The sequence below is a fragment of the Lampetra planeri genome, chromosome 23 (genome assembly GCF_965212315.1).
Source record: "Lampetra planeri chromosome 23, kcLamPlan1.2.h2, whole genome shotgun sequence".
Taxonomy (NCBI): domain Eukaryota; kingdom Metazoa; phylum Chordata; class Hyperoartia; order Petromyzontiformes; family Petromyzontidae; genus Lampetra; species Lampetra planeri.
In genome coordinates, this window is record NC_136129.1 from 11,178,770 (window position 1) to 11,296,994 (window position 118,225).

Genomic DNA, 118,225 nt, shown 5'->3' on the forward strand with positions numbered 1-118,225 from the left:
TATTGCCTTTCATAGTTCATGAAGTGATATTGCCTGAAACGTCGCCTATTATATCGTTTTCCTTTTAAGGCCACAGTGTTATCGACGAATGTTGTGTTGAGTTTGTTTCATCACGATGCTTGTGCACCACAGCCAAGGCAGCAGCACCATATGACACGAGCACTGCCCGCGCATTTGCGTGAAGCATAACCTCAATGAGAAGCAAGTGATGTGGATTCCGCGACTGTTGCAATCGGCCTGAGGTTCTTAGCGTGACGATTCTGCGAGAAATCTGTCCGTGGACGCGTCGACAGGAAGAATTCGCCCTCGTTGTGTTCACAGCGCTGAGCTGCAGTTGGCTGTGAACAAGCGGTGTACTGAGCTACGTGTGGGGAGCGGTGGCGCAGCGGTTAGCGCGCTGTGCTACGAACCCGGCGACCAGTGCCATTCCCGCTCACGATCAATAACAGTGGCGAATATCTGAACCGGTCCTAGGCCTCCCCTAAGTCGACTCAGCCTCAAATGAGTGCCTGATGCGATGTGTACAAATTGCCACTGGGGAGGCAAAGGCGGCCGTGCGTGGTCAGGGCCACCGACCTCCTCGTGTCCCATACCGGCCTTCATTGGTGCTCGATAACAGCATGTGCCACAACAGTCTGCTAAAGGTCTTTGTCTTTGTACTTAGCTACGCGAGCCTTGAACCAGTCGTGATGGGCTGATTATTTTGTATTGTCCATTAACAGGAGTTTGGTTTTGCGTGGGATTTTCCTTCTTCTGGCTACCTAGCAGCCCAAACTCTACACCCGGCATTGGCAAGGAGTCCCCGTACAAGCAAACACGCATCAAGCAGACTCAATTCTGGCTATCACCTGAAGAAGCTGGCTGTAATCAGCAGCGAAACGTCGTACTCGAATTGTAAATGTTGTGAGTTTCCTCTCCAATGCACCGCTGTGCTGAAGTAGTAACGAATTGGCACTTTTTGTTTACATGACAAACCTTACTAATTGGCTATGTCCGGTGGTGGCGAGTTTAACGGCACATTTATATTTACGCGATCTAACCCAAAAACACGTGATCAACCTGCTTAATTTCCGACGTGTGGTGAGATTGGGCGCGCTCGGGGTGCCTCGTGAAAGAGGCGATTTCAAAGCACCACGAGACGCAGTCGTTCCGACAAATATTTTCAACGGTGGCATTTCAAGATGTGTTGTCAGCAAGTATGGCATTCACAGCGGGGCACGCATGGGGCGGGGGCCGGGGTGGATGGGTGGGGGCGCAGTGCTGGAGGGCCTCGCCTTTGGGGAGCGGTGGCGCAATAGTTAGAGCAATGCGCTACGAACTCGGAGACCTGAATTCGAAACGCGCTCACCACCAACATCGGTGACGAAGATTTGAACAGGTGTGGTGGGTAAACATCAGCTTTTAGAAGGCAAAGGCGTCCGTCCGTGTATGGTAAAGGCCATCCCACCCCCTCGTGTGCCGTTCCTGCCTTAATAGGTGCTTGCTTACAGCACTTGCACCAAGAGTATGTTAAAGACTATAAGGGGAGCTTTGTCCTGCCTGCGCTAGATGCTAGGGTGGCCGTCTTTTCCACGCAGAGCGAGCCCGGGCACGGGTCTAGACAGTCCGCCTCGAATTCTCGCCACCACTGTCTAGTCTCCTGCGATCTCGGTACAAATCAATCCCTGCCGCCCGAACACAGCAGACGCCGATTCCTGGACCATCCGGATCAAACCCGGACAAATGGCGACCCCAGGTGACAGTGAGTGACAATTCCCCTCGATTCGTTTCGCATTGCATGAAGGCGGTGGCAGTTTGGGGGGGGAGCAATCGATGGAGCTCGTCTGGGTAGCGGCCTCTGCGCGGCCCCGCGGCCCAGCCACGGAGTTTTCTGCAGGAAACTCGCGGATCTGGCAGCTCTTGGGAACGACCCCCTGGGGGAGGCAGGGGAAGGGAGAGAAGGGCGGGGCAGGGGGCAGTTGGAGGGAGGGGGCTGCAGCTGGAGGTTGGGGGGGGCAGCTGGGGAGGGGGGGTCTTGGATATTTGAACAGTCACGTGACGCCGGGAGGTTGGGGGAGAAGTTTAGAATCATAACAAGAGCAGTGATTGGCTGGGGGCCTGCGAAGTGAGCGCGGGGACCGAAATAACGAGGCGGAGCATTCGCCTCCTCCACCTCCATCCGTCCCCCCACAAAATACAATTCAAGTATTTATTTGCACATTCCATCAGCGACACGACCTGCGAGCGCATAGTTTCAGCACCATTGGCTCGGCACAATAAAATTCTGGGCCGATTTCGACATTTAGTGTTTGATCAGCAGTCGGGCTCGCTTGAGTTCATGCTACAACACGAGCACGCGTCTCCCGGCACCCGCCGATCGCCGTGAAACGGATCACGGGGCCCATCGCCCGTGCCGCCCTCCTCGCCGTCTCCCTTCCCCGTGCGCTGCCGCGCCGCTCTGTCTTTGTGAGCCGAGCGCTGTGCTCTGCTGGCTGCTGCTGCCTGGAGGCGACGCTTGGACGGACATAGCCCCACCCGTGCCACGGGCAGACAATGATCCCCGGTGTCGTTGTTTACAGACTTTTCGGGCTAGTGCTGTGAGCAAGCACCTTTGAAGACCGGCACTGCATTCAAGAAGGTGGATGGCCAACATCACGCCGGGTCGTCTTTGTCTCCCCAGTACTGATGTTTACACACCGCACCATATTCTCATTTGAGTCCACATACACACATAGACAAATATCCCCCCTATAGCCTTGAACAGAATGTTAGGGCACAGACGTATAGACACAGACACACACGGACGTGGAAACTCGAACTCACATCCACACGCGAGCCACTCCTATTGCCCTCGCCCCGCCCTTATTCTCCCTCGGGGAAGACCCCCCCCCTCAGACCGCGTCCCACAATCCAAGCCGAGCTCCACCTGGCGCGACTCCACCGACCCCCCTACTCCCCCCGCTCCCTCCTCCACCAACCGCCCCCCCGCCAACACTGCCCCCCAACTCACTCGTCTCGCCACGCCCGGGTCGCTGCTACTGCTGCAGGTTTACCGGCGCGGGAATAATGTGTGATGAACCGCACCACCATCATCCCATCAATACCTCCCACCACAATCCTCCCATCATCCTCCTACCACGATTCTCCCATCACCATACTCCCGTCATCACCTCCTACCACAAGTTTGCTGAGGAAAATAAACGATGGGAGAGTGAATTCCAAAGTGGAGCAGTGCGAGGGAAGAAGGAGGAAGAAAAGTGAGGTGACCTGCGGTGTGGTGGTGGTTACGTGAGTGGGTGGGTTAGTGGATGGATTAGTGGGTGGGTTAGTGGGTGGGTTAGTGGGTGGGTTAGTGGGTTAGTGGGTTGGTTAGTGGGTTAGTGGGTGGGTTAGTGCGTGGATTAGTGGGTGGGTTAGTGGGTGGGTTAGTGGGTGGGTTAGTGGGTTAGTGGGTTGGTTAGTGGGTTAGTGGGTGGGTTAGTGGGTGGGTTAGTGGGTGAGTTAATGGGTGAGTTAGTGGGTGAGTTAGTGGGTGGGTTAGTGGGTGGGTTAGTGGGTGGGTTAGTGGGTTGGTTAGTGGGTTAGTGGGTGGGTTAGTGGGTGGGTTAGTGGGTGGGTTAGTGGGTGGATTAGTGGGTGGGTTAGTGGGTGGGTTAGTGGGTTAGTGGGTTGGTTAGTGGGTTAGTGGGTGGGTTAGTGGGTGGGCTAGTGGGTGGGTTAGTGGGTGGGTTAGTGGGTGGGTTAGTGGGTGGGTTAGTGGGTGAGTTAGTGGGTGAGTTAGTGGGTGGGTTAGTAGGTGGGTTAGTGGGTGGGTTAGTGGGTGAGTTAGTGGGTGGGTTAGTGGGTGGGTTAGTGGGTGGGTTAGTGGGTGGGTTAGTGGGTGGGTTAGTGGGTGAGTTAGTGGGTGAGTTAGTGGGTGAGTTAGTGGGTGGGTTAGTGGGTTAGTGAGTTGGTTAGTGGGTTAGTGGGTGGGTTAGTGGGTGGGTTAGTGGGTGGGTTAGTGGGTGGGTTAGTGGGTTGGTTAGTGGGTTAGTGGGTGGGTTAGTGGGTGGGTTCGTGGGTGAGTTAGTGTGTGAGTTAGTGGGTGGGTTAGTGGGTGGGTTAGTGGGTGGGTTAGTGGGTTGGTTAGTGGGTTAGTGGGTGGGTTAGTGGGTGGGTTAGTGGGTGGGTTAGTGGGTGGGTTAGTGGGTTAGTGGGTTGGTTAGTGGGTTAGTGGGTGGGTTAGTGGGTGGGTTAGTGGGTGGGCTAGTGGGTGGGTTAGTGGGTGGGTTAGTGGGTGGGTTAGTGGGTGGGTTAGTGGGTGGGTTAGTGGGTGGGTTAGTGGGTGGGTTAGTGGGTGGGTTAGTGGGTGGGTTAGTAGGTGGGTTAGTGGGTGAGTTAGTGGGTGAGTTAGTGGGTGGGTTAGTGGGTGAGTTAGTGGGTGGGTTAGTGGGTGGGTTAGTGGGTGAGTTAGTGGGTGGGTTAGTGGGTGGGTTAGTGGGTTAGTGGGTGGGTTAGTGGGTGGGTTAGTGGGTGGGTTAGTGGGTGAGTTAATGGGTGGGTTAGTGGGTGGGTTAGTGGGTGGGTTAGTGGGTGGGTTAGTGGGTGGGTTAGTGGGTTAGTGGGTGGGTTAGTGGGTGGGTTAGTGGGTGGGTTAGTGGGTGGGTTAGTGGGTGGGCTAGTGGGTGGGTTAGTGGGTGGGTTAGTGGGTGGGTTAGTGGGTTAGTGGGTTGGTTAGTGGGTTAGTGGGTGGGTTAGTGGGTGGGTTAGTGGGTGGGCTAGTGGGTGGGTTAGTGGGTGGGTTAGTGGGTGGGTTAGTGGGTGGGTTAGTGGGTGAGTTAGTGGGTGGGTTAGTGGGTGGGTTAGTGGGTGGGTTAGTGGGTGAGTTAGTGGGTGGGTTAGTGGGTGGGTTAGTGGGTGGGTTAGTGGGTGGGTTAGTGGGTGGGTTAGTGGGTGAGTTAGTGGGTGGGTTAGTGGGTGAGTTAGTGGGTGGGTTAGTGGGTGGGTTAGTGGGTGGGTTAGTGGGTGGGTTAGTGGGTGGGTTAGTGGGTGGGTTAGTGGGTGGGTTAGTGGGTGAGTTAATGGGTGGGTTAGTGGGTGGGTTAGTGGGTGGGTTAGTGGGTGGGTTAGTGGGTGGGTTAGTGGGTGGATTAGTGGGTTAGTGGGTGGGTTAGTGGGTGGGTTAGTGGGTGGGTTAGTGGGTGAGTTAGTGGGTGGGTTAGTGGGTTAGTGGGTGGGTTAGTGGGTGGGTTAGTGGGTGGATTAGTGGGTGGGTTAGTGGGTGGGAGTGATTGAGGGCGCCCGAAGGCGAGATGTTAACTCGCCTGTTATGGAGGAGGTCGTGGGTTCGAACCCGACCCTGACACATATATTTAGAATTTGCATGTTCTCCACGTGGTCGTGTGGATTTTTCTCCATCCTTTCGGTTTTCCTCCACATTTAGAAAAACTCGTTTAGAGCATTTGGCTTTTTTACATTTCTACATGATGATAAGCCACTTCGTTGAACTATCATTTGTGGCCAGGTCGCTTCTGAAAAAGAGCTTTATAGTTCAGTGGGTCTTATTCTACTCCGAATCAGTCGAGTGGTATTATCTTTTCATCAGCTGCGTAAGGTTGTGTGGATACTACCTGGCATGTCGCTCCATACGAAGCTCCGGGTCATGTCGGTCGCAGTTATGCCCTCTCTTCTCTAGGCTTGTGGAACGTGGAGCCGTTTAAAATAACATCTGCGCCGGTTTGAAACATTCAGTCTAACCTGTCTACGATCCATCCTGGGTTTAACCACATTGGATTGTATGAACAGCTTACGGATCCTTGAAAGATCTGGACACCGTTCCATCATCGGTGAGCTCCTCCAGCAAGAGAGACTGCGTTGGCTGGGTCATGTAGTCCTCATGACCAGCTAACGCATGCGCAAATCATTTATTTTTGATCGGATAGAGGGGGATTAACGGGCGCGGCACGGGCTGGAGAATATGTGGAGGAGGTTCGTGAAAAAAGCTCCTGGGCAGTTGGAGGTAGTCGCCCTGCAGCAACAACGGAGTGCGGAGGAGTGACGCTCACAACAACGAGCGGATCGCGCCGGGAAAATAAAATGCAACAAGTTGGCACAGAGAGGATCATAGTTTATGCATCTGCACCTTCGCTTAGCACGATTGGTTACGTGTGGCGCGAAATAAATTAAGCATCCAAACATCTGCCAGTCAGTCAACGCACGGCACCTGTATGGGTCTGTTCGTGACCTCCTTCCGACGAGCCTTCGACAGCTCAAGTAGCCTCAAAGTGGACCGAGCGTGGCACACGCATCGTGTGAAGTCATCGCCACTTAATAGCTTACGGCGGTTGTACGTATATACGTTGAACTTCGTTTGCACCGTACGTAGCCAACCGTGCTAATCGGAGGTGCGGGGGAAGGACAACAAACTAAACACAAAAGGCTGTTTTAAAGAAATGAGCTGTGACCTGCAATGTTGTGGTGGTTGAACACAGTTTGGATGAGACGAACCAGCCATTGTCTGGTAAAACCGAGTTTTTAACTTGGTGGAGGAATCATATAACCATTGAATGTAGTTCACAAGAAGCAGTAGTAGACAGGAGAGTGATAGGGAGGCGACTGACCAGTAGTGACTTCTGGGTCACCAATCAACCCGACTGCTTCAGGAATTCACGAGCAAAGCCACAGGGCGGCAGTGGATGTGTGCATGTGGGGAGCGGTCGTCTCGCGGTTAGCGCGCTGCGCTACGAACCCTGCGAGCCGAGCTTGATACCCGAACAGTGATGATTACCAGAACAGGTTCTGGGACTCCCCTTGGTCGACTCAGCCTCAAATTAGTACCTGGTGCGGTGTGTAAACATCGCCACTAGGGGGACAAAAGCGGCCGGGCGTGGTGCTGGCCACCAACTCCCTCGCGTGCCGTGCCGGCCTTCATAGGTGCTCGCTAACAGCACTTGCCCCTACAGTTTGTTAAGGCTACACGGGGGATATTTGTCTTTGTGTGCACGCTGCACTTGAGAGGACGCCTAACGCGCCGACCACAATGCCCCTTTGTCGGGCCCGCAACCCGCAGAGCGAGGGGAACACTGCCCCTCTTTGATGCCTGTAGTCCGCCCGCCGGAGCGAGGCTCCAGTCTTCTTCTGCTCTCGTGTGGCCTGTGAAGACCACAGCTACTACATTATACTGCCATACTGTAACTGGCTCCGCAGTTCCTTGCTTTGTTTGCGAGTGGGTGAAAAGCAACTGCAGCCACTCACACACCACCACCGCCGTGTGGTTGGGGCAGTGGCGAGTTGCAGTGTGCGAGGTTTGGTGTATTCATGGCCGCGTCGCACACGGTGGAGGGAGTTTCCGAGACAGCCGCGGGCCCCTCTCGCAGGAGGAGGAGGTCTGTGTCGGCAATAGCCCCCGGCGGCACTGCCTCGCGTATTGGAGTAGAAGCTGGCCCCGTCCCTTGTGTGGTCCTTCAACCCCGGTGCAGTCGGGGTGTAGACAGCTGAACGCAGGGCTGACGGAGCGGGGAGGCAATGCGCTCTGTGTGTGAGCGGCGCTTAAGGGGACGGATCCTCAGCCATGAGGAGGCGCTCTCTAGACCACAGAGCGGGGCTCCATTGCTGGGATGGGGGGACATCCCCACCCCTCCCTTCCCACCAACCCCCACCCCTCCCCTCCCACCAACCCCCACCCCTCCCCTCCCACCAACCCCCACCCCTCCCCTCACACCAAACCCCACCCCTCCCCTCCCACCAACCCCCACCCTCCCCTCCCACCAACCCCCACTCCTCACACCAGCCCCCACCCCTCCTCCCCCCGGGCGTTCTCTTACAGGACAGAGGACGCGGGGGCCACGTGCCCCAGCGAGCGCGGGCGAGTGCGCACTCGTCAGTGTCGAGTTCATTAGCCACACCCTGCCCCCCCCTACCCCCCACTCTCCGCGGCACCTCACCTCCCTCACTCACACACACTCACACACATACACTCACCCACACACACATACTCACACACTCACTCACACACACTCACTCACACACTCACACACATACACTCACCCACACACTCACTCACACACACACACTCACCCACACACACATACTCACACACTCACACTCACCCACACACTCACACACACACTCACACACCCACACACTCACCCACACACTCACACACACTCACCCACACACTCACACACATACACTCACCCACACACTCACACACACACACTCACCCACACACTCACACACACACACTCACCCACACACTCACTCACACACTCACACACTCACCCACACACTCACTCACACACACACTCACTCACACACTCACACACACTCACTCACACACACTCACCCACACACTCACTCACACACACTCACCCACACACTCACTCACACACACTCACTCACACTCACACACTCACTCACCCACACACTCACACACACACTCACTCACACACACTCACCCACACACTCACACACACACTCACACACTCACCCACACACACTCACACTCACTCACACACACTCACCCACACACTCACACACTCACCCACACTCATACACACTCACACACACACTCACTCACACACTCGCACACACACTCACACACTCACCCACTCACACACTCACTCACCCACAACACTCCCCTCAGTCACAGGGCTCCCTTAAGCATCGCTGACTGTACGCTCACCGCCAACACCCTCTTTTCACTGCCACACCCTTCAAGCCACCCCTCAATCACACCCTCCCCACACCAGGTCACGACACTCACCCACTCACTCACCGCCTCTGCTCACCCCTGCCGTTCTGCTCACCCACCCCCACCCGAATCCTCAGCCGCCCATCCACCCCTCACCCTCCTCCCGCACCTCAGCCACACCGCCTCCTACACTGCCTCTGCACACCCGTGGACTCACCCGTGGACTCGCCCGCGCAGTGATTCACGGTCGTGCGAGGTGCTTCCTCGGCCATCACTGGAGTCGGCGTGCGACACGCGGCCGGGGTCTTCTTCGCCTCGTAGAGCAACTCGCGTGGAAGGAGGACGCAGGCCACGAGTTTGGACTCGGTCTTAGCCGCTCTCGATCCCGTCCGATGACTGCGGCTCGGATGTTCGAGATGACCGTCGCTCCCTACTGGCAGGCCGGGTCCCGAATAACCTTGTGCCGCACAGGGACAGCTGCCACTGGGGAGCCCTTCCAATGTTTGAGATGCGATGCAAGGCGCCGATAATTGCTGAGGCGTATACGCGAGTTCCATATGAATGCATACTCTGATAAAGAATGCGATAATAATGACGGAGTGGTGGAGATGTGCCGGTGCACTGCATTCTGGCACTCGTCACTGCACCACGCGCGCGAACAGGCACTCCCCGCCACACACGCAGGAATCGCCACGTTCACGTCTCCAATCTCTGAAGTGCGGGGCCTCCGCAGTGAGAGTGCGTTTGTCTTTGTGAGAGAGTAGCCAGTGGGTGTGATGAGTGTGCGTGAGCTTGGGCTGCACGGGAGGCAGGCCTCAAATCGGCGCCCTCACGCCACGACTACAGCATTGGGCGCCACGAGGAAGCGAATCCCAGCGGGAATGTACTCAGCAAACCAATCCACGAACCGACACCGAGTACCACACACGCCGTCTCCTTCCCACACGAAGGATAAAATATGTTTACACAACCCATCAGCCACACTGTCTTCTAGGAGTGTGATCACAATTACAACTCTGCACCGGTTTCAACATTCGGTATCTCATCAGCAGGGTCAGACTTGCTTGCAGTAATGCTGATGAACTGACAAATGTTTGTTGGCAAGGACCCTGTCTCTGTTAGAAACGGGACGTAGTTCTACGCCAAACTCTGCAATACACTGCACAGAATATTCACCGGCGTCATTGTGGAAAGTTCACCAATGCTGCCGAAAATATGCATTCCCAGAAGGTCGTATGGCTGATGGGATGTAGAAATAAATGTATTTTATGTGCAGAGACAGATAAGGAAAGGGGGTAGATTGTCTGTTTCTCTCGTTTTACAGGGAACACGTTTACATTGGAACGAGCCGAGTGAGTGCGCTCTGCTGCTTCTTGCAGGTGGAATCCAGAGGCAGAGAGCACCTCCACTCCACTGGGCGCAGGCGAGGAACTCACAAACTGGAGAATCATCAGAGACCGCATCAGAATACAAGTTTTGCTGGCTGGCTGGCTGGCGGCGCGGGCGGGCGGGTGCGTGGTGGTGGTGACGCCACCGCGCACATCGGCGCAATAATGTCACCCGAATCTCACACCGTCGACCCGACTGTGTGTGTCGTGACGTCATACTCCACAACCTCCTCCCACGCATTATGCGCAGGCTATGCGAGTATTGTAATAATGATTGAAAACATTCGGTTAGGCATCGTATTGATCTGGCTATATTTTGTCTTTAAGGCCCTCGCCCACCCGATACAGCCAAATAAATTAAATTATTACGTGGCGTAGAACCGTCTACGCTCCAGTTATGATTGTTTCAGCATCCTCATTGGTAAGTTATAGAACACTTCTCACTTTTCACTCACACACCCACCCACCCACTACATGACGCTCGCTTAAACAGCCAAAACATTATGAGCGCCGGACATCGCATCTCAAACATCCGAAGGGCACCCCCAGTGCGCGGGACCATGTGGCTCAGGAGTGGGCATTCGTCTGCCATTCAGGGCGATGATTGCTGCTATGTGTCATCTCAATTGAGTAATTTGCGGTGAAGTTAAAAAAAATGTGAATCGTAACGCCGGCACACAATGGCCGACTGTTTTGCGAATGACGCTGGGGGATCTTCAAGTTCCACTGTGAGTGAACAAATGGCGAGCATTGCTCTGATTAACTTGGGCGTCCTACCGAATTCGAACCTCTGCAACAAGCGGCAAACGCCTTCCATTGTGCGTCGGCAGGGGGGACCCCAGCACCGGCATTCCAGAGCCCTCGTCATCACAAACCCACACGGCGCGGCGGGTGCTCCACCAGACACGCTCTCCCCTCTCATCCTCCCTCGACCCGAACCTCCTCTCCCATCACCTTCTCCCGTGAGCGTATCTCTCCTCGCTCGATCTCCCCCCTCACCCCTTTCTCCCCTCACCCTGTCTCCCATCACCGTCTCCCGTTATCCCCTCTCTCTCCCCCTTCGTCCACCCTCCCCTCACCCTCTACCCCTTTCCTCCCTCCGTAATCCCATCGCAGCCTTCCACCCCCCTCTTGGCTCCGTGGCACGGGGTGGGTGGGAGGCGGAGGGTGGCGCTGGTTTCCGCTCGGCACGGGAGTGGGGGTAGGGGGCGGGGTGGGGGAGGGGCGCATATGGGAAGCACATGTTGGTGGGGGAGGGGGGAGAGGGCCCCCCGGGGTTCAGCCAGCACGTACACAGTGTATGTGTGTGCGCATATCACGAGGCTTTAGAGTGCACCTAGTCTGGCACCAGCGCCGAGGTGACATCACCGCCACTTCTGTTGCGTCGGTAGCGCTTGTTGTGCGCGTGTGTCTTTGTGCACGGGGAGCGGGGCGCAGTGGTTGTAGCGCACTGTGCTACGAGCCCGGCTGTCTGCGTTCGATTTATTAACCGGCCCTGTGCCTTCCCTAAGTCAACTCAGCCTTAAATGAGTACCTGGCGCGGTGTGTAATCAGCAGTGGAGAGACAGAGGCGGCCAGACTGGTTTTAGTCACACCACCTCCGTGCGCCGCGTCGGCTTTCTGAGGTGCTCGCGAACAACTCTCTATGTGCAGACTGTATGGTGGACTTCTTTCGCACCGTACACAGCCAACCGTGCAAATCGGAGGTGCGGAGGCAGGACAAACTAATCACAAAAAGCAGTTCTTAAGATATTGGTATTAAATATAGACTTAGAGAAAGGCAGCGCGTATTACGACATGGGTATTCCGCGGCCCCACGTTAGCCAATGCCCTATGGGCATTCCGATATCTGTATGACCCCGTGCCTCTGCTCGTACGCTGCGTAGTCCGCTAACCGATTCAACTGCTCATCCCAAACCCCGCGGCCGCATTCCCTTCCAATCGCCTTCACTGCTCAGCATCACCTCCGACGGGAATCGACGGGGACGGATGCGCGTAGTAGATGGGGGGGGGGAGCCGCTCTGGTGGAGAGTTCACATCGGTAACCGTTTTCAAAATCGATGACCGGTTCCTAAAGTCAATTCCTAAAGTCAGGAACAAAAAACCAACCCGATCTTAGCAGCCATAGTCTGGTGCTATGAAATGGCGTGGACTGGCTGGGTGGATGAGCGTTTGGCGTTTACTCGTAGGCCTGGATGGGGGCAAGGTCGAAGGCAGAATCGGGTGTTGTGGGGGGTCGTCGTCACGGACGCGGCGAGGTGTTTATGTCGAGGCCGTGGTTGGTGTCTGCTCGAGACTCTGTTTCGCCAGGAGCTCCCGGCGGCAGCAGACGCTACCAGAGCGGGGAATGAGGCAGAGGAGGCGTCACCGCGCGCATAGACGCCAGGGAGAGAGAGGGAGAGCACACGGGACCTGAGAAGAGGCGGCACGGAGACACGGGGAAATGTATGGACGTATGTTGAACTTCTTTGGCACCGTACGTATCCAACCGTACTAATGTGACGCGCAGGGGAATGACAAGTAAACACAAAAAGCAGTTCTAAAGATATGGGATAGTCCGAGGGCGACACTGGGACATCGGTGCTGTGGAAACACTTCCCCCTGACTTCTCTGAACCCTTTCCCGATCCTCACCCTGACCCTGCCCGCACCTCGACGCTAACTCTGCCCCTGCGCACGCCCTCTGCCTCCCTCTGCCTCGCGTCTCTCCCCGTCACAAACCCTGGCTCGTGTCGGACGTGACACCTTCCCCGTACACGCGCAGGCGCGTTCTCATTTGAACTCAAGATATTAAATAACAAAATAAACAGGCCACATCCCTCCTTCCCAAATGTCCATATCATATATTTACACATTCCATCAATCACACGCCCTTTTGGGAGTGAATAATTTCAGCGTAATTGACTCGACTCAAGTAAAACTGGACCGGTTTCGACCTTCAATGGCTCATCAGCAAGGTCAGGCTTGCCTGAATGAATGTTACTTGACTGTCCGATGTTTACAAAGCGAGGGAGTCACACGGCTTCTGCTGCTGCATCGCTGTGTCACTGGCCTCGCCAAAGCCAGTCACGATCAGTGAGGCAATCCGCGTGACCTCACCCCACGCTAAACAACTCCGCCCTGAGGATTGTCTCATTGGTCTCTCCAACCCAGCGACGATGTCAATGATTTTGCAATTGACACTCAAGGCTTGAGACGAGGGATTCCTGGGCGGTCACACGCCGCGCCCAGCTGCGCCATTACCCCGTCAATCACACTCTCTGCCGACATCGCCCGCGGCAATCATAACCACCCCGCGTCCTGGGGGGCGCCCCCCCCCTCACATTGTATTGGTCGCTAATGTCGAAGAGCCACTGCCTCGGTGTGGCTGCTCTACGAGAACCGCTCCTGAATCCCCAGCTCGGTCGTGAGCCCCGGTCCCGGACACAGGAGCCGTGACTCGAGATACAGGAGCCGCGCTCGGCTCCATAAAGGATGGTCGCGACCTTCATATCTCTCAGCCCCTTATCAGTGCCTACCTCTTTACAAACCTTATCAGTGCCTACCTCTTTACAAACCTTATCAGTGCCTACCTCTTTACACACCAATTCAGACCTTATTGGTCACCCCGTGCCCTAAGGAACCGTCCACAAATGGCGTCACGCGATTTTTGACGATTTTATACCCCCCCCCCCACTCGTCACACGATTTTTGACGATTTTATACCCCCCCCCCACTCGTCACACACGATTTTTGACGATTTTATACCCCCCCCCCCACTCGTCACGCGATTTTTGACGATTTTATACCCCCCTCCCCACTCGTCACACGATTTTTGACGATTTTATACCCCCCCCACTCGTCACACGATTTTTGACGATGTTATACCCCCCCCCACTCGTCACACGATTTTTGACGATTTTATACCCCCCCCCCCACTCGTCACACGGCGTCACAAAGAGTCAAACCCCCCCTCAAATATGACGTCACAAAGCTCTGCCCCCCCCCCAAACCATATTTCCATTTTGAAAAGGAAACATGTTTCAAATCGCTTTAAACTATTGTCATTGTAGTGCGTATTTAATGTGGCGCTGCACTCTGATGTTGTAGGAGTGTTGTTATAACAATTCGTGTTGTTATAACAATTCTGTATTTATTTAAAGTTGCGCATTTGGATGTGACGTCACATTTATCACCCCCCCCCCCTCGTCACACATCGTCACAAATGTCTGACCCGCCCCCCCCTAGGTGCATGACGTCATTTATGGACGGCCCCCAATCTCAACGTTCATCCTAGAAAGTCCCATCACAAGGGAGAAACACAGACAAATGGACAAAGCGTGTTTTTTGCGCGTATTGAAACGGCTGTACGTCGTATGGACCTGAAAACGCAATTTCCCTGTACAAGAATACGGGCAACCCGTATAGGTTGACAGGTATGGGCCGTACGTCGCTTTCACGCGCGTATACCCGCCCCGTCACGTGGTTACACGCGCGGACTCATCCCGCGAGCCTCGCGCCGCGCGCCCCACTTCAGGGCAGCGCGTGGCGGAACATTCCACAACAACGACAGCATTCCTCCTCCACAGACCCGCCCCCAGTATCGAATTCACTCAGACTGTTTAATATGCATACAAACACCGCGGCGCGTGAACATAACGGAGAGGCTATTTACCCGGGCACGCCTACAAATAAACCCTAGAGAAAATGCAATGACGTGGGCCACAAAAAAGTTGTGTTCCACATCGAAAATATCATGGGGCGGTAAGTCACGACCACGACCGTTTACGGACGAGCGCAACGAGTCCAAAGTTGACTCCCTCGGTCCCTCAGCCCCGCCCGACCGGACACGCGGCCGCGGTGACTGAGCCAACCCGGCCGCCTGCCTCACCCCATCCTCAGTAGCAGAGCCCCCCATCCCCCACAACAGAATGACATCCCTTAGTGACGGCTCTGCCAACACGGCAATGTGATGATGTGATGGTGCTGTATCATAGTTGTACTTGACACGTGTCCCTGTCTGTTCACACACGCGTCCATTTCTCACCCTCAAGCTATTTCTCATATTGCCCCACGTGTCACCTCCTGTGCCCCACGTGCCACCTCCTGTGTCCACCTCCTGTGCCCCACGTGTCCACCTCCTGTGCCCCAAGTGTCCACCTCCTGTGCCCACGTGTCCACCTCCTGTGCCCACGTGTCACCTCCTGTGTCCCAAGTGTCGCCTCCTGTGCCCCACGTGTCTACCTCCTGTGCCCACGTGTCACCTCCTGTGTCCCAAGTGTCGCCTCCTGTGCCCCACGTGTCCACCTCCTGTGCCCCACGTGTCCACCTCCTGTGCCCCAAGTGTCACCTCCTGTGCCCCACGTGTCCACCTCCTGTGCCCACGTGTCACCTCATGTGTCCCAAGTGTCGCCTCCTGTGCCCCACGTGTCCACCTCCTGTGCCCCACGTGTCCACCTCCTGTGCCCCAAGTGTCCACCTCCTGTGCCCCACGTGTCCACCTCCTGTGCCCTACGTGTCCACCTCCTGTGCCCCAAGTGTCCACCTCCTGTGCCCCAAGTGTCCACCTCCTGTGCCCCACGTGTCCACCTCCTGTGCCCCACGTGTCCACCTCCTGTGCCCCAAGTGTCCACCTCCTGTGCCCCAAGTGTCCACCTCCTGTGCCCCAAGTGTCCACCTCCTGTGCCCCACGTGTCCACCTCCTGTGCCCACCGGGCGAGCGAGGCCGAGTGGGTGCGGTGATCTGTGGGAGTGGCGCCCAGAAACGCACCCATCAGCGACTCCTCGACGTGACTGCTGTCGATGTGATGACGATGATGTGAGGGTGACGTGATCGTGCGGGGGATGACGTGATGATTATGTTATGATGGTGTGAGGGTGATGTGATTTTAGATATGAAACATTTAGTGTCCGAAGGTGTCTATGTGATGTGAGGGTAATATGCTGATGGTGATTATGGTGATACGATGGTGATGATGGTCATGTGAAGGTAATTCCGTGGAATGACTTCACGCAGCTTTGAGTCGTGGTGCGTAGGAGAGCGGGGGGGGGGATTTCCTCTCGTCTCTCCGCGCTCTCGTTTGGAACAACAGCCCCGCCATCGCTAGGCGTGGTGCCGGCCCCGTGACGGCGCCGTGAGTCACGGCCGCGCGGAGGCTTCGCGCCCAACGCCATCACGAGCACCACGCCCTGTAACTGGAGCCCTGCACCACGCTCTCCCCTCGCTCTCGACTCAGTCTCTTCCCTCAAACGCCTCACGTGCACCCTCACACTCCACTCACTCCGTGAACGATAACCACGCTGCCCTCACACTCCCCACACCAGGGCTCAGGGCAAGGCGGCAGCCTCCCTCACGCCCCTCGAGCCACCAACAGTAGCAGCCACTACGCGTTTCGTTTGTACCAATTCGACTTTAAGTTTGGCCAAATTTGATAATTCCCCGCAAATCACTCAATCGGGATGGATCACAGCAGCAGTAGCAGCAGCATTCATCGGCCCCCTAATGGCAGACTCGGCTTGCAGACCAGGTAGCGAAGTCATCTGGCGGCACACATGGGCAGCTGCTGCCCTTTGAAATGTTCTGAGCTGAGATGCGATGTCGGGCGCTCTATCGACAACAAATCATGGTCGTTGTGATTACACAGCGGGCATCACTACGAGCGCGCGTTCTCACGACAGCCCCCCCCCCCGCTGTGAAGAGAGGGCCCTGGGCGGACCCCCTGCCAGAGCGCTGAGGGGGGTGGTGTGTCGCCTCAGCTGTCATCGATAGGGAGGGAGGGAGGGGGCACAGCCTCGGGTGGGGGTATCCCCCCCCCACGCGAAGATGTTTGAGGGCCATAGAAGCGTCGGCCCCCCAGCCTGGCGCGTAGCGAGCCCCCCCCCTACACTCGTGGCCAGAAGCCAAATAAACACGGACAGTTCGCTTCCTTCTTCACGTATTCGTGTGGCCACATGGAACATGCAAGAATGTCTCTACACGTCCCATCAGCCACACGGCCTTCTGACAGTGATCTTTTTTTAAAAAGCAGAATTGGTTCAATCCGAGCAATCTGTGTCTCATCAGCAGTCATTGCTTCAAGTATATCCTGACTGCTGATGAGATATTGACGATAAAAACCGGTTTCCAAAGTTTTGTTGTATTAGCCCAATGCTGCTTAAATTGTGCACTCCTCTAAGGCCGCGTGACTGATGAGATGTGTACGACATTGGTGTATTCTCTATGTGCAAGGAGAGATGTGGCAAGGATGGCGCACTGACATTGTATACTCGCTTTGTGATGCTGCGGTAAAATAAATCCAGCCTCGCTTCCTCCACCTTCATCCCTCACTCTCCCCACACACTCTCTCCTCACTCTCCTCACCCTCCCACACTCTCCCCACACTCTCCCCACACTCTCCCCACACACACTCTCACCACACACTCTCTCCTCACTCTCCCCACACAAACTCCCCTCACTCTCCTCATCCTCCCACACTCTCCTCACCCTCCCCACACTATCCCCACACACACACTCCCCTCACTCTCCCCTCAATCCCCACACACTCTCTCCTCACTCTCCCCACACAAACTCCCCTCACTCTCTCCTCACTCTCCCCTCACTCTCCTCATCCTCCCGCACTCTCCTCACCCTCCCCACACCCTCCCCACACACACACTCCCCTCACTTTCCCCACACTCCCCTCACTCTCCCCACACACTCTCTCCTCACTCTCCCCACACTCCCTTCACACTCCCCTCACTCTCCCCACACACTTTCTCCTCACTCTCCCCACACTCCCCTCACCCTCCCCTCACTCTCCCCACACACACTCTCCCCTCACTATCCCACACTCCCCTCACACTCCCCTCACTCTCCCCACACACTCTCTCCTCACCCTCCCACACTCTCCCCACACTCTCCCCACACACACTCTCCCCACACACACTCTCCCACACTCCCCTCACACTCCCCTCACTCTCCCCTCACACTCCCCTCACCATCCCCACACACTCTCTCCTCACCCTCCCCACACACACCCATTATTCCCTCACTCACTCCCCTCACTCTCCCCTCACTTTCCCCACACTCCCCTCACCCTCCCCACACACACTCCCCTCACTCTCCCACCCTCACTCTCCTCACCCTGCCCACACACACCCATTATTCCCTCACTCACTCCCCTCACTCTCCCCACACTCTCTCCTCACTATCTCCACACACACTATCCCCTCACTCTCACCCTCCCCACACACACACTCCCCTCACTCTCCCCACTCTCTGCTCACCCTTCCCACACACACCCATTATTCCCCCACTCTCCCCACACACACACATTATTCCCTCACTCTCCCCTCACTCTCCCCACATACACTCCCCTCACTCTCCCCCCCTCACTCTCCTCACCCTCCCCACACACACCCATGATTCCCTCACTCACTCCCCTCACTCTCCCCACTCTCTCCTCACCCCCCCCCCCACACACACCCATGATTCCCTCACTCACTCCGCTCACTCTCTGTGAGCTAGCGGAGCTGTGGCTGCCCGAAGAGAGGGGCCTCTCAGTGGGGGAGAGTCCTCGTCGGCTGTGTGAGGAGGGGCCAGTGGGGCGATGGGAGGGAGGGGGTGGGGTGGGCGCATATAACCCGACTCCGCACGCGGAGCTCAGCTCCTCCTGCCACCGCTGCCCCCATTGCGAAGTGAAGCGAAGAGGCGAAGCTAAGAGGTGAAGTGAAGAGTTGAAGAGGTAAGGCTGCAACGGCCGCGTCTCTGCTTCGGGGTGGGGAGGGGGGTCGCGCTCTCGGCTGCTGCTCTCATCGCTGCCTCTGCCGCCGTCTCCCCGTCTCCTCCCGTGGCTCCTGCTGCCTCCCCGTGCGTCTCGCCGTCTCCCCGTGTCCCCTGCTGTCTCCCCGTATCTCCCCCGTGTCTCCTCGCTGTATGTATGTTGAACTTCTTTCGCACCGTACGTAGCCAACTGTGCTAATAGGAGGTGCGGACATCTGGGTGCCGCGGTTGAGGAGTAGTTTGCTTGGGGAATCACGGGGTCCTCTCTCAGTATCCCTCACCACGGCCCCACGAGTCACTCTCCGAGTCGTTCCCTCCGAGTCGTTCCCTCTCGAAGTGTCGGTTTCTGTGCGTGGCTTGGCTCTGGACTCTATCGTCGCGAAGCCCCGGGGCTCATAAACATTCTCGAGACGGGGTCCCGCCCTTTGCGTGAATCCAGTGCTACCCATAAACTACCCCTATACTACTGCCCCACCCCTCAACTAACATTACCCCTAAAACCACACCCGACCCCTAAAACCACACCCTACCCTTAAACTTAACTCTAAAACCATCGCCTACCCCTAAAACCACACCCTATTCTTAAACTTAACTCTAAAACCATCGCCTACCCCTAAAACCACAACCTACCCTTAAACTTAACTTTAAAACCATAGCCTACCCCTAAAACCACATCCTATCTTTAAACTTAATTCTAAAACCATAGCCTACCCCTAAAACCACAACCTACCCTTAAACTTAACTCTAAAACTATAGCCTACCCCTAAAACCACATCCTATCCTTAAACTTAACCCTAAAACCACACCCGACCCCAAAAACCACACCCTACCCTTAAACTTAACTCTAAAACCATAGCCTACCTCTAAAACCACACCTTATCCTTAAACTTAACCCTAAAACAACACCCGACCCCTAAAATCACTCCTTACCCCTAAACCAACCCTTAAAACCACGCCTTACCCCTAAACCAACCCATTACACCTACCCCTAAAACCAATCCTTACCCCTAAACCAACCCCTAAAACCACTCCCTACCCCTAAACCTACACCTAAAACCACGCCCTACTAAACCTACCCCTAAAGCCACGCCCTACTAAACCTACCCCTAAAACCACGCCCTACTAAACCTACTCCTAAAACCACTCCCTACCCCTAAATATACCCCTAAAACCACGCCCTACTAAACCTACCCCTAAAACCACGCCCTACTAAACCTACCCCTAAACCAACCCCTACAGCCCGCCCGCCTTACCCCTCAACCTACCGCTAAAGCCGCCACCCTTCCCCGAACCCGACCGCGGGAGGGATTTGCCGATCCCAGCCACGAACTCCGAAGCGCGGATCGGGCGTCGCTCAGAGCGCGGTGCCCGCGGAGCCGCGACGCTCCACCGCCCCCACCGCTCAGTTTCACGGCGCATCACAAACCACTCCGTCACCCCCCCCCCTGCCCACTCGCTGCTGTCACCAAAATAACACCGCGTCCCAAGCCCCGGCAACCCGCACCGCGCCCGCCAGAGCGAGATCACGCGTGGGCGACTGATGACGGCTAAGAGGGGAGATCGGCCCATGTCTGTACATCCCTGTGTCTCTGTCTTTCTGTTTGCCTGTGTGTCGGAATCCCTCTGTCTGTGTATCCCTGCGTCTCTGTGCTCCTGTGTCTTTGTACCACCGTGTCTCTGTTTGTGTCCCTGAGTCCCTGTGTCTCTGTACCACCGTGTCTCTGTCTGTGTCCTTGAGTCCATGTGTCTCTGTACCACTGTGTCTCTGTTTGTGTCCCTGAGTCCCTGTGTCTCTGTACCACCGTGTCTCTGTCTGTGTCCTTGAGTCCATGTGTCTCTGTACCACCGTGTCTCTGTCTGTGTCCCTGAGTCCCTGTGTCTCTTGGGTCCCTGTGTTTATATCTGGTAGAGTTTAGCGGTCTTGGGCTGGGCCTAACTCCAGTGTGAGTTACAAAGGACTGCATTTATTTGGGACACAGCGCATGATACCCAGTCTTCCCGCCCTGGTAGTAATAATGGTTGTGATGTTGGTTATGATGATTGTTGTGATGATGATGATTGTGATGATGGTTATGATGATTGTTGTGATGATGATGATGGTTGTGATGATGGTTATGATTATTGTTGTGATGATGGTTGTGATGATGGTTGTGATGATGATGATGGTTGTGATGATGGTTATGATTATTGTTGTGATGATGGTTGTGATGATGGTTATGATGATTGTTGTGATGATGATGGTTGTGATGATGGTTGGAATGATGGTTGTGATGATAATGGTTGTGATGATGGTTATGATGATGGTTGTGATGATGGTTGGGTTGATGATAATTGTGATGATGGTTATGATGATTGTTGTGATGATGGTTGTGATGATGGTTATGATGATCGTTGTGATGATGATGGTTGTGATGATGGTTATGATGATCGTTGTGATGATGATGGTTGCGATGGTGGTTATGATGATGGTTGTGATGATGGTTGGGATGATGATAATTGTGATGATGGTTTTGATGATTGTTGTGATGATGGTTGTGATGATGGTTATGATGATTTTTGTGATGATGATGGTTGTGATGATGGTTGTGATGATGGTTATGATGATTGTTGTGATGATGATTGTTGTGATGATGATGGTTGTGATGGTTGGGATGATCGTTGTGATGATGATGGTTGTGATGATGGTTGTGATGATGGTTATGATGATTGTTGTGATGATGGTTGTGATGATGGTTATGATGATCGTTGTGATGATGATGGTTGTGATGATGGTTATGATGATGGTTATGATGATGGTTGTAATGATGGTTATGATGATGGTTGTGATGATGGTTGGGATGATGATAATTGTGATGATGGTTATGATGATTGTTGTGATGATGGTTGTGATGATGGTTATGATGATTGTTGTGATGATGATGGTTGTGATGATGGTTATGATGATTGTTGTGATGATGATGGTTGTGATGATTGTTGTGATGATGATGATGGTTGCACGTGCGCAGCGTATCATCCAGGGAGTGTTACCTCTACGCCATGAAGCTCCTCCTGCTCGCCATCGCCATCATCCATGTGGCGGCGCTGGTCCTGCTCTTCATCGCCACCATAGACAACGTGAGTGCCTCCGCGGTCCGGCGTTTCACCCTTCGCATAACGAGGCGAGAACTCAAGTGGCCAGTGAGGCTCCATCGCAAGCGTAGTCAACCTGGGTCACCAACATAACAGCAAAAACATACAAACATAATACAGCAGTGACGCGAATAGCACTCGGAGCATAAACATAACAAATAGCAACGGCAGCAGAGACAACTACGTTACAAAATAAATATAAAAGTGCACAAACAGAACGAAGATGACATGCATGTTCCAGTAGAGAGAGTCGGCTCGGACAAATGACTTGAAACCCATGCGCAGTGAAATGAGGCGACAGGAACATCAACTCGGAGTCAGGGTGATCACTGCACTATCAGGGGTCCACGGGAGCTGAGTAACACAGCGGGAGCTGAGTAACACAGCGGGAGCTGAGTAACACAGTGGGGGCTGAGTAACACAGTGAGAGTCCATGGGAGCTGAGTAACACAGTGAGGGCTGAGTAACACAGTGGGGGCTGAGTAACACAGTGGGGACTGAGTAACACAGTGGGGGTCCATGGGAGCTGAGTAACACAGTGAGGGTGCACGGGAGCTGAGTAACACAGTGAGGGTGCATGGGAGCTGAGTAACACAGTGGGGGTCCATGGGAGCTGAATAACACAGTGGGGGTCCACAGGAGCTGAGTAACACAGTGAGGGTGCACGGGAGCTGAGTAACACAGTGAGGGTGCATGGGAGCTGAGTAACACAGTGGGGGTCCATGGGAGCTGAGTAACACAGCAGGGGTCCACAGGAGCTGAGTAACACAGTGAGGGTGCACGGGAGCTGAGTAACACAGTGAGGGTGCATGGGAGCTGAGTAACACAGTGAGGGTGCACGGGAGCTGAGTAACACAGTGAGGGTGCATGGGAGCTGAGTAACACAGTGGGGGTCCATGGGAGCTGAGTAACACAGTGGGGGTCCACAGGAGCTGAGTAATACAGTGAGGGTGCACGGGAGCTGAGTAACACAGTGAGGGTGCATGGGAGCTGAGTAACACAGCGAGGGTGCACGGGAGCTGAGTAACACAGTGGGGGTGTACGGGAGCTGAGTAACACAGTGGGGGTGCACGGGAGCTGAGTAACACAGTGGGGGTCCACAGGAGCTGAGTAATACAGTGAGGGTGCACGGGAGCTGAGTAACACAGTGAGGGTGCATGGGAGCTGAGTAACACAGCGAGGGTGCACGGGAGCTGAGTAACACAGTGGGGGTGCACGGGAGCTGAGTAACACAGTGGGGGTGCACGGGAGCTGAGTAACACAGTGGGGGTGCACGGGAGCTGAGTAACACAGTGAGGGTGCACGGGAGCTGAGTAACACAGTGGGGGTGCATGGGAGCTGAGTAACACAGTGAGGGTGCACGGAAGCTGAGTAACACAGTGGGGGTGCATGGGAGCTGAGTAACACATTGAGGGTGCACGGGAGCTGAGTAACACAGTGGGGGTGCACAGGAGCTGAGTAACACAGTGGGGGTGCATGGGAGCTGAGTAACACAGTGAGGGTGCACGGGAGCTGAGTAACACAGCGGGAGCTGAGTAACACAGTGGGGGTCCACGGGAGCTGAGTAACACAGTGGGGGTCCACGGGGGCTGAGTAACACAGTGAGGGCTGAGTAACACAGTGAGAGCTGAGTAACACAGCGGGAGCTGAGAAACACAGCGGGAGCTGAGAAACACAGTGGGGGTCCATGGGAGGTGGGTAACACAGTTAGAACTGAGTAACACAGTGGGAGCTGAGTAACACAGTGGGGGTGCATGGGAGCTGAGTAACACAGTGAGGGTGCACGGGAGCTGAGTAACACAGTGGGGGTGCATGGGAGCTGAGTAACACATTGAGGGTGCACGGGAGCTGAGTAACACAGTGGGGGTGCACAGGAGCTGAGTAACACAGTGGGGGTGCATGGGAGCTGAGTAACACAGTGGGGGTCCACGGGAGCTGAGTAACACAGTGGGGGTCCACGGGGGCTGAGTAACACAGTGAGAGCTGAGTAACACAGTGACGGCTGAGTAACACAGCGGGTGCTGAGAAACACAGCGGGAGCTGAGAAACACAGTGGGGGTCCATGGGAGGTGGGTAACACAGTGAGAACTGAGTAACACAATGGGAGGTGGGTAACACAGTTAGAACTGAGTAACACAGTGGGGGTTCCGCGTGCTATGCGGATTCACGCTGGGTGGGTGGGGGGCTCTAGAAATCTGTCCACGCTCATCGTGGTCGCTCGTGACGAGGTCTCTGCACTGGGTGACGGTCCTGACTTGTGCTGGTAACACCTGCGTTCCACTCGCGGTGGCATGTGGTGCGACTGGAGCGGTGTGGCTGACGTGGTGTGTCGTGGTGTGGCATGCAGGCCTGGTGGTACAACAGCAATGTTCTGAACGTCACGAGCCAGAGTGTGGACCTGTGGAAGAAGTGCAAATACGATGGAAACCAATGGATCTGCGGATCGAACGGACACGATGTCCCTCTCTCAGGTGACTCACGCTCTCCCTGGTTATAACTGCGATAGGTGTTTAGTACGATTCACGCACAGCAGACCTAAAAGATCACATTACGTCATTCAAAAGGAGTAGGCGATGTGTGATTGCGTTATGATCCAAATTTGCCAATTCAAAAAAAGAAAACCACTCAATTGTGATTGTACAAAGCAACATCGCCCCCTCCTGCGACACAACGGTAGATTGCGCCTGTGGAACATCAATACCAAAAGGCGTAATGCTCGCCTTGTGGAATTGACGCACATCCTAAATCCTCGAACGATTTCTTCCGTTCAAACTATGGTCATGGGCTCATAGCCAAGGCTCGCGCTGCCCCCTTGTGGCGGTTGGAGGCTAGAATCAGACCACTTGGCCGAGCCATTCCTTCCCCGGTGCGTGTGATCTCCATTGCCCCCCGGGGGCTCAGATGCCTTGAGCGATCGTCAAACTTTGCCCAGGGATGCCACTGCCCTGGGCAAGAGCCCCTGCTGTGGCCATCGCTCGCAGAGATACCGACACGTAATGGCACCACAAGATCCCGGGTTTGGAATCACTAGAGTGAAATTACAAAAACATTAACACATTCTGTGTAAATAATAACACTGTGTGGTCTTCCAAGGAAACATCTAATAGGCGACATTTCGGGCAATGCCCTTGTTGACAGGACGTAATGTGTGTGTAAATGTTTATCGGTAAGTACAGTGAGTGTAGATTCGTGATACTGGGCGATCCATCTATAGACGCGCCACTGATTCCTAGTGATGCTCAGGCGATGGCTTGGTCTCAGACGCACGAGAGTACTGCCATGGGTAACGCGTGTGCTCGGATCGGTGGCAGGAGTGATCTTGTGTGCGGCGTGAGAGGGTGTGTGTGTCTGTGTGCTACTCGCTAGCAGCCCTTGCCCCAACAGTCTATTGAGGCTGCATGAGGGATCTGTATCTCTGTATGTGTCTCTGCGTCTCGCTGTATGTATGGAGATGCCGATGTTTGTGACAAAATAAATAAGAAGACACTTCACCTCCTTCCCATATCTGTCCCTTCGCATAAAAAATAAAAGTTGTTTTACACATCCCATCAGCTATACGACCTTCTTGGAGTCAATCTTATCAGTAGCATTGGTTCAATGCAAGCAGAACTCTGGATCGGTTTCAACATTTAGTGTCTCATCCGCAGAGTCCGGCTCACTTGAACCAATGCTGGGCAAAGATCCTCGCCATTAGATATGGGTCCCAGTTCAATGTGGTGCGAGCTACAACCCCCAGCACGAGCTGACCGTGATGTTTGCGCCTGTCCCCACCGCAGACTGGATACAGGCCGTGCAGGCCTTCATGATCCTGTCCGTGATCTTCTGCTCCGCTTCGCTCATCATCTTCACGGCGCAGCTCTTCCGCCTCGAGAAGGGTGGCATGTTCCACTTCACGGGGGCTTTCCAGCTGCTCGCCTGTGCGTGACCGCACTGCACGTAACCACACCACACATAGCCCTCAAGCGCTCCCTGCACGACACGTCACTGCACTGTATTGCACCGTATCGTTAACGAGCGTGCAGTTCACCTCGCTAACCACTCCCCGCTCTCCGCGCCGCTCGCAGGTTTGTGCGTGATGGTGGCCGCCTCGATGTATGCGGCGCAGTTCAACTACAACAGCAGCGGCGGGTACGGCTACTGCTTCATCCTCGCCTGGATCGCGTTCCCGCTCACGCTCATCAGCGGCGTCCTCTACTGCATCCTGCGCAAGAAGTGATGGCCCCACCCCCTCGCCCAGCACGGGCGCAGGGCACGGCGCCCCCCTCCGCACGGCAGCTCCTCATCCCGATCCACGGGGCCCACACGGCTCTCGGGACCCACACATAGGAACGCCACTCTCACCCTGGAAATCAGATTTAAAAATCACGGGGGAATTTTATAATAGACGGAAAATTGTCTGGAATGTTATTTGCTCGTCGGGTTTTGGTAACGTAGCATAGATGTTGAATTGTAACACCCGCAGCCCTGTAGCTTTTACAACGTGTACTCAACTTGCCCCCTCCCCACCTCGTCCCCCGTAATCGTCATGCCCTCCCCCCAACCCCGTAATCATCATGCCCCCCCCCCCCCCGTAGTGATGGTGCCTGTGCCCATGTGCCTTCGCCTCGTGTCCCACTTCCCAGTCGCCACGTGCCGCGTCCGATTGCTGTGACGTGGCCACTTCTCATGGCGAGTGGCAGCCGCTCCACGACACGGCGAGGGACGCGGGCTGTGTTCAGCAGAACGCACTACGCGTGACTCTCGCTCCTGCCGCACATATGCGGGGATTCACCTCCACATATCTGTGTCTCTGCACATAAATAAAATTATATTTTGTACACATCAACCGTACACGGTCTTCTGGGAGTGCATCATTTCAGCAGCACTGGTTTACAACAAGCAAGAACTCTGGACCGGTTTTGACATGCAGTGTCTCATCAGCAGAGTCCGGCTTTGCTTGAACCAATGCTGGTGAACTGCCAGATGTTTAGAGGCAAGGACCCTGTCTGTTCGATATAGAATTGCAAAACTATATCAATCACAGCGAACAATCAGGATGCGCGTGTTACCAGGTGGCGTGCGTTGCGCGGGTAAGGAGGGAGGGTGGAATGGTATTTTGTATAAAACATATGACTTGCCTCACTCTTGTCCTGGCTCTCTGATGTCCATCTTCTCCTGGAAACCACACAGCCACCTCATGAGCCTGGCTCGTGCTTGGTAGTGCATTGCACGGGAATGGAAGTGTAGAATCACGGTTGTTTGGGCCACCATTGTTTCTAAGGTCGCCACCAGTCCTCAAATCAGCGTCTGTTGTGGTCGGATGGCACGGATAGATTTTACCGAGATCTGGTTCTGGTGACCGTGTTGAACTCTGTCGCAGGAGATTGCACGGCAGTGTCGATACACCTCGGCCAACGGAGACATCAGGCCGGGTTTGCGCTGTAGAGACGGTGGCGAGCCGAGCTCTGGGCGCGTGGCTGTTGTAAAGCCCAGGGAAGGAGGGAGGGAGCTGGGTTCAAACCCTGGCACTGGACGCATGTTCTTTCGGGCCGGTGTCCCCAGGGAACGCGGCCGAACTCTGACACAGCAAGTCACCCTGTAGCTTACAGGAATGGGACGACTCTTCGATTAAAATCGATCGTGAGGCTCTCAATGAATGCACCCGATTGTCCTCGTGATTATTGCAGACTCGGACACGTCCATGCAATCGACACAGTCACAGATTGTACAGCTCACAGCCTCACAGCGCATTACTGCAGCTCCAATGAGATGCCGTACTGGACTTGCAATCCAGAAGTCGCCGATCCGATTCCATCTCCTGGCACGGCAGTTGAAACAACGAGGCAGTTTTCTAAAATCCTACCCACCAATTCTGTCCAAACAGCAGTAATTAGGTTCAGCACTATTAGTTTATGATCGGCAAAGTCGAGTGTGGTGGTAAATTGTGGGTATGCACACCGCTTCAAACACGTCTGCTCACAGTGTGGGAGGGTACATTAAATGCACTCCGGAGTTCGCTCAAGAGGAGCTCCTTCCGCCAGCAGTGGCGTGAAGGAGCACTTGCAGGGCCGCACCTTTACGTTTTCCTTCAAACTCTACATCCGCCACAAGGCCAAACACAAGCACATCCATGACCCCAAGTCGCGCAGTGGTTCAATGTGCATGCACTTCCTTAGCAAGCTGGTCGCGCTATTCGACCATGCGCACACGCGGCGCACGGGTCCTCGGCCAGTGGAAAAAGCAGGATCTGTCCCGTGCCGTGATCGCTTGACCTCCTTATAATCCTGTACCAAATTTTGACTTTAAACTTTCAGACTGCAGGAATTCATATTCTTTGGTTCTTTCGGTAAAGTCACGTAGATAAAGAAAATAAAATCAAATAAAAACTACGTTTCCATCACAAGACAAGCGAGTGTCTGCAGGAGGAAAAAAGACGATCGCTTGTGTTGTGATCGAAACGTCGTAGTTTTTCTTTTATTTGCTTTTATAATTTTTAGACTTTACCAAAAGAACCAAATAATATGAATCCTGTACCAGCTTGAGCTGCAGCGTCAGATCCATATCGGCCCCGGGTCTATTTAGCACCATGGCCCAAGTGCGGCGCAGTGGCGCACAAAGATACAGAGACGAGGAGAGTGCGTGGAGAGTGCGTGGAGTAAGTGTCGACTCGAACCGCTCGCACTCTGACGAGAGCTGAGCCGAGTACATCGGTGCTGAGGGTTTGTGGTGAAGGCTGTGGGCGGCTAATCCCGCACGGAGCAGTGACAGCGGGCCTCCCAGCCCTCCGCACCATCGATTTACGGTGCGCGTCGTCGTCTTAGAGAAATCCGCGGGAGCCTTATCCCTGTCGTGCGCAGCTCGACGTTACGGCTGCTGTAAGTGACTGAATGGACCCTGAATCCTCATTTGACACGCGACCCTGCAGACGATGCTAGTGGTGATGGTGGAGATGATGACGATGGTGGCGGCACAGTAGGCAGCACAGGTGGCGCATCTGCCAGTCAACACGTGGCACTTGGGTCAGTCCCATGATCTCCTGCTAGCGATACTTCGACACTTCACGGGGCCTCAAAGTGCATCTAGCCTGGAGCAAGTGCCGTGGAGACGTCACCGCTACTTAGTCGCGATGGCGGCTGTTGTTAGTGGGGATGATGGTGGTGATGACAATGTCAACGAAGATGTAGGGGACGTTGGGGCGATGAGCACACGGGATAAAACGAGCCACATTGCTGCACTCTCAGAAGGCCGCATGGCTGATGGGACGTGTGGAAAATCCCTGTATTTTTTACGAGTAGAGACAGACACGTGGAGGAGGCGAGTTGTGTGCTTATTTGTGTAATGACAGGGTTGCCACCTGTCGGCCTGAAGGGGTAATCGCGGTTATGGGCAAGTTACGTAATAATGTCTAATCATGAGGGGGGCGTCTCTGCTGGGGTAAAGGTGAGAGGCTGAGTCAGTCGGGAGGCTCCGGGAACCTGCTCGAAGGTTCGGAGGCGTGGCTGGAGGCGGGGCTTGGCCGCGCCGGGGTGTATATAAGGGGGACCGAGCTCGAGGTTCTCTGCTGTTGCATGCAGGTCCTGGCTGCGTCGCTGCTCGCCGTCATCCCTCTGCGTCGTCCGGCTACGTGGCCGATCTTCTGCAAGGCTCTCATCGTCACACAGCTGTGTAGGTGGACACCGACGCTGGGGTTGCGTAGAAGGGTCGGCTCTGTGTTGCTACGTAGAGACGTTACATCGATGTATCGCCCAAGGTTGTGCTCAAAGTGTGAGAATAGAAAGGAAGACTTCTACGCGACGTGTCTCGGAATTGGCTCACTACGATTGTATTGTTACTTTCCACACCGCCCCTCGTGGTTACTTTCACCACATCGTCAACAACACTGGCGTCTTGAAAGGGAAACGATATAATAGGCGACGTTTTGGGCAATGGCCCTTCGAGCCATATCGCTTATTTACCCTGAGCTCTATGGGCCACTCCGAGAGCACCTGGCTCACAAGCCGCCAGTTGCAAAATCATGCCCCTTTGCTTATTTCTGTGCCAAGTTGTCACACATGCTCAGAGTCAACGTGTTCTGATTATATTATCCATGAAAAAGGCAGTGTTATTGACGACCGTGTTGAGTTTGATGTATGTGCACCACTGCCAGCATCACTAGATCACTTGTGTATTGGTTCACTATCATTGGTTCAAGCAACCCGGACTCTGCTGACGAGACACTCAATGTCGAAACCGGTACAGAGTGTTCTTGTGTTGAACCAATACTCCTGATAGTGTGCACTCCCAGAAGGTATTGTTGCTTAACGGATGTTTGGAAAATATTGCGTTGGGACAGCTGTGTGGAGGAGGCGGATCAACTGCTTGGTTTCTGTGTCGTTTACATTCTCCACGACGACGTTGATGAGGGGCTCGTGACAGGCGGAGTGACTGCTCGCCCCGTTCCACGAGGTCGTGTGGCTGGGAGAGGAGCGCACGCAACAGATGGGAACTCCATCCGCGTGTCCGGCGTGAAGTCGCAGCAATATACAAAGTTCAACAATGCAGCAAATAGAAATCGGCGCAAAAACAACCATGTTACAAAACAAATTTAAAGCACAAACATTCAATGGAATAAAATAAACCAACGTGCCCTCGTGGGTGGCGGTGTGGTGGAGTCTCCACGTGACCGCCACTTTACAGGCCGGCGCCCCCCCCCCCCGCTAGAGGGAGAGGGGGGGGGGCGTCGTGCGGAACCCTCCTGCGGCAGCACTTTGCCCTCGGCGCGGTTATCTCATCTCCCAAGGCGAGCACCTCCGCGCCATCTGCAGTCGTTCTTTGCTGGGTTACTCATTAACTGGGACCGTGACAACACGGCCCCATCCGGCGGCCCATCCCGTGCCGCCCCCCTCGGGCCACACACGCGAGGGACGCGCCGCGGGAACGGAGCGCGCAGCCATGGGCGCCGCGGCACTGGCCACGCTGGGGTGGGCGACGCTGGGGTGGGCGACGCTGGGGTGGGTGACGCTGGGGTGGGTGACGCTGGGGTGGATGCACGCCGGGGTAGACGGAAGGACGCCCGCCGTCTATACCATGAACGTCATTCTCATCGTGGATAACAACACCGCGTGGTCGATGAACACCGTTCGTCCCGCCATCGAGCTCGCCATGGATGACGTGAACACGAGACTGTTAGCAGGTGAGATCACGGCGAGGCACACCTGGGGGCAGCACGCACACCTACACACACCGCAGTGTGTGTAGAGGGGCGTGCGCCGGAGAAGGGACCCCGAGTTAGACTCCAGTCCCCGGACTGGAGTCCAACTCGAGCGCGATTCGGCTTCGTGGAGATGCGACCGTAGCGCCGCGTCACACGGATCCGAGTGTCCTGCCACTCACTCTGAGATGACCCCCCCCCTGCGGCAACGCTCCCTGCCGCAGCTGCTGCCCGCCCCGCCTGGCACGCGCGCCAGGCGGCGACGTCTGCCCCACCCAGCAGCGGGAGAGCAGCGCGATATGGGGGGTCACGTCCCCATGTTGTCTCTGGGGCTGGGAGGGTTCGGGGGTTCACGCTTGCTCACTGAGTCGGCACCATATGGGGTGGCAATTGCTGCAGTGCCCACCACGGGCCGTGCCCACCGCAGTCACGCTGAGAGAGAATACCCTCGCCGCTTTTTCGACTCGCTTCCTGCTTGTGCTCATATTCCGTGCGTCCTCGACATCACGACGTCTCTATCGCAAACACCACTGCGCCCCTGTCTTACTCGAGCTACTCTACTTTTGCACGGCTCCCACGGTCGCCGTGCTCTCAATATTCATGATCGAGAGATTACACGCTGCGAGGGACACGTTTTGAGCATTGGTACCGATCAACCACGTGTGGGTCAGGAACCGTAATGGGTCAAACGAGTCATTCCCCTACCTCGGGTGCTTTGACTAATCGTCGCAATTTATCGTCTCGTCGTGTTTGTCGTGTTTTTATTTAGCCTGCGTGGCACCATTCGCATTTAAATAGAAACTGCACGAATCGATGTTAACCTTGGGGTTTCACGCAGCTGTTCACGTCGTGCGCCAGGATACAAATAAACTGCGCGACATTACCCCCCGCGCAGTAGCCCCGCACGACGGCTCGTGTCAACAGCTCGTAATAGGCGCGCTACTGGCAACAGCAGGGGCACTTCGGCCATAAACCAACTCGCGTGCGGGTTCGCGTTGCTACCTGCCCCAAGACCTGGCCCACTGCACGCTTTCAAATCCGATGTCTTACCACGAGAGGGAAACAACTCGGTGACGGCAAACGCGTCAGCATTCAAGTTTATTTGTTAACTCAGGCGAGAGCTCAAGAGACTGGGATGAGTCTTAAAATAATAGAAGCACAATACATTAAATAAAGCATAACAACAAACCAAATATAAATCAGAGCAAAAATAACTGCATTCCAGAATAAACAACATTTAATTTCCAGTAAAGAGAATCGGCACTTGAAACCCGTTCACGGTTTAATGAAGCGATAGGAACATCAACTCCGGGTGGTCACTGCACTTCGTGCATAAACACACCAGACCATGCATCCAGCAAGTGACGTGTTCATCCAGAATATTTAATCTCGCATCAAACTGTGATGCAGACGGGAAAGTAAGCAAAGACATGTTTGAAGCGATGAAATCCCAGGAGTTTGCGGCATTCACAGGCAATGAAAGCCAACTGGTCAACAAAGCGGCGCAGACAACACTGGCTACAAGGAAACGAAGCCACGTATCTGATCCACGTCACAGAAAAAAACAATTAAGCAGATATGATTCCCTAAAGAGATCAGCTGGCAGAAACGTAATGGATTATTACATCTGCATGTGTGGACTTCCGAGTGGTGCCCTATTCGTTTGCATGGGTTTCCTCCCATACACCAAGCACGCATTCCTGGAATCTCCCGATATAAACCCTTCTCGATAAAATATTGTGTTGATTCTCTGTGAGTATTTCCTGCATTAAAGGCATTGTTATAAAATTAGCAACATTTATGGGGCAATCAACAGAAACGAGGAATTGCCACTGAGAGCGCAGGGATTGAAATGGGAGGTGGGCACCACCCCTGCGCTCAGTTTCTCACTGATCGCACTGAACACCGATCGTCATCTTACGACGCTGCTTCCCACTCGTGGTGAGATACAAAGTGCGTTGGTTTTGAAAATGTGCAGCGACACTAACCTGCACACGAGGCGGTTTATGACCGAAGTGTCCCAGCTGTTGCACCTCCAATTAGCACGGTTGGCTGCATACGGTGCGAAAGAAGCTCAATGTACATCGACACACGCAGCAGAAAGAGTTCTCTCGCGCGCTGTCGTCTCACGCCAGGCACGGGCGTGAGGCTCAACGCAACGTTTGACTGCTACAGCTCCGAGTGGCTGGAGAGCAAAGCCTCGAGCTGCGAGGACACGGACTGCGAGGCCAGGGAGCTGGTCAAGGCGCTCAAGGTGAGGAGGACGCCTCGAGGCCCGACACGCACACAGCGCCGCGGCATCACGCGGCAGAGAGTCACGGTCCCCATGCACGCGCGTCTGACGAGGCCGCCTCAATCACTGCAAGGCAGGAAGCAGCGATGGTGCAAGACATCTCTCATGGATGCCCCTACATCTCCAGCTCTTTAAAGAGGGCCCTGCATGACCAATATTAACACGTTGTACCCGAATAGAGACGAGGATGTAATGGATGGAAAAAGAGCCAGGAACGGGAAAGAGATGGGAGACCGGGATAAAAGTCCCCAAGATGGACAGAGAGGGCATGTCTCAAGATGAGCATCAGAAAAAGAGAAGGAGGAGTGCCAGGCAGGAAATCGAGGAGGAGAAAGAGTGACTGGGACGAGATGTCGGGGATGAGAGGGTGATGAGAGGAGGACGGAGCGAACAGAAGTGAGTCGCAAGGAGGAGCAGCGTCCGTTTTCACCGGGGGGCGGCGGTGAGAGTGTAGGGAATCAGTGGGAGTGGCCTCCCACAGAGAAGTCGCATATATGGGAGGCTTGAGCTGGATCGATACACAATTAAAACATTGTGATTTTGCCCAAGGCAGTTCACGGGATCACGGGACTCTGCGTCTGTGTTGCTGCTCCAGCGATCACCTGCACGCACCGTGCCCTCTGGATGTTTATGAGGATCTGACCTCACGCGTGAATCGCAGGGCCTTGCGCATTTGCCAGCGAATGAACTGGAGGCTTTCTGGTTGAGTGCTATTAAGGTCAGGCCGGAGCTCTGCGGCTGCACTGCACGGACGTTGCGGACGTCATCGGCGGAGTGGGGGACTTGAACGCGGTGGCCCCCTTCTGGCTCCAGCCCCTCGCTGCCCCCCTTTGTCTTCCCAATGCAATGTTGGCTGATTACCTTTCAGCCCCCAGCTTTTCTGTCGCCCCCAACTACGACCACTCTTTATCAATACATCTTGCTTTGCTGCATCAAAACTACTCCACGTACAATAACAATTCTTTATTTCAAATTGTCATGCTATGTACAATTTTATAATTGCTGTAAAACACCTGGGTGAAGGTGCTATATTAATATCATTAAGATAAGAACATACATACGTACAAGTGGTATTGGCCAAACATCCCAATTTTGAAAAATCACCTGCTTATTACTCAATTAGGATCACACACTAACCATCGCCCCATAATTTGACAGCCTGGCAGTCTGTTATGCTGTATATCATGATGTAATCACTGTATATCTTAGAGCCTTTCCTCGGCCAACGACCGGATTTGGGAAAATAGTCCAGGTAGAGGCGATCAGACTTGGCTCTGCTGGGCTGAGGTCGCACAATAACTCGTCTGTGCGGCGGGGTGACATTCGTAAACGGTGCAGCACCCCTTGACACTCACTCAGCAGCGCTGTCTGTGTGCTCCTCACCGCAGGCCAACGATCAGCTGGGATGCGTGATCGTGGGCCCGTCCTGCCAGTACTCCTCCTACTCCCTTCTCAGGTGCGTGCGTGTGTGGAGAGAAAGGGAGTGGTAGTGCTGATTGTGGCTGGGTTGCAGCTGTCACTGTGCTGGACGGTGTGTCGAGCCCACGGGCTGTGTGAACGAGGCCCAGCTCCAGCTCCTTTATGGTTGGGGTGGGGGGGTAGAGCTGTTTAGTGGGGGGCCACCATAACTGTGATATTCACCACCAAGGTGAGCGAGCTGCGTTTTACTAAAGTGGGTGCAGGGCCCACCGCAGCAGAAATGAAGCCGAGGCTGCGCTCTTGCTTGGGAACATCTGTCGTCGTGACGGCCGTGAAAGGGATTTGTGTTTCCTTTGTAGGAGCCGTCGAGACGCTGGCCGTGCCTCGCGTGGCGAGCGGTCTCCGTCTCGGCGGCGGCCACGCACGCGGCCTGCAGGCTGGCGCCGCAGAGGCAACTGCGAGGCCTAATATTTGAATAATTCCTGGGCCTCTCTAAGGGCGACTCCGCTTTAAACGAAAACCTGGTATAGAGTGTAAAACATCAGCACTGGCGAGACAAAGGCAAGCCCGACGTGATGTTGGCCACCCAACAGACTTAGTGAGGCTCTCCTGGGTAAATAAGCTTACATATATTCTTTGGGTCTTTCGGTAAAGTCACGTAGATAGGTTCAAAGAAAATAACAAAAAACTACGACGTTTCGATCACAACACAAGCGATCGAAACGTCGTAGTTTTTTGTTATTTTCTTTGAACCTATCTACGTGACTTTACCGAAAGACCCAAAGAATATGAATTCGTGCAGTCGCGAAAGCTTTAAGTCAAGCTCACGTATTTTATGTATTTAAAGTGTGACCGTGACCCGGACGCGTGCGGCTGTCTGCGCCAGGTCCCAGAGCGTGTTCAACCGGCCCGTGATCGCGGCAGGCAGCTTCGGGCTATCCACCACCTACAGCGCCATCCTGAGCCGCACGCTCGTGCCTGCCACCAAGATTTCGACGATGCTCACGCGCCTGTGGGCGCACACGGACGCGCGCAAGCAGTTCGCCTGGCGCACGGCCATTGTCTTCACCGAGGGCAACAACGACGCCAACGTCTGCTTCTGGTGGGCCCCGCGCTCGCCTCACGCCGCCAAGGCAGCTTGCTGCCCGTGTACGGCCCTTCAGAGTCGGTGGTAGGAATTCCACTGCTCTATGGTTGGGGCGAGTCTATCCAGAGGACAACCGCCATTGATCTTCCCGCAAAGTGGTGCTCGTTTACTCATTGTGTCGACCCCGGAAGGAGAGGTGATGATTGGCTGAGTCGATCCTCAAACGGGATTTTAATTTGCCACCTTGCGACTGTGATCCACTTGTTCCACCGCTCGGCCGCCTGGCGGGATCAGCATTGTGAGTTACGTGATGTAAACAGTAAATATGATAAACTTTCACTGAAGCTGGATCCTCTTTGTTTCCGAGGGAACCTGCGTTATAAATGTGATTGTCCGTGCCGCCGCGACTCTGTGTATGTGTCTGCGGGTGAAGGTACCTGCAGGCCCTGCTCGAGAACGTGCAGGGGCCCCTGGGTCAGAATTTCATGTCGCTGCGCGGGCTGCTCGGCAAGGACCACGTCCTGGCGCTCGACACGTTCGCGCGCTTCAACACGACGCTCAGCGGGACGCGGCACAGCAACGGTACCGCGGGGCGGGGGTGCCGGGCGTGCGCCCACTCCGTAGCACGGCACGTGCCACCACGCCGAACTCTCCGCGTCTCGTGACCCCGCGATCTCCGCCCAACAGTGATCATCATGTGCGCCAGCCTGACCCGGGCGGAGGAGGTCATCAAGGGACTCGGGCACTTGTCTGCGGACACGCGCGAGCAACTGGTGTTCGTGGTGATCGACCTGTTTGGGTGAGCGTGCCCTGGGGGGTGGGAGGGGGGGTCACCACGAGGCGCCCCCCCATACGGGGAAAGCTCTGCACTGCCGGATCCGTCGGCTCCTGGCTCGGGGGGCTGGGTTTTAATTCGGGCTGCTAAAACGTCAACCCACTGGCCGCTGCAAACCATTTACTGTGCCGGGAACTGGTAACCGATTCCTGTGAACCGTAGGGAATGCGCTGATCGGCTCGTGCTGATGTACAAACTGGCGTGGTTCATTTGCTCCCGAATCTCAGTTAAAAGGTAAAGGTGCATCCCTGCAAGTGCTCGCTCAATCCACTGCTGGCAGAAGGGCCTCCACTAGAGGGAGCTCTAGAATGTATTTGGTCGACTCTTGAACCAAGGTGCCTCCCTTCCCCATCCCCTCTCCCCCGCGTCGTCCCTCTGCCCCTCTCTGCCCCCCATCCAGCCTGGACTACTATAAGACGTACGAGAACCACAGCTCGGCGTTGGAGCGAGCGCTCATCGTGACGCTGCCCGAGAGGCAGGCCACAGCCTTCGGCGAGAAATTCAACCTCACCGTGAGATGCGAGCGGCAGCGCGCGGCAGTCGCACCGTACTCTGCGCACTCCTCGGCTCTCGCCCCGTAACCAATTATAATGCTCTATCTCCGATTAGCACAGCTGGCTACGTGGGGTTGGCTACGTACGGTGTGAAAGAAGTTCAACAAACATACATATCTAAATCAGCTCAAGCTCCCGTAAATCACGTGACTTCTGTGTGACCATCCCCCCCATTCTGAATCCCTTCCCTCTCCTCACCACCCCTTGTGAAAACAGACACGGCTCCTTCGTGCAGCTCACTGCTGTCCGCTCCTTCTCTCTTCGCCCCCTCTAATCATCACCACCCTCTCATCCCCGACATCTTGGCCCTGCCATTCATTCTCCTCCATCTCCTGCCCGGTGCTCCTTCTTAGTCCTTGCTGCTAATCTTGAGCTGTGCACTGTTTGTCCGTCTTGAGGACTTCCAGCATAGCTTCCCTTTCCTGCTCCTCGTGTGGACTGTCTGTTGACCTTTTGTGCCACCACTTTACTGCCCTTTTCGTGCTGTGACACGTGGACAAAGTTTGATTGACTATGCTTGATATTCATGCCACACTTACAACGCAGGGCTATCACAGGGCTTTATGCATTGCAGGTCACAACAACAACGCAACCACCACACTGCTGGTCACAACTCCTTATTTCTGTAATCTGAACCTCTGTGTGTGGTGTGAACCTGGTCTCTGTGCTCGCTGTACTCTTTGTGCTCCGTCTCTGTGCTGCAGAGCAACCACTTCGTGGTGGGCTACTACGACAGCGTGCTGCTGTATGGCTCGGTGCTGCGCAGGGGCCTTGAGCAGGGCAGCTACTCGTGCAGCAGCGCGGACGCTCACAGCTTTCGAAATCTGCACTTCCAAGGTCGTTGCTAACACACGACCCCACGGCATCCTGCAGTGCCACCGCGTAGAGACAAGGGTAGTTGTGTTACCGGTAACCGCGTGAAGAAAATGGTTAAACCTGTTTCATCGCTTGTATAGAGACGTCTCGCGCATTTGGTTATTCACTGGGATTGGAAGGCAGCTGCTGCTATCGCAGCGGCGGTGCGGCTGTGAGCAGTGCGCCAGACTCAGAACCCATAGGTCGCCGGTTCGATTTCATCTCCTGGTGTGTGACGGGACAGGGGCACGTTGTGACGCGTCGCCCCATGTGACGAGACAGGGGCACGTGGTAACACGTCGCCGTGTGTGATGGGACAGGCCTGGAGGAGGAAATCTATCTCGATGAGAACGGCGACCGGGACACGAATATTAAGATCCTCAGCCTCCGCGGCAACAAGGTTCCCCCTCCATATGCCAGCACCAGAGGCTGGCGCCGAGTTGCCAGCCTCATCGCTCATTTTTCATCAGAAACACTGCCTTAAAAGAAAACAACGGCCCTTCTTCATGGCATATGCGCTTAATCAGGGCCATTTCCTGAAACGTCACCAATTGCATATTTATTTTATTTACTTTATCAACATTTTTGATGTGCAGTTCATTCCAACGATCGACATGCGGTCCGGCGCTATAAGTCGTGCTCGAGTTAAAGAGCTCATTGCTGGGATTGTTCTGGGTTGGCTAAGCTTTTGTCAAAAATGAACACGTGGTGGGTTGGTAAGAGGAGGTGGGGTAGTGGGTGAAATGTGGGAGGGCAGGGATCTGCGCATGTTGGCTGGAGGTGATCTAATACAGTGTACAAGGTGTGGAGTGCTCTTCCTTTTAAGTAAGTGCTCATAGCGCATTATGTGCGATGAAGAAGGGCCATTGCCTAAAACGTCACCTACTTTATACGCAGTACTTCCCTTACGGCCACGGCGTTATTAATGAATGTGTTGAGTTTTATTGTTTTTGTACTTGTGCACCACTGCCAACACAGCATCACCACATAGTTTAACTCGTTTGCAATTCCACCTTTGGTCATCACCAGCGATATATTCCACTGTCTGCCGATGTGTACGCGTGGCGTGCACATTTACGTGCGTGTGTGGCCGAGTGAACGCTGCATCCTCACTGCGTGTGCGGCGCTTCTCTCCGTGTGTGCGGGGATAGTTTGAGGAGGTGTGGGACTACTCCACGGGCCTGGGCACCTTCCTCCTGGCAGAGAACGTGACACTACCCTGGCTGGGCAACCAGCTGCCGGACGACACCCCCAATTGTACGTGCCCTCCCCCCTCCACCCCTTGCCACCCCCCACTGATGAATTAGCTCCTTGGGTCATAGGGTGTGAAAGCCTGCTCTTGTCAACTGAGGTCGCCACCCATCCGGGTGTGACCCGGTACAGTCCAGTAATTGGCTTCTGCTGTATTTGGATGGCAGGGATTGATTTGTACCAAGATCTGGTGCTGGTGACTGTGTTCAACTCCGTCGTAGGAGACTGCACAATGGTGCTGACAGGCCCAGGCCGACTGAGATGCGTGTCCGGGCTCACTCTGCATGGAAGAGGTGGCGACCCTAACTCACTACTCCAGAATGTCCTATTTTTCACGAGATGCGTTAGTCCCAGTGTTGTTGTTGGGTGATGGAAGCTACATCATGAGGCACTGGATTGAATGACTGTGTGAATGAGATACCCCATCCCAAGGTAGTTTCTTGATGAAATATATTCATGGGAAGTGATTACAACAATACAATTGCACTGCTCACTCAGCGTTGTCGTGGCCCTTCCCCTTAGTTGCCTGCTCCACTTCCCTTTATTTGCCTCATGTTGTCCGCATTCTTTATTGTCATCTCGTTCCATCCTCTCCTGGATGGGTCCCGTGGGCTGTGCGTTTGCCATTCAGCGCCGAAGATGATGGAGGTGGTGAAGATCGCGCTGGTGGCCGTGTGCAGCCTCCTTTTCCTGCTCTTTCTCGGATTCATCATCATGTGGAGGTGACGACTTCTCATGCCATTCCAAAACCACCACAACCACCATGAACACCACTATCCACCACCACCAACAACAACAACCACCATTCTCCACTAAGTGGCGGTGACGTCACCACGATGCTTGTGCCGGGCCATGTGCACCTTGAGGCCACGTGAAGTGTCGAATGCCCGCTGGCAGGAGGTCACGGGGCAGACCCAGGTGCCACGGGTCGACTGACTGAGACGGCTGCCTGATACACCACCTGTGCCCCCTACTTTGCCAACTTGCTGTGCTTTAGCCACCTGGCGCTTCGCTCGTTGTTGTGAGCGTTACTCCTCCTCCCTCCGTTGTCATTGGAGGGCGACTGCCTCCAACTGCCCGGTAGCATCCTTCAAGAGCCTCCTCCTCATGGTGGCAGAAGCCAGAACCGGTCCACCGGACCTCCTGAATACCACAGAGATCCAGGTGGCACCCGATCCAGCTTCTGACAGAGGAGTGGCAGCCTTTCCTCCGCAGTGAGCGTTCGAACATTCCACGTGGCCATCCGAAGTGGCTTTTTGTTGTTTCTGGAGGAGCCCTGAGGGTAAGGTTTCAGTCTCCTGGCTCCACCAAATGGGGTTTGGCCAGGAGACATCATAGACGCCTGTCCCCCCCGGGGCCTCCGGCACAAGCTTAATTGAAGTTTTAAATTGTGGTAAACTGGTAACTAATTGAAGTTGGTGGAGTTACCAGCCCCTCGCACGCATCCAGAGCCCCCATTTGGCTGCTGTGGTGGTTACAAATGCCATGAGGGGAATGGCCAATCTAAATTGGCCCTCCCCTCACGGCACTGCTCACCACAGCGTTGCCGTCCGGCAGCCAACGAGGAGGTAGGGGGTTGTTTTTTCCAGACTACTTCCACCACCTCCACCATCACCACAAACACCACCACCGCCACCTGACCACCATCACCACTGCCAATGCTGACTCCACCACGAACACCACCGCCACCACCACCGCCACCATCACTACCATGAACACCACCACCACCGCCACCATCGCCACCATCACTACCATGAACACCACCACCACCGCCACCACCACCGCCACCATCACTACCATGAACACCACCACCACCGCCACCATCGCCACCACCACTGGCACAATTACTGCCGTGACTGCCACTGACACCACCACCAAGAACACCACCACGTTCACCACCGCCACCACCATGAACATCACAATTACCACAAACACCACCACGATTACATATTTCATCACTACCATTACCACGCTGCCACCCGACCCTCAGGAAGTATGCAGTGGAGAAGCAGCTGAGCAGACAGCGATGGGTGATCCCCTGGAGTGAGCTGCAGACTCTTCCTGACGACGAGGCTCATCTCACATTCGAGGTGCCTCTCAGTAGACACCATCGCGACGGCCACACGGCACTCGTGGAACGTGGCGCTCAAACGCCACGGGATTCGTAATGGCACGGAATGTAGCAAGATCCAGCACCAACAATTGCCTAAGTTTTGTGGTCCTATATTTGATGTTTGGCCAGCCCTACTTTTATAGAGTTTATACCAGGGGTCTGCAACCTTTAAGACATAAAGAGCCACTTGGACCCGTTTCCGAAGGAAAAAATAAACTGGGAGCCGCAAAACCATTGCAACATTTAAAACAAATATAACACTGCATATATTGTTTCTTACCTTATTGCTATATACAGGATCGTGCAGTCAGCTGTCAATCTGAATTAAAAAAGGACTTTTTCACTTAACAATGTAAAATATATTTTTGCAAATTAATAGCTAAATTACCTGGTTAATGGGATTTTTGCTCCTGAACCTCAGTGCACAGTGTCTGCACATCAGGGCTGTAAGACGTCACCTTCATTTTCACACAGGCTTGCAAGCTGTCATCTGTGAGGCGTGATCGATGTTTGTTTTTAATATAGTTCATGTTGGAGAAGACCTGCTCACATACATATGTGGAGCCGAAGATCGACAGGACTCCAAATGCATACTTTTTCATGTTTATATAAGTGTTGGGGATGGCATTCCATGTTTCGAATACAAGTTTGTCCTGTTTGGGAAGGTTTTCAATATCACTCCATTTATGATTCTGAGCCAGAATGGCCTTCTGACGGGCAACATCCTCAAGAGTAGCGGTCAAGCATTTGAACTTGGACACCCATATATCTTTGTCGGCTATATCGGCCAGTTCCATCTCAAGATCAGGTTGACTTACACCTGCAAATGCAGTCATATTCAATAGGGATGGATCGATCGCCAGGGGAGTGACAGGGAAGGATAATGTCGTTTTTTCCTCTCTGAACTCACAGAATCGTTTCCCAAACGAACTTTGCATTGTGGTGATTGCAGACTTGAAATATTCCAAATTTATCGTATCATGACTTTGTTTGAACTCTCTCAAAGAGGGAAAGTGAGACAGTGTACCTCTCTGTAAATCTTTGACAAACACTGTCAACTTGCGCTCGAATGCCAAAACCTCCTCCAGCATGTGCAGGGCTGTGCCTCCTTTCCCCTGAAGGGTTGTATTTAGCGTGTTTAGATGTGCTGTCATGTCTACCATAAAATGTAATTTTTCCAGCCACTCTGGCTGTTCCAGCTCAGCAAAGGTGAGCTCTTTGCTGCCCAGGAAGGTTTTTACTTCTTCCAAACATGTGACAAAGCAACGGCAACGTTATTGCCTGTCACCGGGCGGGCAGTGTGGAGCGGAGCGGCGACCTGTCAGCAGCGGCAACGCCAGAGCAGGTGTCACAGTGCGCCTCCTCCCCTCGCTAGCATCCGCCCCGGAGCCGCGGTCAAGGTTCAAAAGAGCCGCATGCGGCTCCGGAGCCGCAGGTTGCCGACCCCTGGTTTATACATTAATGTGGCTCGCTGGGCTTATTCTAAAATCTCACTACAGGGAGCACACCGCTCCAACCTCCACATTACAGCCTCACAGAGGGAGCACACCTGTCCAGTCTGGGAGTGGCTGTGCTGTTCCCTCTGCAACATTGCGAGCATTGTGCCGTTGCGTGTGCCCAGGTGCGAATAGAAAAGCTGAGCGTGGATGGGAGCCACGGCCCGGTGCCTCCGTGTGCGCCGTGCTTCCTCAAGCGCAAGTATGATAACAAAGTGAGCTCCGCCGGCACGGTACGGCGCCACACAGCGTCTCTGCTGCGAATCAACACTAGCAGTTATCATCGTCATAACCATCATCATCACCATCATCAGCCGTGGCCAGTTCACAGATGATGTCAATCCATGGAAAGATCCACGCCATTGAATACATCTGTGGATTGAACAAGTTGCCATGGTGCCCCCTGGCGATACCACAGCCGCGTGTGTGTGCCAGCTGCATGTCCCGGCGCAGGGCACCCATGCAGGCGCTCGCCAGGCTCAAGGCTGCTTGGCTTCTGAGATCCAGTGAGATCGGGTGCGTTCACAGGGATTGCATCGTAGGGAGTGAGAGCCCGGTATCGTCACTGGGGTCACCACCTGTCCGCGAATTGGCACCTGCTGTGTGGATAACGTGGCGGCCCAGAGTTGTCACTCAATGAAAAACGGATGGAAATTCTGCTCAGGGTACAACATCCTCTGCTTGCATGGAGGTTCTGTCTAGGCCTGCACAGGGGCAATCTAACTTCGTGTTGCGTCTCTATCTGACTGTGCAGTCGCTGCGTTTTGTACCCGAGTGACTTGCGCATCTGCCATTCACTTGGGTCAGTTAAACCCATAACACCTGGGTTTGTCCCGTGACCTGCCAGCAGCGAGCCTTCCACACTTCACATGGAGTCACCACGTGGCCTGCCACAGGCATCGTGGTGACGTGGCCACGTAGTGGCGACTGACGGCTGCTGCTGCTGTTGATGGCGGGGTGTGTGCCTGTGCATCCGACTCAGGTGGTTGCTCTGAAGCCGCTCTGCCTGGCTGAGAAGGACTTCTCACGACCACAAAAGCTGGAGCTTAACAATGCAAGTTACTGTCCCTCATTCACACAATGCATGAGGAGACTCACGTCACGAGGATGAATACAACTCAAGACTGCTGGCAATGACGGAAGTTTCAGGGCATTGTAGTTTCAGAACATTGTAGAGTGGAAATGTGCACACAAGAGCAAACACAATGATACATTACTTACATGAAACCCACGCTAGAACTTACTGCAAACAGTACAAACAATAAATAAACTACTTACATTAAAAACAACAGTGTAACAGATGTGTAAATGTGTCGTGTATACAGCCTCAGATATAACGGAGCTTAGCTATAGCATTCATTGCAATAGTGGCAGAGGTTTCTAGTCTTGAACATAGGAATACGTTCAGGAGCTAGATACCAATGTCGTGGCCCGCTGTCCAAGAGAGTGCTTCAGGAGAGAGAGAGTTGGTTTAGTTTTGTTGTTCTTCCTCTGTCGAAGGAGCACAGGCTAAGGTGGTTGACAGTGTAGTCCATAGTTTTGGTTGCATGGCCACAGTCACATTACCGTGGCTTGTGTTTTTAATTTTCCATTTATGAAGGAGATGTGCACATCGGCCTGTTGATATCGTGATACGGTCGATGGTACGTATATATGTTGACCTTCTTTAGCACTGTACGTAGCCAACTGTGCTAAGTGATGAGGAATGTTCAAGCCAAGAGGTGTGATGTTGAGGCGTTCATTACGGACATCTGCATTGTTCCACTCTGTTCTCCATCGTTTTTCTTGATCTGGGTGAGATTCTAGGATTCCACATGATAAGTTACTTCAGTGAGATATCATTTGTGGCCAGGTCGCTTCTGAAAAATAACTATATAGCTCAGTGGGCCTTACCTGGTATAATAAAAAAATAGTTTATATTGGCAGAGGTAACACTGCAGCATGGCCTTTACACACACATTGCTAGACAAGGGAAATGTGGAATATTGAGATCGGTTATGAGGACATTCCAGAAGGTGGGTGCCGTGCAAAAGGTCGTGGAATCAGGCAAACAGCAGGCCATGAAGGTGCACACGTTACATCGCATAACACCAACAGAGTCGTATTCTCGTGCGACACGAAATGTGGATTGATTTGCGGGCGTCTGATTTTGTTGACGCATGGTGCAGTTGGTGGCTCTGGACTTTGAGAACCTGGTCAAATTCTATGGGACGACAACGGACGTGGGCGCGACGTACGCGGTGGTGGAGTTCTGCAGCCGCGCCGCTCTGCGGGTGAGTGGGGCTGCCCCGCCCCTCTCGCCCTGCTGAGTCCTCCGCCTGGGCGGACTTCTGAACGCAAGCAACAGTGGCAGCGCTGAGCACAAGGCGTGATTGGCAAATGGCTTAAAGTGAGCGGTGTGCACAGTGTGAGCGATGCTCTGCACGTGCACTCGGGATTGAGTAGGCATGGGTCTCGGTTGAGAAGTTTTTGTGATTGTAAGAAACGTGTTGGGTTTTCGTTGTATGTGTGCGATTGAGGTTATATGTTTGTGTGTTTCTAGACATGTGACGAAGCGTGTCACCAGTTCTTGGCAGCGAGACAGTGAAAGTGATGTCATGTTAGTAACATTACTTCCCCGTTCAGTATTATCCCAAATACTTTTCTATCTTGGCCATATTTGCGGGTCAATCCAAAACTCCAGAGAACACCCCTGGCAGATGCTGGGAGCACGCAGCGTGTGCACTTGCAGGAAGAGGACTACTACCGGCTATACCCAAACAGTCAAGAGTGAGTTATCGCTCAAATAAGCATTGAGGCATTGGCGCCAATATTTTTTTTACAGCCCTGGGACAGTGGTGGTTATTCCACGTTCCTATGGTAGGGGCGAGTCTATCCATAAGACAACCACTCTTGGCTTCCTCACAAAGTGCTGCTCATTTCCTCCACCCCAGAGGGATGATGATGATGATGATGATAATGGGTTGAGTCAACCCCCCCCACCAGGTTTCGAACTCATGGCCTCCCGATTGCGAGCCGCTCGCTCCACCGCTGAGCAGCCGCTGGCCGGTGACCACCAAGCAGACCACCACATGTTATACAGAGGCCACGACTACTGAACCAAGGGGGGCATAACCCAAGATGAGTGGCGTCTGTCCACGGAAGCCAATCTGCTACACACGCATCTCACTCGGCCTCCTCCTTGGCACTGCTATGCACCGTGGCGGTGCGTGTGGCTTGTGTGGGGAGCAGGACATCCTGGACGACGATGTTGCGTACCCTGAGGAGACACTGATGGACTGGGATTTCAAGGTTTCGCTCATGCAGGACATCGCCAAGGTAAGGCGCGGCGGGGCCCGCGGGCACCTCGTGCCAAACCCGCCTTCGTTCACCACCAAATTGACAACGCCGCGCTCCGCTCTGCATTGCGGAAACAATCACGCGTGTCGCCACGGAGAACACAGGCAGCAAAATAATCACGAGCAGACCCTGCGCCTCGTCCCTCCCATAGCTGTAGCTCCACATAAAGCTTTATTTAAAGATACCATCAGCCACATGGAATTCTGGAAGCACATAATTTCAGCAGCATTGGTTCAGCACAAGCAAACTACGGACTGGTTTCGACATTCAATGTCTCGTTAGCAGAGTCATAATAGTTTAACACGTAGTAGGCTTTCGTGACCAATATCATCCACAATAGAGGTTGTTTTGGGTTAGATCACGCACATATATGAATGTGTCGCGATCTAACCCAAAAAAGCTTTATTATAGAGTCTTAATACTCCGAGTTTCCCGACGTCTGGGGAGTTTGGTGTTGCCGCACATTATACCGGCTTTCTTTGACGCTGATTTAAATGTGAATTGTCTACTCAGTCATTTTGTTTATATCCTCCACAATAACACTGGTGAATATTCTGTGTTGTGTATTTGTGTCGAACCAGGACCCATACAGACAGGGTCCATGCCTATACCACCTAGCAGTTCACCAGCATTGACTTCAGAAAACTTGACTGCTGATAAGGCACTGAGTGTTGAAACCAGTCCAGAGTTTTGCTTGTGAACAAATGCTGGTCCCATAAGGCCGTGTGGCTGATGGGATGTGTAAGAAATACATTAATATTTTATGTGGAGGGACGGATATCGAAAGGAGCAGGTGCTTACTGTCTGCTTGTGTATCTTGTTTTAGAAACCACCTACGTATTATGTTACCCAGACTCGAAACATTCGCCCCACCAGCCGTTAACGCCGCCCCTCGTGCCCCATCTCCCCACATCCGGACGGCGCGGGGGCAGGGCATGGCCTACCTGCACTCGAGCAAGATCACCGTGCATGGGCGACTCAAGTCTACCAACTGCGTGGTGGACGGGCGGATGGTCGTCAAGATCACGGACTTCGGCCTGGTCTCCCTGCGCGATGACATTCGTGGTGAGCGCGATGAGATTCGTTCAGCGAGCGCGCCCGTACGTTTCCGTGAAGTGGACGGAACCTCGACGACTGCTCGCACCGTGGAGAATATCAAGAAGAGAATGTTCTTGATGACAATGCTCATGATGACTCTGTGCTGTGTATTGTCGAGGTTTGTGTCGAACGAGGACGCATGGCTAACCGAGAGAGGGCCCTTGCCTATATACATCAGCCAGTTCCCCAGCATTGGTTCAAGGAAGCCTGACTGCTAGTGAGACACTTAATGTGAAAAACTGATTTTGAGTTTTGCTTGCACAAATCCAATGCTGTTGAGAAAATTCACTCCCATAACGCCATATGGCTGATGGGATCTGTAAAAAACACTAATTCCTTATGTCGAGGGAGAGATAAGGGCGAGTTCCCTTTTTTTGGTTATGATATTGTGATTTGCTGAGGGTTCGGGTCATAGTGGGATTTGTGTTCTCAGCTCCTAAGAACAAGGTTTCGATGGTGTCCATCGGCAAGGACGAGCCCATCATAGAGACTCAGGCAAAGGTAACACGCAGCCACACAGCTACAACCACCCCAACCGCACCGCCGCAACCACCCCAGCCACGTGGCTTTGCCCGTACCTAACACCTCCGTTGCAACTGGACTCGTGTCTGCCCCGCACCCCAGCCCAGCACAGTGCACGCGCTGCCCCCCGGCACCCCGAGGCTGTGGACGGCCCCGGAGCTGCTGCCCCTGCGGGCGGGGGCCTCGCAGCGGGGCGACGTGTACAGCTTTGGGATCGTGCTGCAGGAGATCCTCTACCGCAGACAGGTCTTCTACATCCAGGGCAGCTCCCTCACCGATAAGGGTAGGGCCACGTTCACACCACGGACAGGCCGGGTGGGTTCACACCATAAGAGCAGACAACTCACACCTTCTACAGGAGGCACATTGTCTGTTTGGTTATTTTGTTATTTATAATCTCGACAATGCTCATTCATATTCTGTGTTGTGTATTTTAGAGCTTTGAATTGAACCAGGATACATATTTAATCGAGATAGTCGCTGCCTATAAAAATCTAGGAGTTCACCAGACAGATATGGAAAGGAGGCGACTTGTCTGCTTATTTATTTTGAGATGACCATGGAATCTCAGAAACGTCACCGGGTGTACGTTCCAGATATTGTGGAGCAGCTGCTCGGTGGGAAGGTCTTGCGGCCTACACTGGACATGAATGACTTCATCCATAAAGGTGGAGGTGAAGAGGTGAGTTATTTTGCGTGCCGTGGTTTTATAAAGTGATTTCATGATGTTTCCACTTCTCTCTTGTGTTTCAAATGTCAGAGTTCTGGCTGAAATAAGCATTGAGGCATTGGTGCTCATCTCCTGTTCACAGCCCTGAGTCATTGGTGGAAATTCCACATTGCTATGGTGGGGGCATGTATCTCCATAGGACAACCACTGTTGACTTTCCTACAAACTGGTAGCTAATGTTATTGACCCTGGAGGGAGGGATTTTGGGCTGAGTCAACCACGCAACCATGCTTTTAACTTGCGATCTTGCAATTTTGAGCTGCTTGCTCCACGGCTTAGTCACCGGGGCCCATGTTCATGTTGGAGTTGAGCTCCACGTCACACAGAGCTTCCAGTTTTCCAAAAACCATGGTATTTGGGTAGAGAAAGTTGGATGGAAAACTTGTGTTGCTTCCTTAAAGAGTTGATCAATGAGTTGGGTGTGAGCCCAGGACATCTTGACAACGTTCTGTCTGTACTAGAGCATCGGACACCAAAACAGAACGTGCTGACTGACGACCGTCCCTCTCCACAGCTCTGCGCAATGATCACCGACTGTTGGGAGGAGGTTCCCGATAAGAGACCGGACTTTCGTAAAATTGAGGGCATTTTGCGTCGGATCTCAATGTAAGTTTCCAGGTGGCTCTCAACCTGTTTTGTGAGTTAGGGGGGACAAAGCTCTCCTCTCAAGGTCGAGACGTCATCGCAGCCTAATCCGCTGATGCTACCACCACCACTGCACCTCATCGCAACCAACATGCTCCATCCTCCTCTGCAGATTCCGCAAGTGCTGCGCATGAGGCACGCAGCGGCCTCCAAAACCTGCCGTGACAGTGTCATCCCACCATCTGCTCTGAGACTCACACAAGGAGCCATAGACTCACATAGAGACATATAGACTAATATTGGAACCTATAGACTCACACAGAGAGCCATAGACTCATATAGCCAATATAGTGACGTGTAGCTTTGTATTGACAAGACTTGATTATTGCAACTCTTTACTCTACGGGACGTCTGGCAACAACATTACCAAGCTGCAACATGTACAACATTATGTGGCACCTATCGTGATGAGTACTGCAAGACCCGACCATATCTGCCCAGTGCTCGCTGAGCTCTATTGGCTTATAAGGTCGCACTTATTACACACAATGTGCTTGCTAGAAATTAATCACTAATATCTTTTCGATGTCATCATGGAGCATAAACCATCACGCAAACTTCTGTCATCCTCACAGTGGATTTTGGTTAGCCATCGAGCAAAGACAGTCACTGGGTCACACTTTCAGATGCGCTTCTGCGGCCACCTGGAATGCTCCTTGCACATTTTAGGCAACCACTGAAGCTATCCACCTCCAATTAGCATGGTTGGCTACATATGGTGCGAGAGAAGTTCATCATACATACACACGAATCTATAGACAGAGACTCATAGACTCATACAGAGACCCACACACAAAGACCCACAGTCTCCCACCACCATTCGCTCTGAGGTCTTCTCTTAGGGTTAAGATTAAGTTGGTGTCTAGACTCGTGGAGACTGCTCCAGTGTCCGTGTTAAGAACTCGCGAATTAGGTTTTGTGATTCAGATGTGTCATGCAGGCGCCGTGCCTGGGAACAAAGCATTTCTCCTTGGCTTTGGTAATGGTGACGTATAAACAGCCTATAGTAGTAAACATAACAGTGCTGAACGTTGGAACAGTAAAATGCTGAATGTAACGTTGCATGTATGGCCTTTTAGTCGATCCACTGCTGGATGAGGGCCTCCCCATGCTGTATCGGTCCCGGAGGCTATTTGACCATACTTCCCAGCGCTGTGCAGGAGGGGTTTGTGGATGCAGGGATCATAGATGTGGGGGTGTCACTGGGCGCCATCGCCCTTGACGTGTGAATGGCCTGCTCTACGCACGACGCCACGCTGCCGGCACGGCTGCCTCGATGGTCTGGCTGTAGCTGTGTGGAGCTGTGGCGTAGTATTCCTATTATACTGGTAGGAACCTCCTGGTTACACCAGCCCATAGGGGATTAGTGTGTCCGTCCGTCGTGCAGGGAGGGGCTGGGTGGGGAGGGAGGGGCTGGGTGGGGAGGGTAGGGTGGGGAGGGGCTGGGTGGGGAGGGAGGGGCTGGGTGGGGTGGGGAGGGTGGGGAGGGGCTGGGTGGGAAGGGTAGGGCTGGGTGGGGAGGGGAGGGTGGGGAGGGGCTGGGTGGGGAGGGAGGGGCTGGGTGAGGAGGGGAGGGTGGGGAGGGGCTGGGTGGGGAGGGGTGGGGCTGGGTGGGGAGGGGAGGGTGGGGAGGGGCTGGGTGGGGAGGGTCGGGCTGGGTGGGGAGGGGAGGGTGGGGAGGGAGGGGCTGGGTGGAGAGGGGCTGGTCACCACGCGGTGCCCTTATAAAACTCAACGTTTAACCTACTCACGCCGGCTCGTGCTCGCCCGCACAGTCGGGAATATTTACGGAATACACCACGCCGCCATTGACCCTGGCCATTGACCGAGCAACCCAGCGTTCCTACCAGCTCCCTCCGCAGGAATGTGTTACTGTTATGACTCCGCTTGTTTACCCAGCAAAACCTCACCGAGTCTCGAGACTCAGGAAGGTCTGGCAGGTTTTCGCACGAGAGGGTGATGTTCCTATGTGTCATCCGAATTTAGTAATTTTCAGTTAATTAGAGATGTTTGGCCAATACCAGTTGCATTGTGTGGTTTTTATTTAGCTATGTGAGGAAAGCGGAGAAGCCAGAATAAACCCATGCAAAACAGGGGGAGAACATACACACTCATTCGCATCTACTCACACATTACAGACACACTCACTCACTCTCACACTGTGCAAAACCTCCGATTAGAACGGTTGGCTACGTAAAGTGCAAAAGAAAAGAAGTTCAACATACAAGGCACGAGTCTTACCACTGCACTGCCACCCGTAACTCGAGTGCACCGCTCCAGGTGCATCCATAAGGGCAAGGCGGAGAGCTACGTGGACAGCCTGATCCGCCGGCTCGAGCAGTATTCCAAGAACCTGGAACGCCTGGTGGAGGAGCGCACAGAGCTGTACAAGCGCGAACGCGACCGCGCTGACCACCTCAACTACCAGCTACTGCCCAAGTAAGCGTCGCCAGCCATGCCAGGCGTTCATCTTTCACCAGAATCGCGGCTACAGACCGCATTAACCATCAGCCATGGTTGATCCGCTACTGGATGAAGGTCTCCCATTCCCACCACCACCTGGCACATTTCCAACAATTTCAACATTCTGACGATCCATCCCGCACTTGCACGCGAGATGATTTCATCGCTCCATCTCCCATTAACTTGCATGCGTTCTCTGATCCGCTTGATCCTCTTTCTGTCTCTCTGTGCAATTCCAAGCGTGCATCTCTCCGTGCCTCTTTGCACACTTTTAAGTTTTTGTTCTACATTTGTTAATTGCCGGTATGACGCAGTCTCAGAGCGATGCAGCCCCGGAGCGTGACCTCGGTGCGCGGTGTCCCCCGCACAGGACAGTGGTGCAGGCACTCAAGAGCGTCGGCTCAGTGCAGCCGGAGCTGTTCGAGGAGGTCACCATCTACTTCAGTGACATCGTGGGCTTCACAACCATCTGCAAGCACTGCGAGCCCATGGAGGTCGTGTGCCTGCTCAATGACCTGTACAAGGAGTTCGACTCCATCGTTGACTCGCACGATGTCTACAAGGCGAGTGCTCGAGAAGCCACGCTGGCCCTGCATTGCTGCCGCAATCGCTTCTCTGCAGACGCGGAGGCCTCGAGCCGATGTTGCCACTCACAGAGGAGTTTTCAATTCAGCCACGTAATTGATCCGGTCAAGATTTGCCGTTAAAACCCTCCGTTATCCGACACAGCCAGACAACATGAAATTATCACGTGGTGTACAAGTGTTCTCACACCCAAGGTTGGCTGTGAGAATGGTTCCCGAGCTCACCACCATTACAACGCTTGTACATCACGTGAAAAGTTGCATGGCTGTGTCAGGTGGTAGAGAGTCTTAATGACACAACTTTGGTCAGATCATCACGTGACCAAACCCAAAAATCAGTCAGGAATCGTCCATCGGTGTCAGCTCTGGGTTTGGTGGTCGACGTGCAATGTATGCCAGGTATGGGTCCACTCCTTGATGTCATTCCCCCCCAACTCCCACCACCACGTCCATCATTTTCTTCCTCTTGTACCCTTCTGCCTTTGAGGGGTGACGATGGGGCTCCCTGTGAGATTTGCACAGCAAGTACACACTCTTCCGTCTTCCCCTGTGTGAAGCCAGCATCGTGCTATGGCAATATACCAGTTTATTTACCCAGGAAAGCCTCACTGAGCCTCAAGACTCTTTTTCAGCAGGGTCCTACTAGGTTATTGCATTCGGGAGCGACACTTGCTATGCTTTTTCCAATTAAATCATTTTCAGTCTCATTTTTGTAAATTGATCAATTTGGATCATGACGCAGGCACATAATGGCCTATCCTTCAAATTCTATATTTTATTGTTATTATTCCCATAGTGTTAACCAGAGACGCCTGCCGGATTGGAACCATGAGCCTCTGCAGCAAGCAGTAAATGCGCAACTGCTGGGTCAAGTCACTGCCTGCCTTATCCATCCTGTTCCAAACATCCGCTTGAAACTCTGAAACACAAGCACCTCCATCCTTCGCATGGTTCCCTTTTTAAATCCTTTATATTAAGTTCATTTGCTTGCTTGCTTGCGCGCTTACGACCGTGCAAATATTTCGGTCGTTTTTTAACCCACTTCCCGTGATCCCATCGAGCTGACATTTTGCACACAGACTCGTTGTGCGTGACAATCTATTTTCCTGAAAAAAAATTTCACAAATTTTACACTTTTTAGGAAAAAATAAATTATATTTAATTACCAATTGCTTAATGGTGGCAGGCAATCATCTGACCCATAGGTGGCAGCCATCTCAAGTCAGAGGACGAGAGGACTCTAGCCGCCACGCATATAAAGGATTTATAGTGAAAAACTTTGTTTTTACGGGTTAATTTTTTAGTGTCCAAGCCTCACAACTGTGCAGTCGCATAGAACAGCTGAGGCGTCCTTGCCTATAAACATTGGGACAGCAAGCCTGACTGCTATTGAGACAGAATATCGTTGAAACCCGTGGAACTAACGCTATGAAATAATGCGCTCGCACAATGCAGGCCGTTTGGCTAATGTAGGACAGGACTCGCTGCCCTTTGATGCCAAATTAGATTTTATTGCGCAGGTGGAAACAATAGGTGACGCTTATATGCTGGTGTCGGGGCTGCCCAAGCGCAACGGCTGCCACCACGCCATGGAAATCGCCAACGTGGCCCTGGACATCCTCGCCTTCATGGGCTCGTTCCACATCCAGCACCTGCCGGGCCTGCCCGTCTGGGTCCGCATCGGCATACACTCAGGCAGGACACATGCACATGCACACACTGAGTCAGCACACACATCCATTTGTGTTGCCATCGCACCTGCCGAAAATACAAAGATCCACTGCATAGACTTAACAGACTGTTGGGGCAATTGCTGTTAGCGATCACCTATGAAGGCCGGCATGGCATACGAGGAGGTGGGTGGCCAGTACCACGCCCGACCGCCTTTGTCTCCCGAGCAGCGATGTTTACACACTCCACCAGATACTCATTTGAGGCTGAGTTGACCTAGGGGAGGCCCCGGACTGGTTCAGATAATCATCATTGGTGTTGACCATGAGAGGGAATTGAACTCAGGTCGCCGGGTTTGTAGCGCAGAGCACTAACCGCTGTGCCACCACTCCCCACTAAACTACCACTCACACACTTCGGCAGGATACAAACCGCTCCCTCCCATGCATCACACTCTCAGCCAGCACACGCACACCCATGCCGGCCTATGCTGCAGTAGGTGGAGTATGTACGTATCTTGAACTTCTTTCGCACCATATGTAGCCAACTATGCCTTACAGTACGCGCTGTTGTAAGTGGAGGTGCGTGGATGACCCAGTAAACATGGAACGTTGGACCAACCTTGGTCCAAACACATGCCAGCGTTGGCCCAGCCTGACGTGCTTAGTGGGGATGGGTGGACATCACTCACTCTTGCTGGGCGCTGCTACGTGACTCTTTGCCAGGAAAGTGTGCGGCGGGGGTGGTGGGGAACAAGATGCCCCGGTACTGCCTCTTCGGGGACACTGTCAACACTGCGTCTCGCATGGAGTCGACGGGCTACCGTACGTGCCAATGGTGGCTCCCTATTGAGCTCCGTTAATCACTTCCCCGGCTGCCGCTGTAAACGGACATTCTGTGCAATGCGGTGCCTGTTTTACTGGTTAGAATATGTTCATGATTCCGATGGTTAAAACGAGCATCTCTAGTTTATTATAAACACCTGATTGCACCTTACATCTGCGTTTCTGAGAGCTTGGAACGCCTGTACTTGCTTGTGCTCTCTCGCCACTTGATTTGTATTGCTGTCATGCCAAGGTTGGCCTTGTACATAATACCCTGGTAGGCTGAAGTTTTCACCTGGTAACACAAACTCTGACCGGGCCCAGTTCCTGCATTATCAACTCGTCGTTATCTTTCTGTTGTAAATGACGCTCTCGGTGAATGTGGAGATAATTGATATTTGCGTTCACGTTTAATCTGTCTGAGCATCAGGAGTTTGCGCCAGAATGGTTTTACAATAAACCCAGCAATACAAAGTCACATGTGTCACACTCAAATAATTAAACTTCTTTGTTAAATGTACTATAGCCATTGCGGTGACATGCAAATAAATCAGAGAGCAAACGCAGAGGAGCTGCTATTATTCCCAAACTACCTGGGTGAATCACCACCAGTAAACTACGCACGCCATGATTAAAGTTGTAATATTGTCATGATAAAATTGTGTTCAGTCTCATGTCGTTGTACATGTGAACTGCACCTCAAGACGCAATGGGAGAAAGTGTAACGCCTCCACGAAGCGTCCCACAGAAGAGCGGGAGGGCAGCGAGAATCCACACCGGCAATGCCCAAGCTTTGTGGTCCTATTTCGGGGTGTTTGGCCGGCTCTGTTAGATGTGGGATGAAGCCGGAGTAGCAAGAGAAAGCCTACTCATGCGAGGAGGGTAACAATTCTCCTAACAGTGGAAATTAATCCGCATGCTGCGCTGCAATATTCTGGCAAGCCAGGAGATGGCGACCAACTCTCGCTGCCTCCAGTCCCTGGTTACAGGACACGTGCAACACGGCCAATCTCTGCCCAGCTGCCACGCTCAGTGATAAGGGCACCCTGGACTGTGTGTGTGTGAAGCTTACAGGATCCACGTAAGCCAGTCCACTGTGGACACCCTCAACGCACAGCAGTCAGGACATCAGTTCACGTGCCGCGGCATCGTCGAGTTGAAGGTGATGTGGCACACGACCTGTGCGTGACACGAGTGCTACATCCACAATGGAGGTTGCTTTGGGTTAGATCGCGTGAATATAAATGTGTCGTTAAACCCACCACCACCCGACACAGCCAATTAGTAAGGTTTGTCACGTAGACAGAACATGCAAATTCGTTACTAGTACAGCACACCGGTGTGTTGGAGAGAAAATCTAAAACATCTCCAATCAAAATTGAAAGAAATAAAAAATAATTTTAACCGTTCCTATAGCTGCCGCCTTAGTGCTGCGTGGAAGCAAATCATCAAACAATACATTGTTTAAATGCATGCCTACAAAGGCCACCATACTTCAATAGGGATTACCGTTGGTACGGCTATAATACACAAGATCAAAATACTCGCATAATGCACAATGTACGTTGCCTCAGCAATCTCCCCCCCACCCCCCACTTTGCGCAAGAGTGCAGAAGCGTGGTCACTACATCTACGCCTCTATAAAAGGAACGAAACAGTGAGACTTCTCCACAAATCTGGCTGTCGCCTGATGGAGCTAGTTGTAATTCCTGGCGAAACGTCGTACTCAGATTGTAAATATTGTGGCTTGGCTCTCCAACACACTGGTTAGTGCTGTACTAGTGACGAATTGGCCACGTTCTGTTACCGTGACAACCCTTACTAGTTGGCTGTGTCGGGTGGTGGCGGGTTTAACAACACATTTATATATTTACGTGATCTAACCGTAAAAAACCTCTAATATGGATGATATTGGTCGCGAAAGCCTACTACGTGTTAAGCTCAACCCATAGTCATTTATATGCATTATAATCCCTCCCCCATTCCCACAAGTAGGGCTCACTAGTGACTTCATCACAGCTCTCCCTCTATTTAAGGAACAAAACAGGAGGATTTCTCCACAAATCTGCCTGTCGCCTGATGAAGCTAGTTGTAATTACTGACAAAATATCGTACTCAGATTGTAAATGTTGTGGATTTGCTCTCCAACACACCGGTGTGCTGTACTTGTAACGAATTGGCATCTTCTGTCTCCGTGACAAACCTTACTAATTGGCTTTGTTGGGTAGTGGTGGGTTTAACAAACACATTTATATTGACGCTATCTAACCCCCCAAAAATATATATTATGAATGATATTGGTAGCGAAAGCCTACGTGTTAAACTAGTGCTACAGCTCCCCTATTAATACGGTGGCTCCATTAACACGGCGACTCTTTTTATACGCACAGGAAATGAAAAATGCAGCCGCACTGCTATTGTTGTGGAGATTATAGGATTGACACATGATTGACACGTAACTTCCGATTAGTGCACGATTGGCTACATACAGTGCCATAGAAGTTCAACATTCTTTACATACATTTGCAATGATATTTATTTTAATTGTGTTTTGACAGCTTATACATTATTTTCAAATTAGATTGCTAAATAAATGCATTAATATGAACAACTCGTGCCGGAAATACTTGTGTTTATTATTCGAGAAAGTGGTTATTCAGCAATGACAGCCAAAGGAGGGCATGTGCCTGAGAATGACCACTGTGGAGACGCAGCCGTCAGCTCATGCGCAGATGCGTCGCAAAACCGCAAAGGATGATGAGAAAGTGGGACGGGCCTTTATGCAGCAATGAATAGATAACGGCTGTTCATGGTCATGATCAACTTTGTAAAGTGTTCCGAGTCTGTGTTTTCAGGGTCGGGGGCTAGAGGTCACTTACTGGCTGGTTGGACGAAAGGGTTTCTTCAAGAAGCTGCCCGAGCCTCCCAAAGCGTGTGTACCGCACTCCTCAACACCCGCAGCAGTCATTCTACTGGACGCGGGCACGTCATGATGCATGGGGATTGCTGCCTGTCTATGTTTGACCCAGACGGTCTGGGATTTGGCACCTGCTGTGTTAGGGTGGCATGAATAGATGTTTACTAAGATCTGGTGGTGGCATTAAACTAAAACTATGAATGCTTTTTATTTCATCAGGTAAGGCCCACTGAGCTACATAGCTCTTTTTTAGAAGCGAATTTGCCACACGTATGAAGCGGCTTATCAAGTGTAAATTTATAGCAGTCAAATACTGAAAACGCATATTTCTAAATGTGGAGGGAAAATTGGAGGACCCAGAAAAACATCCACACAACCACAGGTTGGGATCGAACCCAAGGATTTCTCCATACATGGCGAGGAAGTTAACATCTCGCCACCATGGAGCCCCATTGTGTTGAACTTCATTCCGTGAACTGCACAATATCGATAGATCTATATTCTTGGGTCTTTCGGCAAAGTCATGTAGATAGGTTCAAAGAAAATAACAAAAGAATAACTAAAAACTACGACGTTTCGATCGCTTGTGTTGCGTTCGAAACGTCGTGATTTATTTTATTTCTACCCACGTGACTTTACCGAAATAACCCGAGTATGGATTCCTTTAGTCACGAAAGCTTCAAATCAAGATTACTATCTACGTGACTTTACCGAAATAACCAAAGAGTATGGATTCCTTTAGTCACGAAAGCTTCAAATCAAGATTGCTATCCACGTGACTTTACTGAAAGACCCAAGAATATGAATTCCTGCAGACAAAATCGATCGATCTAGCCCGACTGAGAAACATGTCTGGGTTTGGTCTGTGTGAAATCTGGCGACCCTCTGCTTGACCTTTTATCCATTGCCTATGGGAGCATACGCAGTACTTCACTTTCAAAGCCTCGTGTGCACGAACGTCTAGACCACATATGAACTATTCTTCTTCCACGCGTTTGTCCCTCTCATGCTGTCCTTGCCAACCTTCTGCATGCTGTCCTGTCCTGTGCCATCTCTCTTTCAGCTCCTCGGGCCACCATGTCCGATTGCTCCACATCGCCCCCCACCTCTACTTCTGCCTTTTACTTGATCTCTTTACTTCCACTTGCATCACTTGCACCTTCTGACCCACATAATTTTCCTGTTGTCTCTCCACATGGCCAAACCACGCCAGCCTTTTTTCTCTCATCTTCTCAGTGATTTCTACCACCTTGAGTCTTCCTCTCACTTCTTCATTTCTCACCCTGTCTTTCCTTATTAAACCCAACATCCACCTCAACATCCTCATCTCTGTGACTGCCATAGCTTGGACCTCCCTTTTTCGTGTGCCCAAGCAGCACTCGGCCCCATGCAACAGCACTTGCCTCACCACCGGCTTGCACACTTTTCTCTTCAACCAGACTGGGACCGTCTTATCGCACACCATACCGGTCATCTCTCGCCATTTCAGCCATCCAGCCCTTGTTCTTGTTCTCATCTCTCCCTCTAGTGATTCATCAGCACCACATCGTTACACCCAGGTACTTCAACTCATTCGTCTTCATTCACTGGTCACTTCCAATTTACAATCCTCCTGCATTATTTCTACTGAAATGTGCCACCATGTACTCCATCTTTGTCCGACTGATCCTCAACCCATTCTCTTCAATCTTTTGGACCCAAATCTTCAAATCGTCGTCCACTACCCCTCTGCTTTTACCGCATAGCACAATATCGTCTGCAAACAGCATACACCAGGGGGCTCCCTCTGAATATCTCTCGTCACTGTGTCCAGCACCAGGATGACAAGGAAAGGGACTCAGGTCGGAACCTTGCCTCACTCCTGCTTTTACTTGAAAGCTCTCCGACACCCCACAGTTGCTCCGCACGTGCACTTTCTTTCCTTCATACATATCCTGGATCAGCAGGACATATACCTCAGGAATACCTCTTCTTCTCATACACCATCAAATGAGCCCTCGAGGCACCCTGTCATACGCTTTCTCTAGATCAATAAACACCAAAAAACTCTCAGTGCAAAGGCTACATCCATTGTTCACCTTCCCTGTCTGAATCCAAACTGACTCTCGCCAATATCCACCAGCTTCCTCAGTCTCCTTTTTTATGATCCTTTCCCATAGCTTCATGGTGTGACACTCATCATTGTTATTCATCTGTAGTTCCCACACTCTTGTACATCACCTTTCCCTTTAGAGATGGGAACCAATGTACTCTCTCTCCACGCATCCAGCATTTTCTTCTCCATCCAGATTTTCCCAAATAGCCCCATCATTATTTCAACACTCTTCTTTCTCATTAATTTAAACATCAATTTGAATCTCATCTGGCTACGCTGCCTTTTGATGTTTCATGCTCACCAGAGCCTCCACCACCTCTTCTCTGGCTATAGTCTCTGCAACTACTTCAATTCTTTCATGTTCCTCGACCATTTTGCGTCTTGAGTTTTCCACATTCAGCAACTTCTCAAAGTACTCTTTCCATCTCTCTTTCTCTGGCTGTTGCCAAACGGTAGACCATCTTCTTGCCTTCTTTGCTGTAAAGCGTCTGGTAGAGTTGTGCAAATGCCGTTGTTTTTGCCATTGCTACCACTCGCTTTGCCGCTCTTCTCGCTGCCAGCTATTCATCTAGATGGCCCTTCTCTCTCGTGTTCTGCCACTTCTTAAACTTGGCCTTTTTTTCTCTTGTTGCCTTTTGCAATTTATCACTCCACCACCATGTTTCCTTCTGTTGCATCGGTCTTCCTTTGCTCACTCCCACTGTACTGCTGCTTTCAGTATTCCTTCCACTCGCCAGATGTTGCCATATTTCATTCACTCTCCCACTAGGCCTTGTGCTTTGTAAGGTCTCCATAGCTTGCCTGCAGACATTTTCTTTGTCATTATTTAGTCACCACAACTTCACCCTGCTACAGTTATTTTTTCTCACCTTCCTCTTCCTAACTCCTTTCACTACACAGTCTGCCACCAGTAGTCTATGTTGGCCAGTCACACACTCTCCAGAGATCACTTTGCAGTTATTCACTCCTTTCAGGTGCTTCCTGCTCATCGGAATAAAATCTATCTGGCTCTTTACCTCTCCACTTTGGTCGGTCATCAGATGTCCCTCCTGCTTCTGGAAGTAGGTATTCACCACTGCAAGATCATTTGTCTAGGCCATTCAAAGAATGTCCACTCCTCCCTCATTCCTACTGTTATATCCGTATCTTCTATCCATCCTTATTTCTTACCACTCTTCCATTTAATTTTGCACCAATCACCACTGCTTCATCTACCAGTAAGCTCTGAAACTCCTGGTCTAAGCTCTCCCAAAGTGCATCCTTCTCTTACCAACTGCAGCCCATCTGCGGGGCATACACACTACAATTACAATCCCACTGTCCAGTACCAGTCTGACTATCATCAGTGTCATTCACTCGTATGATTACCACCACCTTTGTCTTCATCTCCGTACTCAACACAACTCCAACCCCATTTCTCATTGCTGTTGTTCCATGGTATAACACTTTAAACCCACAGCCAATCTCTCTCGCTTTGCTGCCTTTCCATTTTGTTTCCTGGATGTATGCGATGTTGACTTTCCTCCTCCTCAAGCAGTCCACTAATTCCTGACCTTTTCCTGTCATTGTTCAAATATTCCATGTGGCCAACCTTATCTTCTTCCCGAACAACATTCTGCTCTTTCCATTTTGTTTTCTCCATCTTGATATGCGCAAACAACATACTACCACCGCCAGCTCCCTGCAGCGGCACAGTCATTGGGTCCCGAGATTCGTCGCACCCTCTGCCCACTCAAGGGCTGCGGGGGACTGAGGGCCATTTGTTTGCAAGCACTTTCCATGTTTTGGCTTCAGGGTTTTATGGCCAGTTGCCACCAGACGCTAACTCTTCTCCTTTATCCTGGCTTGGGACAGGTAGAAAAAAAAATACGGCAAATCGCCTCCTTTCCATATCAATCCCTCCACACAAAAAATCATAACATTATTCAGAATAAAAATCTTTATTTAGACTGGAGGAATCCAATGAGCTATGGAGCTCTTTTTCACTCATGTCTAGGAGGGGCAGGTCAGAACGTTACTACGATACAAAAACCGATAGGAGTGCAAAATATAGGACAGGCGTGCAAATCACTGAATCTAAATTTTTAAAAAATCGCTAAAGTATATAAATTCCTGTGGCTTTTTCAACACTAAATGAAACAAAGGAACTCATCTCAACAGCCACAACATATTCTGGGAGTGATTTTTTCAACAGCATTGGTTAACACTATGGGAACCTCATTTGCCAGTAAAAATATGATAATTGGTTCTTTACCCTTCTATCTGGCAACAAAACTGACACCTTTTTACAAGGAGTCATGTTTGCATAGACCGCAATACCTGCAGTCATAATACAAACAAAAGAACATAACTCTGATAATGTGCACTGTCCTTAAAGTTGATTGATCCACACCCGAGACAGCTTTCCTTAGAGCCTAGTCTCATATGGGTTGGACCAGATGACGCCTGTGCCTTTTGGCGTCATCTGGTCCAACCCATATGAGACTAGGCTCTAAGGAAAGCTGTCTCGGGTGTGGATCAATCAACTTTAAGGACAGTGCACATTATCAGAGTTATGTTCTTTTGTTTGTATTATGACTGCAGGTATTGCGGTCTATGCAAACATGACTCCTTGTAAAAAGGTGTCAGTTTTGTTGCCAGATAGAAGGGTAAAGAACCAATTATCAATTAGCATTGGTTAAGTGCAATCAAAACCTTGGACTGGTTTCAAACTCAGTGTCTCATCAACAGTCAGGCTTGCTTGAACCAATGCTGGTGAACTGCCAGATTTTTAGAGGCAAGGGGCCCTCTGAGCTATGGGTCATGTGCTGTGTTAAATAGAATACGTCTGTTATGGTTTCTACAGTACACCCTGTAAATTATGTTGTCACTCCTACCGCGCTGTTGTAGATAGATCTCTTGAGTACCAGATAAACACATTTACCGTAGACGTATGCGACATTAGACGCACCCAGTGTAGCACAGATGTTTGTGCAGGATGTATCCAGCCAGGTGGCTCAGTGATAAATCTAGCAGCTCTCATATTCTTGGTTCTTTCGGTAAAGTCACGTAGAAGGGAAATAATAAAAAAATATTAATAATAAATATAAAAATAATAAATAATATTGTTTTATATCTTTATTGTTTTATTATTTCCCTTCTACGTGACTTTACCGAAAGAACCAAAGAGTATGGATCCTTGCAGTCACGAAAACTCCAAATCTAGAAAGCTCTCATTCGGTAAATACAATTAGTACCAGTTTGTTTTGGGAAAGTCTTCTGTGGTTGTCTTATGATTGACTTGCCCCTGCTGTTGAATGTGGAATTTCCAATACAGTACTTGTTTAGGGCTATAAACAGGATATGAGCATGTCATTTGAGCAGTAAATCACTTTAACTTTTGTTTATGGTGGAAAGCATAACATCGGATTTTTAAATGAAAACGCAAGGTATGTGTGATGCGTCGTGTGTGCCGACAGGGCGAGCGCGCATGGGCTGCGCGAGGAGTTTGAAAGGATGATTGTGGATGTGAAGCGGCGAGGGGTGGGAGAGAGACTCTGCCCACCGGACGGAGGAGCCGCGGGCAGCGACGTGGAGACGGAATACTGGCAGATTGACAGCCGAGTCCGCCTGCAGTGCGAGACCCGGCTCTAACGCGCAACTCTACATCATACTCACAAGCAGACTATTTGCCCCCTTCCCACATCTGTCCATCCACATAAATTATTACACAACCCACCAGCCACCTGGAAGTGGATAACTTCAGCGGCATTGGTTTAATATCATAATACACCAGACCCGTCTCAAAATGCATTGCCTCATTTCAGCAAGCCTGACTGCTGTGATGAGACACTGTCTGTCTAAACCGGCCTGAAGTGTGCTTGTGGTGAAGCAATGCTGCTGAAATGATGCACTCACATGAGACGATGTGGCAAATGAGAAGTGTAAGAATACTTTTTACGTGGAGAGACGGATATGTCAAGAAGGTGAAGTGTCTGTTTATATATTTTAATATATACACTTGACTAATATTTATTTATCCAATGTGACTTGTTTTGTCAGAGGTGTTAATTGCTGAAACGCTTAATAGTCGAGCGTTATCGGTTGCATCTACTTCACATTGTAATCATATTTACCCGTGTATGTCTGATAGCAGATACAAACCAATGCATTGAACAATACAAAATAAATATAACATTTGCCCATTACCTGACGAATTTCGCTCTCATAGCAATTTTTTTTATCTTCTTGTGTGTTCAACAAAGCGTCACTTCGGTGCGGACTGAGACGCTATCAGGACCATCCTGCCCCGTTTTCACAGGAGGGGCCGATGTTGCTATGTTGGCCTATTCGTATGTCACGCCAGGATCGTTCACGTCCACTGATTCAAATCCGGATATGACGAGAAAACCCATTAATAGTACCGACTGGAAAACAAGCATAAGTTAAACAACAACACGTATTGGCACAAGCGAAAGGTACAAGCGGCACGGTGGCAGGTAGAACAATACACAGTACACAAGGTGAGGGTGCAGTCCTGCAGGTACGTGCTCACGCCACTGCCAGCGAAATGGCCTCTGCTAGAGCGAATCTACAAGATACGGTATTTGGTCTACTCTTTCATAAACACTGAGCAGACGCGCTGGATGATGTAACCACACTTTACCCCACCACAGGTGCGACATCTCGGTCTATTTTGAGCACCCACGTGACGTGAACAAAAACGGGGACATCTAAGTAATTTAGTCATTGTGTAGTGACATTAATGGGGGTTCACGCCAGCTACTGCCACAGGAGTGGAACTGGGCGTCTTGAGGCTCTCTCTGGCACCAGTCGGTATGGCATAGAAGCGGACCCGGGGGGGCATGGTTCTGGTGACGGTCGGAGAGAGGGCAAGTAGGGACTTGACAGTCTGGATCAGCGGTCCCCAACCTTTTTGGCACCAGGGACCGGTTTCGTGGAAGACAATATTTTCACGGACCGGGGGGTGGGGGGGGGGGTTCATCATTGGGTCTTTCCCCCTTTTCAAAGAAGCTCGCCAGCAATGCTTGTTTTTTACTCACTGTGGCTACTAGGGGCTAGAGCTTGTGGGCTCACCAACACTGTGATTGAGACGAGTGCGCAGTGCGGGAAAGAGGCGCAGACGGAAGTGGTGAATAATAAAACAATGGGGGCGGGCCACGCGCGGACTCACCGCTCACCTCCTGCTGCTGTGAGGCCCGGTTCCTACCAGGCCGCGGACCGGTACCGGTCCGTGGCCCGGGGGTTGGGGAACCCTGGTCTGGAGGAACCCGAGAGCGCACGTGACCGGGACAGGGTAGTGAGGGGGCCCAAAGGGTGGCTTGAGGGACACGTGATGCTTGGTCGAGAACCTTCGGGTAAGATCCAGAAGGGGGCGTGGCCGAAGGCGGAGCGAGGCCACGCCTCTCGGGAGCATAAAAGGGAAGTCCCGAGAGCAATCGCGGCTGTCTGCTGGAATCAACCCGCCGGACTACATCTCCTTGATCGTCGGTCGTCCCGTTCGGCATTGTGGGTCAGACGGTGTGTCTCTTACCTCACCCAGTTATGTAGTTATCCCATTGTAAGGTGTAAGTAGTAGCCCTGTTGGGGCCGTGTAATAAACGTGTTGCCTACAAGTTCAAGTGTGTGCCTCCGTGGAACCCACGACAATTGTTTCAAATGCCTCGCTGAGAGATGGAAATGAACCGGCGATTTATAGAAATAAACATCAATACATTGTCAAGATCCAAGTTACACGAAATCCAGCTGATAATAACATCAACCAACTGCATTGATATTGACCCTGTAATGGTTTGACAACAGTTATAACATCATCCACGACAGTATAGTAACACATTCCTGCGGAGGGAGCTGGTTGGAACGTTGGGTTTCTCGGTCAATGGCCAGGGTCAACAGCGGCGTGGTATATTCCGCAAATATGCCCGACTGTGAGGGCGGGCACAAGCCGGCGTGAGTAGGTTAAACTTTAATTCTAGATTTGAAGCTTTCGTGACTGCAAGGATTCATATTCTTAGGTTTTTTTCGGTAAAGTCACGTAGGTAAAACATCAAAATTAATAAAAAATAAAATAAAAAATCACGACGTTTCGGAGGCAACACAAGTCTCCGTCATCAGGTGGGACTGTCACAGCCGGATTAGCTGCATCAAGTGAGGCTATGATTCAAGATGTAATCCCTTAAAAGCAAGTTGAGGGGGGGAGGAGAGGGGGGGGGGAGCTCATCAGAATGTGGTAGCCAATGAATGGAACGTATCGGGAGGGGGGCAGGGCCGTCTTTGAGCCCTGCCCCCCTCCCGATACGTTCCATTCATTGGCTACCACATTCTGATGAGCTCCCCCCACCCTCTCCTCCCCCCCTCAACTTGCTTTTAAGGGATTACATCTTGAATCATTGCCTCACTTGATGCAGCTAATCCGGCTGTGACGGTCCCACCTGATGACGGAGACTTGTGTTGCCTCCGAAACGTCGTGAATTTTATTTTTGTTTAGTTTTATTTTACTTTCATTACTTTTAATGTTTTTACCTACGTGACTTTACCGAAAAAACCTGAGAATATAGACAGACATATAAGCAGACAGATATCACCAAGATACATAGAGCGAGCAACACAGGTACAGAGAGGGGTGATTGTCTCTGTGGGGTGGCCTTAAATAGACAGGGGGCGGAGGCAGCGAGAGGGAGGGGTTAGAGACAAAATTTACATGTCAATGAGTACGAGGAGACGCGTAGAGAAGTACGCAGGCTTAGAGGGAGAAAGAAACACACTAAAATTAAATAACCTAGCAAAGTATCGAAATATTATGTAAAACGACACAGTATAACAAATCCTGGCTGAACTGCACAAAGCGATGACGTCATGTCGCGTTGATGGTTTCCTGGCAGCGGTAGTGATGACGTCACGGCGGGGTTATCTTCCTGGCAGATTAAAGTGGGTGATGACGTTATCCCTTAGTAATTTGCTACGCTCATATCGTTATCTCACGAACTCCATCGTTTTCTTTAAATTGTCCTTCTGGACGCTTATGATATTGTGTCTACGAAAGATATAGAAATTCTGCGGGGGGTGGGGGGGCCTTACGACGCGCTTATTTGGCTCATCGGCTCGGCGATGCTTATCAAGTATACCATTTACAATAGTCCCTCGCTGAGGGTCTGACGAGTCGCCTCGTCCACTGGACAGGATCATCGCCCGAAACGTCACGTACTAGTTTGTCCTTTCAAGGTAGTTTATTTACATTAATGTAACGATTCCTCATAAGCAGATTCACGAATCGATTCTCTCGCGTCTCACCGCTGCCACAGCGTAAGTCGTGAATCGGATCGTTATGTTCAGTTTAGTGGTTCCTGGATCGGATCGTTATGTTCAGTTTAAGCGGTTCTTGGATCGGATCGTTATGTTCAGTTAAGTGGTTCCTGGATCGGATCGTTATGTTCAGTTAAGTGGTTCCTGGATCGGATCGTTAGGGGCGGGGACCTGGCCCAAGCCGCTTGTTGCGGAGCCTCGCGGTTCGACTCCCGCAGGCCGCCCTGATCATCTCTGCTGTGTACTCACCACAACTTCACCACCATGCGTCGCCTACTTCACGCAGAGTGGATGTTAAATATCCCGTGATGTCTTTCAAAGAAGAGTGGACCATTGTGCGCCAGCGTTAAGGTAAATATTCACTCTATTCGAATATTACACATTTCTTATTTGAAAACGCGTAGCATTCGTAGCCTCTTTCTGCGAACACTTGGCATCACCCTCCTGAAAAAAGCAGTGAGACTCGGGCTTTGCTGGGTAAACGAGCGGAATGATAACGACGTTGATGCTGTAGTCGGTGGCTCGTGGGCAGTCGGGGGAGACACCGACTGAGCCCCCCCCCCCCACTCTGCCTGCCTGCAGGGCGCCGCCGGCTTCTTCTCTCCGTCTCTCCGCAGTCCTCCCGCTCAGTCTGCCGCTCTTCCTTGCCTCGGCCTCCGTCCTCTTCGCTGCCTCCGCTGTCTCCCTGTAGGGGGAGTCTCTCTCCCCGCTCTTCTTCTTCCCTCGCGACGCCATTTTGGAGGTCTTTGTGTGTCGCGGGGCCGTGGCCACGAATCACTCCTCGCCACTCTTCGTGCTCATCGGCCCTGGCTCCTGGGCCGCCGCGCCGTGCGTAGCCGCAAGGCGCACGGCGTCTTCTTCCCCTCGGCCGCCGCGGGGCGAGGAGGCGCCGGGGGAGGGGACTAGGCGTGGAGCCGGAGACGGAGTGGCGAGTGGAGGAGGAGGAGGAGACGGCGCAATGGTCCCCGCGGGTCGTCTGTGGGCGTAGCGAGGAGGCCGCGGCGCCGCTCTTCGGGTGAGATCACCCCCCTCACCTCCTCCTCGTTCCTCTTCCCGTGCAGCGCGACCCCTCAGAGCCAGGGGCTGCTGCTGCTGCTCGTGGCGTTACACAGCGGCCCGTGGCGGCCTGGCCATCATCGCTGTTGTGAGTTATTGCTGCCTCAGGCGTCCTCTTCGTGTCCGCGAGTACAATACGCGGCGCGTTGTCTGCTGTAGACAGCTGCTGAGCACAGGCCCAAGAGTAGAAAATGTTAAGCGGCCAGTAACAAACAGCACCACCAATGCTGCAATCGGGTAAGCGTGAACACTTGAACTGAGCAGGGGTTATGATGATAGCTTGAGAAGAGACGATTATGGCAGGGAACTCCACATTCCGTGCCGTAGGGGCAAGTTGTACCAGCAGCAGCACCAGGGCGGCCGCCTTCGCTTGCAGCCGACCGCGTGGTGGAGGTGGTCACCCAGAGAAGAAGAAGAAAAAGAAGAATCGCCGCCGCCGTTCTCGAAGCGGCCACAGTTTAGTGTTGATGGTCGCACTGCACGAACGTACAAACGGCATGGCGGCCAAAGTCACCGCGTGGTTCGTTTTCCCTCGTTCCTCAATGACAAGGTGCAGCAGCAGCGGCCACTCCACTACAGGGGGGGGGGGATCTCAAGACGGTGTCGACTTTGCAATGCTGACCAGATATCTTGACAAGCGACCTGCCCGATCGACTATACTCGTTTAGACTGTGAAGGATGACGGGGGGGGGGTCAAAAACTTGCACCGTTATTCCCACTGCCGCGCCGGGAGATCGAACCAGCAACCAACACCATGGCAGCACCATATTTGATTTTATTAGAAAGAAAATCTGTTGTACATTTCATTGTTTACATTTTTTATAATGAGTCCCCTTGGTAAGGCAACGTGTGAGCATCAGCAGCCGATCTCATTGATTCCTTCAGTGAACTGCCTCTGGACCAAGATGGCGGTGGTGCCGACATGTTGTGTGCGAGTGGCTTAAAATAGAAAGTGCGCCTGGAGACGGCGGCTGGCGGGAGACCAGGCCCGCTGCACCACCACCACGTGGGCGTGGGGGGAACGCCTCCACCCACGTGCAGTGTTAAAACCCTCCACTTGGTCTGCTCCTCGACGGTCACGTGCTGCGTTTCGCTCGAGGCAGAATGATGACGATAATCGAGGCATCGGTGATCCCTGTTTACAGCCCAGCAGGACCAGTGATGAACATGACACGTTCCTATGGCCGGGGGTTGAGTATCCGTTATCAATGTCGTCGTCACCTCACTGCAGGTCACCGCCTAGATTGAAACTAACTTCTTTAGAACTGCTTTTTGTGTTTAGTTTGTCATCCCCCCCCCCACCGATTAACAAGGTTAGCTCCGTATGGTGCAAAAGAAGTTCAACATATACATATATAATCCACTTCTCTTTCTGCTTTTTTCATACTCCGTTTGTATTTCCCTCCAGTCAGGTCTTTTCCTAAGCTTTTTTTATAACCTTATTTTTGCAAGAAACTTGTTTGCTGACGACCGGTATGCTGAAGTAACTAAATGGCATGTTTTGTTTACGTAAGAAACCTTACTAATTGGCTGTGTCGGGTGGTGGTGGGTTTAACGACACATTTACGTAATCTAACCCAAAAACACCTCTTGTGGATTAAGGTTAAAATCGCCATTTTAACCTTAATCTGCGGGGTAAACAATCATGACGACGACTATCTGCGAAAAAACCACAGATAATTAAACGCAAGTTTTTAAAATGCAATGGGGGTCGTTGAAAGCACCAAGTCTCCATTTGAGCAACAGGTACAGAGCCACCGATAGAGACAAAGGTGTGGTGGGTGTTACAGTACATGAGTGTACTGTACGTATTCATGTCCTGTCGAAGCCCTCTTACAGGAAAGGTATGTTTCTGTCTCTCTGACTTTGTCTCTGTGTGTCTGTCTCCGTGACTGCCTCCTTGTATGTGTCCCCCAGTCTTTGTGTGTCTCAGTGTCTGTGCTACCTTGCCTGGTTTACAGGAGGTCGTGGGTTCGATCCTGATCCTGGTACCTGTATATTTGGAGTTTGCATGGTCTCCTCGTGGTCGTGTAGATTTTTCCCTGGGTCCTCCGTTTTTTTCCTCAAACTTGAAAAACACATTTCTTTCGCACCGTTCGTAGTCGCTGTGTGAATCGGAGTTGTGGGGGAAGAACAACAAACTAAACCGAGTATTTGGCTGCTATACATTTCCATATGATAGCCAATTTGTTGAGCGATCATTTGTGAGCATGTTGCTTCTGAAAAAGCTATATAGCTCAGTGGGCCTTACTTGGTAAAATAAGTAATATTTAAAAATACTTTTTTTAAAACACGCTTTAATGAAATGTACCGTACGAGTAATGGCAGAACTCCACGACTCCAGGAAGTGGCCCCGAAGCTTGCCATAACGTAAGGGACCATGGTGATTTACAGCCAACGTGAGTTGAGCGTGGACAATTAGACTCAAGCTGAAACATAACATATAAAAAAGATCGTTTAAAAATATGTATTTTGAATTTTTAACGATAGAATATAGTTTTGTCATCGGTATGACATACGTATACCAAGTTTGCAGTCGATATGACATTAGGAAGTGGGTTAAAATTGAGTTAAAAGATTTGAGGATACGACAACAGACAGAGTTGAGGATATAACAGACAGAGTGAGTTAAATAAAAGCTTGTAATAAAACGTTTTAATCGGGAGTGTATATCTGTCCTTTTGTCCATATCTGTGTGTCTTTCTATCTTTGTGTGTCTCTTTGAGTGTATTTGTGTTGTCTCATGAACAAAATAAGTACAGTGAACTTGCTCTATTCACTGCATTTTTTCTTAACCATTTTTTTACGGGAAAAGAGGATTTATTTTCTATGTGACTCGGGTACGCCTGGCTAATAGGAAGAATAAGGCCTCCAGATAATAGGAGTTCAAGTGGACCCTCCTGCTACTGTGTATAATAGGAGTCTTTGATAATAGGGTCATGGATAAGAGTTACATTCAAATAAATAAAGGTCTACGTTTGGCCAAAGAAGGTTTCAAATGTGTTTAAACTGTTAGAGAATAGTGGTTCCCGACCTGTGGTCACCAAGGCTGTGGGACAGGGATATCCTTTGGCCCCTACACTATTTAGCATCTGCTCTTGTTCGAGATGGGTACACCGGAGGAATTCACATCTGGTATTGATACATTGGGAGGCTGATCGATGCCTAGGTGAGGTTAATACTGTGTCGAAGCTACCTGGCTTATTGCTCCATAAGGAGCTCGGGGTCTCCTCAGCCACATTTATGTCCTCCCTTCTTTATGCTTGAAAAAACGTGCATCCCTTTGAAGAAACATCTGTGCCGTTTTGAAACATTCAGGCTGGCTTGCCTACGATCCATCCTGGGTCTAACCAGACTGGATTGTGCAAGGCGCTCACATATCCTGAAGATATCTGAGCTCTGGCTGGGGGGGTTGCATTGGCAGGGTCATCTAGCCCACATGCCCAGCCACTTCATGTTGAAGCAGCTTTTGTCTGGCTGGATAGAGGGGGCTAAACGGGCACAGCACGGGCTAGAGAAGACCTGGACTGATGCAGTACAAAAGTATGTGGACCTGGTTGGACTTCCTGATGACTGGTATCGGCGATGTCAAGATTGGCCTCTGTAGGAGGAGGTTTGTTAAGGACGCTACTGGGCAGTTGGATGCAACCACAGCAGAGGGCAGAGGGCAGAGGCTTACAACAATGAACGGAGCGCCGGGTGGCTAAAATGCAGCAAGTTGGCACTGTGGGGAGCACAGTCAACCAATCGCACCTGCGTCTGTCCCGTCACATGCAAGTGAGCCTAGAGACACTTCACGTGGCCTTGGGCTGCAGCTGGCCTGGTACAGGCGCCGTGGTGACGTCACCACCACTGGTGGTGAAAGGCGGTTATTATTTGGGTGTGGTTGAACGAGGGAGTGCCTGTTTAGGTGTGGTCCGTGGGACTGTTGCAGATAGCATTTTATTTATTTTTTACCAAAACGCCATATTTTGTGACTGCACTGTGTGTGGCCTGTGAATGTTGTTGAAGGTTGACAGTGGTGTGCCGATCTATACAGTTTGGGAATCGCTGCTCTTGACTTTGATGGATCCCTGACTGATTGCCAGTACTTGTTTCTGGTGTTGCCTGTTGCTTTTCAGCAGCTTCTCGAGATGACGGATTCGTGCTGCGGAACGGCACTCTCCTCCACTCCTGGGCAGATGCAATCTTCAGCCCCTCGCGTGTTTCGAGCAAGGAAGAGCACTCAGAGCAGTAACCGCATTCAACTTTCGTCCCTGCACCGCCTGCTGGACAAGCATGGCAATGGTACAAACCTACTCTACGCCCCCCTGATCCCATACCCTTTTTAAGAGGTGTAATATTTCTGAAGTTGCAGCTATTACAAATACAATAACAGTTAAAAAAAATTTAGATACAGTGAACGTCATGGTGTTGAACCAGTTGGTTTCGGGTGCTGTTCAGGTGCACCGAAAACCACTTTAACTGGACACTGATCAATCGATTAAAAATGGTTTTGAAAAGTTTGTTTCCAGTTTATCATACTCTTTGGGTTTTTCGGTAAAGTCACGTAGATAGAAAAATAAGAAAAAATCACGACGTTTCGATCGCAACACAAGCAATCGTCTTTAGGTGAAAAAATACAGCAGGCGGACTGCTGAGGCAAGAAGAAATATAGTGAGAGAGCTACTGCAGCCAAAGGTTATAAAGCTTTGAGATGGGTACAACCCAAGGGTAAGTGGGCGGGGTTAGAGATGGAATTTGCAAGTAAATGTAAGATCGCTGAACTAGGTATACCTCGGCCATTGTATTGCTAGAGATTAGCATGTCAAACTGTTAATGTAACCCCACAGTTATGGTGCTGAAGAAGCCATTGTATTGCTCGAGATTAGAGATTTTGCATGTCAATGTGAGACTAGAGATTATAGATTAGCATGTCAATGTGAGACGGTTCCTGCGAACACGGTCTGAGACATTCAGACTGTGTTCGCAAACACAAGGCGGATCTGAAACACGGTACAACCAACACCTCTGCCGTGGCTGATCATTGTTTTAAGAGTATGGATTCCTGCAGTCACCAAAGCTTTAAGTTGATCCGTGAAGATTTTCAAGGGCATCCTACCCAAAAAGGCTGTTCCGAAGAGGCAAGGCACCGCCTTTTTGAAATCAACACGGGCCCTGACACCTCTAATTCCCCTTTTCTTACACGTGCCTCTATCCGATGCCCATACTCCCCCCGTTAGCCGCAACACGCATTTTCCACCGGTGAAATACGAGGATCCCTTAAGGGCAACAAATTATAGATGACTATTCTTTTTTCGGTAAAGTCACGTAGGTAAAACATTAAAATTAATGAAAGTAAAATAAAATAAAAATCACGACGTTTCGGAGGCAACACAAGTCTCCGTCATCAGGTGGGACCGTCACAGCCAGATTTACTGCATCAAGTGAGGCAATGATTCAAGATGTAATCCCTTAAAAGCAAGTTGAGGGGGGAGGAGAGGGGGGCGGAGCTCATCAGAATGTGGTAGCCAATGAATGGAACGTATCGGGAGGGAGGGGGGCGGGGCTCAAAGACGGCACGACGTGCCACGTAGAACGCATCGGGAGGGGGAGGGGGGGCGGGGCCAAAAGAATGCACGACGTGGTACACGTCGACTGCGTGGACGTGGTTGTGCGCAAGCAACTACTGCTGCACACGCCAACGCATTGGACAGAGAGGGGGAGGCCAAAAGAGAGTGTGGTGCAAGTGTACGTGGACATGTGTGTGTACAAGCACCTGTTGATACACATGATAGAAAAGAACGAAAATGCCCATGTTTATACCAGTGCTGGCTGAACAATGAAGAGAGTACTGTTAAACACTGGGGATGTTAACACTCGGTAAAGTAAAGTAAAATAGTGCCTGTCAGATAAGATGGTCCAAAAATGTGTAATTAAGTCTTTTTTGCGTGGTTGATAACATCTTTCCAATGATTACTAAGTTTGTACCCATCATCACGGTTGAAATTATGTCTGTGTTTGTATATTTGTATGGCTTCGTGTACAAACATTTGATGGTAGCCAGGAGGTTTGCAGAGAACCTTGGTCTCAGAAAAGACAATTTCATGAGAGCCCACCGAGTTGTAGCAATGATCGGCAACGGCCGAAGAATCAGTTCTGCCGTGTTTCAGATCTGACTTGTGCTCGCGGACACGATCAGAAACATGACGTTTCGTTTCTCCAATGTAGCAATCACCACAAATGCAACTCAATTTTTAGACTCCAGGATACTGTAAGTTAGGAACGACATCCTTCACAGATGGAATCAGATCACGCGACCACCGGGGTCCGCCGGGTCATATTTTCGTGGGCCTGCAGGCATCTGGCCACCCACAGGGACGTCTGTGTCTCCTCTTCGACGACGGGCCGCACAATCCCCTTCTCTTGTGCCAGCCCCAACAACTTCTCCATCGTTAGTCAATCGCCGCCGGATTCATACGCAGGTGTGTCACCTGCCCCAGCACCATCGGTGCACTACGGTAAGCGAGGGACGTCTCGGCCTCCCCTCGCCTCCATTGCAGGAATTTCATCCGCGCGTTGAATGGAGGATCGAAGACAGCTGCCATCTCCCCGTATTCCTGACAAAGAGTGGCCCGCTTTTGAAGGATGGCTCGGAATGCTGCAGGAGCATCGTCATGGAGGGCTGTGGGTAAGGCCCGCAAGGCCTCGTCTTCCGTCCACTCGACCGAGGAGAACGCCGCCTCAAAACGCCGGATGAAGGTGGCCCAGTCGGCCCCCGCTGCCTCAAACTCCCTGATGGGAGGCACCAATCCTTGATCGACTCCTTGCTCCTGCCTGCACCATCGGGGACGGAGCCGAAGCCACGGCCCCTTGGGTTGACAGCGAAATGGCGGTTGGCAACGAAATGGCAGCCTCTGATCGCACCACCTCCCCCGCCGGGAAAATGGCGGCCAGTGACCACGCGATCTCTGCCGCGTGGGTGATGGCCGCCCCCGCTCGCGCGGGCTCTGCGGCGTGGAATATGGTGACCAGCAACTGTGCCGGCTCCGCTGCATTGGGGTTATTGGCTGGTGGCTACGCGGGCTCCGCCGCATGGAAGGCGGCGGCCGGCGCTTGCATGGCCTCGGCCGCGGGGCCGATGACGGCCACCCCTACGCGGACCCCGCCACGTGTCCAATGGCGGCAGACCATGCGCAGGCTGGGCCGCGGCAACAACGGCAGCCGCCGTCCGCCCCGTCTCCTTGACGGATCCCCGTCGCGTGGCCTCCGCGGCTCCCGTTGGCGCCGCCGTCAAGCCCAGCAGCAGGGAAGAGTCCCGTGACGGCCACGAGGAGCAGGTCCAGCCTCCCTGCCACCTCTCGCCATCCCTCTGCGGCCCGAGGCTGCTGGCCCGCAGCCCCCTCCTCCTCCGTCCTTGCTGTCGCTCCCGCAGTGCCTAGGGGCTCGTACACCGGGGCCCCTATTCCCGGGGCTGCCTGGGGAGGAGCCTCCACTTCATCCGAGGTCGCAGTTAAGTGGTTTATCGACATCTTCTGACAACAGTTGTAATAACTCGGACAACTTATTGTCTTTGTTATTTATTTATTAAGACATGTCGCGCAGATAACGTGGTCTCGTATCCTAAAATACTTGGGCTAGGATTAACATACAGGTCCTTGGGCTAGGATAACACACTCGGCTAGGACAGCACCCAAGTAGCGACGACACGAAGACAGCGACGATGCAGAGACAGCGACGGCCCGAAGACAACGACAGCGTGGAGGCAGTCCATCCCAATCCCACGGCAGCCCCGAGCACCCTCGCCCTGCCGCCTTATATCCCCCCGGCGTGGCCTCGCTCCGCCCCCGTCCACGCTCCCTTTCTCAAATTGTCTTGGCCAATCCCAAACTTCCCTGATGGTTCCCTCCTGTAATATCCATCATGACGACTTGGCCATGCACTGTCCCTGCACCCGCGTTGTTTACACACACGCACTGTCTCTCTCTCTCTCCACACTGTCCCTACACTTGCATGCCCAGCCACTGCATGCCCAATCAGCTTCTGTTTGGCAGGGGAGAGGGGGCTAAACGGGTGAGGCATGGGCTAGAGAAGAAATGGGCTGATGTGATTCAGCAGGATGTGAAGCGTAGTGGACTTGCTGATGACTGCTACTGGTGGTGTAAAGATCGGCCTCTGGATGGGGCACGTGAATCAGGTATTTGCTCTCCAACAATGGATGAGCGACGCTCACAAAAACAAGCAGCACTAGCAGCCCACATGCCCAGCCACCGCATGCCCAAGCAGCTTTTGTTTGGCCGCATAGAGGGGGCTAAACGGGCACGACATCGGCTGGAGAAGAGATGGACTGATGCGGTATGGGAGGATGTGGAGCTGAGAGGACTTGCCGACGACTGGTACCAGCGGTGTCAAGATCGGCCTCTATGGAGGAGGCTCGTGAAGGACGCTGCTGGGCAGTTGGAGGCAGTCGCCCTCCAGCCACAATGGAGGGCAGAGGAGCGATGCTCGCAACAACGAGCGGAGCCCTGGGCAGCTAAAATGCAGCAAGTTGGCAAAGTGGCAGGTACAGCTGGTGCATCTATCAGTCATCTCAGCCAAACCTTGGCACCTGGGTCTGTCCTGAGACCTCCTGTCAGCGAGCCTTCGAGACTTCACGTGGCCTCAAAGTGCTCCTGGCATGGCACACGCACCGTGGTGACGTCACCGTCACTTAATGGCGTATGGCGGGTATTGGATATGTGTGTATTTTTTTGGCGAGCAGTGGTTAGCGCATTGCAACGAACCTGGCAACCCGTGTTCAATTCCTGCTCATGAGCAACATCAGTGACGAATATCTGAACCAGTCCTGGGCTTTCCCTAGGTCGACTCAGCCTTATTATGAGAACAAAGTACTGGTTGTAAACATTACCACTGGGGAGACAAAGGTGGCCAGGCGTGGTGTTTGCCACCCCACGCCCTCATGTGTGGTAACGTCCTTCATAGGTGCTTGCTAACGGCACTTGTTATGGTGACGACGGCTATGCGGCTTTTTGAGAGCTGTGGTTATTGAATGGTCTTCCTATTGCTTGGTGTGCCCCCAAACATATATTGCCTTGTGCTCCCATGCACGTGAGAGGAGGGGCACCTTGGGGTGTGAATGTGGGGATGAGAGGGGTGGCAGCCGGGGTGGGGGGGTATTTTCACTTGTAAAAAGAATAATAATAATATGAACCAATTACAGAATGGCAATCGTAAAACATGGATGTAATTGTGTGACCTGATGTATGTAGCATAAGCATAATGTATGATGTTATTTCATTGGTGTGTTGTTACACCCCTCTGAATTGCGGTATGCTAAAGTGTATATGCTTATGCCTTGCTTCTGTGATCTCTTGTGGAATAGAAATCCATTTGGGAACGGAGAACACAAAGTTGAAAACCAAAGTGGAGTGGACCCGATTGGAGGAAACACAGTCATTTTTGATTACCTGCCACGGAAGTCATTCAGAAGGCAAATCTTTGACTGGTTTTACCCCAGAAGAAAAACCTGCAGCCGTGTCTTCCTTGGACCTCGGCCATCAAATTAAATACCAACGTCAACAAGGTGACTTGGACTTGAGAGCTAAAACAGAGCAATGTGATGTGAATGGGGGAGAGGCCAATGTAATAGGCATTGCTCAGCCTCAAGTTGGTAACGGCAAGAATGGTTGCACCCTAAGCTTTGATGATAGCAATGTTGAAGTGATGTCTGATCATGACAGAGACTGCCTGGATATTACCAGAGGAGATGCACTCAAGATTGAGCAGTCACTTGGTGCTCATGACCGCCACGTTAAAGTAAATCAATGTGTTGGTTCCATATCTGCTGGACTGGAATCCACCAGTAGTGACTCCACTGTTTCATCTGCCATCAATAAACAAGAGACAGGATTGGGAGGCCAAAATGAAAATTTGCCTTTTGAAAAAGAAGCACCACTTGCTCAACTTAATTTAGACAATTTTAAGGAGAATTGTGGTTTGGATGATAATGAATTGTCTATGTCCAGAACCAATCAGGACCGTCCTTCCAAAGTGACCCATGACTCTACTAGTTCCGTTTCACCTGAACACAACAGCACTGGCGGTCCTTGCGATGTTACCTATTTGCACATGTCGGACGCAAACTTGCACCAAGTACACACAAACATACAAGCCATGCTAGAGAAAGATACTGGTGTGAATGCGCAACCGAATTTGAGCCATGCAGAGAGTATGGATATCTGTGAGGAGTCAAATGAGAAGTCAACTGTGAGAATGGAAAACAATAACATTGCTGCTAAGCTGGAGGACAAGGCAAATTCGGCAACAAAGTTGGTGTCATCTCTCAGGTCCGATGTTCAAGAAGATAAATTATATCCAAGAGAAGGAGCAGATGAGGGTTGTGGACGAGGTGCAGGGTCGGCATGCAATGGCTTGGTCCAAGATATTGCTTTGGGGATTCTAGAACGTGGCTTTGAACAAAGTTCTGCTGCAGAGCCTGTGGCCAGTGTGATGCAAGACTGTGCACCGGAATGTAGTGCAAATAAACAATGCACTGCGATGTTGACAGAAAAGAATGCACAGGGTGACGGCACAGACTGCACAAGGCCATCTGCGCAAGCCGTGGCACACAGTACACAGAACGATCCGCCTCCAGAGATTAAATGGTTAGGCGGTACTACAGAGGCAATTTCAACGAAGGACAACGTGGTGGCAGTGAGCAAGGCCCACCAGAATTGTTCTGCGGGACTTGTGTCATCGTGGAGTACTAATGCAGCTTCGGCGGATTACAAATCGGAAGGTGTTGCAGCAAGAGATTGTGCACCCGATGCAACATCTACTTCAGTTCCTTTCAGCACCACAGGTAGAGCTGCATGCAGTATTAACTATCTTAGTTACCGGTAATCTTTATATTTTTTCAATACCATTGCTGGGCACAGGCCTAAAGGCCCAAAACAGCAAGTGACCATACTCTTTGGTTCTTTTGGTAAAGTCACGTAGGTATAAAATAAAAGAAATTAAATCACAACGTTTCGATTGCAACACAAGCAATCATCATCAGGTGGGAAAACCACCTGAAGATGATGATCAAATCTAGCAAGTGACCAGCAACAATCAGCACGATCAAAGTTGTAATAGGTAAGAGTTAACACATGTCATGAATTGAGCAAGGTTGATTTGAGTGGGTAAAAGGGACCATGGGGGAGGGAATTCCAAAGTGGAGCTGTGTAGGGGATACAGCAGATGGAGAAGTAAAATGCCCTGCTGTGTGGATGAGTGTTGTTGTGACCTACAGTGTGGGGAGTAGGTGATTTATAAAAAGTGTAACTCTTCAATTAGTACAACTTTGATGCTTTTTGTTGCTAGCCACTTGATCTTTTGGGCCTTTGGACGTGTGCTTAGCAACTGTGTTAAAAATATATAAATTGTTTAATGATTGAATGGTTTTGCTACTGCCAGGTGGTCACCCGTCGATAAAGAGACCCGCTGAGGAGCAACTTGTACAAAAACAAGGGAAAATTGTCAAGCGTGACGATGATCGCCCAGAGACAAATGGGTCGTGCGTTCTGCTGGGCACAAGGAAGGCTGTACCCAAATTAGATGTAGAAAAGGTGAGAGCTTACACGGAAGGTTGGTTTGGATTAAAAAACCATGTGGGGTCCGTTACTAACAGAGGGTTCTTGCCTATAAACATTTGGCAGTTCACTAGCATTGATTCAAGCGAGCCTGGTTGCTGATGAGACGCAAATGATTTGTTATGGAAATGTGGTCTGCAAAGGAGGTGGAGAGAGTGCTGCTCGCGAGGCTTGGTGGTGGTCGAGACTTCACTGTGATCGGCGAGAGAATGAAGGCGCTGAGTCGGCGTTTGGAGGTTGTGGAAAAAGGAAATAGACGGCATGAGAGTCTGACTGCAAGTTTACAGGCAAGACTGGGGGGGCACACCCACTGCATGCGCATGTGACGTTTGAAAAATCCAACATTTGTGTACGGTGTTACCATCTCCAACCATCTTGTCACAGTTGATGCTTTACATACCCCCCCTCCCTCCAAAGACGATTTCCCTCTCTCACACACATACCAAGCTAAAAGTCCCTATGTAGCCTACACAGGCTGTTGTGGCAATTGGCTGTGCGAAGATGTCTGGTTAGCTTGGAAGAATAGACCAAATACCCTCTTCATTATTTTGGAAAATACCTTCTCGAGCTCCCTGTAGTGGAGGCCTTTGTTGGCAGTAGTGGTGTGAGAAAGCAATTTTTTGGTTGCACCTTTTAACTGAGGAATGAGTGGGACATGAACCACTTGTTGACTTAGGCGGCCGTGTGGTTTGTGCGTCAGCGCGTCAGCGTGAGCCAATCTATGCGTTGTCACGTTCCACTTGAGTCGGTTACCGGTACCGAAATCAGAAACCAGCTATGAACATGGTGACTTGTTGTCTGTTTGGCACATAGCACCCATAATTATTAAGCTGCTATAGTTTTTCTTGGAGGGTTAAAGCCATTCAACAACAAGAGAATAGTAAGCTTAGTCGTATTTCAAGGAAAATAATTTAGTTACTTTGCTTGTGTATGTACATTTTTTTTTATTTTATCCATCTACGTGGCTTTACCGAAAGACCCAAAGAATAAGAATGTATGTGCTATGTATTTTGTGGTCAAACTGCAGGCAAGTTTGCAGTGTCTGCAATGGAAATTGAATGCAGCACTAGATGCCCTCAACACAGGCACAAGACAAACAGGAAATACACAGGTACGAAAGCAATGATTACACTGCATATATTGCAACATTCAAGTTTTCTGTCAAAAAATGTATCTGTTAAAACATCCCTCGATGGAACTTTAGTTTGGATTGATATCCAGGATGTGGATGAATGCATAGCAAACAAGTGATGGCATGCACATACATGGTAAATCTCTAACTTATCCATTGCGCATCTATATAATAGACATCACACGCAAACACAAATATATATCTACGAGTGATTACGTGGTGCACATGCAGATTGATGTAGAATGCAGCCTTGCTGTAACAGCAGCACACATGTTTCAAAAGTTAATTCTGTTTTTCAGGTTTCGGAGCGACTACGTCTACCCCAGCCTGGCCCATCCAACCTGTATGTGTTATAGAGGGTAGTGATACATTAATGTTTATGTATTACATGTATAAGTAGCAAAATAACTTGGCAGACCATTTTCTTCCTTCCTTAATTTTTCCCTTTACATACAAACTAAAAGTATTCTTACACATTTTCAGCCAGAAGGCCTTCTGGGAGTGCACACATTCGGTAACATGGGTTCATTGCAGGAAAACTTGAGCGGTTTTAGCATTAGCTCCCGGAAAGCCATGTCGCTGATGGGATGTGTGAAACAAATACATTACATTTTTCATGTGGAGGGAGAGCTATGGGAAGAAGGCATATGTGTGCTTATTTATTTTATTACTTATTCTACACAATGACGTGATTATTTTGTGTAATTTTCCCTTTGTGTGTCTCCATCACTCTTCAGTCCTTAATACTTTCTGCTTCTTCCTTCGCACTGCTGCCCTTGGGAATTCCCTTCCATCGTCTCTTTCCCCAAGTTCTCAATAACCTTGCTCGGTTCAAGAAACTTGTTTTTCATCTATTACCACATTAATGGTACTGTTTGTTCCTGGCTGCTTGACATCTTGGGCCAATGGGCCTGTGTTCAGCAACTGATTGATATTAAACATCACCAAGAGCCAATGATCATCATAGGTTAAACCGTAAACTTGACTGAAGTGAGTGAGCGAGTGGTGAAATCATCAGTCAACTTGACCGCTTTACTTTGAGAAGACAGTAAACCCCTCTATTCGTGAGGGTTACGTTATTGAAAATGCTCGCGAGTGCAGAATTCAGGAATGCAGAAACCTTGTTCAAAGCTAAAAATGGGGTTACATTCCTGGTATGAGTGGGGAGAGATGGTAAATGTTTAATAACAATTACTACAATAAATAAATGATAAAGAACAAAGTTTGAATCACCTTTGATGATGATTTTATGATGATGGTGGTGGTGATGGTGAGGAATTAAGGAGGACGACTTCTTGGGAGATACAATGAGAGAGGAAAGTGAAGACACACTTTCCTTTCTCATTTGATGCTTGGGAGCCATGATTAAGGGATTTTTAACAAGCAAGTACAGTACGTAAATGCACAATAGCGAGCTCAAAGGAGCTGCAAGGTTATACTGTACCTACCTATTTGTGGTACAGGGGATTACTGCAAGACTGACGAAAAAGCGAGCAGCCAAGGTGGGGGGTGTGTCTCACCTTCGAAGAGAGTTTCATAGATTCGTCATGTACCTCCCCAGTGTCGGTGGTCTGGCACGTACACTGTCGAATACTGGAGTCCGTCAGGTCGCGAATAGGGAATTAGTATGCATTTAGTAACTCGGGAATGTGCGAAACGTCTGAATCGCGAGGGTTTAGTGTAAACTTTTCTGCGTCGATCGGAGGACTGCCATACCAAGAATGCTGAGAAGTGCTGTCAATGCTTGAATTTTTATTAAACATTTTTGGTAACAAATGTGATTCACAAATGTAAGAAAAATGTCTCCCCACAGTTGGGATGATAATGATACAATTCATCTTCTTGGTTCTTTCGGTAAAGTCACGTAGAAGGGAAGTAATAAAATAATAAAAATAAAACATAATAAAATAATTCTCACGACGTTTCGGCCACAACGCAAGCAGCCGTCCTCAGGTGGAGAACAGGTCCGTCAAGTAGACAGAGTCTGAATGGCACGCTCCAGGCTTGGAGCGACTATTTATGCTGGGATGGAGGAGCGGAAGAGCGTCTTGATGAAATAATTTGCATATCAAGAGGGATTTAGCATATTTATGGGAAATGCAGATATGCGATTAGCACTACTTGTGAAATGCGTAGGAGGTTTGGCGAGGGGTTTAAAGTCATTATGCCCATGCATTATGCAGGATTAGCAGCATCAAAGGGAGGGAGTAAGGTCAGAATTAATAAAGGGAAGGAATGTTAATAATATGGCGTCGCAGCAACTAATATGCTTATTGACTATACCTTGTCATATTACACTATGTTTTATTCTACCCACTTAACTGTATAGCACACTGCTATATAATCACTATAAATATGCACTCTGCAGGGAATGGATTTGTTGGTCCGCTGCAAGCTTCCTACCACCATTCTCCCATTGACATATTTCGTTGCTTCCTCTTAGTACCTTTCACGTGACGGTTTATGGTATAGTGTATAACATATATAATAAATATTATTAAAGTGTAATGTTTAATACAATGTATAAGGTAATATATACAGTGATACCTCGGTTCACGAACTTAATTCTTGAACTGACTCTGGTCGCGAACCGAATTGGTCGTGAACCGAGGCATATTTTCCCATAGGGTTCAATGTAAATCCGGTTAATCCGTTCTGACCTTTTTTTTTGGTTTTTGAAGCACACAAATATGAAACAAATTACAATACACATTAGTACTGTACAGTATAGTAAGGTATAAAGAGAGAACACTAACCTTGCTTGAGATGACTTCAGTAAGCACTCAAACGGGTGAACTGTACAATACAGTAAGTACAGTATTGTACAGTAGTACAGTACTGTATGTGCTAAAAAGCACACCAAAAAGCAAAAAGTCACTGAAAGTGTCTTCACAGTACTCACAGTACTTCTTTCTGCGTCTCTTCTTCTCTCCACGATCTTCCTACAGGAAGTCACGACCATGTGACAGCCTGGAAATAGCATTAAAATGGCCGCGGCTCCTGTTCGTGAACCGAAGTGGAGTTCGTGAACCGGAGCATATTTTTATGAACTTTTCTGTTCGTGAACCGAGTTGTTCGTGAACAGAAGTGTTCGTGAACCGAGGTATCACTGTAGTATCGTAATTTTATAGTGAATATATAGCAGTGTGCTATACAGTTGAGTGGGTAGAATAAAACATAGTGTAATATGACAAGGTATAGTCAATAAGCATATTAGTTGCTGCGACGCCATATTATTAACATTCCTTCCCTTTATTAATTCTGACCTTACTCCCTCCCTTTGATGCTGCTAATCCTGCATAATGCATGGGCATAATGACTTTAAACCCTCGCCAAACCTCCTACGCATTTCACAAGTAGTGCTAATCGCATATCTGCATTTCCCATAAATATGCTAAATTCTTCTTGATATGCAAATTATTTCGTCAAGACGCTCTTCGCTCCTCCATCCCAGCATAAATAGTCGCTCCAAGCCTGGAGCGTGCCATTCAGACTCTGTCTACTTGACGGACCTGTTCTCCACCTGAGGACGGCTGCTTGCGTTGTGGCCGAAACGTCGTGAGAATTATTTTATTATGTTTTATTTTTATTATTTTATTACTTCCCTTCTACGTGACTTTACCGAAAGAACCAAGAAGATGAATCCCTGCAGTCACGAAAGCTTTAAATCGAAATGATACAATTAATAAGTAAAATGCTGCCTGTTTGTGTGCGTTGCCTGTGTGAATGGCAAGTGCTGCTGCTTCTGAAAGGAGGAGTGGAAGTCCAAATGTCACCGTTGGCCATGGTTCTCCTGCTGGCGTCATTCGTGCTGCAGCAGTCACAGGTACAGCAGGTCGGCATCAAGTGACTACTCTTTTTAAACTAATATATGCCTTTACGTTGTAGCCACGCAACACCTGCTTTTGTTAACAAAGTAAATAAGTATAGGAATCCCCGCAATACATGAGGGATGTGTTCCTGGGAAATGCTACTTCACTCCAAATTAAGTAAAGCAAACTAATTTTCTGTAGACAATGTTAAAATCGGGTTGCATTCCTTGCCATCATTTCTGGAAAAAAATGTGTGACAATGCATGTGTCTTAGTAGACAAACATTTTAACCCTTTCCCTTTCGGAAGCATCTGCAAGTTGCAGGGTGTGTCCCGTTCACTGCTGAATCTCGAAACGCACAAGCAGTTAGTGTTCATTTTATTTAGAGAGGCAAAGCGCCATTGTTTTTAGAGACATTGTACTCACCGCCGACAACTGTACCGACATGACCGCACTATGATAACTGGCGCCAAACTCTGCCACACGCCCTCCTGCATCGCCTTGTGGGAGCCTCTATAGAGACGTGTATATCGTCGGAAAAACGGATGACCTACACGGAACTAATAATAAATTCAAACAATTATATAAAACTCACCAGCGATGGTTGAAGAGATTGCAGATCGAGGCCTCTTGGGATGAACAGTGGTGGAGTTATGCAGACGATGGGGCAGGTTCGCCTGCCTCTTCATCTGAAAAAACCGGGGGAAATCCCCTTCACGTGGTGGAGGGAAATTTTTGTGTTATGTGCTATGCACGTACAGTATGGTATTACATCACAAAGTATTTTTTTCACCACGAGTTAAATTAATTGGCAATTAATATGCGATACAATAGATAATGCAGCACCTTATAACCTTGAAAATCAGTTGTTTTTGTGAATTGTACAAAAACATGTCATGCGGAGAGACAAACGCGGAGGCAAATTGTGTACTTATTTAATTAGTGACTTCTGTTGAGAACAAGGCAAATTCATATTTCGTGTCATGTTTTTGCTATTGATGGCTAACAACATGCTGAATAGTAAATTACGTTATGCGTGGGATTTCTAAATTCTCATTCCGATTCCTTCAACAGCTTTGGCAGGCCGGCCCAACCCCACCACAGCGGCCTCGCAGCTCCCCGGAAGCCATTCGGACCTCTCGCAGAGGCTTGCAGTTGTGCCAAGCTCAAGCAGACCTCGTGCACTATCGCCCACGCGGCAGGACAAAAACGTGCAATCAAGCCAACCCGCAACATTGGGCGACGCCCGTCCTGACCTCGCAGCAACCAACAGCAGCGCAGACTGTGGCTCACCGTGGCGTACGGCAGTGGGCGCAGACCCTTCCGCACCAGCCGGGGCTCAATCCACACAGATCCAAGAGCCAACCGGTGCAGACGTAAAGTCTAGCCAGACATCTGGACGTGTTGTCCCTGGGCACGTGGGATCCCCAGGCAAGCTGGCGATTGGCCACGACTCCAAAGCAACCGAGGGGGCTGCGTTAGCAATACCACCGCTGCTGCGGCTGTTAAGAGCTCCCACGGCAGAGAAACAGCCCGGCCCACGTGATATTGCCATGGCCGCCCACGTGAAGGACTGCCCGGTGTCATCCTCGCAGAGGACCGACGCTTCAGTTGTTGCACAAATCAGGGGGTCCAGCAGTGTGGCAGAAACGCAGATGCCACATGATGACCCGCAGGACAATTTGCAGGAACTCAAACAGGTGAGGTGCTCGTTCGTAATGTGTTTTTGCACCTAACACATTAATAAGTAATATTTTTTTAAACTTTTTTTAAACGTGCTTTAATGAAATGTACCCTACTAGTCATGGAAGAACTCCAGGAAGTGGCCCCGAGGCTTGCCATAACGATTTACAGCCAACGTCAGTTGAGCGTGGTCAATTAGACCCAAGCCGAAACATAACATATAAAAAAGATTGTTTACAAATCTTTGTTTTATGATAGAATATAGTATTGTCATCAGTATGACATAAGTATACCAATATTCTTAGGTTTTTTCGGTAAAGTCACGTAGGTAAAAAATTAAAATTAATAAAATAAAAATAAAATTAAAATCACGATGTTTCGGAGGCAACACAAGCTTCCCGTCTTCAGGTGGAACCGTCACAGCACGATAGCTGTATCAAGTGATAGAAATTCCAAGAAACAGTATTTGTATATATACTGGTTGAGGGTGGGAGGAGCCAAGGTAGGCCCTGAATATTATTTTGTGAGGTTCGGTGCAGCTGAAGCACGCTGTTAGGAATGAGCCTTTTTTTGTGTAAACTAGGTGCGGCTGATGTAAAGGTGCGTGTAAAAGGGACTGAGCGTTTTTGTTATGTAGAGATGATGCGGCTGAAATCTCTGCCAGGAAATGAGTCTTTGTTGTGTAGAATGGTTGACTGAGCCTATTGTTATGTAGAGGTGGTGCGGCTGAAATCGCTGCCAGGAATGCTCCAAATGTGTAGTTAAATCTTTTTTGCATGGTTAATAACATTTTTCCAATGATTACTAAGTTTGTACCCATCATCACAGTTGAAATTATGTCTGTGTTTGTATATTTGGATGGCCTCGTGTACAAACCTTTGATGGTAGAAAGATGTTATTAACCATGCTAAAAAGATTTAACCACATTTGGAGCATTCCTGGCAGCGATTTGAGCCGCGCCACCTCTACATAACAATAGGCTCAGTCAACCATTCTACACAACAAAGACTAATTTCCTGGCAGAGATTTAAGCCGCACCACCTCTACATAATAATAGGCTCAGTCAACCATTCTACACAACAAAGACTCATTTCCTGGCAGTGATTTCAGCCGCATCATCTCTACATAACAAAAACGCTCAGTCCCTTTTACACGCACCTTTACATCATCCGCACCTAGTTTACACAACAAAGGCTCTTTCCTAACAGCGTGCTTCAGCCGCACTGAACCTCACAAAAATAATATTCAGGGCCTACCTTGGCTCCTCCCACCCTCAACCAGTATATACACAAATACTGTTTCTTGGAATTTCTCTCACTTGATACAGCTATCGTGCTGTGACGGTTCCACCTGAAGACGGAAGCTTGTGTTGCCTCCGAAACGTCGTGATTTTTATTTTACTTTTATTAATTTGAATTTTTTACCTCCGTGACTTTACCGAAAAAACCTAAGAATATGAATCCTTGCAGTCATGAAAGCTTCAAATCTAGAAATAAGTATACCAAGTTTGCAGTCGATACCACATTGGGAAGTGAGTTAAAATTGAGTTACAAGATTTGAGGATACAACAACAGAGTGAGTTAATAGAAGTGTGTAAAATAGCAGACAATACGCAAGGACCCTCTCTCCAAAATACACCACTAATACAGAACACAAAATATTCCTTAGTGTCACTGGAGAATTGTATAAAATAAATAAGAGGACAATTTGCCTCATTCCCCATGTCCTGTCCCTCTACATTACTGAATACAGTACAGCTATTTAGAGTGCTGTTTGATGCTGGCTGCTCGATTATTTGGGATTGTGGGTGTATTATCAGTAATTGTTTAAAACAGACAACAGGCTGCACAGCAGCTCATGTACAGCAACAGGCTGTGTAGCAGTAAGTCTGGTTTATGAAGGATTGTCTGACATTCTGTCGATGTACTTGAGGCTTTCACACAAGCAGTCTTATCCAAATAGAGGTAGACTATGGATTGTAGTCAAGGCTGCAGAAACCTTAAACTTTTAATTATCTTCTGACCAGCTGATGATCAATTGACTCAAGAGAGATCTGGGTAATGAGTTTTCAATTTGTATATTATGTTTTTATATAATTCTGGTGTTTGAATGAAATGTGGTTCCTGCAAGCAATGGTTGTATGCAATTGCAAGTTATTAAAGATATCAGCCATGATCAGTCAACTTCTGGTTGAATACCTCCACGATCTGTCGCTCTCACGATGTCTCAATGCAGCAATCCATCTAGCTCCTGCACACAAGGTCATTTAACCACTGTCTCTGTATGGTGGTGGACATCTTTTCGGATACATCCACTCCTTTGCTTGCCACTCCATCGTTAGTCTCGACCACTGGCCGTTTTCTTTGAGCGACATGGCCTGCTTCAGCCCAATTGCTCTTGTTCGGGAAATAAATGGGTGGAGAAAATGTTAGCCATCTCAGATTTTCGAATGACATAACATTGAATAGAAAGGAATACAGGAAATTATTCTTTGGTTCTTTTCGGTTAAGTCACGTCTAAAAGTAAAATAAAATAATAAATTAAAATAATTTAATATTATTTTAATTTATTATTTTATTTTACTTTTAGACGTGACTTAACCGATAAGAACCAAAGAATAATTCCTGCAGTCACGAAAGCTCCTGAATTAAGATACAGGAAATTATTGACATACATTTGAGAACTGCAAATGAAGGCTCAAAATAATGGCAAAGGCACTTGCATTTTTTTTTTCCTCTTGGTGATGTGAGCTAGTGACTGTCAGGGATATTAAGCATACATGGTGTCATTTCATTGATTGAGATTATTGTTGACCTCCAGGTCGTCTCTATAGTCTCATCGTCAGCTGATGCAGTCATTGACCTCACGGAAGAGGATGAGTCACAAGGTCAAGGTGAGCACTACTTGGTGAAACGGTTTGGCCTCGACATCCAGGAGGGTTAGGTTCTTGAAAATCTGCACAAAAGTAGAATTTGCGAATGTAGAGACTGTTTATGTTGTAATAATGTGGTTAGGTTTCTGTATCTAACTGAAGATACAGGATACAAATTGTAAGTTTCATAACATTAATCTTATACTATAGACAAGTCACTTAATTAAAATGTACAATATTACAAATAAATCATACAAAACATCCATAAATTATACTGCAAAATTGCAAGTATTACTTACCTTGGATGATGGGGGTGTAATGATGATACTTTTTTGGTGGTCATCGGTGCACTTCTACATTTTCCCAAATTGCCTTCTCGTTTTTCTTCATAAATCCGACTTTTGATTAGTTTACCATGTAATGGCAGACAACATCAGACACTTTCACCATAAGCAAGTCTATCCAACAACTCTACTTTTTCAGCGATGCTCATCCCTTTATTCTGCCTTTTACTTTTTCTTTCAAGAGTAAAAATTTCAGCTGGCTTGAGGGCCACCGCACACTACTGCACCGTGCAATTACAGTAGCTTCACCCATGATGCAAATCAAAGGAAAAGTCGTGAAAGTTAAACTGGTATGCAAATATAAAATCGCAGATAAGAGAGTTTTGTTAAAGAAAAATCTGCAAATGAAGAGGGTTTACTGTGTAAGGTAATCAATCCTTAGCGTCATGGAGAATGCAAGCAACACAATATATGAACACAAACATGGCATTTCACCTATTTTAGCAATTCAACAAACTTGTTAACTTCTGTGTTGCAGCTTTGATTGTACTGTTTGTTACTAGCGAATTGACATTTTAGGCTCTTTGGTCTGCTCTGCAACGATTTAAAAACCAAATCTAGGTACACAGACATTTAGATTGACACATTCACTAGGTATACACATTGAGACTGATAAGTTGCCCCCTCTCTTTAAATACCCTCTGCGACCTTCACTTAACTGGAGTTTGCTGCTGTTGTTAAACTCCAGGAGCCACCCAGCGCACCACTTCCCCAGCGCCGTGTCTCGCCCAGCTGCCGCCGCTCCCAGAAGCGCCCGCTCCGTCCACCCTTTGCCCTTTGCCCCCTGAGGCTGCGGAGTCACTGCCCCCACAGAAGGCTACACTCACGGTGACGCGCTCCAGCGCCCAGATCGTGCTGTGCTGGAATGTACGGAACCCGGACGACCGTTGTGCGGCGGCAGAGGCCTTCTACCTGTACGCGTGCCATCAGGAGTTGGCAGGGCGCCCACCTATGCACTGGCGGCGTGTGGGAGAGGTCAAGGCATTGCGCTTGCCCATGGCGTGCACTCTCTCCCAGTTTGGGTTTGGCAAGCGTTACTACTTTGCAGTGCGAGGCCGAGACTCCTACGGACGCTACGGACCGTTCTGTGAACCGCAGTGCACAGAACTCAACATGTAGGTGCTCCCATAGACATTGCTTTCACAAGAAACTAGAGCTCTCTAGTCCATGTGTCTCTTAACAGTCAATAAGCAGACAATTCTTCCCATGTATCTCTCCACATGCAAATAAAAGTGTTTTTTACTCATCCCATCAGCCACAAGGCCTACTGGGAATAAATTATTTCAGCTGCATTGGTTCCGTTCCAGAAAACTTTATCAGTTATGACATCCATTATTTCATCAGCAGTGTCAATCAGATGTATAGCAACTGCCTGATGAAACTGGTTGTAACTACCAGAAACATGTCATACTGAATTGTTAAATGTGTGCGGATTGCTGTGTGCTGAAGCTGTCATAAATTGGCACGTTTGTGGGTTTTTGATACACTTTACTTCCGCAATCTGACACGAAAATAAATCACGAATCGCTCATTGGGATTATACATTGCAATCGGCACCCCCAACTGTGAAAACTTGGCAGAACCCTCCTGAAAAAGGTTGTAAGTTTTGGGTGAGTGCTCGGTAAATTAGCATAAATATAAATAATTAGCTTTGTGTTGGTGGCAATGTAGCTTTATGAAATGAAGGTTCTTGCCAAGCAACAAAACATGTCCCAGGTGGAGGGTGTGGTGGCTACAGTGTTAAGTGCATTCCACTCACGGCTTTGCTGCTGGTATTATGGAGTAATCTTCATGAGGGCCCGACCGATTGTAATGTCTACAATAGTAGGAACTTTTTGTGGATTTGGTTAATCTTTTATTTCAATGTGTAGCTTAAAATATTGTTTTATTCCCTTGTCAAACATAAGATGGGATATGATAAAATGTTGCCGTGTGTGTGGTGGGAAAATTACGTTTTTCAATCAAAGCCGAGGTTCAATACATGATTCTGATGGTTGCCAAGCGTGCTTTTATTGAATGTAAATGCACGTATAATCTAGTTGCAGTTTGGTCCAAGGTGTACTGTTCGAAGACTAGCGTGCCTGCATCAGGCATCATCACTTTTGTACTGACACGAGCAACACTCGCACGGTGGCTATGACCTTGTGGTTTCATCTCGGCAAAACGTAAGAACGTAACTAAATCGAAACATGCATTTATCACTTCCCATATGTATCTCTCCCCACACATGTTCTTATTTAAGCAATTCATATGCAGTTATAAATGCTGACTGGAATGCACTTGAAAGCAGTGGTGTTACCTTCTATACTTTACAATCTGTATAAAAATGTTTTTTAACTGGATTAATGCTTGTGACATTTCACATTAATTTTACTTTTTACACAGCAAAATTTCAGTTGACACACTTTACAATTTTTTTACATGAAATGGCTTGGACGTTAGAACGAACATTATTTAGCCGGAATAGTTTCTTTCGTCAATAAATGTATTGCCATTTATCTAACAATTGGCAGTTTAATCGCTTTAATAACAATAAGCAAACAATTGGCTTCCCCATATTTGTACCTCCACATAAAAAATATATACAAGTACAGGCAGTCCCCGGGTTGTGGAACACCCGACTTACGGAAATCTGACCTTACGGAAATGCTCCCATAATTAATGTTAAAAAATCAGTATGTGGAAATCTTAGCATTACGTCAGCACAAGTCGTGCAGTTCGGTGAGGTTGCGGATGAATACAGCGGCGCAAGGGGGGGCAGAATCTTCTCTAAGGCAGTGTATAGCAGCTCTGCACTCTGTCAAGCTGTTTCAGCGTTACAGTGCGTATACCCGCCACAACGTCTCGTAACTTTCAGTGTAATATCTCCCTTAATTGCATTGCAATAATGACTACTTTATTTAACACAATCACACTTGGATTGCTTAAGGTCTCGGTCAACAGCAATCGGAGAAGTCTAGGCCTTGACGCATGCACGGTAAATGAACATTCACAAGCGACTACTTTCTGTTAACAATATTAACATGTTTAGTGGTATTCATAAACAATTGGATACAGTATATGTTCCCTTAGTTTAATTATGGGTAGTGTTAGGGTAGATATTCGACGGAATGGAAAAATCTTGGGAAGTGCAGAGCCTATGTACAGCGATAGGATACAAGTCGCGATAGAAAATGGACGACAGCGCGATACAGTCCTGAGGGAGAACTCGTCATCGGGTAGAGGAGGTTACGGATCGTTTGTAGCACCCCTAACCCTTTCGTAACCCGGGGACTGCCTAAATTTATTTTTATTCGACTCATCGGCCACACGGCCTGCAGGGAGTCCGTTGTAGCTGCATTGGTTCAACATGCACACACTGGACTGGCTTAGACACTCGGTGTCTCAGCATTCGGACTTGCTTGAACCAATGCTAATGAATTGCCAGATGTTTCTAGAAAAGGACCCTCTGGCATAGGTTCTCTCATTTGAGAAACAAGCCGGCTTTGCCAGCTTGCTGTTTTCACATAGCAGCTGCAATTAAATAAATGCAGGGTATATATTCATGCAGATCTGGGCTTATGCCTCTACCAGTAAAGAGTGAAAGGGATTTTAATTTGCACACAAACGCTGCCAATCCGTGAATGTTTGTAGAGAATTCCTTTTGCTTAAAGTTGCTAAAAAATGTTAAAGTGTTATAACTTGAGAACGAAAAAGTTACCAAATATATGTATATATTACACATTTTACTTGTGGCATTTAGCTTTTCATTCCATTGTTATTTTTATGTGGTGTGGGGGGAAAGTGACAGGTGTAAGTGGGTCGCATCATGTTTTGTTGATTTGGGGAAATAAAACAACTGGTTCAGGAGTAAATCATCCTTCCCTTAATTACAAAACGAGCGCTTGCGTCGCCGTGGAGAATACGCCTGACAATGAACAGCACACCGCCATCATAGATCTGTCCCTCTACATATAAAAAATAAGTAAAACATTTGGACATCCCAACAGCCACAGAGCCTCCTTGGAGTGCATTCAGTAGCAAGCAAAATGGACCAGTTTCAACATTGTCTCATCAACAGTCTAGATCCTGTAACCAGTATTGGTGATATGCCCTAGTTGGGCATATCACCAGTATTGGTGATGTGCCCTAGTTGGGCATATCACCAGTATTGGTGATGTACCCTAGTTGGGCATATCACCAGTATTGGTGATGTGCCCTAGTTGGGCATATCACCAGTATTGGTGATGTGCCCTAGTTGGGCATATCACCAGTATTGGTGATGTGCCCTAGTTGGGCAGATACAACTGTTGCACACTCGAAATGAAGGACGTGGGCGGCAGGTGCTCCAGATCGAGGGCAAACATTGTGGTCCATCTGTAAGATGCAACAGCACGTGTGTCACACGCAGCAATCTTCAACCGAGTCGCCATTAACCATGTGACTGGTTTACAAGTGCGGTTATTCAATTACCCTGCCAACCACCTACAGGCCCAACTCCGTCATCACATGCTGCTGCACACACATGCATTGATGTACAGCACATAAGGACTCTCCCAGAACCACACTTTACTCCCTTGCTGCACAAGGAAATTATTAAAAGAGTGGTCCATCCTAATGTGCCACGCAACTTTACATTTATTCAAGCCTGACTGTCCGCTAAATAAGCTAACCAACATGGACGTCTGCTAAATAATCGACCGACACCGACGCCCGTTAAATATTCGAACCAAGATGGACGCCCGATAAATAACCCGACCAACATGGACGCGGTGTTTGTGTGCGTATTGAAATTAGGTTGGTAGTTCAGGGTAATGAGACACGGTGGTCAAATACACGGCATTACTCGAGTCCCTCTCACGTCTGTGAGGGACACGAGCCAAACCCGTGCTGTAATACGATAAAAGCTGACTGGAATTGTGGGGCTCTGACTCGTCCGGGGTTGTTTGGGTTACCCGGACTCCATCCGCCACCTCGTCCTCATGGGACAATCTTGACCCCACGCTCCCTTCCTGAGACCTGACAAAAACACTAAAGACAATCAGTAAAAGTCAAAGTGAGAATCATGGTATTATCCTGATAGATAATACAACCCTAGATAACAAAGCTGAGCTTAATCAGCATACTTATGTAATAAACCCACTCCGGACGATACCGTATTCTCTTGTCTTTATTCGTTTTTCCTTTACACAGCTTTCTCACACCGCTGGGTTCCTTTTTCCCGTTGCTCCCGTTACTCGAGTGTGGCGTTCGCTCGCTTTCCTCGCTCCCTCACACCGCTGGCTAGCGGCGTTCGGGAGACAGCCTCCGACCTACCACGTGGCCGCTGGCGTGCCGGAGGCACAGACGTGGTCTCTCCTCGAAGCTCTTCACACTGACCACGAACTGTCTCTCTCCACCCCTTATATCACCTGGCTCACGTGATGCCACGCAGCCAATCATAAGCTTCTCCCCTGGAACCTTCTAGATGTTGCTATACAGCCCCAGGGCTACGCCCTTGGCTCAACGTCCCATTGGCTGCGGACTGAGGCCGGCAGAGCCTATCCTCATCGGGTGCATCCTCATATTACACTTATGTAATACGAGAGTTCACCGACGATCGCCGATCAGTGGGATAGGCTCCGCCACCTGGGCCATCACCCAATCAGAGGGATGAGCTGAAGTTAGGGGCGGAGCTTAAAGGCTCTGGGGAGTAACCATCTAGAAGGATCGTGAGGGGGCGTGGCTGTAGGCGGGGCTTGGTGATGTAGGTCAGGGGATATAAGGGAAAGCCGGGAAGAGCTCGGGGTCAGTGTGTGGAGTCAAGGAGTGGGACCATGTCGCGCTCGCCTCCGGAACGCCAGTGGCCACGTGGTGGGCCGGAGGCTTCCTCCTTGTGAGCCGCCTGTCAGTGGCGCGCGGGAGAGGTTGTGAGCGAGCTGGCGCGAGTGACAACATCTAACCGCGCGGGAACGAGAGCGTAGCCGTGTCAGAGCGAAGAGCGCGGAGCTGTCCAGATGTGAAGGAATGAATAAATAATAAAGAAGACACGAGTTACAGATTGTCGTCGCAGTGGTTTATTACACTTACATCACACTGGCATAACTTTATACAATTAATTGTATTATCCATATTGATAATACAACCCTGGACAACGAGGCAGAGCCTAATGATCATAATTGAAAACATTAGCATAATTACATGCATAACTCTATAATTACACCTTCCAATTAGCATAACATAATTTGCATATTCTTGGTTCTTTCGGTAGTCACGTAGAAGGGAAATAATAAAATAATATAACACAAATTCTAGATAAATCTTGTTTTATATTTATATTATTATTTCCCTTCTACGTGACTTTACCAAAAGAACCATGAATATGAATCCCTGCAGTCACGAAAGCTTTAAATAAAAATATATAATTTGCATAATTATGTATATTAACATAAATAGCATAATTACACTGTTAAATTTAATTTACATTTTTTTTCTGAATTTTTCAAGACTCAACATATACAACACCTCCCCTCACTAATAATCATGAGCAAGTAACGTCACTCCACGTAGAGCAGTCCCCTCATTAATAATCATGAACAGGTTACGTCCTCCACATGGACCCCCCCCCCTCATTAATAATCATGAGCATGTGACGTCCCTCCACATGGAGCACCCTTCCCCCTCATTAATAATCATGAGCAGGTGACGTAACTCCACATCGAACAGCCCCCCTCATTATTAATCATTATAAGGTGACGTCCTCCAAATGGACACCCCCCCCAATTCATGATAATTACCGGCTGACGTCACTCCACATGGGGGGCCGAGGCGCCTCCTCCCCCATCCTCGACGTCAAATTACAACCCTCACTACAAAGGCAGAACCCTCACGTCACGCGATCTCCGTAACGCTGTTGAGACATCAAAGTTAAAAGGAGGTCTTGATGAACAAGGGATTATAACCTTAAAATTAAATAGGTCTGTGTCGAATGAAATAGGTCTGTGTCACCCTGACAAATTGCACACGCATTAATGCAATGAATATCACGTCACAGTCTGCTTTTCGCTTGCAAGTTTCAGATTTACTGCAATACACTCCTCCTTGGACGAGCAAAAGGCTAGTATAATAGATTTGTAATAATTAGTATGTGTTTCCTCTATTAAGGAATTGTAAGATGTCTTTTTCAACGCGTTTGTCCCACTTATGTGCGGTCCGCTGTCCTCGCTCCGCCTCTTTTCTTTCCTCTTGATCTCATCTTATAATCACAATTACTGAATAATACGCTTCCAAGCCGCACTAAGCTTGTAGCTTTCAGAGTGGTTAAAATTATTTGTATTTCTCTCAATGTCAATGGATTCTCGAATTAGTCTTGGTCAGTAATAATTAGTTGTACACAACACTTCAACGTTATCAAAATCAACTCCGTGTCCTTGTTTGGCAAACATGTTCTGCAACTGCCGACAGTTGTGTTTGAGAGTATTTAATATTAATTTGGTGTTCTTTTAGTCTTACGCTGATGTTACGTCACGTCTGTCCAATATAGCATCTGCCACTTGATCTTTACCGTGATGAAATAAAGCCTTGTAAAAATTACCACAAATCGTCGTCGTAGCAATGATCGGCAACGGCGGAAGACTCAATTTTGCCGTGTTTCAAATCTGACTTGTGCTCGCGGACACGATCAGATATGACGTTTCGTTTCCCCAATGTAACAGTCACCATAGCTGCAACTCAGTTTATAGACTCCAGGGTATTGCAAGTCAGGCAAGTCAGTAAGGTGCTCTGCAAACCCTCTGGCTACCATCAAAGGTTTGTACACGAAGCCATTCAGATATACAAACACAGACATAATTTCAACCGTGATGATGGGTACAAACTTAGTAATCATTGGAAAGATGTTATTAACCATGCAAAAAAGATTTAACTACACATTTTTGACCATCTTATCTGACAGGTACTATTTTACTTTACCGAGTGTTAACATCCCCAGCGTTTAACAGTACTCTCTTTATTGTCAGCCAACACTGGTATAAACATGGGCATTTTCGTTCTTTTCTATCATGTGCATCAACAGGTGCTTGTGCACAGGCATGTCCACGTACACGTGCACCCCGTGCCCTCTTTTAGCCCCGCCCCCCCCTCCCGATACATTCCATTCATTGGCTACCACATTCTGATAAGCTCCCCCCCCTCTCCTCCCCCTTAACTTGTATTTAAGAGCTTGCATCTTGAATCCCTGCCTCACTTGATGCAGCAAATCTGGCTGTGACGGTCCCACCTGATGACGGAGACTTGTGTTGCCTCCGAAACGTCGTGATTTTTCTTTTTTTCTTTCTTTCTTTTTTATTAATTTTAATTTCATTTTTTACCTACGTGACTTTACCGAAAGAACTAAGAGTATGAATCCTTGCAGTCACGAAAGCTTCAAATCTAGAATCGGGCAGGCATCGTCAAACATCATTGGTACCTCATTTGCCAGTAAAAAATTATCGTTACCGGTGGTGGCCGTGAGCGGGAATCGAACTCGGATCACCAGGTTCGTAGCGCAGCGCACTAACCACTACACTACCACTCCCCCCAAACACACGTGCGCTCGTCCATAGGTACACATACACGCGCTTACAGCAGACACACACACAACTTTTAGGGTGCGTACAGCAGTAAACGACTGAAATAATAAAGCAATGCTGCGGGCAGAACGCCTTAGACCTGTGTAATGTGAGGGTATACCTGGGTTATTGAGTGGTCACACCTCGTTGATAATGATTGACTCGACCGGTCCAGGCCCATAACCAATGGGGAGAGGAGTAGGGGTGTGGCCCTGACGTAATGCGAAGGTGACACCTGGAAGGAGATGATTGGCCCTGCTGGCTTCAGCCACAGCTAATGGGGGACGAGTTAGGGGCGTGGTCCTGGGACCGTAGGATGGGATCTGGAAGATTCCAGGGAGGTTACCCAGGACTGGTTGAGAGGCACCACGTGACCCAGGGATTAAAAGGGGTGGAGACGGGCAACACGTGGTCAGAGCTGGAACGAACGAAGGGGGAAGCCACGCAGGAGCGCGGGGTCCAGAGCCTGCCCCACGTGGCAGCGACAGTCATCTCTCTCACTCTCTATCCCTCCCTCTCACGCTGTCTGCCAACAGCGTGAAGGAGTCAGATAGCAGAGGAGCCCGTACGATGAGAGCTGTGGAAGAAAGCTAATAAACAACACTGATTCCAGAAGTTGCCTCCGTGACCTTTATTACACCTGCAACACATTTGTATGGCACTTTACTCACAGAGGGTTGGGGGGGGATGCATGACATCAGCAGGCACACTGCGTTACACTTCCACATGCGGGTGACATGACAGATGTGACGTCACAGCTCACTTGCCGTGCAAAATATATGCATTATTGTGCCCCCCCCTCCCCCCAAAAAATACAAAAGTCTATTTTTATAATTTTTGCATGGTGTAACAGTCTGGAAAGTACCCATATGCCAAATTTCAAGTTTGTTGCATGTCGTAAAGTATGCGAAACATTTTGAACAGACACACATTCACAAATTTCCCTTTTATATATGTAATAAAAGACTTGACCACGATATCTGGCTCAGTGTCCTTTATTTGGTCCGTACTGTATTACCCACACGGCTGTCTCTCTTATTCTCTCAGTGCTGGTTCCGATGTCACTCCAGTCACCATCAGCAGCCCTGCTGCTGTTCTTTGTCGCTCTTGCAGCCCCCACAGCAGCTCCGCTGCTGTTACTCACTCTCAGCCCCCTTGGCTGTAATCGCTGCTGCTCACTCCGCAGCGCTGACAGCCTCGTGCTGTCTCTCTCTCTCTTCGTCACTCCTGCGACTCTCTGCAGCCACACCGCTGCCTCTAACACACAGCCTTCCTGGCTGTACTCTCCTCTCTCTTCGTCGCTCCTGCGACTCTCTGCAGCCACACCGCTGCCTCTAACACACAGCCTTCCTGGCTGTACTCTGGGGTCGGCTCCCGCTCGCCGGCGGTGCCCCCCTCCTCTCGTTCGCCCTCGTGGCCTCACCCTTTTCCATTCACAACCCGACTGACTTCTCTTTCCGGTTTACCCACTTAAGGACCCCAACCTTTCACCCACGTCACCTGGCTCCGCCTCCTTGTGACGTCACATCCGGAAGGTCGCTTTCGCCCGCATTACACCACCCTCCCCCATAGAAAAAACCCAGCCGACCTCGGCTGAACAATACCAAAGCGTAATGCGGTGAACCGACCTTCCCCCTTAAAGGACACTAAGCATGTAATATAACAACAAGAACAACAACAGCACAAAGCACAACAACGCACATCCGCATGTCGTACACGACAGCCACCCGGCCCCAGGGTAGTGGAGATGATGTAATTCCGGGCCGCTTAAGAAAACCCCAATAATTACCCAAATAACCGCGATGGACGCCCCAGTATTTACATTTTAACAACAATATTATTTACACGTGAAAACAACAACAACAAAAAAAAAATTCTGCTCTTACCCACCAGCAGTCCTCCCTTGAGGACCAGCACAGACCTCAGACGTAAACAGCATGTACCCACAGTAACTCTCAACAAACCAACAACCCCTAATCGCACACCCTCGCGTGGAGAGAGCCACGCTCCCCAGCGGTAACGTTTAATTCGCCGTAACCCTCACCGTGGTCGTCAACCCACGGCAACATCCATTTACCATACTCTCAGCTAGTGCCATTTCGGGGATGAGCAGCACTCGGCCATGCTCCTCCCTTACTATCCCATCAGCGATGGACACACACCAGCCTTGCCAAAAATAATGACGTTGCAACGTCAACAAAGTCTTCTGCACCCCTAAATGCAATAGTGTGTCACAATGGAGAGTTCTCATCAACTCGAATCGCAAGGACGTTGGTAGCACCACACGCCAGCTTTCCTGGAACCCTTCTCGCCACATAAGCAGACCATCTCGGAGAGCGGTTCGCGGCCCCACAGCCGTACTCGGACTCCCATTGTCCCTCATAGACCGCTTCCGCATGGACAACAACAACTCATCCATCATTTGTTCCCGAATCCAGACAGACCGCGGCAGATTCAAAACCCCGTCAGTCGGTCCCGGTTCCATCGGAGTATCCGACTTCTCGACGGCCAACGTAAGCGGCTGAGGGGGGTTTAGAATCGGCGAACACCTATGCGTCCCCGACGCACATTTACAAGGGGCGCGCCCTGGTAATCTGGAAAGTGCGTCAGCGTTCGCATGGCGCACTCCCTTCCGATGTTGAATTTGGAAGGAAAATGCCTGTAGCGTGTCCAACCAACGTGCCCACTGTCCCGATGGCTGGTCCATTTTAAGTGCATATTGCAAGGCCGCATGATCCGTACGCACAATAAAAGAACGACCGTAAAGGTACGGTCGAAATTGCCGTAGGAAAAACCAACCGCCAAAAGTTCTCTACGAGTGACACAGTAGCGTGTTTCCGCAGGCGACAAGACTCGGCTACCATACGCCACGACGCGCTCTACGCCCCCTTTAGACTGTGATAATACCGCCCCATTACCTGTGTCACTCGCGTCCGTATCAAGAATGAAAGGGCGATCAAAATCGGGATAATCCAATGTCGGAGCCGTAGCCAATAGATCACGCAGACTCCGAAAGGCCGCCTCTTCCGGCTGTCCCCAAACAAATTTCCGTCCTTTACCCGTAAGGAGATGCAAGGGCCTCGCAATCGTCGCAAAACCCGGCACAAATCTTCGGTAATACGAGGCAAATCCCAAAAACCGCCGAACATCCCCCACGGTGGCCGGAGTCGGCCAATCCCGGACGCACGCCGTCTTTTCCGGATCCGTGGACACCCCCTCAGCACTCACAATGTGCCCCAGATAACGGACGGACCGTTGCAGTAGGTGGCATTTCTTTGGTTTAAATTTTAAATTCGCAGAGCGCATCCTCGTGAACACTGTCTCCAGCCGTGTTAAATGTTCCTCAAATGTGCGGCTGAAGACAATGATATCGTCCAAATATATAAGACACGTCTGCCACTGCAACCCCGTCAACGAGCTCCATCAATCTTTGAAATGCGCTTCATAGCCAAGGGAAGATCAATCCCTCGGCAAGGCCAGATATCAACGACCCCCCCCCCACGGGGTAATGTTCTCTTATAGAGACAATAACGCCCTAACCCAAAACCCGTGAGCCCCCGGCACACCAGGTTCAGTCTGCCACTGCACAACTGAACCATGACTCCCCGAGCCATATGAGCACACGGCCCATTAGTTTAAGACATACCACGGAGGTTTCGCCTCCGGGCTGTCAGGTCAGCCATCAGCCATAGGCCGACGTGACCACCACTCGTGCATCACCCAATCAACAATGGCAGGCATAACAGATGGAATATTTGCCCCACCGAGGTTTTTCCCGCGCGCTCAAAATGGCGGCCCCCTTCGCCCAGCACGTTCGCGCAATATCTCGCGCGCACTCAAAATGGCGGCCCTTTCCGCAAAGCGCATCGACGCCATACCCCGCGTGTGCGCAAAATGGCGGCCCAACGTGCGAACACGTGGCCAGTTTTCTCCATTCGTGCACCCCAGCTTCCCTTTGCTGGGGGTCACAAATTGCTTCCCCCGTCTTATTGTAACAATCCCAACAACGATAGACGCACAGCCCCAGCTTGCTGCGCGCAGCAGTCATATCGGGGAATTTTTAACCAATATTTTACCAACCACATTGGTTACACAACCCAACTCGCAAAGCAACTCGTGGCTGCATGCGACCAACCAAATACGCGACGCAACTTGGCGCCAATTTACGGTCCCATTAGCATTAACCTTTGAGACACCCACAACGGCGTCATCACGCACCCTCAAAGCGCGCTCTCTCTCTCACAAAGCGCCGTTACCCATAATATACACAAAATCGCGTGTACATAACATCCATACGACCAGATAATAGGGTCCCCCTCGAATTTGTTACCAATTTCCAAACAGGTACGCACAATTAATAACATCCCAACCCCAATAGTCAATCAATGCATCGCACCCCATAACCGTACAGGACGGTGTAACAGCATACAGTCAGCATATCGCGATCACACGCGCACATTTTAAGCACAATAGCAAGCCGATCTGCAGGTAACCAACACACCATTAATCCAGTCGTAACATTGCAGCAACAACACAAATATTCTCTCTCTTGCAACAACCACATCGCACATAGCACCTCGCAGCACAATACACCAAAAAAAATATATATATTTTGCAATTAAGCCCATCGCACAAGGTAACCCACGAGATGATACAGCGCAAGATACCCGACGCTCCCGAGTTAATAATCAACTTCGCCATCAATATAACAACTCCACACCGCAGCGCACACACACAATTTAACACTCAGCAAGCACAGCATACTCTCCGTCCATTCTCAACACACGTACACACTTTAATTGACACCGAGCAACAAGCAGATAGCGCGTTCATCGTTATTACACACACATACCCACAGTCCGAACCGCGCTCCGCACAATCGAGTCATGAGAGAAAACAAAATCGCCCCCACCCGGCCCTCGAAAGATGGGTGAGGTGTGTGTAAAGGCCGGGTGCGTATCGTTACGACCCGCCCGGGGCTGCAGCAAGAAGAGGACGGCAGGGCGGCAACTTGAGTCGTCTCGCAGAACTCGTTCGGCGACTTGACTGCTCCGTTGTCACGCACCCGAGCCAGGACGGGAGAGCTCCCGCCCCAGCAGCTGTAGCGTCGTCGTCCTCTCCTCGCAGCTCCCCCTCGCAAAACAACAGCTCACAGCAGGCTGCTCTCCCCGCGGCACCTCCAGATGACAGCGCAAGGCTGCCTCTCCGCCGCGATGTTGAAGATGGCGGCGTCTCCCCGCCGCGGTGAAGACAAGATGGCGGCTTCCCGCCGTTTCTCCCCTGCCACGCCCAAGATGGCGTTATCGTGCCGCGTGGCAGATGGCGCTGGCAGCGCAGGCAAGGCGTCGGCCTGCAGACCACCATCGGCTCTCCCCACTGCCGTCGTCGGCGTGGTGAGCTCACACGGTTTCTCCAGCACGATTTTCCAGGTCTCCAGCTGCGCCATCTGTCTCAATCGTAAGTCGGATGATGTAGCAGATGATGGCACAGGAATATTCTTTCTTCCGAGCCGTCTTGACAAGCCGTTTCACTTCTGACACCAGTGTAATAAAAGACTTGACCACGATCTCTGGCTCAGTGTCCTTTATTTGGTCCGTACTGTATTACCCACACGGCTGTCTCTCTTATTCTCTCAGTGCTGGTTCCGATGTCACTCCAGTCACCATCAGCAGCCCTGCTGCTGTTCTTTGTCGCTCTTGCAGCCCCCACAGCAGCTCCGCTGCTGTTACTCACTCTCAGCCCCCTTGGCTGTAATCGCTGCTGCTCACTCCGTAGCGCTGACAGCCTCGTGCTGTCTCTCTCTCTCTTCGTCGCTCCTGCGACTCTCTGCAGCGACACCGCTGCCTCTAACACACAGCCTTCCTGGCTGTACTCTCCTCTCTCTTCGTCGCTCCTGCGACTCTCTGCAGCCACACCGCTGCCTCTAACACACAGCCTTCCTGGCTGTACTCTGGGGTCGGCTCCCGCTCGCCGGCGGTGCCCCCCTCCTCTCGTTCGCCCTCGTGGCCTCACCCTTTTCCATTCACAACCCGACTGACTTCTCTTTCCGGTTTACCCACTTAAGGACCCCAACCTTTCACCCACGTCACCTGGCTCCGCCTCCTTGTGACGTCACATCCGGAAGGTCGCTTTCGCCCGCATTACATATATATAGATTAAATTAAATAAACGTGGGAAATTTCGCGATGAAATTTTCATGTCCTAAAACGAAAATCGGTATACTGACCTATGTCGTTTTTGGCCAAAATTTGACTAATTTTTACAGCTTTATTTTTAAACAAAAAGTGCATTCCTTGGTTAGGTTTAACTTTGGTATGCTATATATTACATTAAAAGTGGGAAATTTCACGACGAAATGTTCACATCAAAAAAGAAATCAGCTTACTAACCTATGCCGTTTTTAGCCAAAATAAGCCAAATGTTCACAGCTTCATTTTTCAACAAAAAGTGCGGTTGGATTTAGCTTTGGTATGCTATATATTACATTAAAACTGAGACATTTCACGATTAAATAATAAAATTGGCATGAATTTTTTGGCCAAAAAGCAAATTGGCATACTAACCTATGCAGTTTTTGGCCAAAAATTGGGTTCGAGTTAGGGGTTAGGGATAGCCCGGAGAGGGTTGGGGGTTAGGGATAGGGTTAGGAGTTAAGGTTAGGGGTTAGGGGTTAGGATTTAGGTTAGGGTTTCAGTTTAGGGTTTAGGTTAGTGGTTGGTATAGAGTTAGGGGTTAAGGTTAGTGGTTATGGTTAAGGGGTTAGGGTTAGATGTTAGGGGTTAGGGTTAGGAGTTAGGGGTTAGGGGTTAGGGGATAGGGGATAGGGGATAGGGTTAAGGGTTTGAGGTTAGGGTTAGCGGTTGGGGTATAGGGGTTAGGGTTAAGGTGTGGGTTTAAGGTTAGGGGTTAGGGGTTAGGGCTAGGGTTTTAGGGGTTAGAGTTAAAATTAGGGGTAGGGGTTAAGGTTAAGGGTTGGGCTTAGGGGTTGGGGTTCGGGTTAGGGGTTCGCGTTAGGGGTTAGGGCTCAGGGTTAGGGGTTAGGGTTAGGAGTTAAGAGATAAGGGTTAGGGGTTAGGCTTAGGGTTATGGGTAGAGGTTAGGGTTTCGGGGTCAGGGGTTAGGGTTTAGGGTTAGAGTTAGGGTTAGGGCTCAGGATTAGGGGTTAGCGGTTAGGGTTAGGGGTTAAGGGTTAGGGTTAGGGTTAGGGGTTATGGCTTAGGGGTTAGGAGTTTAGGGTTAGGCGTTAGGCGTTAGGGGTTTGGGTTAGGGGTTAGGGTTTAGGGTTGGGGTTACTTTTAGGGGTTAGGGGATAGGGTTAGGGTTAAGGGTTAGGGTTAAGGGTTAGGGTTAAGGTTATGGTTAGGGGTTAGAGGTTAGGGTTCGGTGTTAGGGTTAGGGTTCATGGTTTGGGGTTAAGTGTTAGGATTTTGGGTTAGGTTTAGGCTTAGGGGTTAGGTGTTAGGGGTTAGGGTTAGTGGTTAGGGGTATGGTTAGGGGTTAGGGTAAGGGTTATGGTTAGCGGTTAGGTTTTGGATTAGGGGTTAGTATTAGGGGTTATATTTAGGATTAGGGGTTAGGGTTTAGGGTTAAGGGTTAGGGTTAGATGTTAGGGTTAATGGTCAGGCCTAGGGGTTAGGGTTAGGGATTTGGGTTAGGGGTTAGAGGTTATGGTTTAGGGTTAGGAGTTAGGGTTAGGGGTTAGGGTTAGGGATTGGGTGATGGTTAGGGGTCAGGGTTAGGGGTTAGGGTCAGGGGTTAAGTTTAGGGGTTAGGGTTAAAGGTTAGGTTTAGAGGTTAGAGTTAGGGGTTAGAGTTAATGTTTGGGTTATCGGTTAGGGTTAGTATGCTATATATTAGATTAAAAGTGGGAAAATTCACGAGTAAATGTTCAAGGGAAAAAAAGCAAATCGGCATACTAACATCTGCCGCTTTTTGCCAAAATAAGCCAAATTTTCACAGCTTTATTTTTCAACAAATGTGCATTTCTTGGTTGTGTTTAGCCTTAGTATGCTATATTTTACATTAAAAGTTAGACATTTTACGATAACATTTTCACGTCTCAAAAAGGAAATCAGCATACTCACCTTTGCAGTTTTTTTTACCAAAATGAGACAAATTTCCATAGCTTCATTTTTCAACAACAAATGCATTCCTCCATTGTGTTTGCTGTAGTATGCTACATATTACGTTCAAAATTGAAAAGTTCACAATTAAATTTTCACCTCGCAGACAGAAAATCGGCATACCTTTTTTGGCCAAAAAGCAAATTGGCATACTACTCTCCGGCACGTCTGGCAAAAACATTACTAAGCTGCAGCGTGTACACAATTCTTTGGCAGGCGTCATGACGGATACTGCAAAATCCGACCATGTCTGTCCAGTGCTCGCCGAACTGCATTGGCTTCCTGTTGCCGAACTCACCCATTATAAGGTTGTACTCATTACATATGAAGTATTGGAAATGACGGCAGGAAACTCCTTGACGGGTAACACACTTTTTATTAAATCTTGACTTGTCACGATACAACGTGTGGTCTCTATTCTTCTGACTGCACACTTCACTTAGCTCGTGTAGACTCTCTGCCTCTGGCTACACTCTTCACTTAGCTCGTGTAGACTCTATGCCTCTGGCTACACTCTTCACTTAGCTCGTGTAGACTCTATGCCTCTGGCTACACACGCATCACTCGTCTCGTGTAGACCCTATGCCTCTGGCTACACACACATCACTCGTCTCGTGTAGACCCTATGCCTCTGGCTACACACACATCACTCGTCTCGTGTAGACCCTATGCCTCTGGCTACACACACTGCATGCTCACCCTGCACTCCGCCTCTGGGTTACACAGAGTCCCGGTCCCCACAGGACAGCGGGACTGGGTACCGCAGGGCCCTATCTCTTCCTCTCCGTCTTCAGTCTTCGCTGGTTACACTCTCCCCGTACGCCTGTGTGCATCACCTTATATAGTCCCTCCTCACGGGAGACGGAGCGGATGCGGACCTCGACGTGAGCATCGCTCCTTAGTTAACCAATCACGACGCGCTATCTCTACGATCCGTTTTCCCCCAGCGCGTGTTTCCACTCGTCAACCAATCACGCCGCGCTGCCACCCGATCACTCCCTCTCAAGCGCGTCACCGGCACACAGCTAATCAGCACCACATAACCCACGACCCCGCGCTGACCCCTGATCCTTCACAGTCAGCGCGCGTCACCACACACACAGCCAATCACTACGCGCTGGCACCCGATCCCTACCCCAGCGCGTATCACCACTACACATACAAAAAGCGCTTGCCACAAATGAACCACAATACCATGCTGATATCAAAGAGTATAAACCATCACGTAAATTCTGGTCATCCTCGCAGCAGCTTTTGTATAGTCATCGAATAAAGACGGTCGCTGCATTGCACGCTTTCAGATGCACTTCTGCAGCCGTCTGAAGTGTTTTTCCTTCTGATATTAGGAAGTCACTGGAGCTACGCATTTTTTTAAATCTAGATTGAAAATACATTTGATTTAGAACTGCTTTTTGTGCTTGGTTTGTTGTCCTTCCCCCGCACCTCCGATGAGCATGGTTAGCTATATACGGTGTGAAAGAAGTTAAACATACACACCAACATGGACACTCGCTAAATAACCTAACCATCATGGACACTCGCTAAAATAACTTAACCAGCATGGTGCTGTATCGCCACCGTGTGGTCACGTGGTACCACTGCAGTGCCTGGCGCGGTGACAGCAGCAGTGGCGCTGTGCGGCGTCTTCACGGCTTCATCGCAGCCAACCCGCGTGGGACTAACGCCAGGACGCCGCAGCAGCAGCGACTCACAACTGCGGGGAATGCGCGGGGGTGACGTCTGACAGCGGCAACTGCTGGCGAACTGTGTTGGCCTACACTGCACATGTCCACCGCATAGCGGACATAACCACGAATTGAATGCTTGTGGTATTGCACTTGTCCACCAGAGGGCACACGTAACACGTCCAGCGCCGGTAAAATAAACGAAACTTTTCGGCAGATTTGCTCTGTAATTCTTTATTTCTTCACGGATTTTCAAGTAACAAACTACTGCATTGACATTCCAAGCTGTCCCATACGTTTACACCGTTGAATATTTGGTGAACATCGGTGCTGAAATAGTGAAATGCACTGCATTCCCAAACAGTGCGCTTGAAATCGTAAACAATCACAGCCATCATCGACTTTAATGGAAAATGCCGCCCCGGTTCCACAAGTCCCACAAGCAAGTGGTGGATGCCCTTCGACTCTACTCGACAGAGTCGCGCCATCAACTCATCTCTCTGAGACGCGTTTAAAGGCATATTTGAAGCATCTCACTTGCAACTCTAAGAAGTCCTAATTCCAAAGCAGGAGCCCAAATTCCAAATCTTGGAGTTCCGATTCCTCATCCGGGAATGTGAACACCAAGGAAGTGGTTGTGGGGCTCACGGAAATGGAATAGGGACTGTCAAAATAATCCATATACCCTGTTAGGCTAGTTATGGTTATGGTTAACGGCTAGGGTTAGGTGTCAATGAGAAGTGAATTCCTCCATTTAATTTTGTTTTACAATGCTGTAGAAAAAATAAAAACTTGGGAATTTAACATGTCGATTATTTTTGCGTGAAAAAATCGACATAGCAGTCAAATACACTAAACGCATGTGGAGGGCAAAAGCCACACGACCGTGGGGAGAACATTCAAACTACAAATATACAGCAGATGTGAGGGACGGGGCTGAACCTACGACCTCCTGTATACTAGGAAAGGTAGTTACATTCTTGCCACTGTGAATTCTTCCGTTGAATTTAGTCTTACTACGTGAAGTATGAAACAAAAACTGTTAAATTAAACTTACTACGTGTTTTTTTTGCAAAAAAATTGCCATATTTTTAACATGTCATTTTACAATTAGAAGTTCATTCATCCAATGCCTTGAGGCATACTATGCAATATATAAAATAAAATTGGGTGATTATACAAATATATTTTTTCTCGAGAAAAAAATCAACGCACTAATCCAATTGAATTAGGGGTAGGTTTAGCTTTAGGGGTTATGAAGGTGCAAAGTTGACCATTTTTCAATGCAATTTTCCATTGGAAAAAGTCTAATTGTTGCAAAACATTGCTAAAAAGCCCTTAATTTTGCTTGTCAATAACACTGCAACCAATAGACATGGAGAGCCAGTTGTTACATTTCCTGCTTGCAGAATATGGAGGCTACAAATTGTCCAGGGGTTTGACGAAAAACATTTCGAAAGCATTTGCAATTTCTGCGTCCCAGAATTGTACGAAAAACATACTTACACATGGTCTGGAAGATCTGTATATACTGCAACTGATGTTACCTGAGTCACCCCTTGTCTCAATGAAGCCCCCCGAGTCAAAAACAGTTGCATTTGAGCCACTGAGTTGAATGGTTTTCCAAAAAGGGGGGCTCTGTGCTCAAAGTGACATTCTCTTTCACAGGCTTTCATTGACAGATCAAATATTGTTGGGCATTGACTACTGAACAATCTAAAGGTCCACAGAGTAAGTTTTATCATTTCCTGATTTAAAAATATGTCGGCTACAAATTGTCCCGAGGGATTTAAAAAAACACTTCCATCGTGAAATGAGCCCCCAAAAAGCATTTGCAATTTATACATCCCCGAATTGTACGAAAAACAGAGGCAAACATCGGATAGCATAGGGGGAGGGGGACATTTTTTTTTTCAAAATCCCTTTCCTCAAATAATTGAAGTATAGCAACTGAAATTATAACAATCATTGTGGCATGCAAGCCAAATATTCAATTCAACCAAGGCCATAGGGTTTGAGGTGGCTATATGAGAATTACAGATTATGGTCAGGGCTATAGGTTCTACACAAGTCACGTTTCTCCCTCGTGTGGACAAATGCACAACTAAAGTACACAGTCGAGGGTTTTTAACGGTTTTACTTAACTTGATTCCTGTGTCGTGGTCACATCTTGTAATCAACATTTAGTCTACTTCCTGTTGTCCAATCAATTCCAAATGAGACAATGCATGCCTGTATCAAAATCGGCATCAATTAATAAATTAATTCGCTACTTTAAAGCAATTAACATTTTATATTCTTAGGTTTTTTCGGTAAAGGCACGTAGGTAAAACATTAAAATTAATGAAAGTAAAATAAAATAAAAAATCACGACGTTTCGGAGGCAACACAAGTTTCCGTCATCAGGTGGGACCGTCACAGCCAGATTTGCTGCATCAAGTGAGGCAATGATTCAAGATGTAATGCCTCACTTGATGCAGCAAATCTGGCTGTGACGGTCCCACCTGATGACGGAGACTTGTGTTGCCTCCGAAACGTCGTGATTTTTATTTTTTATTTTATTTTACTTTCATTAATTTTAATGTTTTACCTACGTGACTTTACCGAAAAAACCTAAGAATATGAATCCTTGCAGTCACGAAAGCTTCAAATCTAGAATTAATTAACATTTTGTATGGACGCATTATTATATATATATTTTTTTATAGGTAAAAAAACTCCGCGGTCCCTAAACTCTCGAATCGCGTCGCCCAAGAAGCAGGCGCCACGTGCCTCAGGCGCGCACGCTCCGTGTCAACGAGTTACGGGCACCCTAGCTCCACGCATACAAAAGTTTTACATTGAAGATTCATTTATAACATTTCGTCGTGAGAATTTTTATTTTATTAGGTTTTATTTTTGTTATTTTATTATCTCCCTTCTACATTACTTTACCGAAAGAACCAATAAGATACATTTATTCAAGTAAGCGTTGATGTGGGAGTATACGCCGCATCGTTGACATACTTCTCGAGCGTGAGTTAAACGAAGTTGTAAATAAAACCGTATTTTTTGTACTTTTTTTAAGGAGTTTATTTAACTTCACTTGTGTTTGTCGTGATCAAATCTTGTAATCAAAAGTTAGTCTACTTCCTGTTCTCCAATCAATTCCAAATGTTGCACAAGTACTCAGATCCGGAGACAATGCATGCCTGCTTTCAAACAATGTTTGTATGGACGGCTTAATAATTATATATCTATGTGCAGGTCAAAAAACGCCGCGGTCCCTAAACTGCGGAATCGGCTCGCACAAGAAGCCGGCGCCGCGTGCCTCAGGCGCACACACGCCGCGTGGTCGAGTTACGGCCGCCATCGCTCCACACAAGCACAGAAGTTGGACATTCAAGACGCAGTTATAAAGTCATCAAACAATTAAAGTCAGCGTTGATGTGGGAGCAGGCGCCGCATCATTGGCGTACTTTTCGACCGTGAGTTGAACTAAGTTGTGAATAAAAGCGTTGTTTTAAAAAAAACTTTTTTTAAGGAGTTTATTTAATATATGTATAATATATGTACGATATATAGATGTTGGGGCTCTAGTTGCGAATGGCACTATTATATGATGGATTAACAGACGCTATTTTTTTATTTGCACGAAGTAGTCGGGAAATGAATTTAAAGGAAAAAAACGAAAGGCACCCACATCACGTGCCATGCCTTTTAAGAAAAACAAAGATGCGTACTTTAACGAAAATAAGTGACGAGACCAAAAAAGAAATTAATTGACATAATGCATTGCTGCACCTTAATATGCTGCATTCATTATCTGTGCGATTGTTATGATGATGACAAGATCTGACATCTTTGTATTTAATGTAGTTTAACTTTTTTTTTTAAACCAACGGTGCGGAAAACTGCGTTTAAGAAACCGAGTCATGTTATTCATTACACGATTTGCATATATCGGCATTTTTGTTATTTCTAGTGGTATATTGTATAAGCGCAGCTGCATTCACGTGTAACACTTTGGGTAAAAAAACAATGTTATATGGATAACTAGCTTTACTACCCGGGACTTGGATTCACCACGCCCGACCGCCTTTGTCTCCCCAGTGGCGATGTTTACTACACACCACACCAGTCTACCTAGGGGAGGCCCAGGACCGTTTCAAATAATCGTCACCGGTGGTGGCCGTGAGCGGGAATCGAACTCGGTTCGCCGGGTTCGTAGCGCAGCGCACTAACCACTACACTACCGCTCCCCCCCCACACACACGTCCATAGGTGCACAGACACGCGCCTGCTGCAGACAACGTTCAGGGTGCGTCCGGCAGTAAACGACTGAAATAATAAAGCAGCAATGCTGCGCGAAGAACGCCTTAGACCTGCAACACATTTGAATGGCACTGTACCCGCGGAGGGTTGGAGGGAGGGTGCGTGACATGAGCAGGCACACTGCGTGACGCTTCCACATGTGTTTTTTAAATACATTTACACGGTGTATAGTCTGGAAAGTACCCACATGGCAAATTTCAAGTTTGTTGCATGTCCGGAAGTACGCTAAACATTTTGAACAGACACATAATCACAACTTTGCCTTTTATATATATGGAGATTAATGAAATGCAGATGGCGGTCTTCTCGCACGGCCAGCTCCATGTCGCCTTATCTCGATCACATCGAACCGAACCTCCAGTAAGGCCTTCTACTTAACGACGAGAGAAAATTCACGTGAAATGTCCTTTTCAATAAAGTCTTCCAGATGTAAAAGATATAAGCTTTTAATGAAGAAATAAAATTATCTAATTCAAAACATAACACAATTCATCATGGGATCTCCTTTGCCAGTGTAGGGCTGTTACGGGAGGGCTGTAAGTGCATACGATCCAATGGGTAACAAACACAGTGGGCGGAGTTACGGGAGTACACGGGGGGGGTGCCCGCAGCGACGTCCGCATCAGGCAGCCTGGGGGGTTGTGATCCTGATGGGGGGTATAAAGGGGGAGGACAAAGAGAGCTCGGGGCTCAGTCTGGGAACGAAGGAGGAAGAGTGAAGATCCTCTAGCTAGAGCCCTGGACTCCCCTCGACGCCGCCCTTGTCAGGGCTGCAGAGGAGCGAGCCAGAGGCGTGGTTCCGTGAACCAGGGTTAGACCCTGGGACTCCGGAGACCGTAGCCCGACTCACCAGTGTCGGGCCAGTTAGCCTCCCCTAGCTCGTTAGAGGAGGACTTGGGGATAGGTGAGATTAGCTAGGGGGTATCCCCAGTTATCCGGGTGAGGGGGCCGCTACCCCCTCTAGTGTTGTCCTGTACCGATAAGCTGAAATAAATATACGTGTGCCTCAACCTGGGTGTCCAGCGTCTTCACCGGTACTTCATCTGGTGTCAGAAGTACTACGGACATGGAAACACGTCAGACAGCTCGAGCCAGAGTACCGGAGGAGGACACTGCTGAAGTCGTTGAGCCCGAGGCGGCTCACCAAGACATGGCGCAGCCGGGGGCCGACGCGTTCCTACCGGGGCATCGGCATGAAGAGGGGCCGCAGCCAGACGCGCTACGGCTGGCTCACGAGAGACTGGCGGAGCTACTGTACGCCGCTGCCGCCACGCTGGAAAACATCACGCGGCTGGGGGCTGGTGGTCCACCACGGGGCGAGGGGAGTCGTCAACCTGAGCGCCTTCCCGCCATTTCTGAAAACTCAAACTTTGAATTTCCCGCCATCGTCACGGCAGCTGCGGAGGGCGTGGCCGGGCTCAACCTTGGGTCCGACACCGCTCTCGCTGGGACAGCTGCGTCATCTCCAGCGGAGGGAGCGTCATCACATCCGCGACAGGCGATTCCATCTGCCATTCGCGCCGACGCACAGCCGAGTCCCGGGGATAGCAGCCTACAGACGTCCAAGGCGAACGCTGCGCTACAACAACGGCTGCCTCCGCTGAAAGAATTTGTTGGTGCAGAGGGCGACTGGGGCGGCTTCCAGCGACGCTTCATCGCCCACCAAGAAATGGCAAGGTGGTCCGACGATGAAGCCCTCTGCGCGCTGCCGGCGCTCCTCGACGCAGACGCGCTCGCCGCCCTCACATCGGCGCCGAAAGAGAAGCGGTCTACTCTGCCGAAGGCACTACAGCTGCTGGCCGGGGTCTATGGACCTTCAGCGGAATGCAGAGAGCGGTTCTACGAGCGCAAGCGGGGTGAGAAGGAGTCGCCCCTGGCATACAGGACGAGCCTCCTAGCGCTGGCTAAGACGGCTTTTCCCCGTATGGACGACGATGGCGTGGACGCGATGGTCACGGAGAAAATACTCCTCCTGGCAGACGACCTGGACATCGCTGTCGTCGCACAGGAGGACGCCGAGATGACCTCTCTTCAGGCGGCGCGCCTCCTTCACGCCAACCTTCTGTCCCTGCGGCGGAAAGCCAGCAGGGCATCGGCAGGGCGTGCGGTGGCTGCAGCCACCCTTCCGACGGAGGAGCTCTTCGCCGTCGACCATCGACGGCAACAGGCGCAAGAAGTACGGTCGGCCCGGGACGGGTCAAGCCGTTTCAACCGCCCGTCGTCTCCACCGGGGCTCCCGCGGTGTTTCAACTGCGGCGTCCGGGGCCACGTCGCCTCGGGGTGCCGCTCTCCTCGACAGCGCGGGACGACGGCTCGACGGGACGCCGGGCCTCCTCCTCCCAAGCTCCAGCAACATGACCCGGCGAGTCGCGGCACCACACATGTTTGGCCAAAGCACCTACTTGTTGCACGCTCTCGCACCACAACAAACGGGGGGCCGATGTCGCGTTGCGAGGGGCCAACGCGGATCACTGCGGGGACTCAAATCGAGCCCAAACAGTGGTCCGTGTTGGCCCATCGCGTGGTAGCCGCGTCGTCAGGGTCGTCGGCCGTAGTCGGACACATTGACGGGGTAGAAGTACGCATCTTGGTCGATACGGGGGCATCGGCGACAATCATTTCGGAATTAATTTACAATATTCTGCCCGTACAAAGCCGGCCTTTACTGCCGGTTAACGTCCCATTCTATGCCGCTAACGGGGGCTCTCTCGGCATCATGGGACAGATTCGAGCGCAAATTTCTATTGGGGACATCAAATTGTCGGGGCCGATTTTCGTTTCCTCCTCGCTGGCGGTTCCGTGCCTGCTGGGGACGGATTTCTTAGGTAAAATGCCCATTCGTATTTTGATCGACCAAGGATGCATTGAGCTTCCATCGGGGCGGCGCATGGCGTTCCTGCCATCCCCTGCGGCGGCTCGGTCGGCGTTCGCGACGGTACCGGCGTTCGTCGTTGAAACTGTTCGTGTGCCGCCGGGAGCTCAAATGCTAGTGCCTCTGAAACTTCGTAAGCCCTTCGCTAAGGGCATAGGGGATCAGGGTGTTTTGCTGGGACCGTCTAGGGCCGGGGTTAATGGGCCTCATTTGATTCCGGCCCAGACCGTCGTAAGAGGGGACGGGGACCCTTTCATCGCGGTCCTAAATGTGGGATCGCAGACGGTGGTGGTTCCTCAAGGGACGGTGCTCGCTCACGCGACGCCAATGCCCTGCGAGGAACCTGTCGCGAACCACGTTGGCACTGCTTCCCGGATGCTCCCACATTCGGACAGCGATGAAGGGTGGATCGACGCGCTTTGTGCGGGATCGACGGACCTGACAAATTCAGAGCGCCAACAGCTTAGAACGCTACTGAGGGAATTTTCCGACGTTTTCAGTCGTGATAAATATGATTTGGGTTGCACTCACCTGCTGCGTCACCATATTGACACGGGTGACAGCGCGCCAATTCGCCAAAATCCGTTTCGGTTAAGTCCCGCCGAAAAGGACCATGTCAAATCGGCTGTTGATGACATGTTAGCCGCCGACATCATTTCTCCCTCCACCAGCCCGTGGGGAGCGCCGATCGTCCTGGTTAAAAAGCAGGACGGCTCGTTGCGGTTTTGCGTGGATTTTCGGCGCCTTAATAAAATTTCGGTTGCCGACGCATACCCGCTCCCACGGATGGACGAATCGCTGGACGCTTTGGCGGGAGCGCGATTCTTCTCCACACTAGATTTACTTTCGGGATTCTGGCAGCTTCCTCTGGACGATGATTCTAAGCCTAAAACTGCTTTCCGTACACCGCACGGCCTGTTCCAATTCAACCGGTTGCCGATGGGCTTACACTCAGCGCCGGCAACTTTCCAGCGATTGATGGAATTGGTTTTGGCTGGATTGCAATGGGAATCGTGCCTGATTTATTTGGATGACGTTATTGTCTTTGGTAAAACTTTTGATGAACATCTCCAGAGGTTGCGGGCGGTTTTCCTAAAGATGCGGGCTGCTAATTTGAAATTTAAGCCCCAAAAATGCCATTTGTTACGCGAGTCGGTGCGTTATTTGGGGCACATCGTAGGGCGCTCGGGTATTGCTACCGATCCCGCCAAAACGCAGTGTGTCAGCTCCTGGCCGACTCCCACCTCGGTGGGAGAGGTCAGGAGTTTTATTGGCTTCGCATCATATTACCGACGCTTCGTCGCTAATTTTGCAACAATTGCCAAACCCCTACACGCGTTAACATCTAAAGGGGTTCGGTTCCACTGGGGTCAGGATGAGGAAGCTGCTTTCTGCTCCCTTCGGGACGCGCTGGTGAAGGCTCCTCCCTTGATTTACCCAGATTTTTCGAGGCCGTTTTTGCTCGACACCGACGCGAGCAACACGGGTATTGGAGGCGTGCTTTCCCAGGTGGTTGACGGCGTGGAACGGGTGGTCGCGTACGGCAGTCGGGTGTTGTCTCCAACGGAGCAAAGATATTGTGTCACCCGTAGGGAACTGTTGGCAATTGTCTATTTCATCCAACAGTATCGCCCATATCTGTACGGTCGGCATTTCACCGTCCGCACAGATCATGCGGCACTGCAGTACGCCCTGAAGGTTCAACAGCCATCGGGACAATTGTCCCGATGGCTGGAGGTCCTCCAGGATTTCAGTTTTGAAACCACTTATCGTAAGGGCGTTCGCCACACCAACGCTGACGCTCTGTCACGGATGCCAACCGCCTCCGAATGCGCATGTCTCCTGGGGTCGGGGCGTTGCAAGCCAGTGGGGGACGTGATGGTTCCGGTCCTGGCGGCGGCCGCCGACGATGAAACGGTAGTCCCCATTGATATCGCCGAACAGGGGAGAGATTCCCTGCTTGGATTGCCCGTTGATGAATGGGGGCGCCTCCAGTTGGAGGATGCCTCCCTCCTCGCGTTGCGTCGTCGCGCCGGGGAGAGGGGGCGTGTGACGGGTCATGCCGACGCATGGGAAACCCATGCGGGCTTGCTTATGCATTGGGACGGGAAATCCCAGCGTCACCGGCTGGTGGTCCCTTCTGGCCTACGAGGTAAGGTGGTGTGGGCTGCTCATGAGCGCCTCCTCCACCTAGGTACCCAGAAAACACTCGCCTTGCTTCAGCTGAATTTTTTTTGGCCGGGTATGACAAGGGATGTTGCTGATCTGTTGGCGGCATGCCCTCAGTGTGCGCAGCGCAAACCACCGGCACGGGAGTCGAACCCGCCCTTACAATCCATCCAGGTCTCCAGAATAAATGAACTGGTCGCACTGGATATTCTGGGGCCATTCCCCGCCACCTCCAGGGGAAATAAATATTTGCTTACTGGGGTCGAATATTTTACGCGCTGGCCTATGGCCTGGCCCCTGGCGAATCAGTCGGCAGCAGCCATCGTCGACGCCTTTGTCCAAGGTTATGTCATGGACAAAGGTGCCCCGGAGCGGTTGTTGACCGACCAGGGTAGAAATTTTTCGGGGAAACTCCTAAAACAAGTCTGTGATCTCCTGGGAACGAAAAAAATTCGAACCTCCCCCTATCACCCGCAAACGGACGGGATGGTCGAGCGTCTGCATCGCACCATCACGTCTATGTTGTCGCAGCAAGTTTCGGACTCACAGGCTGATTGGGACTTACAAATTCAAGGGGTTCTAGCGGCATACAGATTGGCTCCCCATGCTGCGACGGGGTTTTCACCTTTCTTTCTTATGTATGGCCGCGAACCCGACCCACCTGTTCGGGCACAGTTGCAGATCCACGTGCCGCTGGGCAAATCTAAATTGGACGATCACGTTAAATTTAACCTTGACAAACTGACTGAGGCGCGGGATGCGGCGAGGCTAAATTCTGACAGGCGTCAGAAGGCGAACGAGCGCCTCAGACTGGCT

The 118,225-nt window shown here is 50.3% G+C and overlaps 3 protein-coding genes across 16 annotated transcripts; all 3 read left to right on the top strand.

The window, feature by feature from the left end:
- Positions 1–18,649: 18,649 nt before the first annotated feature.
- LOC144726503 (peripheral myelin protein 22-like) lies at positions 18,650–27,027 on the top strand. The gene is made up of 5 exons (XM_078605287.1): positions 18,650–18,739; positions 21,783–21,891; positions 24,254–24,377; positions 25,683–25,823; positions 25,971–27,027. The coding sequence occupies exons 2-5, from the start codon at positions 21,814–21,816 to the stop codon at positions 26,120–26,122; spliced, it is 495 nt and encodes a 164-aa protein (XP_078461413.1). The 5' UTR covers positions 18,650–18,739; positions 21,783–21,813; the 3' UTR covers positions 26,123–27,027.
- A 3,564-nt stretch (positions 27,028–30,591) lies between these two features.
- Positions 30,592–64,058, top strand: GUCY2C (guanylate cyclase 2C). 4 transcript variants are annotated; one of them, XR_013587276.1, is made up of 29 exons: positions 30,592–31,057; positions 33,211–33,329; positions 34,757–34,824; positions 35,674–35,889; positions 36,308–36,456; positions 36,562–36,673; positions 37,110–37,221; positions 37,968–38,100; positions 38,439–38,518; positions 39,270–39,375; positions 39,537–39,662; positions 40,001–40,091; positions 41,360–41,459; positions 43,104–43,193; positions 43,961–44,032; positions 45,147–45,251; positions 46,210–46,296; positions 47,250–47,382; positions 47,849–47,916; positions 48,040–48,220; positions 48,534–48,619; positions 49,182–49,273; positions 51,593–51,751; positions 52,146–52,338; positions 53,880–54,054; positions 54,756–54,854; positions 55,929–56,016; positions 57,710–57,786; positions 63,325–64,058. XR_013587276.1 is itself a non-coding variant. In XM_078605290.1 (29 exons), exons 1-29 carry the CDS (start codon positions 30,817–30,819, stop codon positions 63,497–63,499), a joined length of 3,540 nt encoding a protein of 1,179 aa, XP_078461416.1. In that variant the 5' UTR covers positions 30,645–30,816; the 3' UTR covers positions 63,500–64,058. The 4 variants fall into 4 exon arrangements, 3 of the variants coding, with proteins under 3 accessions (XP_078461414.1, XP_078461416.1, XP_078461417.1); XM_078605290.1 differs by having other exon boundaries at positions 30,645–31,057; positions 55,922–56,016; XM_078605288.1 differs by lacking the exon at positions 39,537–39,662 and having other exon boundaries at positions 30,607–31,057; positions 55,922–56,016.
- Positions 64,059–67,089: 3,031 nt separating this feature from the next.
- On the top strand, positions 67,090–92,021 carry LOC144726505 (uncharacterized). Of its 11 annotated transcripts, none has more exons than XM_078605292.1 (11): positions 67,090–67,519; positions 72,346–72,511; positions 77,586–79,064; positions 79,661–79,812; positions 79,980–80,123; positions 80,864–80,947; positions 81,268–81,311; positions 84,703–84,803; positions 85,855–86,480; positions 89,284–89,356; positions 90,368–92,021. In XM_078605292.1, exons 2-11 carry the CDS (start codon positions 72,358–72,360, stop codon positions 90,796–90,798), a joined length of 3,288 nt encoding a protein of 1,095 aa, XP_078461418.1. In that variant the 5' UTR covers positions 67,090–67,519; positions 72,346–72,357; the 3' UTR covers positions 90,799–92,021. The 11 variants fall into 11 exon arrangements, with proteins under 11 accessions (XP_078461418.1, XP_078461422.1, XP_078461423.1 ...); XM_078605296.1 differs by having other exon boundaries at positions 84,703–84,794; XM_078605295.1 differs by having other exon boundaries at positions 67,348–67,519; positions 72,349–72,511.
- The last annotated feature ends 26,204 nt before the right edge of the window (positions 92,022–118,225 follow it).

Excerpts from the sequence above, each read along its gene's own strand:
- GUCY2C (XM_078605290.1), top strand. The coding sequence starts at position 30,817 with ATGGGCGCCGCGGCACTGGCCACGCTGGGGTGGGCGACGCTGGGGTGG. Across the intron at positions 47,917-48,039 it reads TCATAGAGACTCAGGCAAAG|CCCAGCACAGTGCACGCGCT; the intron begins GTAACACGCAGC and ends CCCGCACCCCAG. Across the intron at positions 49,274-51,592 it reads ATTTTGCGTCGGATCTCAAT|GTGCATCCATAAGGGCAAGG; the intron begins GTAAGTTTCCAG and ends GCACCGCTCCAG.
- LOC144726505 (XM_078605292.1), top strand. The coding sequence starts at position 72,358 with ATGACGGATTCGTGCTGCGGAACGGCACTCTCCTCCACTCCTGGGCAG. Across the intron at positions 79,813-79,979 it reads CCAAATTAGATGTAGAAAAG|GAGGTGGAGAGAGTGCTGCT; the intron begins GTGAGAGCTTAC and ends TGGTCTGCAAAG. Across the intron at positions 84,804-85,854 it reads AGCAGTCACAGGTACAGCAG|CTTTGGCAGGCCGGCCCAAC; the intron begins GTCGGCATCAAG and ends TTCCTTCAACAG.
- LOC144726503 (XM_078605287.1), top strand. The coding sequence starts at position 21,814 with ATGAAGCTCCTCCTGCTCGCCATCGCCATCATCCATGTGGCGGCGCTG. Across the intron at positions 21,892-24,253 it reads TCATCGCCACCATAGACAAC|GCCTGGTGGTACAACAGCAA; the intron begins GTGAGTGCCTCC and ends TGTGGCATGCAG. Across the intron at positions 25,824-25,970 it reads GGCTTTCCAGCTGCTCGCCT|GTTTGTGCGTGATGGTGGCC; the intron begins GTGCGTGACCGC and ends CGCCGCTCGCAG.